We start from the raw sequence: 144,179 nt of genomic DNA, 5'->3' as shown, positions 1-144,179 counted from the left end.
TTAGAGGCAGCAGGGAACAGGCACTCTGCAAAACATTTGCTTGATTATAAACTGCAGTTGGGAAGCCTAAGTGGAGCTTTCATGCAGCAAAAAATTCCAGTATTGGCATGACAGCCTTGTTCTATGTAAGCATTTATTTTTGTGTGAAAAGTTGTCCCATCAAGAGCCAGCACCATATGACTTCTATCTCCATTGAATTGTTTATAAGAATCCCTATGCATGACTCCTCTGATACAATTTGGCCAATCTTTATCAGCATGCATGCACAAAATCACAGATGTATGTATACGACACACACACACGCGGGGAGACAAAGTAATATTGCACGGTAGTGCCAAGTTTGTCATGGCTTGATCCCCTTCCTAGTAAAGTGGTGTCTCAAAAGTGACATCTGTGGTCTCATGTGGGAGGCAGTCACAACCTCCATTGCCAGCTGGCCAAGGAGTAGCACTGATGTCAACTGTGAAACATCTGTTCTTCCACCTGGAAGAATGATGGTGGCAAGCTGTTTTCAAAGCAGTGGGGGAAAATGCAAATGTATAATTATTAAATATACCGTTGCTCTCTTCAGCACACTTTACATTTGGAAAAAAAGGCAAAATAGTACACCTAGAAGCTATTTTTAACTAATAAGCATATGCATGAAATTACAGTCCTGATTACAAAAGGGGAATTACCTTTTCATGATTGGCTCCAATCTCCATTAACTGCCTATTGATAGCATCTGCCAAAGTAGGCAATCACCTACAAAAGCTTATGCCTTTCTAAATGGGTTAGTCTTTAAGGTGCCATCCTGCCCTGTCTTTTGCAATCAAAAAAGTTCTGAGGTGGTTAAGATACAAAAAGAAGTCCCCAAGTTCAATTAATAACCAAACCGTAATTAATTAAGAAACTACTTGGCAGGAAAACATTAGCACATAAGGATTGATTTTATAACACATCATCATGGTCCTTTTTCAGAGAATCAGTTGCCATGAGTGGCAAGGTACCATTATGTCAGTTCACAGAATTAAGTGACTAAAGTGGCCTTTAGTTACTTTTGCATCTAATTTTAGATTTCAGTGCCAAATCCATCCCCAAAATATCTCTGGGGTTCTCCTTCTGTCTAATCGCAGTAGCTACCCATAGCTGGTTTTTGGGTCAGCAGTGCTCTCCAGAAGCTCTAGATGACTCCATAGAGCCCTATGTATATCAAGACCCTTCTACACAGTATGGTCTCTCTTCCTTCTGACATAATCTTTGTCTTCTGGCTCACGAGCAATACAACTTCTGGTTCTCTTTCAAAACCAGTTGAACACCAGTCTCCAGATCTGGATGACAGAGACCCCCTTTCTGCTGTTCCAGTCAATCTATGAATGGCAAAGGGGTTGGAGTAAAAGCAAAAAACAACACTAGACACTGAAGTTACTCAAAAGACTCTCAGCAATTTCAACAAGCTTTATTTTGGTCCTAAGTTGTCCAAAGGCATGGCATTGTTGACCAATCTGTATCAGCCACTTTGGGAAGGTCATCCTGGGGTTCCAGTTCTACTTCAGAGCATGTAATCTGACTGCATGTAATCTTTCCTTTCATAACCTTAGCCATGACCTGTTGGCCATCATGTCCAAGGGCCCAACATTGGTCACAAAAGTCTTTCATGCTTTACACCATTTGGTTACCTTTGTGTGACCATACAGTGGATGTCTGTGGTCTTCTTTTTGACTCATTACCTTTCTTCTGCTATCAGGTGGTGTAATGCCACCAAAGACTATCCTTTGATGTTGGCTTTAGACATCCTGTTATTTCACGACAGCTGTCATTTAGAACTGGGTCTGATTTTTTAGCATTAACTGGTTGTTCCCACACTGGACATACATACTGTGCAATGAAGTAATACAAAGCAATAGCAGTGGTTCATAATGTAGCTGGGTTCGCTCCCCAGTTTGAGGTGAGCAACTTACAAAGTATGTTGTTGTGGGCGCTGACTTTTCTTTTCATCTTCTCTGCATGGGCTTTGAAAGTATGGGCATTTTTACACGTGTAAGCACCTCAATGCTAGGTGCTTTGAAAAGTGCTTGGCACTGCATCGCTTGCACTTATATAAGCAGCAAAATGCACACCAGCAAGCAAAAAATGGCAGCGGGCCATTTTGAATTAAAACACATAGAAGGCATTTTTGTTTAAAAGTGCACTGCTGCCATTTTGTTCGTGCTGACATGCACTTCACCACTTATACAACTGCAAGCCTACACAGTGCTGTGAGCATCAGTGTGCATACAGAGCAGATTTGATTGAGTCTGCTCCGATGTGCCGGATCTCTGGCGTGTCCAAGCACAAAATGTATATGTATAAATGCCCTAAGTGTTCAGTCCAGTGTAATCCCGAAGCACACAAGGTTCAGGTTGTTAGTCAGTGGGATTCCATCCCAGGTGATGTTTAATTTCTACTTGGCTTCTCTGTGGTGTTGATGAAAATCTGTGACCTGCGTGTTGGTTGGGTTGGCACAAAGTTGGTTCTTATTGTAATAGTCTGAGAAGTTGCTCAGTGCTCACGTCAGTCTGTTCTGTACAGTGGCAAAGTCCTTCTCCTGTAATGTGATGCATAGATCATCAAGATATATGAAACTCCCTGTATAGCTCTGTATGGGTTGGTCATTGATATATATGTTAAGAGGATTGGTGTTAACATGCTGCCCTGTGGGAGGCTGTTTCATTGTTATTTTCACTGGGCTCCATTTCTTGCAAAATTCTATGTAAAAATACCTTTTCTCCAAAAGAGATCAGGTGAGCTTCACTAGGTGGTAGTTGTGCATCATATTGTAGACTTTGCAAGCAGATTTTGGTGGTTGACTGTGTCATAAGCCTCTGATAAGTCTACAAACACAGCACTTGCTATCAACCCTTTCTCAAATCCATCTGTTATAGGCTGAGTGATGTTTAGCATTTGGCCAGAGCAGGAGGCCTGGTCTTAATCTGGCTTGTTCTGGTATCAGATGCTGTTTGATCTGAGGTGAGAGGCAATTAAGAATAAGGCATGTGTAAAGATCATAAAGATGGCACTGAAGTGACACTGGCCTGAAGTTCTCTGGGCCAGAAGCATTCTTCCTTGGCTTTAATAAAGCTAGCACATGGGCTTGTCACCATAGTTTACGTGTTCTAAGGGCTGATGAACAATTGTTAAAAAGGCATAATACCCATAACTTATTACACAAGCAAAGTGCTTGATCTGTCCCATGCATATGTTGTTGCGTCCAGCTGCTTTGCCGTTCTTCAAGTGACTTATTCCAGCATCGAGTTCATCCATTGTGTATAGTATGTTAAAATGATTTTCCTCTGGATCAATTTGTAGTCTAATCCATATTTTAGGCTGTTTATTTGCAGCTTTACTATTGAGCAGAAGCTGGTGAGCCACGTGATTGTCTGTGATGTGGTATTGCTGTACTTTCTTCAGGTTGTTACTTAGCTTGTGAATGGTTAACTATGCTTTCCTACTAGTGTGGATCATGTCTATTCCTTCTACTAATTCTTTCTATTTCTGTCATCTTTCTTCTTGGAGCTTGTTAGTTAGGGCAGTCTGCCACAATGATGTCTTCTGAGAAAGGATTTCTTTGAAACATTTACTGGTAAAGTTTGTATTCGGCTGCTAGTATGCGAGTAAACCTTGGTATATACTCAGTTCTGCATCCTCAAGGTATATACCTCTGAGAGGTTTTGGATGCTGCATTCACAAAGAGGTCGTAGTCATTACTTGATGTGTGTCACATTTTGTCAATTCTCAGAAAAGCGTCCACAATATTCTGTCTTAAAACTGAAGCATCTATGCATTGATACCATATTTGGAGTTATGGCTGCTCTGACACTGATAGTGATTAGCAGGGTTCAAATTATATTCTGACTCTTGGCGGGGTGGCAAGTCTGCAGTGATGGCATCTGGAAAGAGCTGCTGCTGCCACCACTGCCACCTGAGGTACAGGGCAGGCTGGGGGGGCTCCCATCTCTTATGGGGGACCTCTCTTCTCTTATTGAGGGGGTTCAGTCCCTCTCTCCCCCCAAGCTCCTCTGTAATTAGAACCCTGGCAACTGGTTTGTGCTATGTGTAGGGGATGGATTACAACTTGTCTTTTTTTTGGATATAACTTCTATGTTGTTGTAAACAAAGGTGAGGTCTGGATTATAGCTTCGTCTCCATTGGAAGCTAGTCAAAGACCCAGGTAGCTCTGAGTTTTAGATCAGGCTTAGGTGGTATACCACAGCATACATCTTCACCAAGTTGCTAGTCTCATCATTTTCGCTGTAACCATACATGATGCTATGGTTATTAATATCACTGATGATCATGCATGCTGTGTTGTGCTCTAGGTTTCCTGGGCTCACAAAGGCAAAATGCTTCCCTGGGGGCTTATAAGTGGATGTTATTGAGATGTTGTCTATATCAATGGTGAAAATGTCAATGTCATTTTGTTCTGTTATCAGTACAATGTTGATGATGAGCTCTGGTTTTATGAACATAGTACTGCTGTATTTTTTATGCTGCCTTTTGATGGCTAATCTCTTCCCAGGGATCAATGGCCTATTGCTGTTTGGACCTCTGCGTGTCTCTGGAGGCACAGCACATGATAATTGTAATCCGTGCACATTCTGAAAAGAATATCCCATTTGACTCCTGTGAGTCCCTCACTGTTTACAAAGATGACTGTTAGTGCCAGCCCTGAAAAAGGCCCATGGTTGCAATACAGCAGGTCAACCTGTTGCTAGTTAGAGGTTTGTATTATATACATCTGAGATGGTAAACAACAAGGTATTTAGCAGAATTTGCATATTTGTTGGAATCTGACAGTGGTCATGATGTGAACACTTCTGCTATGGCTTCCTACAAAACCCTACAACCACCACAACAAATATAATATATTAGGAAACTACTGCAATGGTGCATTCAGAAGAGTGAATGATGTATAAGATACATATAGCTGCAAGTTTAAAATGGATGGGAATAATTAACTTATGAAAATATAATTAAACCCCAAATGTGTATCCACAGGTAACCTTCCTTTGAAGGATTTAAATCTTTTTAAAAACCTGTTTCAAAGGAATATTATTTTATCTCCTTAAATGGATACATTTGAAAGTTCCCCTACTAGACTAGCCAAATTGTGACACATCATATTCATTTGCATTTTTTTATTTGCAGATTTACCTTACATTAATATAAACTGTAAATACTCATGAAGAATGTTCTTTATCTTTCTAGTGACTTGATCCTGCAACTCTTGCCCATGCAAGTAGTCATACTGAAATCAAAAACGCTTGTAGAATTGATCTCACCTTTTGTTTAAATCTAAGACACCATAGACTGCATAATTTTGCAAATTTCTTTTTTGTAAAAATTTACTAAGGCACTGCCATGCAGGCTTGGGAAGAATGACAATTTACGAAAGAACCTGTTCTCAGAGCAAATAAAGTCAAAATGACATACATATAGACTCTAGCAGCCTCAGCATGCATTGCAATGTTGCAAAAAGGGAAGGAACAGATCCTTAAGCCTACAATAGTATTTGAAGCCAAAGGATGGATCTTAGAATGGGGCTGAAAAATTGGCCAGATAATTGAGCTGCCTACATGAGAGTTAAAAACATGTGAAAATATGGCCATAGGCAAGTGGCCTCTAAGTCACATTGGAAAAGTGTGGGGTAGGCAAATCCAGATACCCTAAATCTCAATTCAGCTCAAGATCCTATTTTTCTACTTCCCAGTTATCAATAATTACTAATGCTATACTATCCAAGACAGGCTAGGAAAAAAAGCCACAGCAGGGCTAGTTAGGGCAGGCCAGCAAATAATCTATAGGATTTAATATATATTTAGATCCAGTTTCTCTGGCTAGGGACATAAATTACCTGTAAACTGGTATAAGTGATTGGAAAATAGTTCAAATCTGTAACATAACAGAAGTTCAGGGTGCATAAACTGCTTTCAAAATGGCTGAAACTGGTTTAAGATAAGCCTGGATGGATGTAGTATCAGACTGGACTGATTTAGGTTAAATCAGTTTATTGAACTTCTGTCCCAGATCCCCTCCAGAACCAGGTTAATTCACAGTCCCCCAGCATCCCAGGATGCTTTGCACCTTCCCAGCAAACTCCCCGTGTAGGGTAGGTGGGCTAGGCTTGGCTCAAGCTGTCTGCTCCAGTTGAGCAGGGAGGCATGCTCTCGTGCCCCCCAGCTTCTGGCCTGGCTGCATTTCTGGAATCAAAAGTGAATATCTGTTTACTTGTTTAGCAGTTCAGTCTATGCATCTTAGATTAACCTGTGAAGATTGAATCTGTTCTGCCTTAGGCTTTTTGACTGTCTGTACTTAGCCTCTAATACCAGTTCAATTGATCCAGAGGGGATGTGGCTACTAATCTCAGGAGGGGGAAGCTATGCAGTAGTTCTGATCATTCTTCTTAAAACTGGAAGTGGGTGATTGGATTTAACCTCTACCCACATCCTTACAACTTGTTCTTACATTGTTTCTGAACTCAGAGAAATATATAAGCAATAGCATTTAGCTCTCAGTTTAACTCTCTGAGGCTGAAAGGACTACTACACCAGAAAAGTGAAGACCCTCCCAATCTAACCTGTTGGTAAACCTGTTCTGTTAAAGAGGTTGGGAGGTCAAAAACAAACAAACAAAACCCTCAGGCCCCTCCTATTTTGTCAAGACAAAAAAAATAAAGGTTGAAAATTTAGAGTATTATTTTTTGGAAGTTTTTCAAACACCAAATTCTACTAAAATCAGATATACTTAGAACCCTGTGGACAGTGAGTGTACAAGGGTGAGGGAAGAGAGGGAGGCAGGATGGGTGGAGTGGTTCAGTTGCACAACTCCACCACAACTCACTCCTCCCCTTTTGATTCCTGATCCACCCATACTCTAAAACCAACTGCCCAGGAGGGGTAATGGCAATCCTATTCAAGCTGTGGTGACGGGGTGGGTGGCGGGGGGTGGCAGCAGGGTCAGTGGACTTTATAAACCACCACTAAATATAGGGACATGTCATTTTCATCATGGAAAGATGTGGATCTTGAATTAAAAAAAAAATCAGAACATTTTGGATTATTTTTAATCAGAAAAAAACAGTATCCCTGCTCATTATAGCCTATTTTATTCCTGCTACTCTCTCTTCAACCCACAGATGTTAACAATGTCTCCTTTTTAATGGTCTTGATGTTCCATTAATAAAGCTATCTTTTCTATGCAATGTAATTTTGCCATTCCTGGTAATATGTCTCATCTATATCATAGCTGTGAAGACTGCTCTTAGTTCTAGCTAAAAACCTTGTCATGTGTGGTAAATTTAAGTCAGGTGTTCATTAATTCAGGTGTGGAGATGAGCAACATTGAAGTATTGGGTGCACTGTCAAAATGCTCAAGAAGGCCGTATTTTGTTTTATGAATCTGTATAAGAGATGTACACTTAACTATAATGATGACAACTTTAATAAAACAATATCTTTAGACTATTTTGCTTAGTTTGTTCTGGTTTTTAAACTTAATATTTAATCTAAAAAATGAGTGCACATTCCAATAATGTTGCATTTTGTTTTGCTTTGATTTTAAACTGAATAATAATGGGGCCCAAGCATATTAGTAAATCTTCTAATTTTCTTTAACTGGAATAAAATATTGTGTTTTGTTGATGCACTAAACCATCTGCAGATTGAGGGGAGCTTGGTTATAGCTACCATGAATTGGTCACCTTCTTAGTTTACTGAAAAGCAGGCAAAACTCTCAGTGAAACAGAAGTCCTTAACTTTGGGAAGGCTGACTTTTGAAAACTGAGAGAATTGATGAGTCAGGCAATTCGAGGCCATACCCCCCAGAAAAGGGAATAAACAAGGAATGGTCATCTCTCAAAAATCCTTGAAGCACAGGGCAAAGCCATACCATCTCGCAAGAAAGGCTGACAAGGAACTGTTGGACCTCATTAAGCTCAAAAGAGTAGGTTACACCAGCTGGAAAACAGGAAGCATTACCAAAGAGGATTACTCTGCACTTGCCTGCACCTGTAGAGAGTGGTTGAGAAAAGCCAAGGCACAAACTGAACTTAGGCTAGCTACAAGGACAATTAAAAGTCCTTCTTCAGATACATGGGAAATCAGAAAAAGCACAAGGATAGCTTTGGGCCCCAGAGAGATCCAACGGGGCAACTGACATCCAATGCCCAAGAAAGGGCCAATCTCCTAAATTACTTTTTTGCATTGGTTATTCACCCTCCCAGGAGGATCACACTGCTAGGAATGGCAGAAACCAATCTGGGAGCGGATGATGGACCCAAAATTGATGTGGATCAGGTGAGGGAACATCTTGAGAAACTGGACATTCACAAGTCCATGGGCCCAGAAGGAATGCACCCTGGAGTCTTAAAAGAGTTGGTAGAAATCATTGCATTCCCCTTGGCAGAGATATTTGAAAAATTGTGGTGCTCGGGCGAGGTCCCAGATGACTGGAAAAGCGTCAATGTGGTCCCTATCTACAAGAAAGGGAAGAGGGATGACCCAGGGAACTATAGACCATCAGTCTGATGTCTGACCAATCAGTGGAGTCCCTCAGGGCTCAGTACTTGGTCCAGTACTCTTTAACATCTTTATCAATGATCTGGATTCAGGAGTCAGCTCTGAACTGGCCAAGTTTGTGGGCAATACCAAATTATGGGGGAGGGTGGTCACACCGCAGGACAGTCTCGGGATACAGGCCAACTTGCACATACTCAAGGTGATCTGACCAAAACCTGATGGCCTTCAATGCAGAGAAGTGCAAGGTGCTGCACCTTGGTGGGAAGAACCCCCAGCATACTTACAGGCTTAGCACTGCTACACTCACTAGCACCACAACTGAAAGGGACTTGGAGGTCTTGATTGACCACAAGATGAATATAAGCCACCAATGTGATGCTGTGGCTGGCAAGGCTAACCAAACTCTGGCGTGCATCCACCGATGCATCTCAAGCAAAACCACAAAGTCATCTTCCTGCTTTACTCGGCCCTAGTGAGACTTGCAGCTGGAGCACTGTGTCTAGTATTGGACCCCTCACTTCACAAAGGATGTGGGGTAGCTTGAGAGAGCCCAGAGGAGAGCCACTCATATGATCCAAGGCCTGGAGGGAAGGCCATATGAGGAGAAGCTGAGGGACTTGGGACTTTTCAGTCTGGAGAAGAGAAGGGTCAGGGGGGACTTGGTGGCAGCCTACAGTTATTTAAGAGGGGTACATCAGGACCTGGGAGAACACTTGTCCACCAGAGCTCCCCAAGGGATAACAAGGTCTAATGACCATAAACTCCAGGAAGGCCAATTTACATTAGACATAAGAAACAAGGTCTTTATGGTGCGTGTGTTCAGGGTCTGGAACAAACTCCCCCCAGAGGTGGTGCAAGCACCTACTCTGGACTCGTTCAAAAAACAGGTGGATATATTTTTTGCTGGGGTCACTTGATCTCAGCTGGCGTCCCACGTATGGCGGGTGGGGTCTTGGATCAGATAATCTCATGAGGTTCCTTTCAGCCCCCAATGTCTATAAAATCTATGAAATCTACACCCCCCTTTTTAAAACCCTAGATCTGCCCATGGGTAGAGGCATAGAAATCAAGCTATTAACTTGTTTCAGAAATTACTTGATCAATATCTAATCAAAAGATGGTTCAAGATGGGAAGAAAGAAAAAAAATCTGTTTGTTCATTAGCAATGCCTTCACTGTCTGCATATTTAGAATGATCAGAGATTTCAGAGGCCACAGTAATGGAATATTTCTTAGGAAAAAAAGAATTAGAGGCTCCCTAAGAAAGGAAAGAAACAGTTAATGAGAGTGCAGTTCTGATAATGGTGGTAAAACCCTCTTTTGATATTTTCAGGCAAGAAAGAAAAGAGTGCTATAGAAAGTCTAAACTTTATTTCAAAACCTTGAGAAGGTGACTTCAAAGGAAACAGGGAAATAAATGGATATGATGCATATTAATAAGCGCAGAAAAATTGTCAATGACACCTTATTAACTATTACATAAATGTAACCTCCCACCTCTCAAAACCACAGACAGATAAACATCTAGAGTAGGAGCTGAAAATTGCCTCCTAACAGATACCACATGCCCTCAGGAATTCTAAGTGAAGCCAAAGATGTTCCAAGTATAGCATTTAAGATTCAGTTCATATAATGAAAAAAACTCAGGAAAGTTAATAAAACTGTATTATCCCAAAGGACAGAAAATAAGACTAAAGAAAATTAATTGTACACACTATTCACATGCTTCCACTAAACATGCTCTTATATCTCATTAGTCGCATTGTGCCAGTCTAAGGTTTGTGGAACAGTGCAAAGTCTTCCAGCCCTTCCACCTTTATTTAACCTTGTTACCCAGCATACAGACCTACTCCTTTAAAAATAATGCTACATCAGCTGGTTTCTCTGTCTGCTAATTGCTTTGTTGATGCTCTCCACTACAGAAATTCTCCCTGTAGATTACTGAGAGAATATAACTCCTGCGCAGCAGCATACAAGTTATGTGATATAAGCATGGTGCATTCTTTATGGGATCAATGTCATGAAGTTCTTGCACCACAGCAGTTAACGATAATTTGAATTTTCTGCCTCTCGAAGTTTCCTGGATTAATTTTTTTGGAGACCACAAAAATGCTGCTTGTAGGTAAGGATTCCCACCTGACCTACGTATAGTATATGATCCTGTAGAGGTAACAGACCTTCCCATCTACTTCTGATTCTTAGCTATCCCAGAAGGTTACCTAATCCCATGAGGACAGGCACTAGGGAATTGGCTAGTTTCAGAAAGGTTAAGGGTAATTTAAAACAGGTTAGCACTGGAAATGAGAGACTGAAGTGCAGATTGCTGGACTGTCTGCCATCCAATAAAGGAAACATTTCTATCCATGGCAAATTAAAAGAAATTGATCATTCACACCACCCAGGACTCAGGACTGAATATCGAAACTTCGGGCCCAAAACCAGTAACGTTTTCAGTATCTGCTTTCACCTGACTCATAGCTAGGAGAAAAATAAGAAATATTTGGTGGTGGTGATGCAGTATATAACTTCTGAGAAGTTTTGTGAGACAAAATTAGCTACCACAGACATGGATAAGCTAACAGAATTCAGATGAGTAATTCAAAGGTTAAAGTAAATGAGATTTGATACATGGCTACACAGTACATTGTATGACTACATAAATAAAGATATTAAAGGTCCATAAGTGGATTTAGATATTATGATATCTCATAGAATGGAATCTACAAGTAAGATAAAAGACAGTTCCCCAGAATGAAATTCACAAGAGTCAGCTTGAGCAGTTAGGTAGTCAGTAGGAAATGCTGAAGAGAAATGTTGTAAATTCTGCCTCAGCCTATCTCTGGGCAGTAGGAAGCTGTCTAAGTGAGATCTAATTTTGCAGCCAGAAACTCTGGATAGGTCTTGGATTGTCCCATGTAAAAAAAGACAGTTACTCTTTTTCTCCTAAACATGGAGTAGAGGTGATCTGGCCTTTATTTATTAATTCAGTAACAACACCCAAACCTTGGCTTCTTATTTTTGTTTTGTTCATAAAATGATCAGTCCTTTCATCTTTCTCAGGTTCAAACTGTTTTTTTTTTATGCAATTTGCATTTATTCTTGGTATTTTTATCCATAGCTTTCATAAAATACTCTGCTCTTCTGTGCTCCATTCACACAATATAGGAAGCCATTTTGCTAGCTTAGAATTTTTTATGTACTTTTATAATTGGAGCTTGAATCAAGTCATACCATAAATAAGTCATAATCTAACATTGGGTCGGGGGATAATGGCTCCCTTGATGCCAAAACATTGATTATGATTTTTTTCAAAGTAGGCCTCTCTGTTCATTTATTGCCACCATACGTTTATTACATAGAAGATAAAGCACACTGCTGCACTCTATGAGGCAATATTTTAATCAAAGCTTTCTCTTGTGAATATAAACCTGGGGAATGAGTTTTCAATGATTTGTACCTACCAGAAGAAATTTGAGTTAGAAATAAATATTTGTTTTATGTGCTATTTGGATTAACTTTGTGACACTAAAAAAAAGTAAGCAAAAAGAATTTGGTTTTGAGGCTCTGCTTCACTTGGTAGACTTACAGAAGATAGTTTATGAAGTGACTGTGAGATCATTCTTCTCTTATAGATAGAAAATGTTCCTACTTTTTGAAACTGGTGTTGTTCATCCATATTCAGAATCCCTACTTGCTGTTCCAGGGCATGGGATTGAAAATGGGATAAATTATGTGGAACTTGAAAGCTAATCAAAACCATTAATCTTTCACTTTCCCCCAAATAAAAATAGATGAATTTGTTGCCCCCACCATCATTTCTATCATCATCATCACCACTAAATTAAATGGACTCTAGGGTTACAGATTTCACAAGTAGGGCAAATAAGAAATTTTAGATGGATATCCTTATTTGGAAGTCAGTGTTCAAGATTTATAGCCATCTTTAAAAGTGCTTGATCAGATTAAAAATGTTTCCAAGAAATAATAATACAACAAAAGATCAACCACTGTGATCCATGTATCTTATTTTGACAGAAAACAGAACAGTTGGGGACGCTTACCTATAAAATGTAAGTATTTTTCACACAGTTATAATTTTATGTTCTTGAAATGTACTTAGTTACCAAAAGTTCAAGATAACCAAATTTTGAGACCAGAAATAATTTAGGTGTCCCACCCCAAATATTGAGCCCTTGCTTGCTCTTAAAGAATTTGTTTAAGTTCCCGTGGATCTAAGAGGCATAACAGAAGATCTTTGACTCCCTGGGAAGGTCTCCAACTGTATTTCAACAATACATAAGGCTACCTTCTGGATTTGAAGAACACAGTGGGTGAAAAGTGTACAGGGAAAAGAATCACCCAAGAAATTATCAGAGCCTTCAGAATAATTTATCAATATTTAAAAGTTTTTCTTTGACTCAGCTCTTAGATCCACCAGGGCCAGGTAATAAATAATTTTTGCTCAAACGGAAAGAATATTTTAAGTCCAAATTCATTAAGCCTTCAGCAGAAAATCTAAGGCAAAAAAGGTCACCATTTTCTATCTATTCATAATGCAATTTTTTGCTTGATTTACTGGTGATCTATATTGATTTCCACATCATCTTTGGTGTCTTAGATATTTGTGAAATTCTACTTACCTTTCCATTACACTTCTCAGTAAAGATTCAAAGTTATTAAAATAACATCTGGTTTCTGTCTGACAGAAGCTGGGGAGAAACTATGAAATATTTATTTTCCATGACCTTTTGTGAGAGCATTTATTTTCATAGTCTTAAAGTTACTATCACATATGCTCTCTTTTATAAATGTATCCAAATTTATTTGATGTTCAACAAAATTTTCTCTCTCTGTTGCTTTGATGAAAACTAATCCTTTGGTACAATTAATAGTACCACAATATGATATTCCTTGTCAGAAACAGACCTGTCAGTGAAACATCTTGATGCTGAAATTCAACTTTTGGATGGGCTAACCCAGTTCTGCTGAAGTCAATAGAACTTTGGCCATTGACTTCAATAGACTCAAGCTCTCATTTTGGAGGCAATCGTATACTAGTGAAAAATCACATTGTATTAATAGTTTCTGTATCCAAATTATAAACTTTTCACAGTCTTATTTTATAACATGGATGCTCAGCTAAATATTTTGGTGACTCCAGCAGCAAGGAAAATGGAGATAAGGACTGTCCAAACCAGAGAACCCCAATCTAAAACTTAGTTTAGATTACATTATGACCTACTTTGAATTGCATAATATTAAAATATTCCTCTAAAGAGACATTGGAGTTTTGTGTGCACAAGGAACATGTGGCCAGACTTTATATGTTAATTGCTTGGAACCTTTTTGCAATTAAGACACTATAAAAAAATTGCTTTATAAGAGAGGAACCTAATTCTTAATTAGACTCATAACAGGTCCAAAAGAGCAGCCTTATGAGAGAGAAATAGAAACTACCAGTGTAACAATATTAAACTATTGTAAGTGCTCCCTGTTACCTGCATTCTGGAACAATAAACACAACAGTCTTTAATTTAAGAAATAGTTTAGCTCAAGATATTGTTATTGCCATGTAATAGTTAGCTATGTAAAAGTTAAGTGATGTTATTATTAAACAGGGACCCTATTCAATTTTTTCCTTAGTAGAATTACATTTCAGCATTCAGTTTTACAATTTTGTGATTGAAGTAAGCACTGCTTTTTAAGGATCAGAGACAACCAGAAGGCAACCATCAACTATGAGCCAGGACCTAGCAATTTGTGTGAAGATGCAGCTGCTCTAAAATCTTCTTGATGATGAAGGTCCATAACAGAGCCTGCAAGAATCAGTTCAGTGTGTTTTGCCTTTCAGCATGACATATTGAAAAAGCTGACTTCTCAAACAGCCATCCTTAAAAGGGGAAAGCAAAGAAGAGAGAGAGGAGAAGGAAAAATGTTCACATCCAGTGCTCCAGATTGATTCCACTCTGATGTACCAGTAGGTTGGCCCTACTGGCAGTACTACTGTGGAAGGTTCTGTCCACTCTTCAGGCTCACCAAAAATAAGACAATTGTGAATATGTTGTAAGACATTTTAGAAATACTTCATACCGTAAACCAAAATGTCACACAGCCATCCCTCACTTTTACCAGCTCTTGGGAATTTATCATGAGTGTTAGGGCTGTGCGAAGCTTCAGTCCCTGATTCAATTCGGCGGAGATTCAGCCCAATTCGGTGACTGAATCTCCAAATCCAAATTGAATTAGAGGACTCTCTAATCTCTCCAAATTGAATCAAAACCCTCCAAATTGATTCAGAAAGATTTGGAAAGATTCGGACATAGACACAGCTTAAACATTTTTTTTACATACCTCAATGTACCAGGTGGCTCGTGAATGCTGAGATGCTGGGGCGGATGGAGCGTCCCATGGATGTGCAGGGGGCTCCCCAGCATGCTCAGCAGCAGACCTGGAAGTGGACCACAAGCACTGCTGGTCCACTTCTGGGTCCACCAGGAAGCATGCAGAGGGCCCCCCCCCTCCTTCCAGCTCAGCAATTGGTGCCTCCTGGGTCTGGGGGGTGCACCTGGGGTCCCCCCATGGCTGATCACTGAGCTGGGGGGGGGGGGGTGAGGGCCCCCTGCCACACATTTCCCAGCAGACCTGGAAGTGGACCAGATGTACTTCCTGTTCACTTCTAGGTTCACCACTGAGCACACAGGGCGCCAGCGTGCTCCTGTGCGACACTCCATCTGCTCCACCATCGCAGCATTCATGAGCCGCACCTGCTACCTCAAAGTACATAGAAAAAACATTTAAAGTTCTGTCTATGGCCGAATCCCTGATTCCCCAAATCTTCAGATTCAGATTTGGTCAAATCAAACCGGGGACTGTGATCCAAATCAACAAATCAAATCACTGTCTTTGATTCAGGCTGAATCTGAATCGATTAGGGCCTGTTTTGCACACCCCTGATGAGTGCCACAGTGAGTTCTATAATCAGCTTTGCTTGTCCACTCACTTGCCACACCTTTGATGGGAGAATAATATATAATAAATAAACAAATGAATGATATTTGCAGATGTAATCACTGATTTTTATCAGTTAACCCATTACTTCTCACGGGAGTTCTTAATTAGTGATAGCATCACTATTCCAGGCCAGCAAAGTTCACTTTTATAGTCTATGTCTAATGAGTAGCTTCCTGCTGGGCTCACCTCATGGGTTAATTCCTCTCTCTCATTTTTCTCATATTGTACCTCAAGTTGCTGGTGCTGCAGTGCTCCCTGCATTCCTCGGAGCGTCTCAGTTTCTTGATTTAGGTAAGTATCTTCTTGACACAGATGCTGTCTCTTGCTCTGGTCTTGGTATCGATCTCCTGTGCCTCTGTATAGACCGTCTCAACCCTCTAGGTTGAATTTTCACTCTCCTCATCCCCTTCCAGGGGTTGTTCGTTGGGAAGTGCCTTTTCAAGGTATTTTCTTTTACTCAGTTCCTGTCTGTAGTTTTAATTCCTTGCAGGTGTTCAAGTCTCGCTCTGTGGGATGCCAGCTGATGATGTTATTGTCTCTGGCTCCCTGTAAGTTTAACTTTTCCCCTCCTAGTAACAGGGTCAATAAACCTCCTGTTACAATGAGATTTTTGACCTAGGGTGCTTTCTTCAAGGGCCAGATCCTAAAATGATAAGTTTATATATAAATGTAAGCTTTTAAGAAATAAAATACTGATAGAAAAAAAGCCTTACAAATATGAATCCTAAAGGCTCAAACCCAAAGAGAGTAAGAGCTTAATATTCTTACTTTTTAAAAGGATCTCTTGATTCAGTTTCATGAATTTTCAGTCCTGATTTAGACTTCCCAAACCCATCTCTACCAGCATTGACCTCTTCCAGCTTTCATCTATCTTACTTGTGCAATGCTCTTGACAATTGCTTTCCCTAACATAAGGACGTGAGGCCTTGTTTCAAAAGGATTATGAAAATAAAAGACAGTCAGTAGGCTTTTGCTTTATAGATTAATTTGTGCTCCCCAGTTCTCAGGTCTTCTGTGGTAGAGGACTACATTCAAAGCTCCTGACATTTTAACAGATGTGCAGGATGATATACACTTGTGGATGAATATTTGATGCCTAAAAGCTTGTCCAACAGGTGGTTCAGTAAAAGATATCAGCAAAATTCTTTGCCTCTCAGACATTTTCTGTGCCATCTTGCCTACAATGCCACTCCATTTGTATTATAGGATGGTAAAAATGTGCAAAAGGTAATGGCCTGATAGGTAGGGATGTCTGCATATTGCATCAGATATGCCCTGCACTGCAGGTCCTTTAATGTTTTTCATTTTGCTGCTTGCCCTCCTCCTCACCCTGCCCAATTGGCAGAGGTTTAAAATATGCCAGTTTTCACTTCCCTGGTGCTCAATGGCAAACAGCCCAGCTGGTGGGTCCCTCCACCAATCAGGGGTGAGGGAGGGCAAGCAGTGAAATGAAAAACATTGAAGGACCTGCTGCCTGGGGCACTTCTGGCATGATTTATAGAAATCCCTATTGATAGGTGGTAGGTCTATATGTACCTGTTAATGTCCTAGAGTTCCTTTCCTTGTCTGCTTCCCTTTCATGAGGACCTATGCCTTTTCCCCATTGGTTATGCAGACATGCTGCAAGTATTTTTGAAGTCTCAGTTCTCTCTAATTCTCTCACATCCCCATCTGCCAGAAAGTACAGAGCCTAGGTAATTACCTTTTTACCCTCCCCTGAATAGGAAATGGTAAGTTAATTCATGTCAGAATTCATAAGAAATCATTATAAAGTGCACTGATTTTTCATACTAAATTACTAAGTTATAGTATATGCTTCAGGTCCTGGAGTGACATGCTTACATTAAACTCTAAACTTTCATTAAAAATAATTAAGCTGTATTCCTCATGAGAATGGAGAAAAATTGAGAAATCTAACCTATCTGTTACCAAAACAGCACTATCTATTTTCATAAGTAATAAGTCATGAGAGAGGGAGCTGGCCCCTTTATATACAAGAAGCATTAATTCTAGAAATCCACGGTTCAGACGCTGGCACCACTATCTTCACAGCAGTGTCCAGCAAGAGGAAATGAGTGCTGAGGTCCAGTTGTTCCATTCAAACAGATTCTGTTCAGCTGCTGGAGTGAGTACTACTTGGCCTACTATTATCTTGGAGTAAGGGGGGGCCCTAGTACCCTCCCCACTGCTCTTGTTCCACCTCCTACTGCAGTATAAAATAGGTTATAAGTCAGTGGGTCTTTTTCTCATGATGTCCATAGGTTCAGAACTAGATGATCCCAAAGCTGAAAAGGAAAAACTGTCCAAAATTTGAGCAAACAACAGATTTAAAAGCTTTCACCAGAGTTAGAAAATTTTAAGCATGAATTTGGAAGTTCATTGTATAATTATTAGACTTAGATACTGTATAGGTCCTGTGAATGCTTGCAGCTGCTTTCCACAGTGACGGTAAAACTTTTAGAATAATATACAGGTAAGCAGATGAATCTTGAACACATAGAATGCATCCAGATGAGCGTGCACGTGTCTGCTGTGGCATCTCAAAGCAGTCTGAGATGCTGCAGGAGGCACACTGTGATTGGAAAAATGTTTCCTGTGCTGCATATTTGCAGCACAGGCTCCAGATTTGATACCTGGAAATCCAGATATAAGAAAAACAACAACCAACCCTTGGAAAAAACAGGGTGCAGGGCATGGGCCAGGAACGTACCCATAGGCAACCAGAGACTCGTTCCTTCAGAGACACTTTGGCATCCGGCCAGAGGAACTCTATGGTGCTTCTGTTGCCCTAGCATGCAGCCTTAGTGTGCTGGGGCAAACAGGGCCAGGGCAAGGCTGCAGAGTGGATTGGACCTGGGTGCTGTCCCAAGTAAACAAGGACATGGCGATGGAGGGGTTTGTAGGTGTGGGGAGTATGGGGTTTGTGTGTGTGGGGTTTGTTGGGAGGCTTAAGGAGGGGCCACCACATACTTGCCCTCCCCACCTGCCCCCTGTGACACTGGCAGCAGCAGCCAGCCAGGCTGTCAGAGCCAGGGCCTGGCTCCAGGAACAACCCCACTGGACACAATGCTGCCTCATGCAGGGGGTGTGTACATGCTGAATGGACCCAGCCTGGCCCAGCCCAGCCCACTCTGCTCTGCTAGTGTGCAGCTTTGCGCAGGACTGGCACAGTTCCTGCCATGTCCCGCAGCTCCTGTTCACAGCTGTGTGCTAGCAGGGTGGGGCAGGCTGGGCCGGTCCAGGCCTGGTTTATTCAGTATGTACACACCCTTCCAATGAGGCAGCACTGCACCCCACAGTGCTGTTCCTGCAGCCAGGCCATAGCCTCGATAGTCCAACTGGCTGCTGCTGCCAGCAGCACAGGGGGCTAGTGGAGGGCGGGTGTGTGGCAGCCCCCTTCAACTCCCCAACAAACCCCACACCCACAAACCCCAACCCCCCAACTCCCCACACATGCCACGTCCCCCCACATCCCCCACACCCACCCACGCACAAACCCCATACTCCCTATATCCCCCCACCCACCCACCCACATCCCCCATGTCCCTCACAGCCACCTACAACCCCCCCCACACACAGACCCATGAACCTCCTCATCCTCCCCCCCCCTGCAAGCCCTACCTCCCCCACACACATCTTTCACCCTGCATGCCCAGCTGCCAAACAGGATGGGATCTGTTGGTGGGGGTTGTGGCTACAGGGGTAGCTGTCCCCACATCCTGTTTAATGAAGCGGTCAGGAGGAGCTCTGATTTTTCTTTGATAAAAAAACCAAAAGCAAACACTAAAGCATATAGATATTTGGAATTTATTTTATCATCATGATAGAGGCAGTGGTAGACTTCCAGATTGCTTTAAAATTGTAAATATATCAATAAAACATTGCCCAACTGATCTCTCTCTCTCTCTCTCTCTCTATATATATATATATATATAATTATTTATATATATTATTTATATATATATAGAGAGAGAGAGAGAGAGAGAGAGAGAGAGAGAGAGAGAGAGGTGTTTCATTTTAATTGTAGAAGAAAATACATATTTGGCTATTTTAAAGAGTGAATTTGGGATTTTTTATCACAGAATTTTAAGTTTTTAAACAGGGAACACCAGGACCTCTGCTAGTGAGGAAAGTGGCAGGACCCAGGCAGAGTAGCCTGCCCAGGGATGGCCCTGGGGACCCAGCTAGAGGGCAAATGAGATGGCTGTCCTCCTGGTCATTTGGGGCCAGGAACACATGCTTCATCATTTCAAAGTGGGCCACCACAATGAGCATAACTGCTAAGATGGAAGGGTAGGGCCACACATGGCAGCTGAGCCACAGGAAGGCCAACTATGCAGCCAGATCCCACTGGCAGGTGGCCTGGAGTGCAGGAACCTCTGCTATAGTGCCCATGCCACAGCCCAGGTGGCCATGTGGTCCCCATCCAGGTCTGGCAGGCATGCACATGTGGGGCTGCAGGTCCAAGGGGGTGGATGCTGCCACAGGTGGCAGCAGGTCACAGCTAGGCAGCAGCCCCCACTGCCAGACTGGTGCAGTGGGTAGAGGGTTCAGGGGCCACTAGGTCAGGGCTGCTGCAGCAGTTCAACTAGTACAGGGGGCTAGTGTCTCCATATGTCAACTGGTCTGACCTCGGACACTCCTGAAAGCAAGTAGCCCTGAGCTGCTTGCCAAGGCATCTTTTTATACTGCTGGGGCCAGCACAGGTGCTGACCCCAGCCTTCAGCTCCCCCTGGCTGAAGATCTGGGAGAAGCTGGGCAGGGTCAATTTTCCCCAAGTGGCACAGCTTGCCCCACACCAAAGTGCATATTCAGGCATGTGCACTGAGGCACAAATGTCCGGCACAAATTTGTGCTTCTGCTATTTGAGCTGCTGTAAGTGCACGTGCCTGCATGAGTGGACTCGCCTGTAGTGTTTAAAAGTCCAGTGGAATGTTCTACTGTCTGGGGTGTGAGGATATCAGTCATAGCTACTGTTACACAGATGCTATGAAAAATATTCTGTGATTGTCATCTGGAAAGCTGGAACAAAATAAGCTGTCTGGAAGGGCAGATAGCCAAATGCAGACTGTTTTATAGTTTGGCAGGAACGGGCGACCAAATTGTTTAAGTAATGTTCTAGGCACAGTCCAAGTGTTGTATGAATGAAATAGCCTGACTGTTTATTATACCAAAATGATCATCTTCAAGTACTGATGGGGGCAGGGGAGGAGGAGATGGCCACAAAACCAGTCAGATACAACCATTAAAGGCTGGCATGATGCCTTGAAATAGTTTGGTCATACATATGTACACTGACACATAAGTTGCAAATAAGCAGACTATTAAACAGAAGTTTCATTTAATTTCTATTACACTGTTTTGGAAAAAAATACACTGTTAAAGTATTAACATTTCAAGCAAATGGAAGCTGTGAAAAAGACTAATCAGTTTTCTCAAAATACAATGTTTATAGTTATCAAGAGAAGTAATAACCACCTTTACTTTATCAGCAAATGAGACACATATTTGTTTTAAATAAAGACATTTAAACATACTTATAGACTGGTCTTTATTTGCCACTCTAGACTACCATATTTGCTGGAACCAGTCATGCTCATATCCCAGACTCTGAACTCAAAATGTCCTCTGTAACTTAACACTTGTCTCACTGATTTTCTGCTCTAGGATTCCCATCTCTGTTCTTCAGCCTCCCAGCACTTTCTAATGCAGCCTTTAGACTGATCTCACTGCCTCCTGTTGTGTCATCAGCTCTTTACTGCTCCAAGCCTTTAGCCTTCATTGTTCTGGCTTTTTAGTCTTCACCATTGGTTCTGCTCCAGCAGCTTCTCACTTGGAGCCATCTATAGCACCCCGTGGCCCTCCAGCTGTTATAACACTAAGTGTGAATGGAACTGGAAATATTCATCCAGCCATAAAGGAGCCTACCCCAGGGCTACCCTGGTATTTTAAGAATAGGGTTCTCAGCTCTGTGACACTGCTTCTTATTTTTAGTATGCAGATATGCAGGTCACTGTGTTTCCATTCCAAGATAGAACTACCCCTAGCACCTCTCACTGATTACTTCATCATAGCCTCAGAGACTTAGAAAGAGAACTAGCCAAAAATTGTTGAAAAATTCAGGTATTTAAGTTTTTTCAGCAGTTGTACCTATATATTTCATAGATTCATAGAATTTCTTCCTTCTGGATTATAACAATCTGGTCTGTTCTTTGAACCAAGGTACTTGATTTCTGTACCCACCTTCCCTTATCGAAGACTTCCAGGAGCTCCTTATGCCTCCTCTAATCTACATAAGAAATCTTCAACCCTCATTATCTTTTCCCTAGATACTTTGGAGGTTCTGGCTATGCATTTCTCATCAATAAGTCTCTTTGGAAGGATCTATCAATAATTAACAACCCTGTGAGAACTGCTAGGAACTGCTAGATTTCTGTGCAAAAACATCTGGGATATTTGCAGCCAGGAGTGGTGGGAGGTGGAGTCGCCACCACGGGCATGTATGTGATGAGCTTCACAGACACCCTGGTCTCCTGCCCCTTCTGTGTGCAGAGGGAGACCCTGGCACATATGACCCTCAAGTGCACCAGGCTACAGCCCCTCTACCTCCAGAACCTCCTCCTGAGGTTCTGGTTGAATTTCACCCGCCACCTTTTTGTTTTTGGTCACCCCATCCACGGCCCCACCAAGTCCCGGGACCTCCTGGCCAACTTCCCCCTGGCCCTGGCCAAGTGGGCCCTATACTTCACCAGGAAGGAGGCTCTGGCCAGGAAGGTGCCCAGAGACTGTGGGGCTGCTTTCCTCTCACTTGTCCATGTGCGTTTCTGGGAAGAGCACCAGTGTGTAGTGTCCACTGGCTCTTTGGATGCCCTCGAGGACCAGTGGGTGCAGCCCAGGGGACTCTGCTCAGTGTCCTCCTCAGGCGCACTTATTTTTAAGTTTTGACCCTTTGACCCACGTGACACTCCTAGTCTGTTTTTTTCATTAGTTGTCCCAAGAATTTAGTTGTACCACTCACTCATTAGCCCCACACGGGGTTACTACTTAGCTAGGTGGGCCTTAGGTCCCATGGTATGAGTGTTACAAATAGACAGGAGTGGTAGGAGGAGCTAACTGTGATACTCCCTGAAGCCATGTATTGGTTAGTTTGACCTGGTGACTCACCAAAGAGAGCCACATATGATTAGGAAGAGATTATGTGCTAATTTAGCAGGCTACTAACTGGAGGACAGGATCTATTTAGGAGCCTTGACTGCAGACAGAAAGTGATTGGATCAGAAAAAATAGTACCTGGGTCATAGGAAGGCAGAAATTTGATCCATACTTCCATCATTCGGTTTCTGTGAATAGATATGATTTCAGATACAAACTTCTGTTAGGTGTCTGTAAAATATGAACCCTAAACTCTAACTTTTGGTTTTTTTGTGATCTGGCAACCTCACTCTATCAGTAGCTTTAATGCAACAAGAATATTTCTATGCACTGAATCAGTAGTTCTCTTTGAAACATCTAAAAATATCATTGCTGGAGGAAGCCAGCCATTTGAACTATGTATATTTAGTTTTCTCCAGCTGCTGGAAATGCTGAAAGGATTTGAATTTCTGAGAATTTTGGTTTAGGATGCAGATTTCCTGTAGCAACTGTTGCTATGCAAATTATTCTGAGATAGCTTCTATTATAATTGATGTTAGATGGAGATTGAGAATATCTGATGCTTAAAGATCTTTACTGCAAAACATCTCAAGTTTTTAACCTTTTAACTAGTGCTGAAAACTGTCAGCTGTACTAACATGTTTGTTTGCCTTCCCATAGTATGTTTCAGCAATAAGGTCTTATAGTACTTTATAACTAACTATTGAATAAGTGAGGATTAGAATATTCCAGGGCTTGAAGGACCTTAATTAAAACAGAGATGAAATGAGCCTTCTAGATTTCCTTTTTACCTCTGCACAGGGATCAAGCTTAATACTCCTGGTTAGTGCCTGTGACAGTACTTGAAATAAGGTTGTACATTTCATAAAACCCACCATGACACAGGCATTTTTACAACCAGTGTTCAGCTAGGAACCAGAGGGTGCATCTCCATGTGTGCTTTACTGTGGAGTTGACTATTTAGCTCCACAATAAAGCATCACAGTCCTAGATCTCCATTGGCCAACACTCAAAGGGCAGCCAAAGGAAACGGTACAAAGACACACTCAAGGTCGCCCTCAAGCATGGAGGCATTGACACCAATGGCTTGGAGGAGCAAGATGCTGACTGTTCGGTGTGGCACCACCTGGTCCACCAAGGCTCGTGCCACTTCAAGGCCCAACAACTTAAAACTGAGGCGGAACGGCGGTGGCAGAAGAAGAAGGAGATCAACCTGGGGCTGCGAATCCCACTCCTCCATACAACAACATGCCTCATTGCCAAAGAATGTGTGTATCCAGAATTGGGCTCCTCAGTCACCTGAGGACTCATCAAGCCTGAAGGACACATGCACCTTAATTAGGGCTCAGTCAAATAACTCCTCTGTGGGATAGTACAGTCATAGACAGTACAATCCTACGGCAGAGTAATTACTTGCGCTCAAATACATATGTAGACTGTGACAGGGGATAGCTGGGGCAAGAGTGGTATACTACAGTGTGGGGGCTGCCTGCCAGCTATGTACTGGGCCATGAACATGTACTGTAGTACCTTCCTACCCTAAGCAGCCCCTTCACCTCCTGATGTCACCACTCAGAACCCCGGGCTTACCCCTCTGCCCCCTGCTACCCTTGGGCTTCTCTGCCCCAGCTCAACATGCTGTGCTCCTGGGTGCATGTAAACACTGTGCCCGGGAGCCACTGACTCTGGCATGAACTGTTCTGCAGTTTAGTACATCACCCTAATTGTACATATAGATGCACCAACGAGGATCAAATGAATTGTACAACTCATTATAGTAGTTGCCAAAGCAGGGAATAGAACCATGAGTTCCCAGCTTCCCAACACTTGCTCTTGCCATCTAATAGAAGGCATATCAAAACATTAAATCTTCTTAACACAACATATGAAAGGGCTGAACTTGCATTATCCACCTTGCTGAAGCTGTGATACTCATAAATCAAGGATGTTTTAATCATGAATCCTAAAATGAAGGTAAAGGTATTAGAGTTTCATTCTGATTTGCATCTGAGTCCAGTTTAGGCTCTTTCAGAATCTGTGATTGTCATTAAATCAGAGCTAAATTTTACATTTGGTTACACACTAAACAGCACTGTAATCTTGTATTTTATCTCCATAATCTCATGAGATCAATGGAAATTTGCAAGAACTGTTGCTATCCTGAATTTGCTGTTTTCAATCATTATTGGAATGATTGAAAACCATCCATTTCAATAATTTCCATTATTGGAAATGGACAATAAAACCCTTATAATTTTTTACCAGAACCAAAGGGTTTCATCTGGATCCAAGGCTTGAGATCTGACTATCGCTTCCTCAAATAAAAAATACATGGATTCAAAGATGAACTGTAAAATTTATCCAGAAAGTACACAACATATTTTGTAGGGCAAGAAACTTCAATTTAACCTTCTGCCAGTGTGTACATCTTCAAAGTGTATGTTTTGTTTTTTACTAGTAAGGTAAAGATTTTTCCCTTTCCCTGAAAATACTGAATAATAACAAAGCAGCTGGGGAAACTGAAGTTCAGTGAGTATATTCTGCTTGTTGTCACAGGACTTGGCCAGGCCAGCACAAACCTTATTATTACTACCTGAACTCTTATTTCACTTAGGACCCTGCCAAATGTTCAAATTCAAGCTTCATAGAAACAAGCTATAAACTGTTGCACATTTTCAAGCACTAATTTTGTAGCTGGTTGACTCTTTTTATAACAGGATGGAGGTTTTTATGGCATGATACTTTCTTTGCACATGTGACCAGTCTAAGTTTATTGAATGATTAACCAGTTGATTGTATAATATACGTAATGTGTGGCAGGGGCCTGAGTTCTCAGTGGGAAGTTTTCGTTTGCATCCAATGGAATTATGCAGACACTGGTTATGGATGCAGAAATGAGGAAAACTTGAAGGAGAGACAAACCATAGGAATGGAGTTGATAATTCTTTCTGAAACTGGTTAGGAAGTGAAATGAATCATATCTCTCAACAGATGGATAGTATACCTAAAAGGAAGTTGGTTGCACTTGTATAACTCTACTCATCTTATTTATGTTTTACAGGTAATAATTGGCAGTAGAATGACTCTTGGCTTCATGCATCTTTCTGCAACAAGTAGCAGTTTTTAGAAAATGGGGGTCTAATTAGTTAGCTTCTGACAGCCTACCAATAGCCCAGTGGGCTAGATAGAGAATCTCTGTGGGCTGGATGTGGCATGTGAGCCATGTGTTTGACACTTCTGCACTAAAAGAAGCATTTAGTATTTGTTCTAGTAATAAATTTGGGGCTAATTAGTTCATTGTCTGGGAATTGTGTGTTTTATATACAATTAATTTTGAAAATGCGGGATGTGGTATTTTATTTTCATGTAAATGCCACAGTGCTCTAAATTGACCTTATTTCTGTTTACAGGTAAGTAATGTGTGCTGCCATTACAACAGGTTCCCAAGGTTACTTTTAGCTGGAAAGCTGTGACATTGGAACATAATAAATTAAGAAATGATTATAGCAAAGAATTGAGAATCTCTTTCTTGCTTTTTGTAGTGGGATTAAATAGAGACCTGTGGCACTCACATAGCAGAACAATGCATTATGTCACTGCTGAGACATGTTAGGTAGGGATATGCCTAGAACATCTCCTTGATCTTTCTACCTTAATCATACAACATGTCCAATAAAGAGGAAAATGGAAGAGAAAACCTCTTTCAGGAACAAAGAATCAATCAAATACATAGGATACCTCACACAAAAGCAGGGTGTCAAACTCACCTAAGGCCCTGGGCTAGATCCAGACTATGGGGGTCCTTGTGGGCTCCTTGTAGTCCAGGGTACAGGGGTAGCCCCACCAAAGTGGTGGTGGCAGGTCTGGAGGTGGCAAAGGGTCTGGTTTCAGTGGTCCAGGAGGTGACAGCAGCAGGCCTAGAAGTGTCCAGGTGTCCAGACATGGGTGTCTACTAGTAGCAGTGGTCATGTGCAGTGGGGTCCAGCAGCAGTAGAAGTCCAGGAGAACAAGGAGTGTTGGGAAGCAGCCATGGCAGTGGGCCAAGCTTGCTTCTAACAGCCATGGCCAGCAGGGCCAAGGGCTCTGCTTTCTGAGGCAGGCCATGCTCCCCAGCTTCTAGTAGCTTACCAGTAGTCCAGTGGGCTATATAGAGAATCTCTGTGGGCTGGATGTGGCATGTGAGCCGTGTGTTTGACACTTCTGCACAAAAGGAAATATTTATTATTTATTCTAGTAATAAATGTAACATTTTGGAACCTTCTAGTTTTTCAATAAAAAAAATGGTCTTTCAACAAGAAACTGCTCTTTCTTTGTCATGAAGGTGTCTGACAGACATGCAGGCCCCCACTTTAACTCATGGCATTTTACATAAAGCTCCATGAGTTAGAGCACCCCCCCAACCCAACAGATGGTCACCTGTTGAGTTGGGGGGCGGGGCTGAGCTCCACTTTGGAGCCGATCAAGCCCAAGGAGCCTACCTGCAGCTTCTCTCCCCTAGCCCCAGTGGCGACGCATAGGGGGCCACTCTTGGAAGTGGCTGCAACCATCAGCCATGGGAGAACTACCCCTGAGCAGTGAGATCTGCTGTGGCCCCCCCCCCCCCCCCCGGGCAGCAAGATCGGCCATAGGGGAACCCCCCCCGGTTGGTGGAACTGGTCGCAGGGGGGGCATGTGCCCCTCCTGTCTAAGGCAGCACCAGTTGCCCATGCCTAGCCCTGTCCCCCCCAGCTCCATGGCTGTCTGCAGGAAGGGAGGAAGAATGGGGGAGGGGGAGCGGGATGCCAGCTGGAGTTTGCCCAGCCTGAGTTAGAGTCAGGGGATAGAAGAGAGGGATATGATGTGTTGGGGCTCCAATCCACCCATGCCCCCTCCAGCTGAGGCTGGGCAAACCTTAGCTACATCTTGCACCCCCTTTCCCATCCACCTCCCTTCCTGAAGACAGCACTGTGGGCAGGGCTGGGCTACATCAGTCCAGCCCCAGTTGTGCGACAGATTAAGCCTAGGGAACACAAAGTGGAGCACCTTCATCTAATCTCTTATTTGATGAGGGTTTTGTCACATGATCAGCCACTCTAAAAATGCTCTGCTATTGTCCACATGTCACAGCATGGCTGTAGAGCACTTTCAGGGGGCCAACAGTAGGACAAATGTAACTTCTGTCTGTGTCTGAAATGTTTGCTTTTGATCTTTCTTTGAAGCCACTTATATAAGAAATGTTAAATCAAGATAGGGTGCCAGATTCTCAATGACTGTGAAGTGAATCAGTCTACTGAATTTAGCAGAAATTTCTATGCATTATTTTAAGCTTCCTTTATGACTATTGTATAGGTTGTGGTCATGACTATTATTTTTTTTTTAAAAGCAGCTTTTGCTTGACATAACACTTAGGATTCACCAAGATGTGCCCTTTGGCCCAAGCAGCTTTCATTATTACTTTTCAAAAATACGTTTGAACATGAACTTTGCTGTAACTTCTTCTAAGAAAACCATTAGATATGAATTAAATCACTGAAATGAATGGAATGACAAAAGACAAATACTGATAAAAGCCTGCTTTGAGCAATATCTTGTTTTTTTTTTAATTCTAGCTAAACTTGTAACATCTGTAGGCAGTAAAAAAAATACTTTTTCCCCCTCCTTTCTCATGAGCTGCCTTCTGTACCACTGACTCACTTTGTTCGAAGAGGAATCTACCAATAAAAATTAATTGACTCATTTTTTATGAATATTACCAATGAGTGGTAGACAAGAGTAGTTGTCTTCCCTTTATCTTTATCTTAGTTGTCTTTACCCTTGTATCTGAAGCACTTAATTATGCTGCATAGGAGGGTGCTCAGTGCTGGCCATGCTTTTCTCCTGAATAGACAGCGGAGGTTTCTTCTATAACATAAGAATACAACTGAAAACAAAGCTCCACTACTTGAGATGTAGGGATGATTCTCTTCTGGCTTGTATCCTTTGTTGTGTCACCTTCAGACTACAGTCTTATCTGAAGTCACAGAAGAAAGGAAATTATAAAGAAAAGCCAGAACAACTGCATTGCTAACATTATTTTTAAACAGTGAAGATTGTTTGACAGCTTCCTACACACCCACCTCTGCTTAACCCTAATGTCAATGATGGTAGCTTTCTTCTTCCTCATCAATCATTTCAGCTACCATGCCATTAGCAGCCCTATCAACAAGAATATTTCTGCAATTTATTTCTCCTAGGCTTACAATTTTCCAGTATCATGTTTCTTTTACTAACAAGAACAAGCATTCACAAGTAATTCTTCCTGGACTTTAGAGGCTAGCTTGTCACAAAGCCTCAGAAAGCGAGAGAAAAAAAATACAAGAGAAATTTCCTCACACTTTGGCAGGGCCTGTCATGGCTGCAGTCTCTGCCCTGAAGTGTATAGAGGGATTGTTCCCTTTTTGTGCCCTGGGAATAAACTGCTATGAAGGAAATGGGGAATGGCAAGGTGGCAGCTGCCTTTTTGAACAATGTTCCATGGGGAAAGCAAGCAACAGTGAGTGAACAGTTGAGAGCAAACTACACTGTCCTGCTGAGTGGTGCAGGCAACAAAGACCCCTTGTTCTTGAGGAGTGATTGACAGGGCTTCTGCTGGCTGGCAATATGAATACAGTTTGATAAGAAGGGATTAAACATATACTCTCTGCTTCTCAAAGCACTTGCTCCTGACACAGTCCTGCTGCTGTTTGTGTTAGAGAGATTCCAGACACAAACTCTAGATTTGAAACTGGCTTCAGATCATGCCCAAGTTGGCGTGACCATCTTTGTATCTGGAAACTCAGGTGAGGCCACAAGGAAAACAAGAGCCTTTTGTAATGCTGGGATTTAGAGGTAAGTGTGGATTCCATCCTGCACCCCAAATTTGTTGCATAAGACAGTTGGGAGAGCAAAAGGTTGTTAAATCTCATCTCTTGTTTGTATTCTGTTTATTCTCCTTATACTAGACCCAGTGCTGCTACCTGAATCTATCCCCTTCAGTTACTGGTTGGCCATCTTTTGGCATGGTTTCAATTAAATATCAGTGGATGTCAGGGGACATGAAGTATCATTTGGGCTAAATTAGAAAAAGTCTGAGAAGGATTTGGTCATTAACCTGAAAAAAAGTGGTTTTATTTTCTCTTTAATGCAGTGTATGCAGTGACTGGATAATTTTATCCTTATTATTATTATTTCTAGAGATGCATGATAAAATGAAGCATATTATTCTATGCTTTAGGCTGGAGGAAAGTCCACTTGCAAAGATGAGGAAAGAATTTCCTAGCACTAAATATTTAGCACTATAGCCTAGAATTATTTATGCACTTGTTCATTTTCCTTTTCTTTGAAACATTGGGAATTAACCATTGCCATAGGCTAGATAATAGAATAAATAAATCATTGCCATGATATGGAAATTCACTGTTTCTTTTTATGACATGTTTTAAGGTACTTCCAGACAATAGAACTTGAATGAAAAACATAAAAAGCATAGTTGATCTTTCTCCATGATGAAGCAGATTAAACCTGTTTATTCACAGTCCATTACTAAGGTATCCTTTTCATATTTTATGGTCAGTCAAAAGTAATGGTGTACAATGGAAACAGTACTGGTTGCTCTTTATTTGTTTTTATACTGGAGGCATCCTTTTGTAGAAAGGATGCTTGTTCATTGCAAACTCAAGGGAAGTCTAAAGTACGCTTGGATCTATTTCCTACTATTCAGCTATATTTCATTTCTTTTTGTTGTTATACCTTTTAGTAAGACAAGAATTATTTTTGTAGAGATCAATGAGAAAAACTCTAATTTTTAGTATCTTGCATTATTGGCATTAGTTCCAGCCACTGCTTATTATGAAATGATTTAATGTTCAAAGTAAATGAATCATAGAATCATAGAATCATAGAAAATTAGGGCTGGAAGGGAACTCAGGAGGTCATCTAGTCCAACCCCCTGCTCAAAGCAAGGCCACCCCCAACTATATCATCCCAGCCATGGCTTTGTCTAGCTGGGTCTTAAAAACCTCTAAGGATGGAGATTCCACACCCTCTTTGGTAACCTGTTCCAATGCTTTACTACCCTCCTCATGAGAAAGCCTTTCCTTGTATCTAACCTAAACTTCCTTGCTAAAACTTGAGACAATTGCTCCTTTTTTGTAATTTGCCACCACTAAGAACAGTTTAGCTCCAAGATGAAGGAGCCACTAGTGAAGGACCACTACGATATAAATGCCACTTCATGTTCCCAGAGAACTTTGTCCGCCTATGTCCTTAGACCAACACGGCTATAACCAACATTTCTAGTGGTGACTCTCAGTGTTACCTCATCTCAGTGTTACCACATGTCAGATATCACGGGGCCATAAAATGGAATTATTACCATAGGATTTTTAAAGGTGTTCTATTTTTTAAATTATTTTAGTACTATTTTCTACTGCTTCTAATTCTAAAAATCACTAACAACTGATTTGTCTCATTCAAGAAAGCTGAGATTACAGGATTTAAAACCCCACTAAGAGGATGCCATTTCTTTTCCCAACTAAAATCCCACCTTTCCTTTGAATCAGTCTCACTGCAAAAGTTCCTCACATATTCATGGTCATAAAGGCTATCTCTGGGACTTCTGCTCCAAGCACCCTCAAATCCATGGTTAAGTTTAGGGAAAATATGATGTCAGACCCAACAGTAGCCACTGTGGATTCACACCCTGAGGCTTCAACAAATTCTGAACAACCCCAGTGACACCACAATTCCACTAAGGTAAGCAACATAATAGATCAGGTAGTCAACAATAGCAACTAAACTTTTATTATTCCATCACAAGAAAAGATCTGGTGACTTAGTGCTTGGTAGGGCTGAGTGAAATTTCACTGTCTGTTTCGATTCGACACTGTTTTGACTCATTTTGAGCTCAAAACAGCAAAATTGAATCTAAACGAAGGGCTTCGAAACAGCCTCAAAACAAAACAAGGCTAGTCAAAATGTTTTGAAAATTTCAAAATGTTTCAAGTTTTGAAGCATCCAGGAGTCAGGTGGTGGGAGACAGGGGAGAACCAGGGCTGTGCTCCCAGCGGCTCAGCAGCCCCATGTGGCTCAGCCGGGAACGCAACCCTGGCCCTCCCAGCCTCCCGCGGTTGGGCTGCAGGAAGCCATTCATAGCGCAGGGGAAGGGAACTGAACCCAGGCTCAGTTCCCCTCCCCAGCACTGCGATCAGGTTGGGTAAGGGAACAAAGCCCAGTCACTCAGTTCCCCTCGCCAGTGCTAGACTGGGCTGGGGAAAGGAACTCAGCCCAGCTTCCTTTCCCCAGCCCGATCGTAGCACTGGAGAAGGGAACTGAGCAATCAGGCTCAGTTCCCTTCCCCAGCTCCCCGGTCCCAGGCAGCAGCACCCAGCTTCCCTCCATCATCTGGTAGACAGATTGGGGGGCTTACAGCCCCAGGAGGATTGGCACAGCCCTCGCAGCCCTCCGAGGGTTGCAGGCCCCCATTTTCCTGCCGGATGAGAGAGCCTGTTTCGAGCTTCCCCATTATAGTGAATGGGCAAAACATTGAAACAGTGTTGAAACAGTCTCACTGTTTCAACGAAGTGAAATGGAACAGCTGTTTCGAATCTAAATGAAATTTGAAATGAAATACTGTTCCATCAAAACCTTGAAACTCAAGTCGAAATGGAACGGTGCCATTTCACACAGCCCTATTGCTTGGTGTTACATCCTGAAAAATGCATCAGACATAATCAACACTGCTTAAGCAGAGAGAGCATGGACATTGTGGGGGAAACTTTTTTTCTGGATGGATCATGTACTGAAGAGTAGGGAATCTAATCCCACACCCCTTATCAATCACAAACTAACGAGTCAACAATATCAGATCTGTCCATGCTGAAAAAATGTTCCCTCCCATCTGAGGTTGAACTCAGGAGGTATAAGAGGGATGTGGTGATGTATGGGGCAGCTGCCAGCTGCATCAGCCTTTATTTTTGCCCTGCCCTTTCCCCTCCCCTCACACCTGGATGTTTTATTGGCCAAACTACAACAAGTCTGAAGCATAAAAAAGGAAAATCTTAGAACTTTTTTTTCTACCAATGAGCTCTGTTAGTCATTTCCTTGCTGATAAACCCCTGAAGATTAGAAAGAGGGCAATTCCAGGAAGAAGAGGGATTTGAATACTTCAATCACTGAGAGCCCTATTGCTAAGGCTCTCAGCCCATCACATGATGTAAACTGTAGCACTCTGGGGCAGCTGATGGAGAAAGAAAAGAAAACAAAGGAGAAAGGAAAAGGTTCATTGTAATCAGCAGAACTTTGCCACCATGGCCTCAGCTACCAAGTCACTGCACATGTGATTATATTGTGCTGTAATGTTACAAAAGGAATCGTTTATCATTGTTTCCATCCGTCCTGACAAGAAGTGTATTGCCATAACTGGGGATATAATGGTATTAATGGCAGAACTATTGAATGAGACATGTTCTTGTTCTCTTGAAGATCTCTGAAGCTAACAAACATAAGAAAGGCTGATTCTGCCTAGGAGATTTCAGGCTGCAAAATGTGTGTGTGAGAGTGTGCGTGTGTGAGAGAGAGAGAAAAAATCCACTAAACGATGTTGGTAATGTCTCTGATATCTCTAATGTAGAATTTTATGTTATTAGTCTGTTCTTTAATCTGCTTTCTTACTGTAGTAGATAACCTGAACTTGGTAAATTCCACTTTAATAAGCAGGTGTCTCTCTCTATTTATGACTGAGAAATATTCTAAAGTAGCAATTTAATCAGCCAGACAAAAAAAATTGAGTAAGGAAACTTTATTGAAACTCCAGTAGACAGTGTTTGGAAGTGCATAATAAATGGCATTCTGCTTTCAATAGGAAGTTAGTAGAGATTAGGTGGATTTCATATTCCAAGTTTCACGTATTCTTTTTATTCATGTATGTCTTAAAAATACCTACAGAGTGCAACTTGCATTATATTAGCATTCCTTTTTATGGGAGCATATTGTGGGAAATATCTATCTATCTATCTATCTATCTATCTATCTATCTATCTATCTATCTATCTATCTATCTTTTGTTTTGTTTTGTTTTCATTTTATTTTACTTTTAATAATAATATAGCTTCGTCTAATCTTCTATATTGTAATATACCCTGCTTTTCAGTTGTGGTGTACAGATTTAGTACTCTTATGCAAACTTAGTAGTGGGGATAAAACACATTTCTCAAAATTCATTACATATTAATACACATAAATAAATAAGATATATCAATTATTAGAAGCATCATACAGTCTTGGTTCTTAATGTCCCTGTTCTACATAACAAACTGTTATTGGTAGCTGACTCTTGTTCCCTAAGCTCAGCCTGGGCCCTCTGATTAACAATTGTTGTTTAAAGTCCTTGATAACTTCTGAAAAATTAAGATTGTAGAGTAGAGTTTTTGCTCATACTCCAAATTTGAAAGAGAAAATTGATAGTGGGGGAAGGGTTGTATTTGTCACACAGAATAGAGATGAAGGAGCTGCATTAAAAAATGTCCTCTGCAAAATAGACGTCATGGAGTTGTGTAAACCATCTTCTTTAGTTATTCTATTGCTATCTAAGAAAGGTACCTGTTTATAGTTTCCAGTGGAACACGCCTGCTAACAAATGACTATAGTTTTACTGTCCAAAACCCTTAACAGTTAACAGAACTATGATTTAGTGAAAAGCACAGCATAACCTTCAGCAGTAAACCTCTTTGAAAAAGAACTCATGTGCTCTGACTGCCAAGTAAATTTAAATATGCTACCAATGGGAGGAAGAAACATGCTTTCTCTGCACCAGTGTCTAACTGCAAGAGGATATTCTCTAACTCAGCTGCCTTTCTTGTACACCACAGATTCACATTGTCATATGCTGGAGGGCTCTCTGAGGGGCTCCCAGGAGTCCCTTATTAAAATACCACCACAAAATTAAAGGGAGGGTTGATTTTCCTGTCTCTGATGGAGTTCATCCCTCTCTGGATCCTGCTTAATCATCCCTGCCGGAAATAACTTTTCCCTGGGGCTTATAAAGAGACTTCTGAAGAGAAAATCTCTTGCTTTCAGAATGTATCAGACTGCACCAAATGGCAGGTATCTTTAAAGTACATGTTCCCAAAAGACAATACCCTCATTACAAGGTCTTCACTTTCCCCCTATTTCAAACTATGCTAGCTGAACATACGGCTATCAAAATATCACACTGAGTGTACTTTCATGAGAAAGCACAAACATTTTCAGCAACAGCACCTTATACAAGGTTTCCTGATAAATGGCCTTGTCTGCTCCTTTGGCTAAGGTTATAAGGAAGCAGATTTTTGTTTTGTTTTGTTAAAACAGGGTACAGCAGATTATCTAACTACCATTATCACTGAGCGTGCCTACGTGAGATGCTAACTGCACAGTAGCCTAATAATACTGCACAGTAGAGTGTCACAGCACAAACAGTGCTAAGACACCACTATGCAGTATTATTAGACTACTGTGCAGTAGCATCACTAAAAAGGTGAGCGCTGGCTCTACTGCACAGTAATGCCAGTTACAGCGCCTTGATTTAGTACTTGATTATACAAGGACTGAACTTCATGCGCAGTAACTGTGGCATGTTAATGAATGTATAGATGTGTCCAGTGTGTACCCAATCCGCTGACTGGTGATATAATTGAGCCTTCTCATTGATTTCAGTAAATTTTAGATGAGGCACTATGGTATAAATGAAAAGGGGTGGAGGTCACTAACTACAAAAAGGGATTTTTTTTTAAAGATACCCCTTAAAAATTCCCTACATCACTACATAAACATCAGACTCATCCTTGAATTAGATTCTGGGTACATTAAACAAAGTAGATTCTGAGAGCAGAGGTGCTTCCATTATGTCCAAAATGCATTAGGGAAAATGTCTGTGATATGGCAATTACACATGCCACTTAAGTGAGGGCTTCATTTTACTCCATTTGGAAGTTAACATTTTACAGGGAAGAAAATAATGAGAAGAAACTTATTGGATATGTCATTTATTTTTTACAAAGGTAATTAGCAATTTAAAAGTGTCAAGAATTTAGCCAAGTCATTCCAGGCTTCTTCACAAACTCTACTTTCTGGAAATATACACAATCACAGTTCACAGAGCATCACACACTTATTATAATTACAAGCACAGATTCTGCTGCACTTACTTGCACTGAAAAAAGCAGATTCTCCACAACTGGTCCCATTGAAATCAGTGGAACTACTGGCAGAGCACTCATTGTAATTAAATTTGGCAAAATCTGGCCTATAGCTAATCATAATATTGAATCATTATTACATCTGCATCATCATTTGATTTGAATTAATGAAAGATAAATGGGATTAACATATATTTCTTGCTATACTATAAGCATACATATACCTGAGGAATGTTATATGTATCCTAGAGTGAAGTTCTATAAATATAATTTTTTATATAGCATTAGGGTAAGGGAAATGCTGTGGTTTGATTTAAAGACAAGATTGAATTTGACCAACTAAAATTACATCCCAGTAGAAATAATCATTTTACATTTTGTTATACAGTATAGATTATACACTTTGGTAGATATTACCTGCAACCTAAAGTATTTTAAAAATGTACATGACCCTTATGAATTGTATATTTGTCATTCCCCATATTAAAAAAAAAATTATATATGTCATTTGTAATTCGTCTTACACACAACATCAAACTGGTAAAAACTAGAAACATCACCCAAACAAAAATCAAAACGAAGAAAAAGGTTGCTGACTGTAGAGTACCATATTGACAAAGGACTTAGATATTCTGACAGTATTGCTTCATCTAATTCCCAGGAATGAAAACTCCAGAAGAGAAGCCTTGAGTAAGGTGCCTGGATTCCCTGTGCAATGCAGAGGGGGGGTTAGGTGCTTCACAAATGGATTCTGGAAGAAAAAAACATTAAGTAGTGAGCTTCCAACACCAGCCAATAGGAAACATTAAATATAGGATGATGTCTGAGATCCATCCCTTTCCAGGGCATAGCCCTACTCGCAGCAATTAAGAGGCACCTCCCTCCTCTCAGGATTTACAACACCAAACTTTGCCTTTAAGGTCAGCATTCTTTCTCCAAAACTGAGAAAGAGTCTATAGGCTGTTCTAAGGGAAAAAACACTCTCAATCCCTCTTGGTGCAGCTGATTTGCTTGAATAAAAAAATAAAAATTTACTAGGTCATAAAGAGGGAGAGAGTATGACTTTCTAGCCTAATGGCTATTGTACACACAGCTAGGACTGTGGAGACCTTGGTTCTGTCTCTGCAGCAAAGACTCTATGTACATTACATTAAACAGTCATCAGATAGAACAAAAAAGCAGTTCTTGAAACAGGACTAAAGCAGAGGTTTCTCTCCTTTGCCCTAATCACTAAGCTACACATTCGAACTCTCTTTCTCTCTGGCCCTACGAATCTGGAGCATGCTCTATAAACATTCCTAACTATCTACAGATTCAAATTTAGGCTGCAGCTGAGTAAAGCGGTGGTGTTTGATAATCTAAATTTTGGGGTAAGGTGCCTAAATCCAACCTTATTCCTGTGCTGAGCACCTGAGTCCTTTTGTACACATAGGACTGAGTCTTAAAATAAAGCACATGACCAACTAACAAAATTATTCTACTAAAACAAATCCTCCCCATACTCTAATAAAACTGCATATACAGTTTTCTTCCTAAGTGGAGCATGAGAAAATAAAGCATATATTCTGGATGTTAGTCATGTCACTTAAATCACTACTTAGAGTTACTCAGAAATAATGGTGCTGGCTAAAGTATGATGCCATGAATAGAATAAAATAGATTAGAATGAGGTTCTGGCATGGCAGTCAGAGGAAGGTGGAAGATTCTGGGACAAATATATATGCTTAATGAAGATAACCTTTGGTATCTCTCCACTTTCATCCCCCTTCTCTCTCTTTCCCAGCCCCCGCCTGTCTCTCACCCATTGACTCCTCAATCTACATTTTCACTGACTACCTGTCTTGTATGCATACCAGCCCAGCCGCTGGCTTCTTTACTCTTCATTCCATCCAGGAAGAGCACACACCAACTGCTGAAACTTCCTTAGCCTGACGAAGGGTTTTTGAACCTGAAAGCTTGCTTAATAACTATTTTCCAACTATTTGGGTTGGTCTAATAAAAGATATCAGGTTCACCCAAGGAACCTTGTCTGCCTATGTCCTTAGACCAACACGGCTACAACCTACACCCCTTTTTAAAACGGACTTTTATTTTAATACAGTAGAAAAGCTCTATTTGAGAAAAACCCAAATCTATAGCCAGGTCAGGAAATGAAAAAGAGGAAGATAAACTAAAAGCAATGATATATAGATTTTATGGATGAACCAAGGCTGCACACTATTAGCTCTATGGAAAATATTAGAATAAACATTTATATTACTAAAATATATATAATTATTTTTAAAGAAAATGCTTCAATATTCTAATTTTAAATAAGATATGTTAATTTCCCTACAAGAAAAATTGACCAGAAAGAAACTCATTTGTGTGTGTATGTGTGCATGTGTACATGCACACTTGACAGAGAGAGGCAAAGACTGAGACAGGGCAAGAGAGAAACGTCATCTTAAGATATTAGTTTAAACAGTGAGATTTTAAGTACACAGTTGGGTAGTTAATATCCATGTGCACGTCATCTTACTAATACTGAACAAAAAGTATTTGAAGTAGTTTAGAGATAATGGAAAATTGTTTTAACAAAACTATGAACACCTTTAAAACCTAATTTCATGAAAACAAATCCTAGCCTAGGCAATTTCTTCTATGAACAGAATAAATTAGGAAACGTGTGGGCTTGACTGTCATAAAGCATATTTCTTCCCTTAATACTGTCATGCATTTGTGACATAAAAATGTTTAAATGAAATAACATTCAATCACAAGTTACAAAAGGACATGAGCATATATTCCAGACACATGAGCTGTATATGTAAAGTTGCCTTTTAAAATGTTAATTTAAAACGGATTGTTCTTGCTGGGTAATTTCTTTAACATGCAATTTCTTGGTTTCATGATAAATCATAAGGATAGCATCTAATTATATAAAAAAGGATACTTATGCTATGCTATGCTATGCTATGCTATTGAAATAGAGAAGCTAATCTGTCCATATTTAGAAGCTAACCAAGAAAATATTCTTAGGTATCAATTTATAAATTCACAACAGCCTTGGCAAATATACTGCAGAAATTATAGCCAGAGATAAGCCCAATACGTTTTGGAAAATAGAGGCATTTTGAAGTAATGGGGTATGAAACTGCATCCTGTATGAGTGTGCACGTAAAGACCTGTGGGCAGGACATTCTTTTTTACCGTATTTTCAGAATCACTATCTGATCCCCAAAATGGTTCCTTTGTTTGTTGCCATAATGTCTGGAGCTGTGATCTTGTCTGACCTCACATCATAAACAGGTTAAAAACAGATCAGTTTGATCTTTGGAGGTCAATGGATGTTTCTACTGCCTTCAAGAGGTTTTGGGTTAGGCCTTTTGAAAGAAAATCTTAAGTGAAAACCTACATGATACACAAAGTTACGCTATAGATTCAGCCAGTTAATTTATCCTGCTTCATGGGGTCAGTACAGAGCTCACAGCCCAGGAAGAAAGGCATGATATCATCTTTAAGTAATTGTAATCCTCAGCGGTTCCAGGGGTTGCAAAGATCCATAAAATATCGGGGGGGGGGGGGGAGGCAAGGATTGCCTAAAAGGTATGGACATCTTTTCTAAACTACCAAAAAATGGTTGAAAGTTCTGCCCAGAATCTCCTGAGTGTTTGAGAGAGTTTTTCAGCAAGCAGTCCTATGGATGTGTGCCTTAGTGCCTGGGGTCTGGATTCCTCCCCCTGTAGGATATGGAATTTTTAGGACCCTGCTATCTAATTCAGTACTTTTAGCTGGGGTAGAGGTTAGAGTAAAAGGGAACATCTAAAACTCTAATTTTTAAATTTTTTGTCTACACTTGAAAAGATTCCTGACCTTAATAGAAAATCCTCATATACAAGCAGGCTCTGCATACAGACAGAAGAGAATTCTAATTCACAGTTGTGTTAATGATCATTCTGCTATTGTTGCTCCAACCAATATTTAGGGGGGGTCTTTTGTGAAGCCCTTTTCTGTTTTGTCCTGTCTGCATAGTATTTCATAAGGAAATTGTCAGTAATCCAATGTATTTTATTAATGGTCTCAACTCTAGCTGAGAAAAGTTGTTTTCCTCTGCAAATTTCCTTTAGACCCCGCCCCCCCCCAAAAAAATTGCTCAGCCATCCCTTAAGAATTTGCATTTGACATTTGAAATATTCCTCAAAATACTAATGCAGGAGGATGTGAGGCTAGAGACAGATACCATAGGGCTCAAATTTTAGGAGCTATCCTGTTAACATTAGATGCAGCACTTACATGGTTTTTATTAGGAATAAGATTAAATACATGGTTCTGCTGAAGTTATTCCTTCCTCATGAACACTCATCTACATTATTTTTATGGTGACAGCCTATACTTGTTCCCCCTCTTCAGACTCGTGTTCTTAAGAAACTTTCTAATTTATACATAATTTTAGATCTTGACATAGAAACCACACAGTTATTGACAATCATTATTTTTAATCATATTTTAAGTTATCTCCTTTAACTGCAAAGAATTGCAGCCACTGCCATAAAATATCAATGATAAAGAACAGAAGTCAAGCTTTTTTTTTCCTCTTGCCTTATGTGAATGAAGATTGGCAGAAAACTAGCATATAAATAAGGTTCTGTACATTGACATCAATCCTATCAACAGACATGGTAACCTAGTGGAACACTATTGTCTGGTTTTAATGACTTAAAATTCTTTCAGAGTGTTGATATGGAGAGTGGAACAGGGTTCTTCTGAAAAGCTCGCTTCAGATATCCTTGAACTAGGAATACCTATACATATGGCTATATACATATATGTATATTATTCTGCTTTATGGCCCATCCATCCAGGGCACCTACACACATGCAGGGAGGCTGCTCTGACATGCTGTAATTGCAGCGTGTTGGACCAGACTCGATTAATTTAAACTAGTTACTGCACTCCAGCAGACTCCAGCATCACATGTATCAATATCTCAGTGCTGAAAAATGGCAGTAGGGGTGCTTTAACTAAAGCTCGTTCAACAAGCTTTAGTTAGATGCCCACCACCTTTTTTCAGCTTGGGGATGCTGATACATGTGATGCTCCAGGCTCATATATACTGCAGGAGACCGTTGCTATGGCAAAGTAGCTGTTGATCATGTGTAGACCCCCCCAGATGCTACATCGTTGTAGCACACTGCTATGGCAACATAACATCATGTGTAGTCATGCCTGATGTGTACTACAGTCAGGAACAATTAAGACTATAGCTGGTGTATGCTTAGTAACAAGTTTCTTTAGCCTTTAGCCTTAAGGGCTAGGGACAGACATTACACATAAAACTGTTTAAATTATCAGAAACTGGTTTAAACCTGTAACAGAACATAAATTCAGTGCACATAAACCAGTTTCAAAATGTCTGAAACCGGTTTGAGATAAACCGAGTTGAATGCAGTATCAGACTTAATTGATTTGGCTCAAACCGGTTTATGCAATGTCTGCTCTAGCGCCCCATGGCTTCTGGCCTGAGCAACTGTAGTCATGTGCCTGCATTTCCTCTGTCCAGACAGAATGTCTGTTCAGTTGTAAACTGATTCAATCTTGGCAGGTTAGATTAACCTGCCAAGATTGAATCAATTCAGGCTCTGGCTGTTTTAATGTCTGTCCCTAGCCAAGGAGGCTAAAAGCAAGGTGCCAGATGTTAAATCTTCAACTGAGGATGATGATGGGCAATCACTTGTGAATGAGTAAGATTGTCTTCCAAGGATCTCAATAGTTAGTCTGCAGATCCCAATTCTAGATCCTTAATAGTTAGGCTCCATAGCCCAAATCTAGATCCACATGTCTTGTCACAGTGAGGACAGGTGTTTCCAGGAGGGATGGGCACTGTGTTGCTGCATTGGATGTTCTGATGTTCTTTTTGCCTGTTCCTCTTTTCTTCTTCTGCTTGTTGATGAGGTGTATCAAAGTGTTGAGGTCCCTCCCAAAGAGCCTTCCTCCATTTTGGTCACTCCTGCAACTGCCTAGACCCTACACAAGAAGTTATCACTGGTGCTGATTCCTCAGCCAGTTATCATCCTGTCTTTCCCAAAATGGACCCTTTTTGGGGAAGATCACTGAATGGGTAAGTCACCTGACAGTACCAGGCACATCTGAATGTTGTCAGTTTCCTGGACCCTTGTCAGTCTGGCTTTTGTCCTGAATAGAGCACAGAGCCTGTGCTTGTGGCCTTAGTTGATGATCTTCACTTGGAGATTGACAGGAGAAATTGTACCCTGCTGATTTTGCTAGATCTTTCAGCAGCTTTTGATACAATGGACCATGAGCTGCTGATAAAACATATAAATGACCTGGTGGGCATCCACATGACAGGTCTAAATTGGTTCTACTCTTTCCTAAAGAGAGATCCCAGAGTGTAGCAATGGGCAAGTGTTTGTCATCCCCTAAGGACCTTTCTTGTGCAGCTCTAGGGCCCTATCTTGCCACTCCTCCTAATCAATGTGTACATGAGGCCACTAAATGAGGTTATGTGGAAATCTGGAGTGAGATACCATCAGTATGCTGGTGAAACACATCTCTACCTCTCCTTCTCTTTTGACACTGGCTCTTCAGGTTCAGTCCTTTCCCAGTACCAGACTGCTGAGGACTGGTTGTGGGTAACCCTCCCCCTGCCTTTCTGATGGGGTTGAGTCATCAGGAGCACAAAACACCAGTGATCCAGAGTCTGAAGTGGTTCCCAATAGCTTTTCAGGCATAAGTCAATGTGTTGGTTTTGACCTATAAGGCTGTAAATGTTCTGGGCCCTATGTACCTAAGGAACTATTTCTCCCTTACCCTTGATCACGATCTCTAAGGTTAGCCAAGAGCAACCTCATGCAAGTAGCATCAGAAAGTCAAGTCTTCTTCATGAAAATGCATGAGTGATCATTCTTAGCAGTTACTCCTCAGCTCTGGAACTTCCTCACTCAAGGCCAGCCAAAGCCCAAGCCAGGATATTTTTTGGAAGCACTAGGAAGCCCTCCTATTTGGGCAGGAATTTAGCAAACAAAATTAGGCTGAAATATTGGTTAGGGTGTCTGTTTAATGTTGATACTCTACTTCCCTTCTATGTTGTTTTATCCTCTTATAGGTCTCCCATTTTACAAGTTATTTTGTTCTCTTATTGCAAGCTGCCCTAAGCCTTTCTTGGGAAGTATGGGAAGCATATAAAAGAAGCATATAAAATGAATAAATACTTAAAATAAATAAGTACAAAAGCATGAAACACCAAGATTTCATCTTAGAAGCTTCATATATAAAATAATTGAATTAACTGCTGCATCTTGAGTATTTTCAAGGTTAAGTACCATAGTGGAAATGCAAGGGCAAAGGAAAGGACTGCAATGTGGTAGATGTCCAAATGTGAATACTATATTCAGTGGTTCCTGTAATTCATTTCTTTATTATTTCTATTGTTAATCTGTTTAAGGGGGTATAGTGAACTAATGTTTATGTAATTACATGTATTAATAACTTTAAAAAATAAATTAGACCAGCAGCTTAAACCAGAGAATTAGGTATTAACTGCATGTGTTATTATAAGTTCCAAAACAGTAATTAAATTCCATAAAGATGTTTATTTCTCTTTTGAAGTGCATTATCTATGAATACCTCTGGTGCATTTTACACCTTATGAAAATGATGGATGCACAGTACTGGGATAGACTGATTAACAAAACAAATTTGTTAGCTCTGCATTACAACTCCCCAGGCTTTGCAATACACAATTCCTTATTGAACTCCGTATAGTAAAAATTCTCCTCTTATTGCATAGTCCGGAATGAACGATCTCTTTCATTCCCAGCTATGCTTAGATGCGTTACTACTAAGTTCCCTCTGACTGTTGTATTGTGTTGTTTAATACCCAGATCTATATTTTTGTATTTGCATTTCATTTCTTTTTTGTTGTTGTTCTTTGTACATTTGAATAACATTTAAAAACTATTTTGGCACTTTCCTCTCACAGTAGGGAAGTTGGGCTCACTGTATTTTAAAAGTATAAAAAGACATTCATTCATGTGTAAACAATGAGGCTATTTCACAGGGTATATGACAAGGTGGCTAACCAGAATATTTGCCTCTTCCATTTTAATCTATACCAAACATGCTTATGCATGTCCTGTGGTATCACTTGGTGATGGGTCAAGAAAAGAAAATGCCTTTCTATCATGCGTGCTCCTCCAGTGACCGGCTTTGCAGTTAAATTCACTTTCTTAGTTTCATCTTCCTTTAGCCCATTAAGGAGGGTGAAAAGACTGCATTAGGCAGTACTAGGCGAACCAGTAACCACACAGAAAATGGTGAAGACATGCTGATAGTGTTGATGAGGGTGTTGAGAAACTCCAAAGGAATTGTTTCAATATTAATTGAGCTAAAATGAACTAAATCTACAATTCTATGATTCTATGAAATCTAACCTCTTGCCACTAAAAACCTAAGCTAGGTCAAGATCAACAGGTTTGTCCTTTTAAGCATTCCTAGCAGATATTTACCTGTGCTATTTTGAAAGGTCAAATTTCCTGACTCATATGTGTACAATGAGAAAAGGATCCAGCACATTTTCCATGGCAAGCCCAATAAATCCACCTATTTTAACATTTATGTGGTATTTTAACACAGTAGCAGGAGATCTATCTTACTTTTCACACCCAATTTAGGTCTGAAGTCATATGTCAAATTTTCCTTAATGGTATAACCTTCTGTGATTACTCATAACTTCCAAAATGCTATTTAAACTAAAACAAGCAACAACAAAAAACTTTCATCACGTTATTTTCATCTCAGCAGTGAAGCAAAAACATGTTGTTCCTAGTACTAAATCCTCACTGTGTTGTTTTCAGTATAATTAAATAAGTCTCTTTTTCAGTAGTTCTTAATAAGTGTTTACTTCCTTTTTAAAGATAGCTCTTTGATGAGTGTATGTGCATGTGCGCGCATATATGCATGCATATAATTTCAATTCAATTGAACACAATTTTGGAGAACAGGATATTTTCTCAGAAGATTTCACATTACTCCAAAGGTTCTTAAGAGGTTTCTTGCTGGGATTTCAACTGCAATAGTTGGTATATTATAGATGGAAAGGGCCCAGTTCTTATAAGAACGTCTCTGTTACGGTTGGCTGCCTCTTACCCACTGAGAGACTTATCTGATTCCTTTCTCTTGTAAACATTGTAATGAGTTCCCTTCTGTACTTCTTCTCTTTATCAGTCATTCTCTGTCACTGTAGTGTTCCTTTAAATATCTATCTTTAGAAAATGCTAAAGATTTTACTCTTGTGGCTGAAATTAAAATTGCTCTTTTAAGATGTGTGTATCTCTGATGTATAAATCCTTCTCATTAAAGAGTCTTCTCTATACTCAGACATTCAATCACCTTGTTTTTGAAAACTATTTGTTCACACGATGATTTTACAAAACTTATTTTGGTAAATGGCCCTGTAAAACACAGTTTATTTTATTGTACAAAACTTTTTAAATAGATAATAGGTATCCCAGGTATATTTGTTAAGTATTTGGGGATATTTCACCTTCCAAACAGGAATCAGAATTTTCTTCAGGGAGCAATTTCTAAGTGTACTGACTTTTTGGCAAATGGTACACGGAACTAGTACAATGGAAAGCACTTTATCAGCATTGTTAATATCTAACAACTTCTGGAACATTCTTCTAACAATGTACTGGTTACAGATTATTGTGAAATACAGAGAAGTCAAAATTATATTTAGTAAACGAATTTATTAGAGCAGACAGAAAAATGAAGCATGGCATATTTGGGAAAGCTTATAAATTATATTTTGCCTATATTTTTACATCCTAAGTTTCAAAAGAGTCTTAGGAACAAGCATAAAGACATTTTAGAGTCTGTCGGTTTGGAAAGTTCTTTTGATTAGCAATTATTTTCAAGGATTTACAGTTATTTTCAGTTGCAAAAATAATGCAATTTGAAAATTATTTTTCAAAATCTGGACCTTAGTAAGGCAGAATTTTAGATTCTTAATCATTTCCATGATAAACCACAAACAGGTCTGCTTTCTATATCAGTCCAAAACTATTTATTACTAAAAAATTCCATTTTACTAAGACTAAATGAATGCAGCAACGGTGAGCTTTTATTGGAATGCAACATGAGTATAAAACATCTGAAAAACATGTCTTGTGTTGTAATGGCTGGCCTTTCTGAGTCGTACATCTACTGAGGCCAAGAAGCTTTTAATGGCATTATTATAAAGTAGTGGAACAAGCATGTTTCCATTATCAGGTTATTTTCAGGAATAAAATTCCTATCCTGAAATGACTTATGTATAGTCATACTTATTTGCCAAGCAGAACAGATCTATTTAATTAAATAAACTATTTCAAGCAGAATTAATATGTAGGTGGCTAATAGGCTATATATCTATATATATCTATATAGATATATAGAATTAAAAAAAGAAAAAGAAAATAACTTTCTATTTTTATATTAATAGCTCTTTTCCTCTCTGACTTTTTATATCTTTATATTTACCTTATGGGCAATATTTAGTCCTTTCAAACAATGTCCAAGAGAAATAACTAGGAATTCTAATTTTTGACAGCAATAGAAAATGTAAAAGTAAAGGCCTTGATTCTGAAAATATTTAAGGATATGCATAATTGTAAACATGAAAGTAGTCCCAGGCCATGACTACATAAGATGCTGACTGCACAGTAGCTATTGTGCAGTCATTTAGTACTTGTATAAACAAGTGCAGTAGTACTTGTGTAGTAGCATCATATCATGGTTCCTGCCACGCAATGCTACTGTGCAGTAGTCCTGAGCTACTGTGCAGTCAGAGTCTCATGTGGACACAGTAAACGAGCAGTAGATGCAGAGTCTCATGTAGACGCAGTGAGATTACTGACATGCTTAACTATAAGCACGCACATAATATTGGTCTGATAAGTGTCTAAGGAACTTGTTCTTCTGGGTACCCAACATATTTTTAGAATCAAGGAGTGATTTCAATGGGAATAAAGTGTCTAAATACCTTTAAGGATCTGGGCTGCAGACAGATGATTTTTGTCATTGTAAATCATTGAAATAGAATTTGCCCAATCAGTTTGGAAAATATTTCTGATTATTTTATGTTTTTTTTCCTTGCAAAATGTAAATAAAAGTGTCAGCTTAGAGCAGAGGCAAGGATTTCTTAGGTTGATATTTTTCTTTTGGCTCAACTATGTAGTTGAGATAAAGCTAGACAAAGCTTGTGAATGCAAGACATTTTTCCTCAATGTACAGCAGGAAAGAGAAAGGGATGCTAACACAGTGGAAAGCTTGTAGGCTCTCAGATCTGACAATAAGGCATATTTGACCACACTGAGAAAGGTCCACTCCCAGGAGTCTATGTACCCGAGAGGTGATTTATTCACGGAGAAGAGCTTGGAGTTTTGCTGTAGACTACCTGGATACTGGTAGTGTTCTGAATCAGTGAAACCTCTGGTTGGCCTAGGCACACTTCATTGCCTAGGTCTTCAGAAACAGACCTTGTGGGGAAGCAGAAGTGGCTTTCAGACTTTGTAGGTCTGGTGCTGTCTGAGTAATAGTTCACAAGATTACACCTTTCCACTGGTACTACAGAGTACAATTCAGCTAAAGTGTTTTCAGCTTTCATTTTTTAGGGCTTCTGCCTAAGGTGACCCCAAAAGTCCAAATATGTTTAGTTAATGTCTCGTTGTATAATCTCGGAAATTCCTCTAAACTCAATTTTGGGCCAGCTTTTGCCTAGCCCCATTGCTGGATCAGTGGGTGAGAAAGCTCAGGGAGGTTTTTACCTACCCTGGAGGACTTGTGTACATTGGCCAGAGACCACTGTGGCTGCCCTACTTAGGAAGGATGGAGAACATTTCTTCTAGGGCCCACAAGTCCTTAAAGAAGGTTGAGAAGAGGCTAGTAGAGGTCAAGTCCTTTAAATTTGCTTTCTGGGAATACTCTTGTTCTGATTCTTGGGGGGGTTGTTTTGTTTCATTTTTAAAGATTGAAGTAACACTCAAAATGTAGTTAGTGAGGCAGAATTTTTCAGCCTTGATGGTGGAAATATGAACAAGAACGTAGTTGCAAGCTACTTCCTTCTACTCTTCATTTTTATCCTCCATTTTCATCCATGCAAGAAGCTCTCTCATTACTGTCTGTCACAGTTCAAGTATTATGATGCAGTCATTAATGTTTCAAATCTTGTTATTTTGTGTACTAATGTGTTATGTTTTCATGTGAGGTTATGGGTTGCAGTTTGTATCAATCTTGTCTGGCTACCTTTCCTGCACCATTTGTCTACTTTGACAACCAAAGTAAAACAAAGTTGCATGACGTATTTCAGGCATCAGAGAAAGTCACAGTTTATAATGGTACTATGAAGCCTCCATCACACAGTCATATTGTTTCAGAATCGCTCATGACACAAAAGCAATTCATAATACCATAATTCTCTACAGTGTGATTAAACTTCTACTTGCTATCCTTTCTACGGAAGGAACAAATGCATCACAAAACACTTCCTCCAGATTTAACTATGTCAAAATTGAATCCATGCACACAAAGATGCTTTAGGTATGTACATTAAAGAATACACTGCATTCAGTCTGTACTTGATGATCTGCCTATGTACATTATAGGCAAAATGAGGTCATTTTTCCAAATGAGGTCATGCTTCCAAATTAAATCTCTTTAGAAAATGGTGATATCACCAAAAACCACATCTCTATATCAAAATATTGTTGTATTTATTTTACTCCCAGCACTCTATAAAGCAGGTAGATTCACAGATATAATAATGTATATAGTACAAATAATGAAAGAACAGAATACATAAGTTGCTGAAGGACTTATATTTGGCCTCGCAGAGAGATATTATTATCAGGATTCTTCAATCTTGACTTACACTGAGTAATACTTAAGACTATTCGCAGGGAAGAAGATGTACCCAGTGTGATCTAGTGATGCAGGACAGGACACCAGATCCTTGATTTATTAAAAAAAAAAAAAAATTGTAAGTGCCAAAACATTTGAACAAATCAAGTCACTTCTTAAACTTTACATGTAATTATACATAGGCTATTAAGAAGTTTGTGTAAAATGCTATGGACTTTCTTAATTTCCTTTTTTATATGTGTGTATGAAGAGGTACAAGGAGGTAGAATGTGGAACACAATGGGAAATAGAGCTATTCTTTTAATGCTGACCTCCTTCAGAGTCTATGATTATGGGCTTCTCCATATGGGATCATTTAGTTTTAAATCCTGGGACCACAGAGGGGAATGGCAAACCTTCCATGTATTTCACTTATGCCAGGATTTAAACCTCACTAGCTGCATCTACATGAGATGCTGGCTGTGCAGTTGTTACTGCATGATCATTTGGTACTTGCATAACCAAATGCTAAATGACTGCGCAGTGATTGGCAGTACTGAGAAGTAGGGTCCCCTCGTGGCTTCTGGGTGACACTGACTGTGCAGTCGCTCATTATTACTGCACAGTATCTCATTACTACTATACACTACTGTTGTGTCAGGGTTCATGCCGTGCAACACTACTGCACAGTACAAACGAGTGACTGCGCAGTATGCGTCTCATGTAGACAAAGCCAGTCTTGTATTTCCTGTAATATGTGTTTTCCTCTTGACAGAATAGTAGAATTCTACTCTTCCTGCCAATCAATGATTTGTAATGAATCTCAGATTACAAGTAGACAGGTCATTTCTCTACCTATTAAAGTCCTGAATAATAAGACAGACTGTATTCTTTGTAGCTTGTGCATCATTACAAGTAATAAAATAATTCTTTCAGCCACATTGGATTCCTGTTCTGTCCCCAATTAAAACTGTGCCAGCCCCTGGCCATGAGCAAATTTAGATTGGAAATTAGAAGATTTCTAGTTGTTAGACATGTCATTGGTAAAACCCTCCCATACCACTCACTACAAGGAACAGACAAAACACTCAGCTTGGAATGTTTGTTTGAGTCAGGTAGTAGGGCCAAAGAATCTGAATCACTTTAAGATTGAACCTAATAGCTTTAAGGAATGGATAGTATGATAGAATAGACAGCTCTTGGTTCAAAAGCTGGGATGTCTACTATGTTCAACCAGGTGTTTGCAATCCCCATGTATAGAGGTCCAGTTGTCCCATGCTTACCCATGCATAGCTGCCTATTGTAAATGTCCCCCCTATAAATGAATGCTAGTGGAACCTGTTGTATGTTCTTTTTCACCCCATTTGAGTCAAGATGGAATTCTTCCCCTAAGTCAAACAGTGGATCTGTTTGTCTTCCTCTTCAGCATGGAACATGGTTGTTTGATGGTCCTAATTGTAATTAAACAGTTACTTCCTTGTCATTCCAGTGGCAGGGCATTAAGAATGACTATGTCTCCCATGTTTTTACCTACAGCACGTCTCACAGGGTTCTTGGTTTTGCGTCTTGTGGTTGTATGTAAGGGCTTGAAGTGGTGACTTCGAGGAATCTGGGGGCAAATGAGTTGGCTGTGCATTATTGTCCTGGGGTCTTTTCTAGCTCTACATTCCTGGTTTCCCTTGTTCCAAGGTTCCTTACTCACAGAAAGGCTGAGTGCATAACTGAAAAATTGGTTCTGCAATTGAACTGATAAGGCATTTTCTTCATAATGCATGAGATAAAATAATCTGTTTTCCTGTCCTATAGATTTCAGAGACATTAGGGGTCGGAAGGGACCTTGTGAGATCATTGAGTCCAGCCCCCCTGCTATAAGCAGGAAGTCAGCTGGGATCACGTGATCCCAGCAAGAAAAACATCCAGATGTTTTTTGAAAGAGTCCAGAGTAGGTGCTTGCTCTGGGGGGAGTTTGTTCCAGACCCTGGACACATGCACTGTAAAGAACTTGTTCTTATATCTAGTCTAAATTGGCCTTCCTGGAGTTTATGGCCGTTAGACCTTGTTATCCCTTGGGGAGCTCTGATGAATAGCTAGGTCCTGATGTACCATTCTTATATAATTGTAGGCTGCTACCAAATCCCCCCTGAGCCTTCTCTTTTCCAGACTGAGGAGTCCCAGATACCTCAGCCTCTCCTCATTTGGCCTGCCCTCCAGGTCTTGGATCATATGAGTGGCTCTCCTTTGAACTCTCTCAAGCTTTTCCACATCCCTCCTGAAGTGGGGGGGCCCAAAACTGGACAAAGTACTTCAGCTGCGACCTCACCAAGGCCGAATAAAGTGGGAGGATGATATCCCTGGTTTGCCTGAGATGCATCAGTAGATGCACACCAGAGTTTGGTTTGCTTTACCAGCTAGAGCATTGCACTGGTGACTCATATTCATCTTGTGGTGAATCAGGACCCCCCAAGTCTCTTTAAGTCATGGTGCTATCGAGTGTAGCACTGCCGAGCTTCTAAGTATGTTGAGGGTTCTTCCTACCAAGGTGCAGTACCTTACACTTCTCTACATTAAAGGTCATCTGGTTTTGGTCAGTCCACCTTAAGAGTGTGTCCAAGTCAGCCTGTATACCCAGCCTGTCCTGTAGTCTGACCGCCTTCCCCTCCACCATAATTTGGTGTCACCCATGAACTTTGCCAGTTTGCATATGACTCCCGACTCCAGTTTGTTAGTGCAGATGTTAAAGAGTACCAGCCCAAGTATTGAGCCCTGAGAGACTCCACTGGTCACCCTGTGCCACGTTGATTTGCTCCCATCAACTAGTACTCTTTGGGTCCGACCCCATAGCCAGTTACCTAGCCATTGGACTGTAAGATGATCAAGGCTACAGTTGTCCAGCTTAGCCATGAGGACATCGTGAGGAACTAGGTCAAAGGCTTTTTTGAAATCCATATATATGACATCCATTTCATCTCCCTTGTCCACGGCTCATGTCACCTAATCATAGAAGAAGATGAGGTTGGTCAGGCAAGACCTGCCAGTCACAAAGCAATGTTGGCTGGCATTCAGGTGCTTGCCTTCTATTAGTCTGACGCTGATGGATCCCTTGACAATTTTCTCCAGGATAGCTATACTAATAAGTGAATAAGGTAAATTCTGCCCTTATTGTAGGGTAGATCCAGAGCATGTTCATCCATGTCAGTGGTGTTGCTCTGGAATTACAACTCTACATTTGGTTTAAGTGGAAGAAATTAAAATGAACTACTAATTAAGCAGCATTTCTGCATAGTCACTTTCCACAGAAAAAAATAAAATCAGAAATTAATATTAATGGCTGAAAGAACATAAAGTAGGCAATTGTAACAATATTAATAAACTTAGGTAAATATTAACATATACATGGAGGAAGGAAGTTAACATTATAACATTTTAAGTGTAGATTCATATTAAATTAACTGACTCTTCCTTTTCTACCTGAGCTGCCATAAATATGAAGTTTATTCCTATGGTAGTAACTTCCTAAAGGAGTTCCTAACAGATTCAATCTTCGATTATTGAAGGTTGTCAATAATGACTTCAGTATAACTATATCTGTTTATACTAGGTTTGTACAATTTACAAAATTACTTAGATATGTGTTTCTGCCAGATGTTATTTTTTCATCCTACATTAGCCTGGGGTAAAGTGGTTAGGAAGTTTCAGTACAAAGCTATGGAAAGAAAGAGACAATGCCCTGTGTGTGGTAATTAAATCAGTACAGAATTACAACACATTCTTAGACAATGGTTTAACGTGGAGCATGCAGTTGTAGGGGTGGGGGAGATTTAAAGGCATCAATCTTTGCAAGCCTACAGTGTGTGTTGGGGGTTCAGTCCATTCCCTTACTCTTACTTATGGCTGGTGGCCTTGGCTGGCAATGCCTGGATACCAACAATGGCCTACAATGTATTTGATGTAGACTGTGGTTGTGCAAAACAGCGCCATTTTGCTTTGACTTCTGTTTTGCCATTGTGAAGGGACAGTGTTTCATTTTGTCATTTTATTTCTTTTCAAAGTACTGTTCCATTTCATTTAGTCGAAACTGTTTCACTGTTTTGATGCTTTTTGACTTTTCACCTATAGGCTATAATGCTGGCCCCAGCTGGCAGTGGCAGCATGTTGTCATCCTGTGCACAGATCTGGGGGCCCACACCCCCCCAGGAGGGCTGCAGGACTATGCTGGACTCTTTCCAGGGGGTGTGGGCCCCCAGATCTGCACATGGGATGACAGCATGCTGCTGCTGCTGCCTGGGGTTAGTGCCAGCATTGGGTTCTTCCAGGCACTTGGCTCAGTCTGTACCGGGCAGACTCGGGTGTTGGCATTGGCTCCAGTCAGCAGCAGCAGCAGTGTGCCATCATCCCATGCACAGAGCTGGGGGCCCATTCCCCCTGAGAAGAGTCTGGCACAGCCCCACAGACCTCCCGGAAGATGCGGCTCCCAGATCTGCATGTGGGATGACAGCATGCTGGTGCTGTTGGCTGAGGCCAGTGGCAGCACCAAGGCTGTGCCTAGTGCCAGTGCCAGCCAATAGTGGCAGCCTGATGTCATCCCATGCACAGCTCCAGGGGTCCACCCCTCAACAGGAGGTCTGTGGGGCTGTGCCAGACTCCTCCTAGGGGGTGAGGGCCCCTGGAAATGCACACAGGATGACAGCAAGCTGCTGCTGCTGGCTGGGACCAGTGCTGGGTGCAACCTGTGCCACGTGCCAGGAAGACTGGTGCTGCCACTGTCCCCAGCCAGCAGCAGCAGCATGCTGTCATCCTGCGCACAGATCTGGGGGGCTGTGCAGATCCAGGGGCCCATGCTGCAGCAAGTCCATCTTCAAAACTCTAAACATTTACAAGGCACTGTGAAGCTGTACGTTGCACATTAAACTGAGCATGTAAAGAATAATTATTAAGTTGTATATCTTAATATGTTACTAAATATGGAGATCCAGGAAGCTACGCAAAATCTTTAAAATATAACTCCTATTCCCTCCACCCTGCCCACAAAAAAACAAATGCCAAAAGATCTAAATTAATGGTGCCAATGTAATATGAGGCACCCTGCAGTGAAGTCCTTCAGAGTTGTTCCTGTTTCATCTGGGGTCATTTTTGAGGTGGAATATCCTGATTTAAAGCTCTTCATCAGCTGCCTGTGGCTGTTCCCTCACTTTGGAGCACTTAAGAGGCACTTAATGCTTCACGTGTTCCATTTGTCCATACCCTAAATGAAACTGAAAGAAATGTTCCTAGAAGTTACTCATATAATTCATGGAAAAAACAACAAAAATACACTGAAAACAAGGTTTTTAATGTAATTAGGAGTTAAAGCAGCCTGTGAGCACCCACACTTTTGCCACAATTGACTACATGAAGATTTCAGCAGAATCTGTGCCCCTTTCAAATGAAAATATGTAATCTATAGATAGCCAAGTTATTTCTGAAGTGAGTTCTCAGTTGTTTATATAATATAGCATATTATATATTACAGTATATTTAAAATGCTAGACAAATAACTGTGAAGGTAATGTACAGTATGACAAATTATTTTAGCCTTACATTGGCTTTACAATCAATTGACATCTAGTCAACAAGTTCATTTACTCTTCATTGTATCAGCATTCAAAATGGAGTTTTTCTCTAGGTAGATACCTTTACTCAAATACAAAACAGAATATTACATTTCTCTCAAGAGCCTGAAAATGCTTTAAACCCTTTTATGTAGTTACTGAATGACTCCTCTATAATAATTCCAATTGTACAGTCTTTTATCGTGCAAACATCACATTAAAGTAAGGGCAGGCAATTATTTTGGCTGGAGAGCCACTTATTGAGCTTTGGTGAACTGTGGAGGGCCTCAAGGGTAGCCCTGCACCTTGACTGGTGCTCTGCACCCTGGTCACTATCTTGGGACCAAAATTCCCACCCCCTAACCTATGACCTTTGTCATCGTATGTCCCTCCCCTTGTCCTGCAGAAATACCCCTTTTGCGGGTGGAGTTTGCCATCTTAGAACCAGAAAAGAACCAAATGGTATACTGAAAGTCAAACATCTACTATAACATATTTTAATTTTATTACAAAAAATATTTTTGTCATGATTTGTGTTTGCGTAATGTATATAGAAATGATTGCCTAATAACTAAAAAATAAAGACTTACTCTTGCATGTTGGGTGTGGGTGGTGTGGGGTGTGATTGGGGTGGGGGTGTGCTGTGGGGTTTGTGAGGGGGTGTGGCTGTGTGTGTGGGAGCAATAGGGTATATTGGGAAGGTATATATGGGGGGGTTGTGGAGGCAAGGTGTGGGTATATGGTTTTTGTGGAGTATGAGGGAGGGTAGGAGTGTGTGGGGGGCCCCCACACACTCACCCCCATGGCGCACAGCTGCCACCAGTGGCAGCAGCAACAGCAGCAGGCATGGCACTCCAGCCAGAGCTGCACATGGGGGCAAGAAGTGCAGCCAGGATGGCCTGCCTCTATCCAACATGACTCCCCATGGTGCACGTGCAGCTCCCTCACTCATGCACCACCGGGGGAAGCCCCACGCAATGGAGGCAGCTGCCTTTGTCACTCACTGCCATGCAGGTCCTGGGACTCCACCAGAAGTGGAGTGAAGCCCTGGCCCCTACTTCCTCGTGGAGTCCTGGGAGCTGGGATGCGTGATGGAGTGGTGAAGGCAGCCAGCTCCATCGTGCTGGGCTTCCCTTGGTGGCGTGGGAGTGCAGTATCTGCATGTGTGCCACAGGGAACCCCACATGATAGAGTCTGGCCAGCCTAGCTGCACTCCTTCCCCCCCATGTGCAGTGCTGACCAGAGCCACATGCTTCTGGAGGCAGCATTTGCGCTGGCATGAGTGCCCTGAGCACCCCCACGTGCTGCTGCTGCTGCTAGTACAGGCTGTACACCATGGGGGGGGGACTGTGTTGGGGGTCCCCACGCACCCCATCCTTCCTCACAGCCACACACTGCCCTCCTGGGCTCCATGCTCCTGCCACCCACCTTGGTGCAGGCTCCATGGTGCTGCCAGCCCAGCCCCATGCTCTGTGCTCCATCCCAGCTGCAGCTTCCTGCACCCAACCCCAACCCCCGCCACTTCTCTACATGGTGCTCAAAGCGATCAGGACACTGGGGAAGCTGACCAGGTCCCCTGCAGGCTGCAGCAGTGGCAACAGGATCCCAACCTGGAAGTTTTGCTGGCTGGGTTGGGCTCTTCTGTGTACAAGGGTGGCAGCAAGGCTCAATAGGGTGTGCTGGGGGTGGTGTATATGTGCTCCCACGCTTGTGACCAGAAGGGCTGGGTGGGGTACAATTAGTCGGTGGGCATCTGCCAGCCAGATGAAATTGCCTGGCAGGCTGGATGTGGCCTGTGGGCCATATTTTGTCTACCCCTGCCCTAAAGTTTAAGGGAGTTTTGTCTGAGTAAACAGTACTGATTGCAATATAACCATTTTACAGATGAATATACCAAGGCACTGAAAACATATGTAATTTGCCCAGCTCAGGTAGCAAACCATTAGGAGAGCCAGGACTAGAGTTCTGTTAACCAGTCTAATCCAGTTTAGCAGGGAATCATTTGCTTAACCTTAAGAACACCATTAAAACATATTTGCCTAAGTGGGACTTAATCATATGCTTATGTGCTTTACTGAAGCAGGATGTATTTAAGCACATTTTCAGGTTTTGTTGAACACAAGTCCAGGAATTCTGGCTCTCAACCATTTAGTCTAACCAAAGCCAAAGGATATTTTTAGGAAAAGTAAAAAAGAGTTTGTACTATAAAACTAAATTTGAAAGAATGAAAGAATACTTTGAAAAATGGAAGCTATTGAGTATGGTGGGTAATTAAGAATATATAGCAATATGCAAATACACTAACATAATTTTTTATCATATTTGTTTTACTTTTCCTAATCCCACTCACCACTATATTTAATTTACTTATTTAATTTAGTCCAAAATAGCTAACAATGAGTGGTCACTAATGCATTATACTTAGTTCTGCAAGCTTAATCCTAAAAATGGAACCCCAAATCCCAAGTGTTAAGGGTCTTGAAACTATTAAGGACCTTGCCTGCTCCTATGATAGGTTTAATCCTATCTGATTATAAGAATATAGGAACATAGGACTGAGTGGGACTAATGCATCACTGTGTATAGTCCACTGAGCTGTCAGGCAATTGTAAAGTGAAGGAAAATGATAAGTATGGTTAGTAATTTCATGTTAATACAGTACCATTCGACTTAGAACACCAAGTCTGAGTCCCAAACTGATCTCTCGCTCCATGAGCAGAGCAGAAAGCTGAGAGCTGTGGAAATTACTCTTTCATTTTCTGAATGTTATGAATCACACCCATTTGTTTTAACATTAAGGGCATGGACAAAGAAACACAAACCGCAGTTTAGTTTAGACTGGTATCCAGAACCAACATGTCATGTTATGTTCTGTATGCAGTATTGTATAACAATGTAATTTGCAGGTGCAAATTACCTGAAATCAAGGACCAGAGAGATGTGCAGGTATCTTGGGGTAAATCACACAATATGTGTCTATTACCATGTGTGGCAGCTAAACCTCAAATTAGAAAGAAACACCTGTTTGTCTTTAAAAAATAACTATGAGAGAATGGATGTGGGCAGATTAAACACAGACTGGGGTAAGTTATTTCATGAGAATTTTGCTCTTAATTCTTTCAAAGGTTATTTCCCCCTGAATTGAAGAAGTTATACTGATTACACTACATGTTTTATCTGTTCGTATATTAATTGAACTCTGAAAGGAACACTCTGTCTTGAAATTATGGTGATGAACATTGGGTGTAGGAAGGGGAGCTTGTATAATGGGGTCATACAGGCTATGGGAAAGCATAAACTTCAGGTGTCAAGGTTTAACCTCATCTATAGAGTAGATTAGTCACATGGAATACCATCATCGGTTACCATCACCACAACAGCTCATAAAAAGTTGGGCTCACAACGTTTTCTTATCTGTTAAAGCTCTACACACTCTAGTTAAAGTTCTGGTTCTTATGTTGTTTTTAGTTCTACAATTTCATTCATTGCCTTTCTTCCATTATGATATCAATCCTGAAGTGCTGTTAGCACCTATGACAGCAATTTAATTTTTCTGTTTTATACATTTCATTTGGTGGTGTTTGACAGAGGTGGCCAACTTCCATGCCAAGGTACAATAAACTGATGTCACTGTATGATAAAAAGCCTGGATGCATTCGTAAGTGAATGGGTACTGGTTTTGGCATACTGTATTTAGAGCCTTTAAAATTCAGTAATCAATCATCGTTCTTCAAGGTTCTGGGCTTCAGCTGTTTCTCTAAACATGTTCAAATAATTGTCATCTTCAGTATTTCAACATACACCTAGAAGGAGCATTCAGGTTAATGGTAAATAGTATCTCTATTCTGACTGACCCTTTGAAAGTAGGGAAAGTTATTTTCCAAAGATTTTCAAAAAAATGTATGTACAAAGTTGTCTTTTTCTCTTCTTTTTATTTATCTCCTTTTTCCTTCAGAAAAATAATCTTGTACAGTGAGCTCAAGGAGGCATCATTTAAATATACTCCTGGCTGATATTACCATGGGCTAACTGCAAAAATGTTAGGTGTCAAGAGATACTCAATGCTGTTTTTACTGCAGCTGTAAATTAATATAAAACCCTGATCTAATTAGTTGAAATTCCCTATATCTACCCAAGGGATAGAAGACATACTTTAGCATATTTATGGAGAACATGAAATTAAAAATCCAATCCAAATAATATATCTACAAAATATTTCTGTTTAATCACATGAGCAAGATTTGTAAATAACAGAGTTCAACGCTTTGGAACAGATGGGCATTCCTGTTTTAGTTCTTTATCTGATCTACTGTAGGCTACTAAATCTCTGGTTTTCATTTGTTTTATCCAAATCCTTTGCCTATTAAGGGCATGCTACATTATAGGACTCTGCTGGAGACTTTTATGCCTTTTAACATGTATACAGCTATATCCATTCTACACACACTTATACATACATATTGAACTGTCTGATTAGAAAAGTAGCACAGAAAAGACAAGCACACATACTGTTGGAAAAATGTTCTCTGGGTTTTGCTCAGGCATGCATGCATGCATACGCACGTGTGTGCGCACTCTAACACACATTAAATACATATGGCAATCTTCATAAGTCAGGGCCCTTGATCAGTTTTTATGCATCTAAATCAGGTGTCAGATTAAAAAATGTTTAACTTTTAGAAATTTATTGGACAAAAACAATGAAAGAGAGTGAATTCTGAGCACTTCCGAAAATCTGTTGGTCAATTTTAATCTACTGTTTTACTTATGGACTTCAGTAAAATGAGATGTAATTTATTTAATTCTACAACCAATGTTTTTCACTAGTATTCAAATTTGCGTAGTCAAAACACTACACAAAGAGTATATAATCTTGTGCCAAGATATTTTTGTTCATCTGTTTAGATGAAAAAATATGTTTAAAGAGGTATAACTAATGTAATAGTTTATAATATTTAACCATTTTTTGAACTTTCCCAAATCAAAAGCTGGCTTGAAAATAGCATAAGTCTTCTTGACATCTTAATTTTCCAAACGTGCTTGTGAAGCTATGCAGTGATGTTCATGTCAGCTAATACTTAACAAGCTGGCAACATTAATGCCAAATCCATCTCTCTTTACCCACTTGAGCTATGATGAATGAAATCAGATGGTGCTAAGTAGTATTAATTGTACTTTTAGGCCAGGATTTTCAGACACCTAGGAAAGTTAGGTGCCCAAATCCCTCTGAAGTTGGATACCTGTTACAGACCTCTTTAAAAGGCCTATCCTCATTCTAATTCAAAGCCGACTAAATCAGGGGAAAAACTCCAATTACCTTCATTTGTCTTTGGACAAGGCCCTTTGAACCATTATAAGGGTAGCTAGAGACCTGTGTCTCCCACCCTCTCTAACAACACATTGGTAAGAAAAATTTAATATGGAACTAGAAAACCTGCTGAGAAATGAATGGGAAAAAGCATCAGAAATATCAATATATTTTAAAAGAAAACTATTTCTAACCATACCTGCAGCCTATTTGTTTGAACACACCCAAATACTTTTAGCACTTAATATTTACAGACAAGACATCTGTGATACAAGGTTTGAAAATAAATGGCCAAAACTGGGTTACATGTAAGTAGCTGATTGGCAGGAATCTCTGCCACACAGGAAAAATAGTTTTGTCCTACTTTCCAAAGAGAGAAAATTAAGAGAGAGAACATGCTGCTTCTTATTTTAGGTCAATATCTTCACCCAGGGAGAATCCAAAAAGCTACACTGCCCTTTAGCATACAGAAGTTATGCCATCTGACTCTGGGTGCTTCACTAAAATCAAAATAGCCAACTATTGCTTTATGCCAATGAAAATAGACTAACAGAGATTTTGCAGTTGCTTAGTATAAAGTTTTATTTCATTGTCACTAGTATAATCCAAATCACTTTGGATGACCTTTCAGCATACTATATATATAAACTTTGGGTTTATTATATGAATATCTAATTTATTTTAAAATGATCTGGCCATTTATTAGAAGCAAGAAGAGAAATGAAAAAAAATAGCAATGTGGGACATATACTTATTTCAGCATTTTGCAATGCTTAAACAGAAAAAAATCATGGTCTATGGTAATGATATATATATATATGCACATACACACACATATAGGGATCTTAATATATTTATGAATATATACATTCATATATATTCATTTTCCCCAATTAGGTTCCCTTTTGGCTCTCATAATGAGTGAAACTCTTTATGCTTAAGGCACATACAGGATATTAATTAATTGCATATCACTACTCACTTGTGTTGGTTTCAGAAAGAGTTTAAGTTCTACTTAGGCAAAAAACTCCCTTGCACTTCAGCACAAGAGTAAGAACTATAAGGTTATATCTAGAATATGTTAGCTGGTTATACCCAATCAATAGCATGTAAAGTATGAAATATAATACATTTGGAAACTAGATCCTAGCATGATCCAGATGCAAGTTGTTCTATGCAAACCACTGGCATAATACTGAAAATCAGTACACTTCACTATGCATCCATTCCACGATTTTTCTAGATCACTGTTCACTGAAGCCAAATAGAATAATTTAGATTAATTTTAAAGTTATATGGTTAGTTTATGCTGATCAGAAATAATGGGGATCTCCTACATTAGACTTTTTCAACCAAAATTCCTAATTCCCTTAGACTTAAGGAAGATATTGTTGTACTTAAACTATAATATCAGTCACTCTTCCAACATCTTTGCAGTACTCTGACATCTTGGAAGCTAACGCCAGTCTTAGCTATGAATGCCATTGTTCTTTTAATTTAGCTGAGTTTCAGATCCTTCCCATTCTGTTTACAAAGACAAAAAATAATGTAATCCATAATGGGAGAATGCATTTGATGTCGAGATTTTCATAAAAAGTGTACATAAGGCTTGTGACAGACAGCCTTATAGAAAGTTAGGGACACAATCCTGGTCCCACTGAAACCCAGTAAGTATTTTGACTTTAAGAGCAATATTATGTTTCATAGAGAAGAGCAAAAATAGGTGTGATAATCCCTTAAAAGAGATACTGAAAACAAAATGTCACTTACATACTGTGTGTGAAGAGACATAATAATAATAATGGGCTTATCCACTCCCAGGAATCTTGCAGCGAATCAAGTTGTAGGTATAAGAATTTAACTTAAAACTAACCAAATGTTTTATCTTTACATGAAACATGGGTTAAAAACAGAAAGACCTGATGCAGTCATGTAAATTCAGAGTGCTGGCCACACATATGAAAGGCTGCAGGTTTCTTGAAGCTGTGGAGATATGCCACGAACTAAGAGCTAACTTCTAAAGTGGAGATGTCTGTGGATCACTCTCTCTGGAAGCCTACTGCACCAGCCGGATGGTCTTCCCCAACCTGATTTTGTTCATTATTTTAGGCTTAAAATGATCCTAAGCTGATTTAAGGCTATTAGGGTTAGTTACAGGACAGATGGGTCACCACGGGTCATAGTAGACTTCCTTGTAGAACAGCCTTTACCCTTGTGCAAGAAGTACTGCAGAACTTCTGAAAGCCAACAGTATGTTGACCTTTCCCTTTCCCCTAGAGCATTAAGGCTCTGGTGGAGTCCAGAAACACTGACACCTCATTTATAAGAAGATCCAACTTGTTTGAGATGATCTCGTTTCCCAAGCGGGTAGCAGGTACACGCTCGCACCACACTCAGGACCTCTCTACAGGTTCCCGATGCTGAAGGGAGGGAGGTTTTCCTGCAGGACCAGGGACAGCTCCCGGCGCCCGGGCACTGACATGACGGCTCAAGCTTGGAGAAGAGGCAGATGTGTCCACCTCCGCCTTCAGCGGCACCACCCGCTTCCCGCACCTTGTTTCTAAGGGAACCCATTCATAAAATCGGAAGATGAGTCCCACCAGTCAGTTCTGGGAGCTGGGAGGCACATCCATAGGGCACAATAGTTAGTGAGGTATGATCCTGCCTTTCTGGTCGCCTGATTTTATTCTCATTTTTCAGGGCTCTGATAGATGCATCCGTAACCAGAGAAAGCGGGGGCTTGGCAGGGAGGAGACGCTTATTTTAACTGATAGAAAATAATCACATCTCAGCACCATTTAGCAAAAGCAGGGAAATCGCACATTAGGAAATTGAACGGGGTGCAGAGCCAAATGTATACAGACGTATGCAGAGATAGGTGTGGAAGCTACAGTGTTCAGACGAAGGTTTTTTTTTGGGGGGGGGGGGGAACAGCCACTAAAATGATATGTTCCCTCCATGTCGTCAACAGCAAACAGACGCTTCTAGACAAACAGGTCACCTACCCACGAAAAAAAGCCACAGGGTTATGAACGGATTGCCTACAGCCTTCATCCAAAATGCATATTCCTTGAGTTTAATTGCCATCACTATGCATCGCGGTGTAGCTCTCTACATATCTATATCCATGGCTACCATCTGTGTCTGTCGACATGCACACAATATATATATATATATGCACACACACACACACACACACACACACACACACACACACACCCCGCGCTGCATCGCCTGTGTCTCCTAGCTTGCTTTCATTCATATTTATGCAGCGATTAAATATTTGATCAAAGGTCGATTGCTAACGCAGATGGGTTGTATTTTGAATGCACGAGCCTTAAAATAGCCTGTTTTGTAAACTGCAGGTGTCAAAAGATTCCGAGTGTAAGCTCCCACCCCCCCAAACGTACACCCTCCCCCCAAAATCATAATAATGCTGCAGATTGTAGAAGGATTTGAGTCTGCAGCCAGAGAGAAAGGGATTAGGGCGAGAGCACTGGAAGTTAAATTGTGCTGCATATAAAAAATGGGCGGATTGGTCTCTAGATGAGAGCTTGGTACCACCTTCCTTTCTAAAATAAAATCTCTCTGGCATGAAGTCACAGCCTATTTCACATCCGGTTTACCCTGGGACGTATTACTACTGTCTTGGTAAAGAGAAAGCTTTTGTTGTATAGCTGCGGTCTGAATATTGGGAAAAGAAATTTGGGTGTTAAATCTCCAAGACCGAAGCACCGGCAGAGTCCATGATGGCAGGGACCGAATGACTGAGAGGCAGAGCCGAGAAAGGCAGCGCAGCCTCAGCCACTCCAAGGGCTCCTTACCTTCAAGCAGCCTTGATTTCTTGGGCGATTTTCTCTGGCAGACTTTTTCAGCGATTCTGCGAACCTGTGCCCAGAGGGGTTCTCGGTAAGAGCTGCTTATTTACTGCTAACAGACCGTTGATCGCCCAGGTTTTTCTGGAATAACACAGAGGTATAGGGACGACCGTTCCCCCCCCCCCCCAACCCCCTTAGCAGGTACATCCAAATCCTTTATTTGTGTGTGTGTGTGTGTGTGTGTGTGTGTGTGTGTGTGTGTGTGTGTCCCCAGGTTAACGATGCGCAAGGATCGATTGGCAATTTTATAGTCATTGATTTTAAAGGGTCCCTTAGAAAAATATCTATTTTAGGGAACGGGGTGGACTTCTTAGTGACGGGGGGAAAATACAAAGTTAAAAGGCAGCAAGGAAAGCAAGTCAAGCTACTGCTCGGAATAAGGCAAAGCTCTCAGCACGGGAAAAAAACAGGGGGATCGGAATGCATCTTTTGCAATGGTCGCTACTGAAATGATCACAGATGTGTGGGTCTCTCCCATTTTGAATAGGAAAACTCTAGACTATTTAAAATAATGTCTCCGGAGTGGGGAGGGCTGGGGGCTGGGTTGGGAGGGCTGGTATTGTCGAACTGCTTTTTTCAGGTTGCAAGAAACTTTACTTTTCTAGCAATTATAGCTTCCTTATGGTTTTCTTTAAGGGGGAATCAATCAGCTCAAGGCAGACAGTAAATAAGGATCTGCTTCTTTGTTACACTGAAGCCCCTTTTTGCAAAACCAAAAGTTAATAGTAATAAGAGATGGTGGCTTTGAGGCTACAGATGTTTTCTCTCAATCTTTAAAGGGGGAATGATAACAGTGCAACTTAAGATGCAATCTCTTACCCTGACGATCTCTAATCATTGCTTTTCTGATTCAACTCGTTCAGCTCGTCTGCTTCACATCCAGCTAGATTAGCTCAAATGTACTGAATGTTTATCTCCAGATCATTTTACTATAAACACATTAATTATACTTCATTGCTTACATGCCGCTTTGTAATGATGCTTTATTGATTTAAATTGTCCCTGAGAGTGTGCAGTGAATTGGGGTAGAATTATTTAAAGGTACCACAACATGGAAATGTACAGTACTTTATTTTCATAGATGTCTTAAACTATTCCAATTCATTACTCATTTTAAGTGTTGGATTTCAGATTCTTTTTTTCCTTTCCTTTAATTTAATGAAGGGTAGCAACTGAATGGATTCCAGCACACACACGCAGTATGTTATGTGTGTGTGTGTGTGTGTGTACATAGATATATTATATCTACATATCTATATATCTATACATACACAGAGAGAGAGAGAGAGAGAGAGAGAGAGACTTGCAGCACCAGCTAGGCAGTCTACTGAATATTGATAATTGATTCCATAAATACTAGCTAAGTTTGTTTTTAGCATCAGTGGAATGATAAATGGGGAAGGTAATCTTACCTTTCACTTAATGAAATGCATGTTTGCATTAAGTTAAGAGGAAGGGGTACAGAAGGCATGGGGGGGGGGAGGGGAGCAGAGGGAGAGACTGTTTATGTGAAACATTTCCTAGTAGCAGCTAGGGGGACTAGCTAGAGATTTAAAATATGGGGTGTAGGCAGTAAGCACATGGTTTGATTATAAAGTGTGTCCTTTAGCCTGACAAAAGTATTAGCATGCATATTTAGTAATAGCTTCCAGAATGAGATTCAAAACATTACACTGCTTCTGAAACACTGATGTTTCAATAAGCATAACAAATGAAGTAGTAACATCTTTTGAAGAAAGTTGCTACCATAATACCAAAGGAAAATACTTATAGAAAAGGAAACACTGTTACAGTCAGTGGCATCATCTACTGAGCCATTCCAAATGGCATATTTGCATTTCAGTCAGTAAAAAGCTATTATTAAGCAATTATATTTGATTTTGGAGATGCCATGGAAAAAATCTATATTTTCAACTCAGAAAGACACTGAACAATAATCTTTTCAACTTAGTTTGGAACTTAGAACTTTTATTAAGTAATACACCTCTTTTTTTAAAGAAGTTCAAGAGTAATAGGAATAAACTTAAACATCAATTGCAACATAGTAAAGCACAAATATTTCTATGTCCAGAAATAGAATATTAGAAGGAAAATTATTAGGGTTTTTAAAATGTAATGATTTACCCAATTCTGAATGATGTGCTTTAGCACTGTAAGGTCATTAGCTGATATCCAATTATTCAACTAAAGTTACTTGTCTCCTGTTGTATTTTCCATAACAACTGTCTTAGCAAAAGGGATGTTTATCATTATTTTCCTTTCCAGCTTTCAGAGCCCATCATGAAGAGAATTGTGGCACTTTGTGACTATCTTTGGGCCTGGGGCCTCCTTTTGAATGCACTGACTGGAAGAAGGTGGGGGAAATATTTTTAAAAATAATAATAAAAAATGGAACTTTTAAGTCTGTTTCAAAAGCATAAGAAACACATTTCACATAGATTGCACTACTACTAAGAGCATGCGGGATATTACTTTCTACTCAAATATCAGCTAAGTCTCAAAAAGGGATGAGTGAAATAATGGTACAAATTCCATGCATAACACCTTTATTCAAATATTACTAAAGAAATCGTCATCAGAAGTTATTTGAAGCCTATTGAAGTTCAACTATCATTTGAATACCTATAAAATATTATCATTTATATTCCCAAACAAAGAAGATGAGACTCTATTTTGTATTTCACCTGTGATTTTAATTCATAAAAGGAAGAAAAGTGTTATTAAGACATTTTATTTAAGTATTATGCACTACTCCTGATTTCAGTGTAATTAGAAGTAAAACTTTCATCTGCTTCTAGACTGAGAAAAGATTAGGCCCTAACCTGTTTTTTGTTATTATTATTATTATTTTTAAAAGGCTTCTGCCTGGTCCTGCAATAGCTTACTCATAAAAGTACCCCTTACTTATGAAACCAGCCTCTTTTTGGTAAAGAGAGTTAAAGGCCGTAGGATCAATTCCCTAAAAAGATCATTGGGTTTGAAAGTCCATGTTGTTTGTATACTAGACTATATAGAGAGCACTAAAGTTGAGATAATTCATGACTATGTAATTATAACATCTAAAGTATTCTGAAAAGAAAATGTACGATCCAAATTACATTAGGGGCATGGGGAAATAAAAAATATAATGATTTACATTTAAAAATACTAGAATCCTAGCAATAATCCTATGTGACGATTAATATAAATAATGTTGCGGTATCTTTTTCGCTGTCCTAAAAGGTCTATTTTTCATGGGTGTTTCTTCTAAAAAATAGAAATTTGAAGGTTGTACACATCTTAATGTGTGTTGCAGAAATAAGCTGGGAAAATAGAGGCCCCACTCCTGTTCAACAAACTTATTTAAAATTCTGTCCAAAATGGAAAATGTAAACTCTTCATTAGATAATTAGTTTTATGCTATGCATCTAAAGTATTATGCAGAATATGTTTCACTGCACAGGTATTGTGTGTGTTCTGAAATGAGAATTAAAATGCATTTGACTGCTCTTGAAAAATGATATCAAGTGTCACTAATATAATGACCTGTAGATGGAGTTAGTGTACAGTGTTTTATTATACAGTGGTTTAGTATGAAACTACAATCCTGTACAGTAACTTTGACATTTTTTCTTCAAAATGTATGAATTTTACATAAAACATATGAGTTCACGGAGCCATTTTATCCAGATCAGCTTTATTTTTCTTTAATTTTAGACTTTGATTAGTTCCTCATGGCAACTATGATTTTCTAATTAAATAAAATTACTGAGATGCAGAAGAGCTACAGGCTTCTCTTCACAGAAAGAAAAGATCAACATTAGGGCTATTTTACTAAAACTGGTTTCTCGGATTCAGATAAATTGCAGTGGAAAAGGTCATTGTTACTTTGGATTTATAACATATTGTATACGTGCCCTTGTACACACTGTCTATGTTATATGGGAATGTCACTTGATTAAGACTATTTTTCACATTTGGAAAAAATAAGGGAAGAAGAGGTAAAGGTGCTGAAAATTCCATGTTCCAAAATACAATTAATGACATCATTATATTTTCTTGCATCTTCTCAGACTACTTTGGCAGAAGTCTACTACTCTTTCCCCTCCTTTGCCTATTGTAAACTCATTTATTTCTCACCAGACTTAGCAAAGTGTTCTTGTACCCCACTTCCATGTTAATCTTGATGACCTTCTGCTATCCTTGAGAAGTGCATGCACAGCAGTTTGTTTACTGACAAAAAGTCTCTATATAGAATTTAATTTAGAGAAGAGTCCAGGTTACAGCTGAATGTAATGCACCTGAAAATATATTTTCAAATGTACTATGCATTAAGAAAAAATATGGCGATACACCCAACATAATTGGCTAATTAGGCTAAAAGTAACATATAAAATGAAGGAAAAAATATTTCCATCTTTTACTTAAAATATTACTGCCAGATTCAAAAGCAAATTCTCAAACTGGAGATGTTTGTTTATGATAGTTGAAAGAAAACACGCTACATTAGTAGAGATATTCATAATTTTTTTATTGAAAAGTGTATTTGTTATGTTATTCTACTCATTATGTATAGAACTTTTTATATTTTCATTATACATTCCTACCACTGTATTAAAAACTGTGCCCTAAATAATGCTTTTTAGTGAAAAAAGTTGGTGAAAACTGTGAAGTAAACTGATAGTTGTTTAAACGCATGGTATAATTATTTAAAATCATATTGGAAAACAACATACCAATGTTTTGGTTTTTTTTCTGTTCCACATAATAGGTCACGTAGATGGATTCCCCAGCAGTATCCCCCTGCTATTTTTAAATTGATAAGACTTTAGGGAGATAATACTGTTAATAGAAAATAATCACTTGACACATTAATTTCTTGGCTGGTTAGAACAAATGGTGTTGGCAGATCATTGTTCTTCTTCAGTAATGTCCATACAGGAAACATGTTGGCCATGAGGGTAACTTTTCAACAAGATCTCATTCTACAGAAAGTTTATCTGCACCATATTGGTTACCTGATTCAGTAGCAAACAGCAATAGTATTTGGTGTCAACATTTTGTATTGAAAAACAATTTGGGTTCAATACGGGTAATGGCAGACATTTTTATTGGGAGTTTAATGGAGAGAGTAAGTATATCAGGATTTATCATCACCGAGACAGCTATAGTAAATGATTAAAAGAAACATGCTATAATCTGTATTTGGCAAGGATTTCAGGTGGTTAGGAAAGAGGTTTATTCTGATCACATTTATGCCTTTCTTACATTACCATAACTTCATTAATTAAAATGATTTTCCTTCTATTTATTTCCTCAATCATCACACCTACAATATTACTCCTGTTTTACACAAGTGTAAGTGGGATCATTATAAGCAAGCCCAAAAAGTTTGATTCTGCTATCCTAATTTATGGAAACTTTCCACTGTCTTCAGTGGGACTTTTGGGTGCATTAGGCCTGTTGTATTAGGAGTAGTGGGTAGAAAGGTGGAAGATTTCTATATCAACATGTCTTGATTACGTTTTTAAACATCAGCTATATGAATCTCCTATTGGAAAAACAGAAATAAAAGAAAGCCAAAATAAACCTACATAAGAGATATATGTGTTAATACCAATCATTCAGTTAAATTAGTGGGAAATGCTATGCTTTGGCTCTGATAGGTGACATAACTCCATAAATATGTCATTAGGATCATACAGGGGTTCAGAAAAATTTGTCTCTGTACCTTTTATATTTTCTCATTATTCTAGCATATACTTTCTGAGTTTTAAATCCACTTAGTCTTAATTTAGGTTGCCCTTCTTTGGATCACAGGCAGTTATATGTTTTAAATTAAAGTACATTATCATTTCCTGAAAAATACAAATTTTATTGTAAACATACATTGAAATGTTAGGACAATCAATGAATAGTGAGGTAAGCAATAAAGGACTGAGGTTCTGCTTACTTTTCATTTATTAAAAATGTATATTTTAAAAAGAAAATGCTTGAGAATAAGAAGCACATAATGCACTACAATTGGGTTTTATACAAGAGACTTTGTTTCCCTAAATCAGGATAGGCAAGATTAAGCAGATTTTTTCATCATTATTTCGTAGGGTTACTCATGGATTAATGTTTTATGTTAACTGATTTCAGCTATGGACAAACTTCATTACAAGATGAAATTAAAGACAACACTACCATATTTACCAGAATACTGGACCGTCTGCTAGATGGCTATGATAACCGCCTGAGACCAGGATTGGGAGGTGTGTTATATTGTAACTTTAAATTTTACTCTAATAGAAAGCCTTAGGCCTAAAAACATTACTTTACATCCAATCCTGATTTCTTTTGTTTATAGATTTATATAATCCTTTTGATATGCTAGACATGCTAGTAAAACATCCGTCCATACCTTTCTCTCTCTCACACACACACACACACACACACACATACAAACACACACACACACACACACATATATATATATATATATATATATATATATATATATATACACATGCCATACATTACTGGCAAAATCTGTAATTTGCAGTTCAGTGGATAATTTTCTTAATTTACTGAGGGTTCTCCATGAAGGATAAAAATCATGGTCCCAGATTTGACTGTTTTCAGTGAGCTGTAGATCTTAGAAGGTCTTAGCTACTAAAGAATACACAAAACATTCCTGTGGATTTTGCTCATAAGAGGATTCATGCCAAAGACCAGAATCTTCCATTTTTTAGACAGGTAAATGTTCCAGTAAGGTTAACAGGATTTGGGTTAGTTAAGGATATCAGGGTTTAGCTTAACAATCTCTCCATTTCACAAAGGCCTATAAATCTCTCTATTCAATGACACAAGTCTAAAGCAAGATTGTTAAACTGTTATCCTTTCTCAAAGTTAAAACCATGCCTGCATCTTTAGCAGGACGTAATGTCTCCTTATTTAGAATGAGAATAGGAAACAATATTTTGTCTTGCTCTGCTATATTGCACTGATTCAGCACTTGGTCATCTATAATGATGAAGCTGATAGACCTACAGCTAGAAACCTCTGCTTTGCAATGATTTTGAACAACTGCAATTTATTCTCCTTTGAGAAACCACAGTTTGTTTTCCATCCTACTTTCTAAGAAACAAACAACCCCTCTCCCCACAGCTATATAATTGAAATTGTTTTCCCTCATATATTAGCTTTCAATACATTTTAATCAGAAGCCCTTCCTTTTGAGATCAATAAATTATAAAATAATTGATATATCATTTCCTAGGCATAAAAAATAAGTTATAAAATATATGTGCATTTTAATAGGGTGTGTTAATTCTTCTGTTTTGAAATAATCTTTAAATACTGGGCAAAAAATTATACGTGGTTTAATTTTACTGATTTCCTTGATGTTAATATAAACCTCGATTTATAAATCATTTTCTTATTTTAGGAATCATAGAAAACAATGGGGTTTTCTATATTATGGATTCTGAATGTAATTTTGAAGATAATATGCAATAAAAACAAGCAATCCCTTTGTCCACTAGATGTTCTGATATTGTGTCTGCATTCATGTAAATTCCTGTTCCTTTACCTTAATTAATAAAATTTTAGATTTAAGGCAACTAGTATACTAGGTGACTATAATGTAAAAGGCAATAAATAAATTAACAATCAAGTTGTACAAGCCAACATATATCAATCAGAAATGTTCAAGTACTGGTGCCTATTTCTCATTTGACATTTTGCACAAATGATGATTTATTAAAAAATATGAGACCCTAATGTGATGATTTGTTATCAACAGGTAGTAAAGGCATTGGTAGTAAATAGTAACCCTGAAATTAAAATGAATCAGAGTCCATTTTAGGCATTAATTTTGAATTTTTTTATATAAACACTTTTTCTAGTGAGGAAAGTGGATTGGGAAATGTTCTCTGAGATTACAAATATTGAAGGAGATATATGAACCACGATATTAAATACAGTTGGATATTCAGTGATAATTTTGTTTCTCTCTAGTATAGCTCTTTGTGATGTTGTATGGAGTGGAAAAGGGGTGTGGTCTTCATGTCAGTTCTATAAATCATCTTCCTTCCAATGTAGTCAATGAAGACTCGCCATTCATTTCCTTCAGAACAAGAATTTGGGCTCTCTAACCAAGTGTCAACAAAGATATTCATTTATTAACATTTTTATGATGTGAAGAATCAGTTCTAAAACTACAAATTCAGTTTGCATCATCTACCATACAGTTTTGAGATGATAGTATTGATGACGTTTCTTCATGACTATATCGAGCTGATTTTAAATCAGTGCCACAGCAGACCTCACCATCATCCAGCATGTCACTCTTTTCATGGACTCCCCTTATAAACACTATATGATACACGTATCTCATATTTTGCTTTTTCCCAGGGAAAGGGCTGTGTTAAATAGATGGATATTTCAGTACTTGGCTTTAAGTCTAGGTCTTAACGCCCTCACTGAAGTCTTTCCAAATATATGAAAACTAGAAATAATGCTTGCTCTTGCTCTCTCCTTTCCAGTGTTTAGCAGAAATGGCTCAATTAATTTATAGGTCTTTTGTTTGTTTATATTCAATTCTTCTTTGAATGTTTACAGAAATTAGTATGGAAAGGGCAACCCAAGAAAATGAGTTTTCTATTGAGTTTTTAAATGGATTAAATTTACAATAATTTTTATCACTTATAGAGTTAATCTAGAGCCGCCCACTCTGTAATTTTTGTATCTTGCCCTCACAAGCATCCTGCTTTCGGTCAAGAGTAGATTGTAAGTGTTACAATGGAGGAGGGAATTCCTCAGATGCCCAGTTTCAATCTCCTGGAGGGCCTTAAGCACAGATACCTGAAACTATTCATTAAGGAACCATGGCAAAAAGGTGAGAAATAAAATGATACCAGTATAAGGGTTACTGTATTTTGCACAACATACAGATTTTACAGGATCTATGGTATCATTCCTAGGTGTTTATTAAGTCCCATCATATCTTAGATACTTTTTTATTAGATCTTCTTTAGAGGAGCTGTCTTAATGGAATAGCTAAATAGATGGTTTAACATAAAATACAAAAATTATAATTTGTTGTTTAGATAAGCTCAGAAGGACCATCTGTAAAGTTGAGTCTACAGCTTGAACATCTCAATTTTTAAAAAAGATTAATCTGTTAGCATAAATTCAAAACATTGGAGGAGATGGCCCATGACAGATGAGAGTAACTTAATATGCACATCTTAAAAGGGGAAAAAAAAACTCCAGCAAAACAAGAAAAGATAGTTTTCTGGATAGACTGTACCTGATTTTAAAAATCAGTTCTCCCCTTTATACTGCATCTTTGCACCTGCTGTAAATAATTTGTGGTACAAATAAAGTTATTTAGATGGTTGCCTCCTTTATATGTGGGCACAACAACATAGGCAATTGTCTAGAGTGAATAATGTCTGTAGAGTCCATTCATTAATGTGGACATAAAATTATATTGACAGTTATTTGTGTCTGGAAAACTGAACATGAAATAATCTTTAAATGTTTAAAATCAGCCTAGTGGTTGTATGGAGGGATGGGGAGGAGGGCAACAATTTACTGGAAGTGAGGAGGAGAAGACCTATAAACCGGAAAGAGGAATGCACTGAAGCTGAAGAGGTGAACAATCAAGTTAGACACTAGGGAAAAAAACAAACAAGCAGTTAGGTAATAGAATTATTTGCCAAGGGAAGTAGCTGAGGTCCCATTAGTAAGAGTGTTCAAAAATAGAATAAATGAAATAACTGGTAAACTAAGTGGACAATAAGCTGAATATGAGCCAACAGTATGCCCTTGCTGCAAAGAAGGTTAACAGTATACTGGGCTTCATTAGTAGGAGTGTTTCCAGCTGATTGAGGGAAGAGATAATTTTCCTTTATTCAACACTGGTGAGGCTGCATCTGGAGTATTGTGTCCAGTTTTGGGCTCCAACTACAGAAAGGATGTGGACAAATTGGAGAGAGTCCAGCAGAGGGGAATGACAATGTTTAGAGTCCTGGAGAACATGACTTACAAGGAGAGGCTGAGGAAACCGGGATTATTTAGCCTGGAAAAGAGAAGACTGAGGGAGGATTTAATAGCAACCTTAAACCACCTGAAGGGTGGCTCCAAAGAGGATGGAGCTACACTGTTCTCAGTGGTGGCAGATGACAAAACAAGGAGCAATGGTTTCAAGTTTGCAGCAAGGGAAATTTAGATTAGATATTAGGAAAAACTTTCTCTCACACACTACCTCACTTTGGAACAGGATACCCAGAGACGTTTGGGAATCTCCATCCTTAGAAGTTGTTATGGGTAGACATAGCCTTGGCTGGGATGATCTATTTGGAGATGGTTTTGCTTTGAGCCGGCGGTTAGATTAGTCCCTTCCAACCTTAATTTTCTATGATTCTGTGAATTCAGATCCTTTAGCTACATGCTTCAGAACAGAACACAGGGGCGGAGACAGCAAAAGAAAGGAGGTAGAACATGGAAAAGAGGTGTTTTCAGTGTCCAACCTCTCTGTCTGACAAATAAACTTAGTGGCTCTGTAAGAAGCTGAAGGAGAGTAGGAGACATTTCTTGTGTGGCTAGAGGGATTAGCTTCAATAGATACCATGTTACAGGGAAATCTTATATTTTCCTGGAGAAATTAATGCATTGTTAACCTCTGATAACAAGTCTTTTGGACATGGAAGATGAGGATGTGGGAAAAGGGTAGTTTTGGGCTAGAGAGTTGGCTATGCTAATATTGGAAAGGGCTACTTTGCAGAGGGATTTGCACACTACACAGGTTTTTACTCCATCTCCTGAGCTCAAAGGAGATGAAATCAGGCTTACCTACAGATTTTCAGGTTGTCCCTTTTCCCCTTTGGAAGGATTTTCCACAAAATAAGATAATAGGTGGAAGAGAACAGATATCCAGTGTGATCATCCCTGAATGTGTTATGAACTTAGTAGCTGTGACTGAATGAAAGATATATTAGAGCATCCCAGCTGGATTTGAATTATTCCACAATTAGTCTATTCTTCATTATATAGTATAATCATTTTGGTGTTAAAGACACTGGTAAAATCTATTTCTTGCCCACTGCTTTTTGGATTCTGGCAAGAACCACTGAGATTTAGCTCAGATCTGTTGAAGTTACAAAACATTAGCTGAAAATCATTACTGTAGAAATGATATGTGGTCATGGGCTCTTCAAAGTTCTGTATGACCATCCCAGGAAAAATAATTATATTTACAATGCACTTGGCTTGGCACCTACAGTGAGGGAGAATACCATGATAATAAATGTATCTGTAACATTCCTGAAGGGTTTCATATTATTATATTATATATATTATATATTTATATTATTAATTATATATTAAATATATATAGTGGTGACATGAACCCAAAATAATTGCTTTTAGACTCAGATGTAAAGTCACTCAGGGTTGCGGGCTGATTGGAAACAGGGATTTAGTTTAGAGAAACCTCTGATATCAGGGTGAAACATGAGGTCCTTACTCTGGCCTTGATTCTAACACACTAATATATTGATAAAACCTTCAAATGACTTGAATAAGGGCTGAAGAATCAGGCCCTTTGTTTTCACTTACAGGTTATGTCCTGTTAGTTATGCCTTTCTATAAAAATAATATAGGCTATTATTGGCCCCATCATCTGTCTCCTATATACTCCTATGTCCCTTAAAAGAATCTTAATATGCCATGGGAAAATTTCCCCTTGCAGAAGGGTAAAGCTGATGGTAGCAGCAGTTGTGGGAAAGCTTTTGTAAGCTAAAGCTGACTCAGGGCCAGCAGTCTGGCTAGTGCAATCATTATGTAAACCCATATTTAACCAACCACCATCCCCATGGGCTGTAGATTTGGTATTGAATGTTTTGAAAGAGGTAGCAGAACATCTGCCTGACCATATTCCCTTGACTCACTCTTCATCTAAAGTGCTCATATAACCTAGTATTTGCAAAGACCCATGTGTCTTTTTTATTTGTAATGGTTTGTAATATGTATAGGTGTCTGTGCAACTTTCATTTCAAAATGCTCACAAACTCTTTTGGATTGTTTAAAAATGGGACAAACTCATAGTTCACTTATGTTTTACCACAAGTATGCACAACAAAGATCGATTTGAATGTGCGCATCTTTGTAAGTGGGTCCCATTATTTTGTTAGATCATCCATTCTAAAAATGGATATGGATAAATAAACTGAAAATCCAAACTACTTCATTTTGAAAAGAAATAAGTGTTAAATTTTGAGGATGATCCTAAATGATAGGCTTATAGGTGAACACTATGTCTATATTTTAATATAATGGCTTTCAACCCGAAGTCTGAAGCTCAGATCCATTTCTTATTTTAATCCTTCATTGTACTCTGCCAGATATTAAAAGGAAGTGACTGTACTCTAAAAAAATACCCCTCCCTCTAGAACTTTAGGTTATTTTAGAACATCCCTTTATTTCCCACCTCCTCTTATCATTGCTGTAACAATGGTATGAATCTGTCTTTTTCCAAAAAATTCCCCTATAGCTAGCAGCATCTTAATTTTTGAGTTTTAGTAGTGGGTGTGTCTACATGTGCATTAACGTGCTTTAGTTAATGCACATTAAATCTAATACCTCCATTGTGAGGCAATAAGAAAATGCTCATCAGCCTGTCTTAATGTGCATTAACTACAGAGTACGGTTTTTAAGGGATGCTTAATGTGCATTAGCTTATTTTAATGTGCATTAACTAAATAGCACATTTTTTTTTTAGTAATATGCACATTAAAATAAGTTAATGCACATCAAAGCACACATGTAACGTGCCCAGTTACAACCTTCATGTCTCAGGCCTATATTGAGGATTTATTTGGATGCAGTAGAATGCATGCTAATTAAACTTCTGCTTCCTAAAGATAGTCTGCAAACATTCATACTTAGGTGAATTGTACTTAGGTACAGCTATATTCCTGTTCAAATCATTGATGCAACAAAGTTCAGTGAGATATTTGCTATTAAAATGCAATTGCAACTGGGGCAGGTGTTTTAGCGATGGCAGCTAAATGGAGCTAGTATATACCCTTAAAATAAATGAGTTAAATACATATCATGCCAAACACAGGCCTGGAGATCTGGAGGTAAAACTGAATATAAGCTTATATACAAATACACATTTCTGCTGTTTATATAATTTATATAGGTTTCCCTCACCAACCGCTGGGGTTAGGTTCCTGAAAGTTCCTGTGGTTGGCAAAACCGTGGTTGGTAAGACAAAAGGCTTATGGGAAAAAAGCAGGTGGTGGGCTGATGCGTGGCCATGGAAAACCGTGGTTAGTCAAAACTGTATTCCATGGTACCCAAAATGGTATATAGAATATTAAGCATGAATACTCAAAACTGTGGTTGGCAAAACTGTGGTTGGTGAGGGAAACTTGTATTTATCATTTACTTCTCAATGTATAATCCTAATATGATGCAAGAATGAAGTACCCTAGAAGCTAAAACAAAGTATTTTATTTCCATACCTGTTTCTATTTGAACACAATATTTATTTTAGCTTCATTCCACATAACTTGAGAAGCAAACTTTTGAGTGGCAGTACACTGGTTGGTGCTGGACACATCCTCCACTGGTTTATACTAACTGAGCTCTGGTCTACAACGTCTGCAGAATCTGTGCCAGCAGTTTGAACCCTGTTTGAGTATTGTTGTGATATCTGAGACTAACACTGGAATTGCACATGACTTTCATTTGGTGTAAAAAATTTGCTGATCAATAATCACCCATGTCCTGATTTTTGATGTGTTATGTACCCTTTTCACTTTCTCCTGTGTGCAAATTTAAAATAAGGGGAGAAGGCAAAGTCATTTGAAGCTTCCTGTTTGCATTGAGATCTTCATAGCCATCCTAGAAGTTCCCATGGTCCTCCTCCTTAATCCCTGGATTAAGTTATGTTTAAGAAACAGGTTTTTTATTGCAATGCCTTTTCAGTCACTGGTTATTACAACAATTACTTAACTTGAATTTTGCAGTAGTTTCAAATTTTTCTCCTAATCCAAGCTATCCCGTTCACTTTTTAAGTACAATTCAGGATCTTGCGGTTCAAGCACAAACCCCAATAAATCATAAATGCAAATTTATCCCCTGTATTATATGACAATCAAAATGTAAAATGAAAATAAAATAGAATCTGAATTGATATCCCCAGTGTATGAGTCAGTTGTTGTAAACTTATTTCCTATTCAAAAGTGACTCATAACTTTTGGAACTTTTAACAAAACGCGGCTGAATCACCTAATTGGATAAATTGTAAACAAGGATTTTAAAATGTCCCAATAATTGTGAAGGGCCTATTCTCTTAGTGTGCTCATGTAAATTATTTTATTGCTGGAGGCTGTGTGCCCATGTAGGACAGAAGAGACCCTTCGGTGACATTTGTGCTGCTGCTCAAATGACACAGTTTATCTGTGAGATGAGGATTGTTGGATTTAGAAATTCTGCATAAACCCAGTCAGTCCAAACACATTACTGTCAATATTATATTATAGTTGTACATACTGTCATTACATATGGTCTTGTCACACCATTTAAATTACCTTTAGTGTTACATATAAAAGACACTGCTCACTCTTCTATTTGTGTGGAAGTCAGTCACGTCACTGATGGAACCTTTACTTTCCATTTCTCTTCTGCTGTGTATATCACTAACCCCTAAATGTCTATATTATGGCCACAAGTCTATCAGAATACTGATAATAGATTTATATTTTATGAATAACACTCCATACTATGCTGCTAATTCAGCCAGCATAATCTATGGGCCATTTTTCTAAGTAGTGAAAATTAGTTGGCTCAATTAATTTAATCAAGCTATGCCATCTCGCTCCAGCTGAGGCTCTGGCCTAATGTCTGTTGGGGCTGAATGCCTTGCTTCTGCATAGCAGCTAGACTTTGCTGTCTTGAGACCACCTCCTGGTGAAGCTGATGAGTTATCTTTGAAGAGCAATGGATTGGTCTCTACGGAATAGAGAACCATGAGTGGTTTGTGTTTCAGCTTTCGATCTTACAAACAACTTGCATTAACTATTAACTTGCATGTTAATATTCATTTCCAGAGGCATAGTGAACTCATTCAGCAGCCAGGGTGGGAGGAGGGAGTTGGCATGCTGACCATTGCAGAGCAGGGGGGCAGGGGTGAGATGAGAGGAAAGGAAGTCTGATCAGGATCTCTGCACAGTGAATACAGTGGCAACTGCTACTGCTGCCGTAGCTGACTGCCTTCCCTGTGCAGACAGCCCTGGCAGCAGCAGCAGAATGAGAAAGTCAAGCGCAGCAGGCACATGGCACTGGCTCCCTGGGAACCATACATGGGAGCCTGTTTGCTCCCCTCCCCAGATAGGCTACTGGCACAGGGCTGTGAGAAAAAAACTCCCTGGGTGGGGCAGGGGGCAGAAAGTGGTGCTGGGGGGGAGAGGTGGGAAGAACACCATTCCACTCACCCTCAAATGCACTGCCAGGTGTGGGCTGCTTCTATGGGTGGGCAGGGACGATGCAGGGCTACCTCTGTCATGGTAAAGACACCCAGGGGGTGGAAATCTTGCATCCTCTCCTAGTCAGCACTCAGGACTGGTGCTCTGCTTCACCTGCCCTAGTTACACTGCTGCTCATTTATACTTTGCTTAAGGGCCTTGTTACACATTACACTGTGAACCACACAAATGCTTGTCATTTTACTGCTAGCTTGCAGTCACACCTTCAACTTGAGCAGCACAGCTCTGGGGAGTGGCTGAGTTACGCAGAATGGGAGCTGGGTCAGGCAGATCAAACAATAATTGTGCCCTGGAGTGGCACAACTTTGAACTGCATAACGAGTGCTTTAAGCCACTTAGAGGTGTAAACGTGCAGACAATCTAGAGGTTAAGTGCTGTAGGAGCCACTCAAAATTAAAGTGTAACAAGAAAACGCTATTTTGCCATAACTTTCAGTGGTATTTCTGTGCATCCTGTGAATTCTACAATTCTACAATTCTGCTTTTGTTATGAGCTGCTTTGGATGAGATCACAAGCTACAGCTCATGATTTTTTTTTAAAGTTAGAAGTTGGAAGTGAGAACATTTTCCTACGTTGAATACCCATTGTAATGATCATAAGCTTCTTTCAAAGGTAGGAGGTTAAATTCTCACTACGAACTTCATTTCACTGGATACCTAATGAGGGAAGGTTGCCATATAAATACTTTTGTCAATAGAATCACTGTACTATTTACATGTTACTCAGTCCTAAATATAACATATTTAGAATTTAAAAGCACTATGAGAAAATTCAGCTACAGCTGTAATATTATACTTCATATGAATAAGAATTGTCCATTGATATTTTAGGTGTGTAATTTTTTAAAGATTTGCCTTTGTTGCCCAGTAAATTCTACACTGACTTGCTAAAACAATACAATAATGTTGTTCATTACAATAGTGATGAATGAGTATATCACAAATTATTTTATATTTTGATAAATACTCTCTAGAAAAAACAGTACATATTTTAAAATATAATTTTATGCAGTTAGAATATGCAATCATGTATGAAATCAACACAATAATGTATGCAAACATGCACATTTACTGCTTTTTCTTCATAACTTTGCACAGACGTGTTTTGTCAATGCTGCTGTATCTGTTACCCAGGCATGAGTCTCCTTGTTTGTTGCTATGCTTTTAGAGTTTAAATAAATTGTGAGTATTATTAGATGTTGTCCTTCATAGTGCAATAACACAAAATCATTTTGAGCTTGAAGATTTTATTAAATTTAATAGTCTCTCCATTTTAGTATTTTAAAACTTTGAAGGAATACATATACACAATATATATTAAGGTAGATGGATGAGGAAACTATATTTCAAAGCCCTGCACTAGGTCTTTTAGCCTATTTTCTATAGGATTACTTTTAATATTTTAAACCTCTAAATGGATTAATAAAACCCATAGTTTTATTTATACCGTCTTTGAAATATATATTTTTCCGCCCTATTTGGAATTTTCCCCAACATGCACTAACTTGAGGACTACCGTAATCAATATTTAAACTTAGACTACTGACAAGTTTAAAAGTCTATTGGCTATAGCCTTACCTGAGTAATGCTAGAAGGATCCTTGAAATGGGTACTAAAGTTATCAGAGTGTGTTACATGAGTAAGTGTTGGGGAGGAGAGACAATGCAATGAAGCAGGAGATGCACATTGGGACTAGGAAGCCATGTAGACAAGGACAGATGCCTATGCCAGTATATAATTTAAGTTATGAGTTAAGTGGAGTCTAATATTAATTATTCATTATTAATGGTGTTGGTGTTTGCATGCCTCGGTGGCATATTGCGCATTAATTCCAGCTGCTGCAGGAAATTCAGCGACGTAATACTCCTTAAAAGACTTGGGGTGCAGCAAACTAAAACTCCTTTGAGGAGTAACATGTATTATAACATGTATTATAATACATGTACAACATGTATTATAACATTAAAACTCCTTTGAGGAGTTTTAGTTTGCTGCCCCTACAGCCACGGAGCAAAGCACCAGGCTCCATGCAGCTCCATGGCTCTGCAGGAAGCCCTGCAGGCAGCCTGGCAGCAGCCCAGGAAAGGAGCTCCGCCCACAAAAAGTGGTAAGCCTGATCTCCCCTGGAGCCTACTTGCCTGAGCTGTGCGGGGTGCTTCCCTCCATGGCTGCGGTGCCCCCCCGGGACCACCCGAGTTGGGTTCCTGTGGGTGGGTGCTGCCTGGAGGGGGAGGGGGCCACCGCTGCCGCAGAGGGAAGCACCAGCACCCCCTGCAGCCTAGGGACTGCTCTGCCTGTCAGCAGCTCATCCTTCCCTCCCTGCCGGAGAGGCAGGTAAGTCAGCAGGGTGTGTGCATGACGCGGGGGTTGATCAGCCCTAAATTGAAGTGGTGTTTTTTAAAACCCACCACTTCAATTTAGGGCCCCTGTTTCATCTATACATGCCCTCTGACAGTAGGTATGGTGATTTGATTCAAACAGCATGGCTAATAATTTAAAAAACAACCTAAAACATGAAATATTTCTGAAAAATATGAGGCAAATGCAGGCAACACTATGATGCAAGGTTTCAATTCATATTTATTTGGAATGGTTTCATGTCTCACTCCTGTCTATTAAACTCATGAGTAATGCAGCAATGTCAAATGTCTGCTGATGAAAATCTTTCTATCCGGACACATCATGGTGTATTTTCTCTTTCTCTATTCTGTCAATACACATTATATACATTTACATGAAAGAAAGGTTTAATTACTAAAGACATATATTGCAATTGCTGGGGAATATTAGGAGTTATGAGCACAAAGTTAAATATTCAACAATGTTTTTCCTATTAAAAACAAATACAATTATTAGTTAAAAATTCATTGAAAGGTTTAAACAACAGTGGAACTCTGACCTGTCTACAAATGGATCTGAACACATTTAGTAAAAATCCATATCTATAAAAACTGTAGTTTGACACTGCATTTAAAATGGGTTCTAAAAATATTAGCTGTGAAATTACATCTATAAGCAATAAATTATCAACACCACATTGTGGACCAATTTTAGAATAGCTAATCAAAGCCAGTAAAATTGCTATTTGGGTGAGAATTTGTGTTGGCTAGATCTAATGAAGACTGTTGATAGACACTCACTGTCCTAATTTCCTGCTTCATCAGAGCGTGTAACTGAAGTGAAGACTGACATCTTCGTCACCAGTTTTGGGCCTGTTTCAGATCATGATATGGTAAGTGACAGTTTATATTTTTACAGCAATAGTTCTTTTAATTTTTACTTTATTTCTAATTTGGAGTTGCAAAGAGGAGGGAGAATATCTGAAACAACTTGATCTGCAATTATCTGATACTTTTTAGACCTTTTGGTTCCGGAATCCTGTCATTTTTTACATTTAACCATTACTGCCAGCTGTGACTGTATTTAAGTGCCCTTAAATTAACAGCCTCAGTGACTTTAATACATGTTATAACAGACATTATATTTAAATGATAATATATTATGGAATTTGTTAGCTGCTTAATTTTTTTGAATGGATCTGTACTCCTCACAGAATGAAAGCATAGCTCTATTTGGCATATTGCAGATCCAATTGTTGGAACACATCATTGTCTTAAAGTGTGATAAACATTTATGGCTACAGTGTAAATTCCATAAAGTATAACCTGTGTAGTTACATTAAATGCTGCTGATCAGTTAGAACTGAATTTCTTAGGTATTAGATGGTCAGAGGGGCAAGAAATTAAGAGAGATACGGTTTTTCACTCTTTTATCGCTTAGATGTAACTGGCAAATTACTAGATAATTAAAAAAGATTCAGGCATCTGTGGTTACAAAGTTGTAAATATGAAACCTAACAGTGATAGGAGATGTAGGCAAGTTGCATTAGTTTTTGCATATAAATGAAACCATTGTTTGATTCATTTGTAAGTGGGCATTATTTGCAGGGACATTCAAATTGGGAAAATGCTATTAAATCATGCTGGATTCTGTGTAAAACTGAGCACTGAAGAAATTGACTACCAGTAGTATTTTATTTTATTTTATTTTATTTTACTTTCCTTATTTAAATCAATCACTTAGCTAATCAAAAGCAAAGGAAAGAGAAAAAAAGAAAGCATATGAAAGCAAGAAAACTGGTACAAGAAAGCAACTAATATCCCTTTGCAAAACAAAATGAGAGGGCGTATAAGTGGGCCCAGTTTCCAAATTTATAGCTGGCACTTACACAGCAGGTAACCAAGGTTCTCAATGGACACAGCAGAATTATGGGATAGAATAACAGAGAATATTTCTGTAAAAATTAGTTATTTTCATGGGCTACTTTCCCCAAATACTCTGCAGGAAGAAACAATTTAATGATTGCTTGGTGAATATATCCACAACTGATGCCACAGCAATAAGTAATAGTATTTTACAGTGATATTAAACCAGAATGATGCATTAGTGTGCTGAGCAGCATAGCCTAAGTGACTACCTGTTGTGGTGGGCAAATTTATTGTTAGCAGTAATCCAGAGGTATGGCTAGATCAGTGTTTTCAGTACTTACACACTAGAATAAAGCAAAAACTATATATCAGTGCAGAGGATTATACCTCCTCTCTGAAAATGCTAATTGTACTAGCTGGAATACTGTAGATCCAAGAGAAATATCACATTATGTTACATATATCAATAAATTTTATCTTTGCTCTGTTGGCTGTAAACAAATTGTGAAAATTCTCTCTTTACTTGTTTTTTGAAATTATACATAAATTGCTTTGATGGAGAGACTACTAATGTATGACATTTATGGCCCTTGATTATTTAAGAAAGTCACTTTAACTTGCTTCATTTGATAGGTGAATTCATGTGACCAGCCACCATAATCCAGTTTTAAATTCAAACCCTGAAGAGGTTGTTTCCTTGGTGTTTGTTTTTGCCCCAAACTTCTGCCTACAGTTAGCTGGGAATTTTTAATGAACGGTCTTTTCTTTGTAAAATGCAAATTTATTGAAACAAAACTTTTCATTGAAACATTGATTGCTGACAGAGCTTTCACTGGGAAGGTTTCATTGCAAGGAGTCAAAGATCAAAGCTCTGTTTGCTTCAAAGCAGACATACAAACATACATTTACTGCAGTCTTACTGATTTCAACCAAGCTATTTCATATTCTAGGATGAATCTCTCTCTTTCTCTCTTTCACCCTCCCCCCCCCCCCGTGTTGTGCAAAATTTAATTTCATAATTGTATTCTGATGTGAAACAAAAATTAGTTTTGAACTTTTGACATTTTTCATAACAGAAAACACTTTATTTTGGGGTAACCCTCATTTCTGATATTTGTAATATACTTGTTGCATGTGGCAGGGATTTCCTGTTCTATATTTGTACATCATCTTACAAAATGCAACCTTTGGGTACTCCCACAAGGTAATTAAAGTGACCACCACCACTTTCATAGGCTGAAGAAATAGATAACTAGGTTTGGGGAAATACAGCAAATTCCTTTTACACAGAGCAATGATTCTATAAGCCTTTGGATTTTATATGACTTATTATCCAGAATCAGAAGGAAAATTTATTTTATTCCCATTGCAATCACATTTGGCATGTCTACATGAGATGTTTACTGGAGAGCTGACTAATTAGCTTCACAGTAAAGCATTACAGTTTACATGTGCAGCACTATTAGGTCACGGTAGACTAATATATGCTGCCTCAGGGTAGTCTGGGTAAACACAAGTACTGTCCTGCAGCAGTGTTATTTTCTGCACCACAGTGCCCAAGTAGATGACAATGGGGCCAGCTGGGCTGCTCTGACCAGGCTCCATGTGCTGCAGAGCAGCTGGCAGGCACCGAAGCCCTCATGCTAAAGCACTCTCATGCCTCAGCCAGTACCTCTGCAGAGTCCCCTGCCAGCCCAGGCTGCTTTGACCAGGCTCCATGTGCTGCACACAAATAAACTCCACAGCAATATGCTCCAGAATTTTTTGCTCCCAGACACATGTTCAAACAACACACCCAGGAGAAAAAAAAAATCCAGAACAATAAGTTCCAGAGTTTATTCATGCACATTAATTGCACATGTAGACATGCCCACATGTTGTATTTGTGAGGTCTTCTAGGTGGGAAGGGGGTGATTGGATCCTTTTCATGATTGTTTCCTAAGTAGAGTTACAGAAGGGAGTTCTGGAGACCTTGTCACCCTACTCTATTAAGCAGTATTCAATTCCATAGAAAACACACTGATTCTGGTGAGAATATCTGTTGATTGTATCTTAAAATTACCTTTCTGCCAGAATGCCTTGGAGTAGAAACGTTGTTTGGATGATAAGAGATAGCAAAGACTAATGAGGTGTGAGCACAGCCAAAATGACCCATCCTTAAATTTCAAGAGATGTTCTGGGAAGAAGTTTTATGAGGTAGAGAGGAGCACAGTGCTTGGACAGATTCATAAGCACTTCTTCCATTCCCTAGTTACTTGAATACCTGCTTTTCACCAAACTCACAGTCCCTACAAAGAAGTGTCTCATGACTTGGTGATCTCCTTGGTCTCTTCTTTAAGACTTTAACACCTTCCTACTCTCCTCCCTCTCTGAAATAGCAAATGTGGGTGGAGATTTACTTCTATACACTGCATAGCTGTCATGTTCTGTGTATATCTTCCACATTTGAAGAATTACTTCTGTGTAGGAAGAAGTTTATTGTGGGACTAAAAGAACATGAGAAATCCCTACGGGTGCCTGTATATGGGTTCAGAGGCTGCTCCAATTAATCATGTCTGCTGGAGCATAGTAATTAGTGTGCTCCAGCAGCCTCCTGTGCCTTGTTGCATCAGTGTCTCCATGCTTCAAAATGGCAGCAGGATCATTGAATGAGCTTCAGTTCAAGTGCCCCCATCACCATTTTAAAGTGTGGGGATGCTGATAAACAATATGCTGTGGTGCTGTAATTAGAGTGGCTCTTGGAGACATTCGCTTGTCACTTGCTGCTTTTTAACCCCTCTCTTTTCTCTTTTGTTGTGCCACATACATAAAACACAAGTGAAATCTAACCATATGAAATCAATGGAAAAATCTCACTAGGGAAGATTTCACACACAGTTCCTTCATTTGGCCCTATTCCACTAAAGCAACAAGCCTTGGGCTGAGCTAAAAGATTGTGAATAGTCCCACTGAAGCAAAACAGGGCATCCTGTATTTAATATGGGTGATTAAAATCATAAAGATACTGATGTAGCTTAAATTGAACACATGGCTTGCTGGAGTAGAACAAAGTAATAATCTTATGTACAATAATACACATATTAATTATTTATTTATGAATTCCATGCCATAAAAACAAGAAAAGCAGAAAGATATATTGTAACTTTTCTTGTCCAAGCAAACTTTAAATGCAGACTTAATGTTAAACAGCTCACGATGCTTTGTGGTTCATGCAGTATTGCTCTTTGTTAAAACAAATGAAAGGTTTAAGGTAGTCTGTTACAATGAGGTCTGGAACCAAATTTCTTCCAATATTCATTCTAGAATGCCTCTCTGTTGACAGCACTCTACGATGAATGTAGATTCCTTACTTGTAAATATATATGCAATGGGCATATATTTTCAGGGATGGCAGGGATTTAGCCAACAAGTCTTAGAGAAATGTTGTATCAGAGCCTGAACAAAATTTGTCCAGTGTCATTTTAAACTGTAGAGACTTTAAATAGCTTCCCACCATCATAGCAGTCAGAGATGGAAAAGACCTTTGGTCACAGTTCAACTCCAGGTCAGTACATAATTGTTTCTTACAGATTATTTATTCTATTTTATTCCATTTAATTTTAAATATTTTTAACCGCTCCTTTGTGAAACTGTTCTCTTTTTTATTTATTTTATTGTCAGAAGTTATTTTCTAATTTCCTCCATTTAATCCTAGGTTAGTCTTTCATTGCAGGGTGAAAAATGTTTATTGACACAAATGAATTTTCCTCACATTTACATTGCCACAAATTCAGAGTAATATTGAATTGGTATAATAAGAGACCCAATCACATTATTTCTTTCTATTGTCTAGCTTTCCATAGTTGTAGGTCTAAACCTTGACTTGACTCATATTTTACACAACTCAGTGATTTGACCTAATGAATTCTTTTACTACATTAAAAACTATCACTTGCTTTCTTTGCTACTATATCATATTGCAAACTAATATCCAACATCAGTGTCCACTATTAAGGTTTCTTTTGATATTAATATTTTCTATGCTTTTCCTAATCTTTGTTGACCTGACATCAGTAACAAGTTTAATAATAGATTTAATGCACACATAGATGTATTGCCAACATTATATTATAGTGTTCTCAAAATGTTGCTCTTATAAAAAATGATAAACATATATCTGTCAAACATTTGTATTGCAACATAACACATTTTGAGAATTTCCCCATTGTCTGACTTGATCTAGGAATATACAATAGATGTATTTTTTCGTCAAAGCTGGAGAGATGAGAGACTAAAATTTAAAGGACCCATGACCGTCCTCCGGCTGAATAATTTAATGGCCAGCAAGATTTGGACACCTGATACCTTTTTCCACAACGGAAAGAAGTCTGTGGCTCACAATATGACAATGCCTAACAAACTATTACGTATTACAGAAGATGGGACACTGCTGTATACAATGAGGTGAGAGTATGAAGGCAAAGTTTTTTTTTTCCCATTTAATTTGAAAGTATTGCTTATTAAAATGTGCTTTTAAAACTGAAAACAGATATGTTCCTTTCTGAAAACAACTGTATTTGAATTTTATTTCTGTCATCATTTTCATAATAGAGTATAGAAAAACTGATACTTCAGGAGCTGGCAGTGATTTTTTTTCTTTTTCTGTACTATACCCACTTTCACACTCTGCCAGTGCTTTAATGCTCTGATTTTAAAACTCACTTAAAGGAATTAGGCATCCAACATCTGCTGGCTTTCCATGGTGATGAAATTGGAATTGCTTTCAAGATCCCAACCTAAGAACACAATGAAACTGGAAAGTTTAATGCTCACACTTTAATAAGTTAGGGACAACATAAAAAGGCATTTCTTTTAATTTTTTTAAGTTTTGTTGAAAATAGATTCTGAGTGCACAGAGTCTACCGTTTGCTTTTCAAGTTCATAGGAAACCCAGGACTTTAAGGTCTAAAAATAGATATTAATCTTTTTAGAAGGAAAACAAAGCTATCTGAAGAATTTTAAAATGCTGAATAATAGATTAATGTTCACTGAGGAAATACTCTCTTTATTATTAATGTGTTACTCCATTTCATGACTAGTTCAGATATTGGTGACATTGGGCTAATCACTAACCAGCAAACCACCTAACCTTCCATATTTGTTGTACTGTAATATATGATCAACAGTTTTGGGACCAACAGACTTTATAAATAGCTTATCTCTAAACAGCTGCCCATTATCAAATATTGTCTCTCTAGAAATCAATGTATAAAAATAATTCTGTAGATTAAGAATCAAGATAGAGTGATACTTTTTTGAGCATCAAGAGTTTTCTTAATGCTTCTGTTAATTTTTCCCCCCTCAAAAATGGGGTCAAGTGGCAAGAAATATTTTGAAAGAAAATTAATTTCCAGGATGCTTGAACATATTTGATGGGATCAATGTATCCCAAAACATCTTTCAAGTCTTTGTAAGCTGGTTTGTAACTCCAGGGCTCACAACTATGCAGGTGTAGGTCAATTTCTCTGGTCTCCCCAGATGCTTGTTTGTTAGGGATTTAAAGCATATGTGTATTATTATGACAGCACATTGTTTAAATGTGTCTTTTTGACCATTATTAATTTTATTTTCAGTGTGCATAAACTGCTTTCAAAATGTCTGAAACCAGTTTAAGATAAACCTGGATGGATGTAGTATCAGACTGAACTGATTTAGGTTAAATCAGTTTATTGAACTTCTGTCCCAGATTCCCTATAGATTCAAGTTAACTCACAGTCCCTCAGCATCCCCAGATGCTTTGCATTTCACGCACAACCTCCCCCCCCCCCCTTCCTCACAGAGTGGGTGGGCTAGCCTTGGCCTAAGGTGTCTGCTCCAGCCAAGCAGGGAGCCATGCCTTAGCACCCCCCGCAGCTTCTGGCCTGGGCCCCTGAAGGCATGTGGCTGCATTTCTGGAAGCAAAACTGAATGTTTGTCCACTTGCTTCCACTTTTACAAGTGACTTGTCTGCAAAAATCTCTTTGCATGGTATATAAGTATTAGGCTAAATACAGACAGTCAAAAAGTACGAGGCTGAAGATTGATTCAATCTTCACAGGTTAGTCTAAACTGTAGATTGAACAGATAAGCAATAGCCATTTTGAAAGCAGTTTATGTGCACTGAAGATCTGTTGTGTTACAGATTTGAAGTGGTTTCTAATCACTCATACCAATTTATGTGTAATTTCTGTCCCTAGCCTTATTATCCTTTTCTTGCTAATGTGTGACGTTTGACTTTTTTAGGGACAATACACATCTTGTTGCATCAGTCTTCACCTATATTATATCTGGTTTACTGACCAGTACCTTTGTACCCCAGCTGATTAAATAAATTTGTTTTGTCATTCAGAAACTTAATTGAAAGTCTTGATCAGACTAATTCAACAGCAAGTATTTTAGTTTTAATTAAATTTCAGTCCCTAAACTACTTTAGAATTGTACATAGCATAGGAGAAATCTTAGCCACAAGGACATTTATTAGGCAAGGAGTTCTCCTAATGTGTACATATTGTTGAAAGATTTAAAAAAAATTATCATATGACATTATGAAGAATTTGCCACAGTAAGGAATACACTACCTGGGTTTAAGTAGACAAGGTTCTTTGGGTAGATGTGATATCTTTTATTAGACCAACTAAATTGTTTGAAACATTGTTCTTTGCAGACTTTTGGGCACAAACACCCTTCTTCAGGCATAAAGAGAGTCTGTTGATGTTTGTGTCCTCTCCTGGGTAGAATACAAGCCAATATGCAATATGCAGGTGTGAAAACGCAAATGAATAGCAGTGAGGATCTGAACAAATGGGAAACAATAGGGGAGAGACAAGTTGAGGGTGGGAGGAAGGAGGAATGTAGAACTGGTGATAGAATGTAGCTGGTGAAATGCAGACAGATTACCTAGGGTTATGAGATGGCAGGCAGGTTATAATAGGCCATAAATCTAATATCTTTACTTAGTCCATGATTTTTTGTATCCGATAGATTTATGAAATGCACCCACAGATAACTGGGTATTTTTGTCTTTGATAGATTTTCTGTGAGCATTCATTCTGGTATGCAGTAGTTGTTTGGTTTTTCCTACATATTTTCCATCAGGGCATTTAGTGCACTGGATGAGATATATTATGTTTCTGGAGGTGCAGGTGTAAGATCCAGGCGTGGTAATGGTTCTATTGTGGGGTGTAGTTATTGTGGAAGTGGTGGAGATATGTTGACAGGTTTTACATTTTTTGTCTTGGCATGGTCTGGATCCACTTGGTGTCCTTTGGGCCATTGGAAGTTTGCTTCTGGTGATGACATTGATGAGGTTTAGTGCTTGTTTAAAGGCTAGAATGGGTGGTTCTGGAAAGATCTCTTTGAGAATTGGGTCTTCTTCTAGTTTGGATTGCAGTTATTTGAGGATTTTCCATATAAGTTCCAGGCAAGGATAGTGTGTAATAATCAAGGGTGTGCAATTCATGGGGATTTTCTTTTTCTACTTCAGCAATTCTTCATGTGGTATCTGGGTGGCTCTTTCAAAACTATGATCTATCTCTCTGGAAGAGTGTCCTTGTTGGGTGAAAGCCCTTTTGATATTTGTGAGGTGATAACTGTGGGTGTTCTCCTCAGTGAAAATTCAGTGGTATCGGAGGACTTGGCTGTATACTACAGCTTTCTTGGTGTGTTTAGGGTGAGTGCTGGTTCTGTGTAAATATGTATGTTGTTCCATTGGTTTCTTGTATATTGTGGTTTGTATTTTACCATTCTGGGTATTGATCATAGTGTCTAAAAAGGAAATGTTGGTGCTAGAGTAGACAAGAGATACTCTGATGGTGTGTGTGTGTGGGGCGGGGGGGGCGGTCAATGGTGATGGTTATTGAATTTGTGATGGAAACTGATTAGAGACTGCAGGTTTTTTGGTCCAAATGATGAAGATGTCATCTATGTATCTTATGTATAGCATGAGTTTGATGGTGCACTTCTCAAGGAATTCTTCTTGGTGGGCCATACAAAGATTGGCGTATTGTGGGGCCATTCTGGCACCCATAGTTGTGCCCATGGTCTGGAAGAAGTGTTGGTTATTGAAACTGTAGTTGTTGTGTGTGAGGATGAAGTGTATAAGTTCACTAATATTTTTAAATCTGTATTCTGAGTTGTAATCTTGCTCTTGTAGATATGTAAGACAGGCTTGGATGCCATCCTGGTGTGGGATGTTCATATATAAGCTCATAACATCCATGGTGGCTAGGAGGGTATTGCTGGGAAGGTGGTCTGTGTTTTGAAGTTTTTGTAGAAAGTCTGTTGTGTCTTACACAAAACTCAGTCTTTGGGTGACAAGAGGTTTTAGGATGGATTAAATGAAACGTGATATTTCCTCAGTTAGGATTCCATGGTTGTATATTATAGGTCTGCCTGGGTTCCCTTGTATGTGGATTTTAGGGAGCATGTAAAAAGTCCCTGGATTGGATAGCGTGGGAATCAAGTTGTGTAGATTTTCTTGTAGTTCAGATGGAAATGATGTGATGGCGATTTTGAGTTTTCAGGTGAAAAAGGGAGTTGAATTTTCCTCTAGGTTTTCACAGTAGGTAGTGTCAGAGAGCCGTCTGTTGCCTCCTTTTATGTAGTCTTCTCAGTTAAGGATAGCTATAGCTCTTCCTTTATATTTTTTTTTTTACTATTTGGTGGTTGGATCTTAGAGATTCTATGGCCCTTCTCTCTGAGAAGGAGAGGTTGTTATAGTGGTTTTTGTTGTTGATTATTTCATTGTACATTCTTTTTTTTGAAGCAGTCAATATAGAGGTCAAGGTTTGAATTTTGTCCATTGTGAGGTGTCCAATCTGATAATTTTTTGGATTTTTTGGTGTTAATCTTTTCCTCTGTGTTGTCACAGGATGAAGTGTTGTTGAAAGTGGATTCATTTTGGTTGTGGAAATATTCCTTGAGACGGAGGCATCGGAAAAATTCTTCTAGTTCTCCACATTGTAGTATCTTATTAGGGTATTTTTCCAGACAGAAAATAAGGCCTTTAGAGAGGACAGATTTTTCAGCTTTGGTAAGTGTGTACGTGGAGATATTGATAATATTTGAGGGTTGACTGGTTCTTTCAGCTTCATTGATTGTGAGGTTGGAATGTTGTATGGTATTGGAGTTGTTTCTCTGATGGTTCTTTAGTAGCTGGGAAAGTTGTTTGGATTTATAACTTTCTGTAAAGAGGATGTATTTAGATCCTTACACTCAGATTAGACTGTAATACATGAGTTTTATATTCAGTTGGGTTGACATTAGCACTCGTATATCTTTAGTGAAACAGTACTGAACATTCTGAAAATATGCCTTTCAAAGGGATGAAATGAATCTAAAGAATTAGAGGTAAAATCAGTAAAATCTCTGTTATCCGGCATCCCACATTCCTGGGGGATGCCAGTTAACAAAATATGCTGGTTAATTGAGCAGCCCGGGCCACCGCTTCTCCTGCCGCATCTGGGGCATCCCTCCGCCCCTCCCGCAGCATCGCCACCCCTCCTACTGGCCCTGTGGGCCCTGTGGGACAGGGAGGCAGGCCCCACACAGCCTGTTATGCCCCTGGTCTGTGGGGGCTCAGACTTTGGAGAAACCAGAAGTGCCACAGTGGGCACTTCTGGTTTCACTTTATTTTATAAGCCAGCGTGCCAGTTAATTGAGTATGCTGGATTGTAAGATGCTGGTTAACAGAACTTATATGTTCTTTGCATCTTAAGAATCAGATTTTCAGACATTCAGCTTTACTGTGGATTCGTAAATACAATATTTTTCAAAAGTTTTGTTTCTTTGGAAATCAGTTTTAAACCTAGATTACAAATTCTTTCTTCCTGGATTCCCATCTTCCATGTAGCATTTGCACTAACTCATTGATGACGTTCATTATTAAACAGAAATATGTCTTTAGGAGGAATTCCCCCACATCTAATCCAATGCTCATTGGCATCAATAGAACATACCTCATTAACTATATTGGATTTATAGTAGATTCATATTTTATATCATCATTGATATGAAAAGGTGGCCTGTTTTCCAACAGTTAATGCCAATAACTAGAAACCATAACACATAGTTATTAAAGAAGAAATTACATAGAAATGTTAGTGTTTTGTCCATTTTTGTCCTAGTACTCGCATCTTTGATAAGGCAACAAGAATTCTGTGGGAAATATATAGAAATAGGCCCCAAACTATTACAAAAATTATGGATGGTATCAGGCTAAACAAGCAATATCTAGAACTGAGCAAACATTTATACCAAGACTGATGATAGTAGATTCCATTTGGCAAATGATATTGTATTGCAAACAACCTCCTTCAAGCTTGAGAATGTGACATTTATCTGGATGTCTCTTATCAATCATACAGAAAAATGCATGGTTTATTTATTATGGACGCCTTTACATATTTTACATGATTTTGTATGCTAGCTCTGTAAGACTATAATAAAACAATTTTTTTTTGCACTCATCTGTGTAGGCTGACAGTGAGAGCAGAATGTCCAATGCATTTAGAAGACTTTCCTATGGATGCACATGCCTGCCCCTTGAAATTTGGAAGCTGTAAGTTTATTTTTAACTAAGATTTTTCCCTGTTAAGTTCACACTACAGTAGTATATCACATCAGATCAAATAATCTAAATGGTTTAAATCTTGTACTTTTATCACCTTTGCAATTTAAATGGATTAACATCATGCCTACACCCTACAGAAAGGGGGAAATGGCTACATTCCAAAGATATAGAGAATTGTGTTACAGTATGGTATTACTGAACCCCTCATTAAGCTTTAATGTAATTGATTTTAATTCAAAAACTAGTGAGACAAGTAGCATAGACCCTTGTTAGAGGAACTGATTCAGATGAAAATGACTCCCTTTCCAAACTTTGCACATTTTGCAACTAAAAACAAATCCATTGTTTTCTAAAGTTCTCAACTATCCATGTGACTTTTATAAAAGTCTGCTGACAAAGTAGAATTACCAAAATATAATTTGAAATTATGATTTGATGTCATTTTTTTAGGCAACCTTATAAAACAACGCAAAGTACCACTGCTGAAATATTTTCAGTTTAGTTTAGCCAACTCAGAGGGTAAAATCCTAATCCATTGACATCAATAAGAGTTTTGCCACTGATTTTAATAGGGTTTTATTTCAAACAACACAATCAAGTAGTGAATCTAGCATTCACCTAAAGATAAATATATGTATCTTAACAATTTAGTTAGAAATAATGAAAAAGAATGCCTTGTGAAAAGGCATTTGGAAGAAGAAAAGAACCAAAGCCCATCTACTTTGGCTGGTTCAATATGAAAAGAGAAGGAAAATAAATGAAAATTTAATATGGTACAAATTGTTTCCTCAATGGTTGTTTCTTTTCCTAGTAGAAATGGGTCATTTCACTGATAATAGATACTTAGTGACTTGATCTATTTTAGCAGTCAACAAAAACACCCATTTTTTTCCTTACTGGATATCAGACAAGAGGATAATCTACTTAGCTCTGTATAGCCATATATTTACTATGAGAAAGGACTGATCTTTTGTCTTTAAAGAGGTGCCAATCTTTTGCAAAAGATTTTGTATAGTTCTGGGATTCAGGGTATAAAACACTCTTGAAAATGAAAAGTGCAGCTGACCGGAATATTATCTGCTTGAATGCCAAGCTTTCTTTCAGTTATGTTGCAGCATTATAATTACTGTGATGGTCCAGGGAATTGACAAGAAACAAACATTGTGAACTGAAGTAATCTCTTTCAATTTTAGGTAAATCAAACCTAGGTAAATCAGGGTTAGGGTGTTCTTGCTTCACAAACTTCTTGGTTTTCCACATTTACCTGGACAACTGCCACGAACAGCTGGGAAAGGAAATCTTAATGTATATTAAAAATAATGTTTGAAAGCAAAGCAGATAATGTGAATATATAGAAATATATCAAATATCACATGTATGCACATGCACGCATTCATACACACACACGTTTAATTCATAAAATAAAAAAAAAATCCCAAACTATAGTGGTACTCGCATGCATTAGTTGGCCTTCAAGAACGGTTTTTTGTTTCCTATTTTGAATGCCAGTGCATATAAGACTTCTTTTAAAATACACTAAATAGGGACTAGGGGGTTGACCTTGCACTGAAATCAATCGAAGTTTTACTCTTGACTTGAATAAGTAGGGCTAATGATTTATTTAAACTAGTCAGAGCCAAATGTTATGTTGACTGGTATGTTTAAAAGCTCCCTCACCAGAGATGTATTACCATAAACACACATTACACACACATGCTAAGTGTGTAAGAAACCTGCAATAGCAGTCTTGGCAATTTTTTTGTACAGCTGTCAGTCACAATGTGTATATTAACTGGAGCCTTGGGAGTCCACAAAAAATATTTCTTTTGTGGAAACTTAAGTTCACTTAGCCAGGTAGAAAACTCATAGTTCTAGGTAAAGCCTTCTGTATTAATCACTGAGTCTATCAAACCATTTCTGTTTATCTGGCTTATACCTAAGTCTTATTTTAAACATCCAGGTCAAAAACCATTAACGGTGCATCATCTTATTTTTCATTACCACTGTATATTACTTACAGTATTCTTTTCACTGGGGGCCAACCTTTTTGGCAAGCATACTACAAATTAACTTTACACACTTCCTCAGTGCCACTCTTACCCCCTTCCTCCTCCATAGCTGCTGTGCTATTTGTTCTCTCCTGCTGCCACCCGCCCCCAGCCCAGATCTTTTGTGTACCACATGCAGAGACTGGTCTTATCATACATGTTAGTCACCCTTTAGGTTACCTAGGAATATCAAAAATCTTTTGCCATGATATCACCTCCATTTCATTTTTATTTGGAAAAATGAGTTAAACACATTAATTTAGATGAAAGATGTCAATGGTTTTCTGTGTTGAGATTTTCATATGACAGAGGGAGATTAGGCCTGATACTTAGTTGTTTATCTCCCGATAAGGATTGTATTTCAATGCTTATGGGTCCCTGACACACTGCATAATTTGAGTAAATTGCACAAATTTGTCTGAATGAACCTAAGGGAGTATTAACCTAAATAGAGATTTATCATTGTCACAAAAAAACACTCTATAGGCTAAAATCACATGGTTATCACTAATGGCACAACAAGACCAAGGCTATCCAGGACTGCCTGTATTGAATTGCACTGGAATGGAGTTTTTCCTATTCTGACACTATTATTTATCATTTGCTGGAGCTGATTCTAGAAGGGCCTCATTCCAGACACATGCCACACATATTCCATGGACTATGACCACATTGTCAAGGCCAGTAAATGCTTGACCCAGCTCCAAGTCTGAAACAACTTGCCAGCATATCAGCTTAAGCTGGAGGATGTTCCAGTTTATTGAAGCTCTGTGTAACAAATGCTAAAGAAGCTTTTGGAACAACAAAAAGCCATATGTTGGCAAGAACAATAACAGAAAGGCAGATGTTCTCCTTACCTCTATCCAGTAGAATCTGATTATCATTTCAGTTCGCATCTTCCACCCATATAGTTCAAGGTCACTTCAGAAAGCACACAGTGATAACATGAGCAGAAGGTAAATATTACAACTCATACAGCACCTGAACTTGTAGCTGGGAGGGAAAATCCACAACACAAATGTCAAACCAAAGCTGACAGTCTGTAGTTACATAACTAGACAAACTGATTGCAAAAAAACTGAGCACTGACAAATCCAATGACTTCCAATGGAATTTATAGTTTTCAGCCGTTTTGAAATCCTGTTCTCAATCCAACTCCATCTCCCCAGCTTCTATGTACATCTCACAAACTGATATACTAAACTCCTAGCCTACAAATCAGGACAGCTAAATAAGATGCTCATGCTCTTCTGTCTGCTTCATGCTACAGTGAATTGACAAACTTTTTTTTTGGCTTATAGAAGTTGTGGATAAGTGTGAGCAAAGAAAAGCACTTTGAACTCCGTCCAGAAATACCTCTGTAGAAAAATGGACTCATCAGGTTATACATTCATTGAAGCACAGACTGCTGCAGAGATAGTCTTTGTGCCACTTAAGCTTTATGAAACAAGCTGAGTGGTACAGTGGTTGGTAGATGATGATGAAGAAAAGGCCAGTGAGGCTGAGCTGGGGAAGGTATACTTGGTTCCAGTAGGACAAATTGGATTGTATTTAGGATCAGAAGATCGGAGCTGTTGTTTCTTACCATTGGCTAGAAGCCAGAAAAATATCTATGGCCCACTGAATACTTTGAAGTTAGGTAATCCAGATTCCATGTGCTATACTTCCATTGTGCTATTGTATAAAGATGGATTACTCAGCCTTTGCACTGGTAAGAATAAGATGTGGAATAGATTGATCTCATCCTTCAGACATGAAAGGGTTTGCACTATCTTTGCAGTAACATGAAGAGCTGGGACATGAAATGTTTTTCTTTTATACCAGATGCCTATACCAGGGCAGAAGTGGTGTATGAATGGACACGGGAACCAGCAAAATCTGTGGTTGTGGCTGATGACGGTTCTCGATTGAACCAATATGACCTCCTGGGGCAAACTGTGGACTCTGGAATTGTACAGTCCAGTACAGGTATATAATAAATCATTGTCCTGTGGGGAAATAAGGGTTTACATTGATAAATTACTTTTAACTGTTAAAGTTGTTACAGACTAGGAGATACAGTGTGTTTCTTGAAAGTGTTTCTTAATAGGCAGACCCTGTAATCTCAAATAGCAGTGGGTCCTTATACAGTAGCTATATTCATGATTGAACTGAATATCAAAATGAACATATATATAGAGTTTAGAATGCATTTAAAATTAATTCCCATATTTACTTGAGTATAAAATAAGGCTTCCCCCTCCCCACCCCAGCCAGAATGGGGAAAAAAAGGAACTCATATTTGCATATGAAAAATCCTGTTATCTATCACTAAGTTGCTGCCAAAAGTAGTATGTACTGAGTAATGGAAACCAACTATGAAACTGATTAAATGCAGCCAATACTGAGCATTACTCTAAACACATGGTCCATGTTGAATAAACATACTGATAGGAACCTACCACAAGGACACATTAATACAGTTTATCTGAATAAGATATATGGTAGTGCTGTTTGTGTTCAGTCCCCCTCAATACTGACTCTTTTTCAAGTCATGGTGAGCCACTACAATTAATACATTTAGACTATCTCTTCACTCCCACAGCTGAGCTCTTCTTTCTTTCCTTTTTTTCCAATGATTCCTGTTTCTTAGCCAACCTTTAATGTCTGGCAAACTTCACCAAATTGGTCCGCAAACAGTTCAACCAAAATCCCTCTGTCACCCCCCATTTCAGCCTGTCACATATGATTAGTGTGGCCCTGCCCTCCATGAGATGGAGCTGGACCAGATTTCTCTGTGCCTCATCTGCATATACATTTTTGCAGGATCCTAGGACTCCCAGTGATAAGAACACCCATGAGCGGGGAACTAATTATCACATGGATCCTTTGTGTGGGGGAGGTCACCATGGCTTGAAACACTATTGACTCTGGTGGGGCCCAGCAAAATAAACTGAGCCTTTTGGCTTTGGACTAATATTATACATAGTAGGTGTATCTACACATGACATTAATGTGATGCATTAAGCTTTGGAGTAGTTTGAGCCAGAGTCAGCTGCTCCCAGGTGCAGTAGTGAGCTGGGGCAAGGTCTGGGCTGGCAGCAGGCTCAGGGGGTCAACCCCAGGCTCTGGGTTGTGGTGTTAGGCAGTGGAGGGGCTGGCTGGGGCATGAGAGTGATAAATTGCAGGGCCCAGGCATCTACACATGCATTTTGTTTCCCTTAGTTACTCTGCCATAAGATAGTACTGTCCCTGACACTACTATATTATGGAGTTAATTAATTTACTACACCCTAATACCAGTGAACGTGCGGACAGGGATTCTTTACTGCATAGCTAATCAGTCAACTTTGCAGTAGAGTGCATGTGTAAATGCACCCAGTTAGTACTATATACAAGTAGGTACAAAAGTGCTACTTAAAAGTATATTTATGGAGTACCTGTGGTAAAACTTGTAGCAGTTTCAAAAAGGGTAAAATGCATCAATTCTGGATGAACTTAGTCTATGGGTACCCATAGTACTTTACTGATATGCAAATTAGCACAGGTATATTTATTTCAAAATCAGTGTTTTCAAATTCTCCCTTTACTTCCATGTGCTTAGGAAGAGCAGGTTCTGACAGGGTGTCTGTGCACTGGGGTGGTGGGGGAAGCTGCAGGGGCAAGAACTGGGGTGGAGCAGAAGCCAAGAGGTACACTCATTCCCCACATTTATTTTCCCTGCTGTAGCACTGGACAGGGAATAAATTCAAGGCAAACCTTTGATAACCACATTCTATACCTGGAAATTATAACACATTTATAAATTTTCCATATATTGAATTCAGTTATGGGGGGCTCAACTTATATTTAGGGTTGTCTTATATTGGAATAAATAAGGTAAGTTTCAATTATAAGAGTAGATTTAAAGACTAATGCCAGAATATGAATTTTAGGCATTTATATGTTGAAGTATATGTTTCTGAAGTCTCATAATTGCCTTCTCAAATAGATACTTATGGTCCAAAAATATTGCAAGCATAACTGTTCATTTGAACATCCATATGTTGGATTTACATATCTTAAGTCCTTTTGTAATGGGCCTCCATACTCCATGTTAGAAGAATAGACTTGGAGTTAAGGAGCAGGCTTGTGAGTCAGGACGTCTAGGTTCAATTCCAGGCTCTACCACAATTGTAATTCTTTGTCTGTGGGGAAGTTACTTATGTCTATGTGCCTCAATACCAAATTCATTATTGTGTTCTAAAGCTCTAATGGAACTTATTATGGATAAGTGCAAAATAGTTTTATTTCTGGTGGTGCTTACAGATATGTAAATCTGCTCTGCTGGTTTGACTTCGAAATTATTTGCAGTTCAGTACAGACAAAAAAAAAATCACAATGGGCAGGATTTCTGAGCTGGACTGATAATTTGTTTTTTCTATTTCAAATAGCCAACTAAATAAATTACATCTATTTTTAAAAGAGCATGATGTATTCAGAGAAGTAAGAGCTGAGAGTTGGCCATCAACAAGCACTCATGCTGTTGACAGGAATGAATGTTCAATAGATTAGAAAGAAGCACTCCATGAGGGGAAGTAGCCTCATTACACTGTATGTGACTGAACCAGTGATTCAAAAACACTACTGCATTTATATCTGGAGGATTAAAACACCTTTATCTCTGTCATTTATGGAATGGAGAAACATTTCAAAGGGAGTGGGTTCATTGATAGTGAACCCTAAAATGCAGACTTGCAGTAGCTATTAAAGAATGAATTTATGGACAGACCTATAAGGTCAAATGTATTTCTGTACAGGAAAAAAGATCTTGTAGAGTTTCCCTCTATAGAAATCTAGAAAGAGAATTTAAACTTTGTTATTCCTCAAAATAATATTGCTTTGTTAATGTTATCAAGGATGAGACAGCTTGCGGTGCAGAAATAAGGAGTTAAAGTGTGCAGTGATACATGAACAAAATTAACACAAGTGTAAATATATTTATGTTATTTTTTTATTGAGTGCCTAAGATGTGCATGGTAGTTCATGGGAAAATATGTAAGGCATAAAAAGCCAGTTTTTCTGAAGGCAGTGGAAACTTTACCACTGACTTCTGAGGCAGGAATTTTACCCAATATGCTTATGTTAAAGGTCAATAAAAGAGAAAAATGTGGCCCAGATTTTGGGGTTTCTACTCTAACTTGTACTGCCTTCACCTCTAAAGCTGACTTAAGTAGGGAATGTAGAAGAGAAAACCCCTGTGCAACTGCCTTATGGAGTTTCATCTGGATTTCTTTACCTAGCAGGAATTCAGGAATGCCTGTTGCCCATAAAGGAAAGAAGCCTATCTGCTTCAGTCTTTTGGATCTTGGGAATAAAGATGAGATAATTTCTGTAGAAATCCTGTGTATTCAGGTCTTCTCTAAGATGTCCTAGTACCCCTCAGTTTTTCAAACAGCAAAATGAGTTATGGGGTTTAAAATTCCACCACGTCTCACCCTGGGAACTCTCACAAGAAAGTATTCCATAGTTCCATAGCCTTCCATTTCCTGCACATCCCCCAGTGTGAATGATGCATTCCTGGTCCCAACATCTGTCTCTTGCCCACATTTTTGTCCAGTGATTTTATTGAAGGGTCCTGCAAGGGAAGCATGGTGCTATAGAAATGACTAACTTATCCGCATTCTGCAGAAAAGGTTTGGATATTAGTGTAGATATAATAGGGTATACATACTCACATTTTACTTTAATCAGGAAAGGTCTCAGTGCAGTGAGTGGAAAATTATCCAGACCTTAGGCTTTGAACCCATAGGTACTGAAAGTGCTTACTTGGGTGCATCCACATGAGACCTTTACTGCGAATTTGGCTAATTAGCTCTGTGGTAAAATATCACCATGTACATGTGTAGTGCTATTAGAATGGAGTAGACTAATTAACTCCACTGTAGAGTAGTACTGCCAGACAAGTACTATCCTATGGCAGTTATTTACTCCACTACAATACACATGTAGATACTGATGAGGGTGGCTGAGGCATGAGGATGCTTCTGTGTGGGGACTGCCTGACAGCTAGTCCTTCACTGGAGCACACTCAAGCCCCAGCCAGCCCCTCCATAGCACATTGAGCTGGTTTGGAGCAGCTCCTGGCTGGAAGGCTGACCCCAGAGCTCCCTGCCAGCCAGGGCTGCTCTGACTTGGCTCAGCATGCTGAGGTCCCAAGCACACCTGAAAATGTGGTGCGTGCGAACAATAAACTCCAGCGCAAACTGCATCAGAGTTTATTCAGCCACATTAACTGCATGTATAGACATGTCCACTGTGACTTGAATCATTTCTTAAAAGAACATGACATGCTGGAATTCCAGTGTGAGCATGGCAATTACTGCTCTCCAGCAGCCTCCTGAATCTCATGTATCAGCATCTCCATGATTAAAAATGGCAGCGGGGGTGCTTGAATTAAAGCTCATTGAACTTAAGCATGGGGACACTGATATTCAAGACATGGTGGCACTTTAATTAGAGCAGCTCCCCTCCACCCCTGGAGCATGTGTAAAAGTGCCCTGTGATTTGAACTACTATGCCTGAATGAGCAGTTCTTACAATACAGCAATACTGACGAATATGACAAATGTAGATTTCTCTTTTGGAAGGAAGAAATTTTATTTGTTTCCCTTCCTTATTTAGGTTATTTGGGCCCAAATCTTTACCTTTTCTGACCCATGGAATATCAGATGGTATATAACTTGTCAGAAACCTGGAAAGATAGTTAATCCATGTATTTAATACAGATATAGATTATGACTATTAAATGCTTGGACTAGAAATACCATGTAACTGATTAAGAAACAGAGATAATACATCTTTAAACAACTATGCTGAAGCCAGATCTAGGGTATATGAAAAACAACTCATCATTCTGATGCATAAGCATAAGAAAACTGATTTTTATTTTAGTTGCCCTTGTTTCTTTCTTTCTTTTTGCAACATCCCACATGTTTTTTTCTACTTCCTCCTACACAAACTCTTAAATAACTCTACATATATCTATACAGTGAATACCTGCTAGAATAAAGACACATGATTGTATAGATGCAGAAACATTGCAAAAGAATAAATGCAACAGTTATCAAATTCTAAAAACAAGTCATTTGAGTCATCTCCCTGGCTGTAATCTTATTCATAAAATAGAATCTACTTAGATTAATATGGGATAAAAAATACAGTTGTAAAAGAAATAAATATGTTGGTTACAAAGTCATGTCTCATAAAAGATCAGCCAGGGGAACATTTTTTGCTTGGTATCTGTCCTGTAGAAAGCAATACTGCAAAAACCACTCAAAAGGGGTTAATAATCAGTTTTCCCATATCCCATTCAACTGAGGGAATGCCAATATCTCCTGAAAAATTAGCTTGTTGCTGCAGAAAATAGGAGAGTTGCTGCAGAATCTCTTCTTGAAAACCCCCAAAAATGTGTCTTACAAATTTCCCTGACCTTCGATAGATCCTTGTTTGAAGGTGTAAAAGCACATTTAATGAGAAGTATTCAAATGCTTTCCTATTAGAGTCATGTGAAATGAATGTTTTGACACAAAGGAAAAGGAACTGAAAATGATCTCTAGCTTCTGTATCAGAAATGAGGAAAGCTGGCTTTCATGAAAGTTTGTGAGAAACATTTGAAGCAATAAAGATCTTGGAGAGTTTTTTTGTGATAGCAAATCTAAACAAGAGGAGTATGCTATGTAGTGTGGAACGTGGAGTAGCAGGAGTATGTATGAACGCATTCACTCAAATGCTTGAACTCCAATCAATTAAGAATTTGACTTAGTCTGACACAGTGGAGATTCTCAGTACATCAGCTATTTTTTAACTGGTTTAAGTCTTTTGAATGGTGGTAGATGCAGGATTTTGAAAAGGGCGGGGTGCAGAATGTCACAGAGTGACATAAAAAGCAACACACATTTTTCTCCAGTTAAAAAGAAACTTCAAGCTTTACAAATATGCTAGGAGCCTAGTGCTACATTAAGAAGTTTAAGATCAAAGCAAACAACAAATATAACTTTATTGAAATATGCACTAATTTTCTATATTTTTTTTAGAAAAAGTTTAATTGACAACTGTCCATTGAAATTAATTCCTTTATAATTTGATAAGATTATTCCAATAAAGATTATTTTCTAGATTCTGTTTAAAAAGCCCAAACTAGACAAAAAGTAGTAAAAAGATATTGTTTCATTAGTCCTGTAGTCATTATAGCTACATGTACATCTCTTATTGCATCCAGTACTGGGCACTGCACTTCAGCAAGGATGTGGTAAATCAAGCCATCTGAGGAAAAGCTGAGGGACCTGGGACTCTTCAGCCTGAAAAAGAGAAGGAAGAGAGTGGACTTAATAATGGCTTACAGCTATGTCAGGGGCATACATCAGTAAACAACTGCTGGGAAAAACCAGGAGTAATGGCCACAAACTCATGGAAGACCATTTCAGGCTCAATGTTAGGAAAAACTTCTTCACAGTCAGGGTGTCTAGAGTGTGGAATAGGCTCCCACCAGAGGTGGTGCAATCGCATGCCCTGGAAATCTTCAAGAGGAGACTAACGGTCACCTTGCTGGGGTCACCTGACTCCCAGTTGTCTTTCCTGCCTGGTGCAGTGGGGCCGGACCTGATGATCCCCCGAGGTCTTGCAGTCTATGAATCTATGCATAGAAATGCAGCTTCCCTTCTCAGGTAGCTGTTGTTAAAGTTTGGGGAAACAAAGGGAGGTGCAACTTCCCCACTACACCTCCCTTGGATCTGTCCCTGACTGCCTGTCTACAGAGTAATTTCAACCAGTGGAACTGTAATTCCAATGGTTGAAATGTAAAGCTTGTGTGTACCCTATGAAATCATATGATTTCCTTGAAATTGCTACATTTATTAGAAATTGTATCACTACAAGCAAAAATATAAAGTGTGTATATATTTGACCAAGCCATTTCATAGATTTCATAGACATTAGGGCTGGAAGAGACCTCGGAAGATCATCAAGTCCAGCCCCCTGCCCAAGGGACAGGAAGTCAGCTGGGGTCATAGCATCCCAGCAAGATGAGCATCCAAATTTCTCTTGAAGGCGTTCAATGTAGGTGTCAGAACCACTTCCAGTGGCAGGCTATTCCAGACCTTGGGGGCTTGGACAGTGAAGAAATTTTTCCTTATGTCCAGCCTGAAACGGTCTTGCCAATTCCCCAGCCAGCAGATCGTGATGGACCCAAGGCCACAGTTGGCCAGTTTTGCCAAGAAATGATCATGGGATACTAGATCAAAGGCTTTTTTGATCTTTTTCCCTTAACTGGTAGGCATAACTGTATCCAGATTTAAAAAAAAAGATAGTGGTAACTTCCAAACTGTTCATGGAACGTGGTTTGCTGAGGTCACCACTTTAAAAAACAACATGTCTCATACATATTATGACTATTCTGTAATGGCCAGGGAGGAATCAGCCCTAATCGTCATCATTTGTCTTGCATGGAGCTGTCACTACAAGATTGGCTTGGCAAATGTTACCTATAAATAATTATTATTACTGCTACCAGTACCATGTTTAATCAGAAGAAGAGTCACTTGAACGTTTTTCATTTTTGAGTTTTATGTAGAACTACTGTCATTCCTCAACAACTGTTAAAGTTCCTTTAAAATGCCCCTTTTCTGCAAGGTTTCCTAAAAAAGAGAAAGAAATGCTTAAAGGACACCCATGAGTTTCCATTTATATGGAAATTATTTTTCCACCTTGAAAATATTTTTTGCAGCAAAAAATCAGTAGTAATTGTACTCACTAAATGTTATATTCTTATTTCTTTATGCTCTGTGCATCTGCTGAGAGGACAGGTTTCCAGATAACATTTTTTCCTAGTGGGTTACCTTGCACAAATATTAAATCTAAAATATTGTGATTTAAAGGCCAGGAAAAGGCTGATTTCCACCTATAACAGAAAATGAAAAATTCTAATTAAAAATCTGTTCCTTTCTTGTCCCTTGGGATTGCAAAGCATTCTTGTTTTATATAACATTTTGATACCTTGTATTTATTGAAAAAATGAACCCAGAGAATAGGGTAGTAGCTCTGATGTAGCTTTTATTGACCATCCATCAAGTTTCACTGAAGAACTGTGTGGATTTATACTAGAAGAATATTTAGCTATTAATTACTAGAAATAGACCTGAGAAATGAAGTGTATCTTTGGATCTGAATTAGATTTTTTCTCCTATTTGGACATGTTTGAAACTAGGATTTTGATATAGTCCATATTGACAACAACAGCCAGCTGAAATGTTCTCAATCAGGCACGAATGGTCTTAGAGTTCAGAGGTGTTTAGATACTGAAGTCTCTTCAGATATATCTGAATAACACGTATGAGTTCTTTAGCCATTTAGGAAAAGACATAATTTAATGTCATCATGAAATAGGATGATTAAATTAGTTTAGCTCTCATGTAATAAGTATAATGAAAAGTAGTTGACATATAAAATAGACATTATTTATCAACATAATTGCAAAAATTCTAAGCAATATTTTGTGAAGCATGCTAAAATAGTTTTTAAAAGTATGAACTGTGCATGAGCCAGTGTGGTATGAACCAATATGCTGTATCTTTGATGTCAGGAGGATTTAAGCAAATGCTTAGATTGGAACATATGTTTAAAGGCTTTTGTGAATCAGAGACTTAATCTGGTCAAACAGATTTTTTTTTTTTTTTGGATAAAAATAAGATTGTTTAAGTGTTATTTGAAGTTTCACCCTCTGGCAAGCAGGTGATTGAATTATAAACCATTCACAATCATGGAATTATAAAGGAATTGCTTTTAATTTCAATTGACAGTTGTCAATAGACGTAGTGACTGCTGCCATACATTTCAATGAAAGAATGCCACATCTCTCCACCCATAACTGGTCACCCCATCACCATCCCCTGCCACCACTGTCTTTTTTTACTTAATATATTTTATATTGGAATGTATCCTGAATATTTCCACATCTTATTATAAGCTTCCCTCAGGGTTATCTGTTGAGCATGAAGGTTCGAATAAATGTTCTTCTAGCCTGTGAATTAGAGAAAAGGGCATTTGACATGCTTGGTGCATAAGCAGTCACTGTCTAGACATAGTTTTTCAATCCAATTTAGGATTTTTCTTTACCAGTACAATTCTCTGTTGCCAGTTGTCTATATTTTAAAACGAAAATCATAGTAATTTAATTTCATGCGTCTTCTCTAATTTAGCCAGAGATTTTCATTCAGTTTCAAATCCACCTGCTACTTTTCTAAACTAATGCCTATTGTATCGCAAGTCAATCCACATTAAATATAATGTCACATTAATAGTTTTTCCAATCTTTTGCGAATATTGTTTTTCAAAATGTTTGTAAACAGCAGAGTGAAAATGAGGTTTTTTTCTGTATTCTGATTGCAGATGTATATTGAATGATATAAATGCCTAAAGCTCTTTGAATAGTAAACATCCTCACAGGAATGTTTCCTTCCTGGAGGAAACATCTTTCTCTCTCTGCAACATCAAAAAAGCGAATGTTAGGGGTAGACTTCTATACTTTTCAACAAATATTTATTTTACTGGAGAGCACCATTATAGTAAGGTACTAAATTAATAGTTCTGAAATGCTTAGCCTTCAGAACTGGCATAATACAAATATTAGCAATGAAAATGTAACCATCTCAGTCTGAAGGACCAACTTTTAAATATCTGCCCCTATATAAACTTTGAAAGTAATCTATGGAGGTGTCGATTATGATGGTTTTCCAGTTTATGCAGCAACTTGGCTGAGATCACACCTTCACAAAGGACATCAGTCAATATTATCTTTTTTCAATACCCAGTTCAGTTGGATTTGAGATGAAAGGCCACCAATTCATGTTATTCTTCTCCTATGCGATTTTACATTTTTTGAACTTTTAAATAGCCTTTATACAAAATTTTCTGCAGGATATTCCTAATTTTAAAAAAATAATGTCAGACAGGAATGATAATAGAAAACATTACTGATGCAAAATTTGAAAACGGATTTTGATCTGCATGTTTGGGAAAAAGTCTCATAGTCTCTTATTTTCACTGTTTTTCAGGAGAATATGTTGTTATGACTACCCACTTCCATTTAAAGAGAAAGATTGGTTATTTTGTCATTCAGACTTATCTACCATGCATCATGACAGTGATTTTGTCCCAGGTCTCCTTCTGGCTTAACAGAGAATCTGTTCCAGCAAGAACTGTATTTGGTAAGTAAAATATACAAACTTTGTCCAGATCCAGATGAGTAAAATATGGAGACACACTCATGGCAAGTCTCATGTATCACTGGAGAACAGGAATGGAAGTATACAAAGATATGAGAAATATGTTTCATTTTGAAGTTGTCTCAACAGATTATTTTTAAAGTCTAATCTATTTAATTGATGGCTGAAACAATAAAAGAAGGAACAGAATAACAGAATCCTAAACTGGTTTTAAACCTAAAGAATCTCAGACCATTTCTATTTGTGTAAAAATGTAAAGGAACATACAAGAGGGGTTGGCTTATATAATAGTCAAGTAAAGTTGCAATGTTAAATTGTCAGAGTAGGAGAGAATTTGTATTGACATTGAATAAAATGGCTGAAGCAGAAGTTTCAGATTCATTAAAGAAGTTCTTTAATTATATTAGAAGCAGAAGGAGGGAATCATTTGTGCCTTTGGATGATCAGGCTATAAAAAAGGCACCAAAGGATGACAGGGCCACTGGTGAGAAATTAAATGCATACTTTGCTTCTGTCCTCACATTGGAAGATATTATGGAAATTCTGTCACCAGATTCACTCCTCTCTAGGGACAAGTCAGTGGAACTGACCCAAATTGAGGTTTCAGTAGATGAGGTCATAGAGAAAACTGATAAACTAAGCAGCAGCAAATCACCAAGACATGAGGGCCTTCACCCTAGGGCCCTGAAGGAGTTCAGATTGGAAATTGCTGAACTCCTAACTGTAGTATGCAACATAAGACTAAAATCAGCCTCAGTACCAGAGGATTGGGAGGTTGCTAGTGTAACTCCCATATTTTAAAAAAGTTTTAGAGGGTATGTAGTGAACTACAGGAAAGTGAGCATATCTTCCTCTCCTGGAAAACATGTAGAAACAATAATAAAAAAAAGAATTTTTCAGCACATGGATGAACACAACTTGATGAAGAGGAATCAATATGTCTTTGTTAGAGGTAAATCATGCCTCATCAATCTACTAGAGTTGTTTTAAGGTATCAATAAGGAGGTGGATCAGGGTAATCCAGCTGACATAGTATATTTGAACTTCCAAAAAGCCTTTGACAAAGTCTTCCATCAGAAGCTCTTAACTAAATTACACAGTCATGGGATTACAGGGAACATTCACTCATGGATCAGAAATTAGTTCAAAGATAGAAAGCAAAGAGTGAGTATAAATGGGAAGTTTTCAGGGTGGAAAGTAGTAAACAGTAGGGTCCCCAGGGACCTGTGTTGGGACAAGTGCTGTTTCAAATATTCATAAAATATCTGGAAAAGGGGGTGAGCAGCAAGGTGGCTAAATCTGCCCATGAAACAAAATTATTCAAAGTGGTAAAGTCTAAGGCAGACTGTGAGGAACTACAGAAAGATCTGGCACTATGGAGTGAACTGGAAAATAAGTGGCAGATACAATTCAATGTAGGTAAGTATACAGTGATGTACCTGGGCAAAAATAGCCTGAACTATATGGACACTATGATGGGTTCTACATCAGCTGTTACCACACAGGCTAGAGATCTGGGTGTCATTGTAGCCAGTTCTCTAAAAACATCTGCTCAGTGCTTAGCTGTCATCAAAAAGGCAAACAAAATGTTAGGAACTAGTAAGAGTGGAATAGTAAACAAAATGGAAAGAATCATCATGCCCCTTTATAAATCAATGGTGTGCCCACACCATGAATACTGTGCCCAGTTCTGGTGCCCTTACTTCAAAAAAGATATAGAAGACTGGAGAAGGTACAGAGAAGGGCAACAAAGATGATAAGTGGTATGGATGGGGCTTCCATATGAGGAGAGACTAAAGAGACTAGGCCTACTCAGTTCAGAAAGGAGACACTTGAGAGGAGCCATGATAAGGGTTTAGAAAATACTAAATTGGGAAGAGAAAGGAAATAGGGATTTATTATTTACTCTCTTGCACAACACAAGAACTAGGTGTCACAAAATGAAATTAGAAGTAAGTTGAACAAAAGGGAGTTCTTTTTTCAAACAGCGTGTAATGAAAATGTGGAACTCATTGCCACCAGATGTTGTGGAAGTTGACAGTGAAGATTCAAAGAAGGACTGGATACATTCTTGGAAAAAGGAGCATCAATAGCTATTGAACATGGGAATTAGGGACACCTACACATATGCAGTGAGGCTTCTCCAACCTGTAATTACAGGCTGTCAGAGCAGACACGATTAATCGAGTCTCCTGGGGTGTGGTAATTACTGTGCTCCAGCAGACTTGTGCTCCAGACTGCGCTCCAGAAAAAAAGCCTTTGTCATACCCAGTTCACTGTCCTTTTAAGCATCCACTGTCTGCCACTGTGTGACACAGGATGCTGGGCAAGATGTACCTATGGTCTGACCCAATAAACGGCAATTTTTATGTTCTTATGTTGTATATAGTTAAGTCATTTAACTAGAATCACAGAAAAAATGAGACTGGAAGAAGTCTTAAGAGGGCATGAAGGACACCACCTTGTTTAAGTCAGGATCATCCCCACCTAAACTATCCCAAAGAAATTTAACCTAGTTGGCATTTTCCAATGACGAAACATTCTACAACCTCTTTAAGTAATTCTTTTCAGTGCTAACCTCCCTGGTGGTTTCAAATTTCTTCCTAATCTGTAATCTAAATAAACAAAGGCATGCAGAGCATGTCAAAGAAGCACACAGGTCAGTCCCTCAGACACCACTATAATTCAATGCCAGGATCTTCTATTTACAAGATGGACCTTTTAACTGATCTAGTTTGGTCTGATTTTGAGCTAGCAGTTTTGCTTTTGCAAACTGAATGCTATCCTATCTGACCTATTATCTCCTTTCCCCTTTAAGATTCCCACTCTTAAGGTTGATCTTGATTTGTAGAGTCTTTGAAAACATCACATCTTTAAGGTCCAATGCTCCTATTGAAATCAGTGACCAAAGTTTTAGTGCCTACATTACAATCTTAGAGGTGAATCTAAGAAACTCTAAACTGATACAATTTATACCTGCTTTTAGCCTCTGGTGGCACTGACAGAAGACACGAAGAAAAAAGCCCCAAAACAGCAATTTACCAAAAGAAGCAGACATTAGTTCAACCAAAAAAAAGCACCAAAAAAGCCTCCAAAGCACCATAAAGCCCCACTGAAGTGCCTGACTTATACAGATGTTGGACAAACCAGATCCAACTAATGTGATGTCTCTTCTGGGCATGTGATGCACTTGGTGTGGGGACACACTGACACACACACACACACACACATGCACACACACTAACTAGAACATGCCTTGGAACTTTTAACTCAATTCATGTACAAAATTAAGAAAACCCCCTCAGAATAAAGTCTTGATTAGGAAAAACGTGAAGTGAGATTTCTGCCAATATAATCCAGTCCCTTTCATGTTGCTCCAGCTGCAACTGACCAATTGAAAAATCCTTTTGCAAGTGTGGGAACATGTAAATGCAGCATGTTTATATTGAGTGTAAATTGACTTTTTGATTTTTTGACTTTTCTAAAGACATTGAAAAAAAGATAAGTCTCAAAATTTTTCAAGTGAACACTGACGTCCATGCAGCCATATAGAAGCAGCATAGCTTATATATTTATAGCCTACCTACCCTTACAAAACAACACAAATTGCAGCAGAAGAGGATTTACTACATAATGGCAGCAAAGCTCATTAGTGGTAAGTGGAAGAATAGCCTAGATTTTCCCTTAGGGAATAGAAACCGCATCCCCAATAGGCACCAATATTCAAGATATTGTCACTAGTGTGTGTGTGTGTATGTGTGTGTGTGTCCCCACACTTATGTCTGTATTGTTTGTTAGCAACCTTTTTCAAACCACTAAATATTCTTCCTAGCATTCAGTACAGTGGAATAAACTGCAGCAGAGATTTAATACGTGACATTGTAGTTGTCAAGGTTACTTGTGAACATGTGATTCAATATAAATGTCTAGTTTGCACTTTCAAAAATCTGTAAGCGATGTGATATAAATACAATCCTCCTACCTTCATTGGAAGCTCCATGGCTCATTAAGGAAAAATGTTCATCAGCAGCTATGAGGCTCTGCTACTAGAAATGCATATTACATTACCATGCTTCTTATCTAACCTCTTTCCTGTTGCCAGGAACCCGTGGTGGTCTGAAACCTGAACAAAACAACAGCTCATATTTATAAATGTAAATGTATTACAACATGCAGCATAGCATATTTTAGGATGAACCTCTGTTTTGCTTACGCCTGTCAGTCCATTAGCAATGAACATATTAGTTAGCATTAAGAATGATTACTGTACTTCTTCAGCTTTATGAAAAATATCTTATGGCACTGTAGTAACCTTAGAGTGGAAAATATCCAGTGGCAAACTACCTAAACTCTGCATGTGGCTTTATCTTTATTTTGTTGCATAAAAGAAAGTAATCTGCAGGAAGAAAAAATAACTTGCAACTCTCAATACAACTTAAAATTGCTAGATAGGAACAGAGGTTGTTATCAGTATTATTAGTAATATTAACATTCCTGTTATTATAGCTGTGTTTAAGGGTCAACCAAGCATGATTTCCCTATTGTACCTGGCGCTATAAAACATACAATGGTATTTCCCCTGCCCTGCCTGAAGTTTTTACAATCAACACTGAAAAAGACAAGGGGTGGTTGAGCTATACACATAAGGAGATGTGTGTAGCAGCAAATGCAATGACAGGAAATATTCCAGAACAATTTTTACTATTATTATTAGCATCGTTCTGGGTGAAGGATGTTTATTTACATAGGAGAAAGCTAAAAGAGACCACAAGGAATAGATGGGTCTAAGAAGGACAGGGTAGAGTAGAAGGTCAAAGAGAAGCTAAATAGGATAGCTGAGGTAAAGAGGCTATGGGTAAATGGTTAGGGAAAATGTCCCATCAGCATGACAGAGAAAGATCAGTCAAGGTTATAGTTCTCTGAATGCCTTACAGTCCCTGTTTGGGCCGCTTCCACAACTGTACTTAGGAGTTGCAGTCTTTGGCTGACTCTTCCTAGTTGTTCCTCAAAGTGTAATGAGGGGAGCCACCAGCTATACCCCAGTGCCCAAGACTATTTACCGTCCTTGTCTGTACAGTGCTTGTCCATTTTGCTGGTTCAGCAGTCCCTGCTTTGCTTGTTTCTGCAGCTGCATCTCCTGGATTTAGTCACCCCCCTCATCCCCTCACAATTCTTCTATTAGAAGAGGAAAGTATGTCAATTCATAAACCCCAGGAGGCTACCAGACCACAATAAAGAGTTACAGTTTCAATTCTGTTGGTGAAATGATTAATACATCTGACATAAAATTAAGAAAACTGAGATTTAACTTAACAACTGAATTTGTTTACAATCTACAAAAAAGTCAGCTTTCATGCTGTGAGAGACTGATTAGCAGTGAGTCATAGAGGAATTTAGCCGGAACTGTTTTGTTTCATGTCTTAATCTGAAACATTGTTTCACTATAGAAATCAGAAGCAGGGCACTTGAGTAGGCAAATGACCTCTAGTCTATTAAGTGTAGTTTTCAAATGTGTGAAACACAAACGTCTCAGATATGTTATTAGGTATCTAATAATACTATAGATGGTTTAGATTAAAAAAAAAAAAGTAAATCTCAGTAGCCTGGCTGGACATCTCCATCTCTCTACCAACCCAAACATATTGTTTTCTTTCTGCTGTTATTTTTCTGAATTTTTAGTGGTTCAGTGATGAATAACCAACAGCTGTTTTATTATGGCTAATGCCAGTAAGCACTTCTTGGTTTTCCACTCACTAGACTTGTGGGAGTAGCAGTATTTTCTCAAGAATAAATTTCACTTGAATTTGACAGTTACATGCCAAAATCTGATTCTAATGGCTTCATGAAAAACGATGATCTTCAAGGTTCCTACTGCCACAACAGAACCAGTGGCTTGTTACTCCTATACATTTATAATAGCAGAAGCACAAACCATTAGGGTTTTCTATGGTATTGGGCATGTTGAAAAATTAAAGAAAAAAATACTCCCACTTACCTAAACAAAGTCTCTAAAATGTTTATCTTACAGGAGTGACAACTGTCCTGACAATGACAACCTTGAGTATCAGTGCAAGGAATTCCCTTCCAAAGGTAGCCTACGCCACTGCTATGGATTGGTTTATAGCAGTGTGCTATGCATTTGTGTTTTCAGCCCTCATTGAATTTGCAACGGTGAACTACTTCACAAAGAGAGGTTATGCATGGGATGGCAAAAGTGTTGTTCCTGAAAAGGTAAGGTTAATAGATGCTACTACTAATAGATAGCGTGTCTTTTTGTGAAAACATGTGATATTTATGTAGAATTAAGTCTGCTAATTTTTCAGTGTTATATAAAAGGAGAGGAAGTTCCTAAATTGCACTCACTATATGAGATCTTCAGTCAACAATGGCATGAGGCTACTTGCTCTTTATAAATAGTATGGAAACTAGTTAAATTTTCATTTTTAAAACAGTCAGCCTGAACAGCACTAAATAGCTAAGGGATTAAGTCCCTTTCTCATGTCTTATGTGGAAAGTATGGGTAACTGTGTTTGAAATGGGAGTGGGGGGAGGGGGACAGTAAGAAGAAATAACTTATGAGCAGCCCATGTGAGCCTCTGCATTGTGTATGCTAATACATGGATTTTATTTCCAAATACATATGCATTACACAGTCTTTGCTAGTTTCTGAAAAGAATGATTTAATGATAGTAATGATTTAAGATTTAGATAAAAATCTTATCTAAAAACTCTCCAGTAGATAAAAATTTCTTTTAGCATTTAGTCATTGACATTTGATAAGTTGTATCTGAATTGAGAGAAAATAAACACAAATTTGTAATATGAAGGCAATGGCTTTCATATTGTGCAAGCAAGGAGAAGTGTGAGTGTTTACACAGTGCCTCAAGGAGGTAAAGAATTAAAAAAAGAGAGTGATTGGCTTTAAAATATGGTAATTTTATAGACTGTGTTTATAGAATAGAAAGTGTTGTGGTTTGCTTTATGGAGACAGAGGCTAAATGGGCTGAGTTCTAGCCTAAAGCTCTTGTCAGGGGTCAGATACCTTTTTTGCAGTATGTAGTTTCATAGTAGGATATCTAGATGCCCTTTTCACCTGAAGAGAAGATAGTGGTCTAGGCCTGGCAGCAGGCCCTGGAGTAAAGCACCACTGGTTTCCAATAACATGTTTCGTTATATTGGGCAAGGGTTAGTCCCTAGGTTAACTACTATAATTTGTTATATTTTTTGCTTATGTGGCAACTTGTGTCTGAGAAGAGGACCAAAAAGGGCTCTGAGGGAGCTGGGAGGAGAAAGCTGACTTACGGTTGATGGGGGGGAACTATGGTGGCACATCAACGACTGTTTATAGTGGAGCTGTTTACTATGCTTTTGGGGATGTTGGCACTGTGAGCCCACCCTTGGGAGAGGCAACTCCTGCCCTCCTTTTCAGAAGCTAAGCAAAAAAGGACCTCTTTGGGGTAGGGTTGCTACAGAAAGCCATGGGAGCCAGGGACAAGGAAGAACCAGGATCTAGAATCCAGAAGCTTGCCCCTCTAGAAGCCATGCCAGAACTGGCTGAAGGGGGAGAAGGATACCAGGAAATCCTAAAGCAGAACTAATCCTGAATAGGGCTAATCTATGAGACATGTCACCTCTCATCCCTCTTTCTAGCCATCTCTTTTCTTGTATGTATATAGATCCCATCATGGCATATTCCAGTTATTTAAAAAAAGAAAGAAAAAGAAATAACAGCCTCTCTCTCTCTCTCTCTCTCACACACACTTTCATTTTTCCGGGTGTAGTAGAAATAGGTAGATTAATTTATATAGGGTTTGTGTGAGAGAGGCTTCCAGAGTATCCTGGTAAGCAAAAACAAGGAATTAACATTGATTTTAGGTTTATAATTTGCAAAGCTCTTTGCTAAAGGAATATCTTAAATTAAATTAAATAATGGCTGAACTTTCCATTCCAAATGATTTGTTCTATTCTACTTATTCATATAACCTTGCTATAGCTTATTTTAAGAGTAGTTTCAAATCCATTTAAAGTAGAATACAACATGTATTTATATTTTTAAATCTGCCTAATCCTTTTTGTCCAATATTTTTGTACACATTTTACTTACGATCAAACATTTATTTGATGTGGGTGCTCATTTATAATTATACAATCCCCTCAAACCACAACATTCAAGAATCATTTGAAACATTACTATTTTATGTATAGGCATAAGCTTGGTAAGGTAAGGATCCTTGTGTATTCTGTGATAGAATGCATAACAATTATTTCCCATAGACTGAATTAATTGCTGGGGAATAACTAAGAATTTCCATTAAGGAAAAGGTGAGCAGAATTTTACAACTGAATAAAATGCAGGGCTCTGATTAGCTGTCATATTACTTTTTCATAAACTTCAATTTGACATAAATTATTAAGATCCTGGTTGCATTTAGGCCTTTGCCAAGCTCAGATCCTGCATAGTATTTTAATAAGACTCCAAAATAGCTCTCTCTCCTATGAGGTTTCCTTGACATGGGTATTCATTCAGTTGGGCTTATAGTTCCTTACTAGAATAAGAAGAAAACAGGCCTGGATCTACCCTGAGCAAGCAAGTTACACAGATTTACAAGTGAAAAGGGGGTCCTAAATACATTTTGAAAAGTAAAAGTTCCAGGTGATTATGGACAGATAAATGCAAAGATTCCTCTATCTCTGCTTATGTTTAGATTAGTTTTTACATAAGGATCTGAGATGATTATTTCATCTTCTAGGCAGAAATAGTTTACTTCTGCTGACGGGGATGTGAAGCCTTTCCTCAGCTTCAGGCATATAAATTGTTGCAAACTCCTAGTTTATCCTTACAGCCAAGGGATGTGCCACAAAGAGTCTAGTTTAGGTTCCTCCCTCCCCCTTTTTAGGCTTCAGTTCTATAATTTTCTGAATAAGGGAAACATATCACTTCAAACCTTCCTGTTTATTTAGTCTGGGGTTGTCCTGGTTCTCCAGGCTTTTGTGTTCCCTGCAGCTGTCTCCCATTCACCCAGTGGTTTCCTGACAAATCCTCCCTCTGGCTGCAGCTAAACTGCTTGCTAGTCTGTATAATACCTCAATCCCAAAACGATCTGTCATAGTTGATATTGAGACTAAATCATGGTTCTTCTGGCACACCTTTTTTTCTCCCTCACTTATTCTCATGCTTTATCCTTTTGCAGCGTAGGCCTGCCCACTAGAAAATGCTTATGCCAACTGGGATTGCCATATGCCAAATAAATTAAAGACAGTTAAAATGACTTTAAGAGGCATAAAGTATTAAAAACTAATGATTCTGCTGAGCTATGAACATTTAAAAAATAACTGAATTGTAACATGGTCAGTAAATTTCAGCAAGATATAGGGATACTTAAAACAAAGATAAAAAATTCACGAGTATGTAGCTCGCGTATTCTGAATGAAACTTCAACTACTGCAACTCAGATATTCAAGGGGTATCGTCTCAACTGAAACCTTGGGTGTGTCCAGAAAAGCACACGCATGTGGTTCGTGGCACCTCAAAGCTGTGTGAGGTGCTACAAATCTCACGTGGTTCATGTGTACCTGTTGACTGTGCTGCTAATAAGCAGCATGGCACCAAAAACTGACACAAGGCGATCCCAGTATTAAAAAAAAAAACATTAAAAAAGCCAAACAAGTGGCACAGACCATGTGACAGCAGGGTGTGCCACCAGAAGCAGAGCCTGGCCATCCAGAGCTATGCTCTGGCTACTGACCACCTCTGTGTAGTCATATCAGTGCTGCCTGCTCCAGGAGGCTCCCAGAACCCCTGGGCCACAAAGCAACAGCACAAATGTGTGCCATTGCTATTTGTGCCAGGGCAAACATTTACCTTTGCATGTGGGGACCCACCCTTCAAGTCTATAATCCACCAAAGCACTTAAACACATGCATAAGTCCAAAGTACTTTTCTGAGTAGGGATGTATGTAGGCCATATGCTGTATTTGTTTTAAATAAGTTCTCTCTTCAGCTACATACAGACATTATACATAAACTGGTATGAGTGATTGGAAACCTGTCTAACCTTGTAACAGACCAGATGTTCAGTGCACATAGACTGGTTTAAAAATGGCAGAACCATTGAGCTGAGATTGACCTGAATGGATAAAGTATCAGATTTAATCTCTTCAGCCTAGATCAGTCTAACTTCTGTGCCAGATCACCTCCTGACTCAGGTTGTAGGCCCCCACCATCCCAGGATGCTTTGTAGCTCCCCTGACAAGCCCCGCTTGCAGGGCAGGTGGGCTCAACCTGCAATCCTCTGCTCAAGCTGAGCGCTGAGCTGGGCCCACCCACAGGCTGTCACAAAACCGAGGTAACAAACTTGTGCTGCACAGCCCTGCTCCCCCCCCCCCCCCCCCGTGAGCCACTGCCTCTCAGCAGCAGAGTAAGGGGTAGATGAGGGGGAAACAGAGCCCCCCACCCTCACCTTATTCCACCCCCAGCTGAGGCCTGCACAGCTGAGGGGAGGGGACATTCACTGCCCAGCTGCCAGTGAGTTGGGCAGCCAAGCAGTGGGGAAAGCCCTGTCTATGTGGGCCTGCCCCAGCTGTGCAGACCCCAGCTTGGGGGGCAGGGGGGGTCTGGGACTGGGGTCAAGGACTCTGTTCCCCCACTTGCCTGCCAGTGAGAGGCAGTGACTTGTGGCTGTGAGAAGTAGTGGCAGTGATTCAGCCAGGAAGTTGGAGAGCCAGGCTGCAGGGGGGAGGGGGAGATTCTTGGCTGTCTCCCCGTGCTGCCCCTGGCTGACAGCAAGGGTTAGGCAGCATGTGTCTGGCAGCCAATCAGGGATGACCCCTCTTTGGCTGGGCTCAGCTGCCCTCAGCAATATGCGGTATACGGGGATGGATGTGAGACCACCCCCCTGCCTTTTGGCTTTGGTCAGTGCAGGCATCTGCCTGCCTTCCCCCACTGACGAGTGAACATATGTTCTGTTCATTTCCAATGTAATCTACTCATTTTAGAGAAAGTGGCATAGATTGGATTGATTCTGCCTTGAGCTTTTTGAATGCCTGTACTCAGCAGTCTTTGTGTCACAAATGATATTTCTGAGTATGACTTGTGAGAAAATATCATAAAATGTTTGTCTTGATGCTAAAGTTAGTAGTGTTTGTGGCATCCTTTGCTCTGGGCAAAAGGTACAGCTTTTTAGAATACCAACATTATGCTGGTTTGGTCTGCTGTTCTTGATACTGTATTAAATATGAGACGGTACACTGATGAGCCTTGCTATCAATATAAGAGCTTTTCCTAAATGGAAAAAGCAATTAAATGAGTGGCTATATCTTGTTCTTGAACTGAATGATTTACCTAAGTCACATATATACACTCTAATTTCTGTTTTGCTTCAATTTGTTACACAATTAATATGCATAGGAATACCCTTATGTGATAATGTGTTATTGTGTTATTACCAAGAATAACATCTATGCTTTTCTTTCTCTAGCCAAAGAAAGTGAAGGATCCTCTCATTAAGAAAAACAACACATATACAGCAGCAGCAACAAGTTATACCCCTAACATTGCAAGGGACCCTGGACTGGCTACCATTGCTAAAAGCGCAACAATAGAGCCCAAAGAAATTAAACCAGAAACAAAACCTGCAGAACCGAAGAAAACTTTTAACAGTGTCAGCAAAATTGATCGACTATCAAGAATAGCTTTCCCATTGCTCTTTGGTATCTTTAATTTAGTCTACTGGGCCACTTATTTAAACAGGGAGCCCCAGCTAGCCCCGACTCCTCATCAATAACCCCATTAATTCATGTAGTTTTATTCTTTTGCACTGGGAATTGCTTTCAATTTTTGACACAGTAATTCCCATTTGCTTCATTGCCTCTGTCTTAAAGAAAATGAAGGATACTTATTTAAAAAAAGGTAAAAATATATATATATATTTTAAAAATAAGAAAGAAACCCTCTATGCTAAGGCTGTATCCTTGGAACCTTGATTCTGAAAAAGAGAAAGTTAAAATTCTAGTAATGAAAACAATTCTAAACTATTTGTAGATAGCATATTACTGAATGTCCCAACAAAGATATTGTATATGTATGTGAAAGATATTTTTATGCAAAATGATTGTGGGGGGAAAATATTCTTTATGATGTTCATGTTGCACATGATGTAGTGTACTTACCAATTATTGAGCACTATTTACTTTATATTCTTTTCAAGGACACAAAGCTTTCAGTTTTGTTGAATTCAAGAAGATACTTATTTGTCCTACTCTTTGTTTCTCAATTCCCAATCCCATAATTATTAATTATTTTTCAAAGAAAAGAAAGTCTGCATATTCTAGATACAATTGATCACTGTGTAGTACATATGATCTAATGGTAACAAATGCTTTGATGTGCTGTCTTACTGCAGTTTTGTTTTAAGCATTATGTTGTCACTAGACTAGATAAGAATCAGTTCACAATCAAGTGCAGAACCTAAATTCCTTTGGCACCCTGTGTAATCAAACCAATTCCTGGATGCTTTAAGCAGGTAGCTTTTATTTGTCGGTATGTTTTAGAAAGAAAAAAAAAACAGTTTTGCAAGCTCTAGATATGTTGAATGTATTCTTTTATAAAATAATACATTAAAAAAGCTTTAGACAGAAATTTATGGATAGAAGAAAGACAGAATATAGTATTTAAATAACATATGTAAATATGCAGCATGAGATTGTACATTTTTTTTACTTTTTTAAAGTTGTGTTCTTCAAATATTATGTAGGGTTCACCTCTTAGCTCTTGATATGTTGTTAAATGCTAAACAAACATATTTAGAGCCTGCATAAAAAATGTCAGTAGTACTTGAAAGGCTAAACAGAGTAGAAAGTGCTTGGAATTGAATCCATTTTTAAAGTGGTGAAGTGTACAGTAGCTTGCAATTTGACAATGTCATCCAATGTATACTAGATAAATGACTGGTTTGCTCAGGTCATTTATAAATACTAAAGTATGGGATTATATTTGGTAGGTAAAACTGGTAAAATATTTGTTAAGACAGAAAATCATCTGTATATTACTGCTATATTTGCTGATACATAACTGTTACAATAAGTGATGTAATATATGTAGCATTAAATACAAACAATCATACACAAAAGAATGTACAGTAAAATAGATTTTATTGAGTAAACTTATTACATTTCATTTTTACTGTAGCAATATATTTGTAGGAACAATATGTAAGGGCTTTAAATACAAGATGTCCAATTTGCAGGTATGGTATTCCCTTTAAACAAATTATTGTCAGTTTCATTACTACTGAGAACTTAGAAATATATATTTCAGATAAGGATTTTTCAAAGAGCTCAAGAGATTGATGGGGTTTTGCAAGTATTAATTCAGAATCCATAAAACACAATATTGAATGAATTTAAAACAATGCCACATGAATGTTCAGTGGAATATTTAATGAGACAGCCAAGTTTAATACTTGTGTTTCAGGCAATGTTTTATAAACTCTTTCTCAATAAATCAAAAGTTTGCCACTCACTACTAAAAATAGTTAATGATTTATTTAGAAAACAATTAATAATGCTTCATTGTCTAACATTTAGTCCTGTCTAAACTTGATGAGTAATTTGATTGGAACTTATTAAAGGGGATGTTTCATCTTCTGGTATCATGTGTAGATATATGTATAGAAAAAAAATAAAATATGGCTCTTTAACTTCTGTGTACTTGTTTATCTTGTTATTTTTGGCGTTAATCTAGTGTGTTCATTTAGGGTATTTTACCTTACTAGCAATTCATTGCTATTTTTGGTCTGCATTTTGCACATTAGATGTGAATATTACTTAAATAGTCCGCTTTTTGCTATGCAATGATTGCATTATATCACCTCTTAGTTTGTTAGTCTATGTGAATAGTATTATACTGTATAAACTTGATTGCACAGTTTATCAAAGACAAGGTATTCTCTATGTAGCTTTTTTACAGTGCTTTGCTAAACCATGTAATAATAGTAAGTCTTCCTTGAAAATAATGATACACTCTTATAGAGGACAGTTTCTGTTTACTCCTGGGATAATTTTAAAAAGATGACATTGAATGTTTATTGCACCTCAGTGCAGTGATGTGGCAATAAAACCTAAATCTAATAGAGGTTGTTTATGGCAGAAGCATGTATTGCTTTACAGAGTTTAGCAAAAGCTCTTTATTTTATGTCAGACTGTAATTCTATTATAATAATAAAGGTTACAAATGTTCAATAAGAAAAGTGAATGTATTATTTTGATTCCCTTTAATTACTGCTTTTTAGTATACCTTGTTTAATAAATTGCTACTTAGTTTCTGAGTGTTCAGCAAATATAGTTTTTATGGATATAAGTTTCAAGGGACAGAGATAATAAAATGGCTGCTAAAATCTTTTCTTACAAAAGGAAAAGATTAAATATGTCCAATAAGAAAAGCAATATGTTGCATCAGATGAACAAATGGCTAAGGTTCACTGATACCATGGTGATGACTATCATGTGGAGACTGAGCAGAATAGGCTATGCTGTCTCTCTTTTAAACCTTTCTCTGTAGCAAGGAATATAGATAGGCTAACAGAGTACTGAAGAAAAAAATATCAATGCTAGTCGTATTAATAAGCTTAATACCAACTTGTTTAATTTAAAAAATTGGGCAAATCCCACAGGGTTTTGGACATATCTTCATATACAGGGTTTGTGTAAACTGATATTTTTCATTTATAGTGGTAGACTGTATATAGGGCATTCTAGTGAATCATTGCTTAGGCCAAGTCCGTAAAGCTGTACACACGTGTTCATTCTTCTGTATATGGGGGGGAAAAAACCCCTACCAGAGAGAGGAAAATAAATTCACTTTAGTTACAAAACTCAGGTTTTGTTGAATTTCTATTAGGGAGGAGAATGAGTTCAGGATTTATTCATAAAGAAGAAAACACCCATGATCCACTGATATCACATGGATCTTGAGGGAGCTACAGGAGGAAAAGGATGCTGACATATTGTTCTGACTTGCATGGTTATTTTCTGCCTCTGGAAACATAGGTCTTAGGGTCTAGTTTAAGTTTAGTAGTCTCATAAGCAGATTCCTCAAAATGAAGTAAAAAAGTAGAACAGAAATTATATTAATTTATTCTACTTTCCTTCGGGTATTTAGAGTGAGGTTAATCTAGTTAATTTCCTCATTCCTGGCCTACAACTACCAACTCTGAAGCTGAGACCTCCAAAGAGGGTTTCCTGAAGGGTTAAAGTAAAAGCAGTACAAGCTACTCCTATGGGCACAAGTTCTCTCCCAGGTGAAGATTTGCAAGGGGGCCTGGGACCCTTTCTTTTTATTTTTAACTAGCTTATTTTAAGCAGAAATTGCTAGATAAGGATAGACTGAAAATGAAAAAGAAAATCAGACTGAACTGCTCATCATAGACACTTGAAGAACAAAATCATCAGTTAGTGAATTCAGAGGGTCATAACATAATCATAATGGCCAGGTACAGACATGACACTTTTACCAGTGTAAGTGATCAGAAATTGGTCTATACTCAGAACAGAAGTTTGGCACACACAGACTGGTTTACAAATGGTGTAACCTGGTCTAAGATTTGCCCCCTCCCACCAAAGGGCAAATGTGTGTTCTGTTCATTACCCATCTCAACTATGCCACTTAGAAAACCACATAACTAAGATCAATTCTGATTCAAGCACTCTGAATGTCTGTACCTAGCCAATATGTCCTTCTGCCATTGCATTGCTCAATTTTCTTTGTAACACTGCATAAACAAGACATGTTTTCTAAGGTTTATGCCTGAAATACAATTTCAAAGATCTTCCAGATATATACCATAGCAAAGTTTGGTTCAGTCCAAAGATTGTTTGTCCTAACATGAAAGGGACAAAAAGGCATTCCTCCTAGGTGTTCCTTTTCTATCTCTCCTGGCAGAAGACAGGATAAGGAGAGATCCTGAATATCACTGTTATGCAGTAATATATTAGGCCTGTGTGTTAGGTAATATAGGAAGCCATCCATTGATAAATGTTTTGCTCCCTCTGAGCTTGTCAAAAGTCATATGTGGTATCCTCAAAAGTTTCTGTGGAGCCACAGAATAGGTGTTAATTGAATACAGGATGACATAGGATGAGTGTCACTCTCAGGATTGACATGTTTGGGAATGTATCCAAGTCCTTGAGCTTTGAGAGAACTAGACTTTCTCTCTCCCCCTCCTCTCACAACCAATATGGTAAATAATAAGAGGTTATGAAACACGCTAGCTAGAAAATGGGGCACATATGCTTCAGGGAGCAGAAGTAAAAATAATAGAGACGTTTCTTAGCTTGTGTATATCCAAATGGCTGTCCAAATAAATTAGTATGACTGGAGAAACTTAACTTTTTCTGTGTAGTTGGTAAAAATATCAAAAGCAGGACATTAAAAGATAAAAACTTAAGATTTATTTAGCCTTTCTATGGAAGATCTGTGGCAACCCCCCCCCCCCCAATTATACATAAACATGATATAACTTAAATAAAAACGTGTTTGCAGTCCTTGTGCATGATTTTTGCAAGTGAAGTGTATTATACAGCTTGTCAAGCTGTTGCTGTCACGTTACATCGGATGACAAATGATGTCAAATACAACGACAGAGGTAAAAGCCTCCAAATGACAAGATTCTACAGGCTCATTTTTGTCTGGCTACAGGCCCATCTAAGCAGACAGAATAACTTCACTGATGTTGATAAACTCATTTGATTAAACTGCTTTAGGGGTTTTGAAGATGTTCTGAGTGGATTTTGCACTCACAGCGCAGCTGTCTATTCCATACATTCTACTAAAGGACTGGAGCCATTTTACCTTTAAAAAAAAACTTTCTGAAGATAGGCAAAGGGCACTGCTGTTGTAATGTGATGTCAAGAGATAAAAAAGACACATTCAGTGAACTTTGGCTTTCTTCAGTCAGACAAGATTTTGAATTCCTTCTACTAGCACAGAAATGAAGGATTTCCTGCCAGGTTCTTTCATATATAAGGAATGATTTATAATTAAACAGTGATTATGCAGGTCTATCTGCTAAGGATCAAGACATTTGACTTGGTCTTGAGGCATTTTTGCTAATGTTTGCCTAGAATACATCGACCTTGTCTGCATGACAAAGACTTAGATTTGATTTAATTAGCCATTCAGATTCAGCCATTTCAGATTTCCCCCACTTTATGTGGGTTATGTATGTGCGAATTCACTCTTATGTGATGACCCCTTTTATGCCAAAAATTCATTATATGTGAGGTAAATTCACTCTTATGAGATTGGTGTGGTGGAAGCCTGCAGTCAGCTGCTTTGTGCAGTGCACTGTGGGAGTGACACACACCAAAATATAGTCTGCTGTGTGGATCTGTGCTCCTCACTCATTGTCTGTGACACATGTTTCTGTAGTTGCCATCCTTATTATGGCTTCTAAGCACCCAGCTAGCTTATCTCCTACCTCTCTTCCTGGTCCATCAATGAAGCACAAAAGGTGTATGCCCAGATGCAATGATCAGAGAGGCAGTGCACCATGTTCCAGTTCTGGAAGCCTCGCTCAGCTACCCTCAGCCCTACCCCACTGGTGTTGGAGGATAATGAGAGCCCCAAGCCTGTTGATTCTCCTACGGATGTTACCCCGTCTGTACCTCCTACCAGTGATGTGGAGTCTGACACCGAAGACCCTCTCTTTACACCAACTAAACATTCACCATCACCCCATACTTGTGTGTACTGTATGCTGTTGGTAAGTACCAAAATTGTCTTGTAAAAGTGGTAGAAATGGGTCTGGGGGTCAACACAGTTGAGATCTTGGAATGTATCCCTATTTGCTACATTGTAAAGTGGGTTCCTGTTAGGGCTGTGTGAAATTTCACCGGCTGTTTCATTTTGATGCTGTTTCAACTTATCTCGAGCTTGAAACAGCAAAATGAAACAGAGGGCTTCAAAACAGCCTCAAAACAAAATGAGGCCAGCCAAAACGTTTTGAAAGTTTAGAAACATTTGAAGTTTCAAAGCAGTAGCCAGGCGGTGGGAGGCAGGGAGAGCCAGGGCTATGCTCCAAGTGGCTCCGCACAGCCCCATGTAGCTCAGCTTGGTGGGGTGTGCAGGCCTGGCTCTCCGCACCTCCTGATGCTGGGCTGCACTCCCTGGGGCTGGTGGAACTGATTGGAGCACAGCGCCAGCGCTGCCTTCCTCCCGTCGCTGGGCCGCATTCTGATCAGCTCCACCAGCCCCATGGTGGGAGGGAGGCAGGCAGAGCCGGGACTGCACTCTACCTCCTGCTACCGGGCTGAGTTCCACAGAGCTGCGAGCCACTAGGTGCTGAATCCAATGGAGGGAGGTGGAGAGCAGCCCCAGGGCTGCACCTCTTCTCTCTCCACTGGACTGCAAGCTGCTGGGAAACCAGCCTGGTGGATGTGGATGGAGAGCAGCCCTCGGACTGTGCCCCACCCACCTCCACCAGGCTCCACCAGGCTCCTGGGAACCCAGCTCAGTGGAAGAAGGCAGAGTGCAGCCCCTAGGCTGAACTCCACCCATCTCCACTGGACTCCAAGGCACTGGAAACCCAGCCCAGTGGAAGTGGTTGGAGCTCAGCCCCTGGGCTGCACTCCACCAGTCTCCACCAGACAGCAAGTCACTGGAAACCTAGGCCAGTGGAGGAGGGTTGATTTCCCAGAGGCTTGTAGCCCAGTGGAGGCAGGTGGAGCACAGCCCAGGGGCATCAGTGTAACAAATTTACCACAGAGGTGTGGTAAATTCCTCCCAGAAACTGAATACATAAGAAACTATATGTTCAAATAAAAGTGTGAAATAAAGCTCAGAAATCTTTATTTTCAATAATGCTATATTAATTTTTACAAAAAGTCATATAGAAACAGCCAAGATATGACACTCACTGTTAAAAAAAAAATCTCTCTACAAGAAGAAGACTAAAGACCCTATGCACCATGAAAAAAATGTTTAGTGTTAATTACCATTATAAGAAGATAGAAATAAAAATAAATGTTTATCAACAGAATTAATCAACCAAATTAATAGCCCATACTACTGCTTGTGTAAATCAGTTTAAATCTGTTGACTTCAATGGAACTATGTAAAGTTATACCAGCTGAGGATCTGGCCAAGTGTAGTTAAAACTTGATATTAGATTGCTTCTTATGAAGAAACCTGAAAACTGTGAAAACTGAGATTACTCTTGTGGTGTGTTTCTCTACTTCTGTGAGAAAATGGGGAGAATGGGTAGAGATGCACCTGATAGACTAACTAAACTGCAGAGTAAGGTGGGGATTGAGGTCTGAATTCTATATATCCTTCAAATACAGGCACAAGGAGTTTTAGTCCCATGGATGTAGAAAGGCTGACCCCTGCTGCTCCTTTCATCCTTACGGGTTACGTGAAAATAATGTGCAGACTGACATATGGTTGAATGAATTTTGCGTCTGCATTTTTCTTTAAGATGACACTTAAAAATTAAACTTAAAAGGGTACTAAGCCAAATGCAACTGACAAAAATCTTCTACACTAAACTATGTAAATGAAATGGCTGGATTCTGCACAGTTCTACTCAATTCACTTCCTCTTCTTTTTATTGTGCCCTTCCTTCAGATTCCTCACTTTATATAATGAGTGTGATTCCACAGATTTTCAAAGAGGTGCACCAGTTTAGACTAACTGAAGACTAGACCTTCATTCCTTCTAGTAATTTACTACAATATTTATTGCTGTACCTTGTCTAACAACTGGAAATTCCAAATGACAAAGAAAATATTGCAACATACTACTTAAGGAGTTCAATGGCATGCAGTACACAATAATTTTCTATACATAAAAGGACTAAACCTCTCAAGCTGAGTTGCCTTATAGAAAAGGACTTTTCACTGTATGAACTTTGGATTGAGAAAAGTAGGTTAGGCTCTGAATGGTCTTTTTTTACTGCCTGTTCCTATAATTTTAGAGGTTGAACGTTTTGCTGTCTCTTCAGCATGAAATTCCTATACGGTCTAAGAATCAAGTAAACATTAAAAACAATGTCTGATAAAAAAGACAGTCAGAAGATCAGATTTAAAAAAAAAGTGTCCCAGATAGCACAGGTCATTTGATACAAGCTCATGTATATAGGTTATCTTAGATCTAGTCTGAATGGATAAAAAATTAGAGCAAAATGGGGATGATGCTACGTGCTATAAAAAAACCCCTCACCCTTTTCTCCAGTGACATCACGTTCAAGTGACCTATCACAATTATGGTTTTTGAGCTTCTGGAATTTAAAAATGTACAAGAGCACATGAAGTCTGATAGGGGACATTCAGATGTTCACCATACCTGGTCTACAACCATGAAGTTTACTTTAAGGAACTTGGTGTAAGTTGGAGTGGAGTGCGGAATAGGGGGAGGGCTACCAGGTCCAGAGGAAGAGCTGGTGGGATTGGGGAGATGGCAGGTTTGTAAGGAGCATGGTTGGGGGGTAAAAATAGCCTGGCCAGGATTGAGAGGGTAGGAAAAGCACACCTCTGAGTTCAGGTGAACTTAAATTGGGCCATTTTTGGCCCAATTTAATCGCTTGACCTCCTCCAGGTTAAGTCAACATAAACATAATGTTTGCATGTACTCATAGTGGATTGGTCTTCCCCTCTCCTGGGCTAAAGATGGTTGTGATTTGAGAGCAAGGCTAACAGAACAAAATGATGAGGAAGAGAAGCTTTAGGGGGACAGGTGTTGCCATTAGTGTTTTTGAGCCTACTAAGTTTCTTTGACCAGTGTTGCCCTTTATTTTGGACATGCCCAAATCTACTATACTATTACTTATGAAGGGAACTCAGGTTGAGCTTGCTGTAGCATCTCAACAATGCAATATGTAATCAGATAGAACTTGAATGACAATCAAGCTTCAGAGGGGAACTTTTAAGCCAACTTTCCCCAGTTGACCAAAACTCTAACTCAAAGTTTTCACATGGAAAGGTGAGTATGATAACTGCATAGAGAAGCATATTCAACTTCACAGTGTGTTATACTATCATTTCAAAGAAAAAAATACTGTACATAACCATATCAGTAGAAATCAGTATTTCTGTATATAAATCACACATAATATCATGTCATTATAATGAAGTTAAGAAGATAGGTTTTGAGCACATATTTAATTTGCTGTTTTCTCAGCTATCAGTGGAGCTAAGTTGATTCATACCAGTTAAGAAATTGGTTCCTTATCTTTCCACAGTGTAATTGTTACCAAAATTAGAAAGTCGAGAAATTCAAATTTCAGGTTGCTTTTCCAAAACAAGTTTCACAATCAAAATCTTACTTGATTGAGTAGAATTACGACAATGTAGTATTCTCAGGTGGATTTAGAAAGTACTGTATAGTTGGATTTTAACAATTCATCTTAAGGAAATCTGTCTGTCCTGTTAGCCATCTGGCCTGATGGTTATGAAACATTTTTTCTTATCTAAATCTCTGATTATTGCAAATGGACCAGAGTATATGTGTGCTTTGAATTTGAAAGTGGTCTTCCCTATGTGAATAGCCAGAATATATAACCCAAGTGTTTTGCATAAGTATATGAGAAGTGAATTTGCAGTACTATATATAGTAACTATAGCTTTACAGTAATTTAGCCCTAGATTGGGACTGTAGGGCTCTGGGTTGCAACTTTAAATATGGATACAGGAGTTCACTGCTATTCAATTTTGCACTTCTACAGATATGCAGCACTACCACAGAGGAGTAAGAGCACATTCCATTGGTGGAAGAGGTGAGGCCAGGAATCCCCTATGTGGGGAGGATTGAGACCATTATCACACAGAGGAAGCAATGGGTGATAGTGGTTGGAGACTCCCTTCTGTAGGGAATGAAGGGATCCATCTGCCAGTATAAGCTGTTTTCCCAGGAGGTCTTCTGTTTGTCTAGAGCCTGGATCCAAAATGTTACAGAAAGATTACTGAGACTTGTCTGACCCTCTGATTACCTCCCTAGGTTGCTCATCCTTGTGGGCACCAATGATACTGCCAGGGGTGACCCTGAGCAGATCAAGAGAGACTATAGGGCTCTGGGTGCAAGGGTAAAGGGGATGGGGACTCAGGTGGTGTTTCCCTCAATCCTTCTGGTCAAGAGGGAGGGCCAAGGCAGGAGTGGGCACATCCTGCAGATCAATGCATGCCTGTGCAGGTGGTGTCACTAGCATGGATTTGGCTTCTTCAACTATTGGAACTAGGGGTATAGCCTATGTTCCAAGAAGGAGGATTGATGGGAACAGAGGGCATCCACCTGATAAAGAGAGGGAAGAGCATCTTTGCAGACAGTCTTGCTAAGCTAGTAAGGAGGGCTTTAAAATAGGTTTGCTGGGGGATGGAGACAAAAGCCCTGAGGTAAGTGGAGAAGCAGGAGACCTGGAGGAAGCACAAGGAGAAGGGGGCAACAAGGGAGACCTCTTCATTCTTTCTGAGAAAGTAGGGAAATCAGCTAGTTACCTCAGGTGTGCTTTTCTTGATCTGCTGCTCACAAACAGGGAAGAATTACTGGGGGATGTAGAAATGGACGGCAACTTGGGCAGTAGTGAGGATGAGATGATTAAGTTCAGGATCCTCACAAAAAGAAGAAAGGAGAGCAGCAAAGTGTTGACCCTGAACTTTGGAAAAGCAAACTAACTTCCACAGGGAACTGGTGGGCAGGATCCCCTGGGAGACCAGTCTGAGGAGGAACAGAGTCCAGGAGAGCTGGCTATATTTTAAAGAAACCTTATTGAGGGTGCAGCAGCAACCCATCCTGATGTGCAGGAAGAATAGCAAATATGGCAGGCAACCAGCTTGGTTTAGCAAAGAACTCTTCAGTGAGCTTAAACAAAAAAAAGGAAACTTATAAGAAGTGAAAGCTTGGACAAACAACTTGGGAGGAGTATAAGAATATTGCTTGGGATGCAGGGATAAAATCAGGAAGCCCAAATGCAATTGGAGCTGCAACTAGCAAGGAATGTGATGGGTAACAAGAAGGGTTTTTACAAGTATGTTAGCAACAAGATCAAGGTCAGAGAAAGCGCGTGTCCCTTACTGAGTAGGAGAGACAACCTAATGACAGATGATGAGGAAAAGACTGACATACACAATGCCTATTTTACTTCAGTTTTCACAGGCAAGGTAAGTTCCCGGACTATAGCTCCGGGCAGCACAGTTTCAGAAGAAGGTGACCAGCCCTCAGTGACGAAAGAACAGTTTAGGGACTATTTAGAAAAGCTGGACGTGTACAAGTTTATGGGGATGGATGCAATACATCTGAAGGTGCTTAGGGAATCTAATGATGCGACAGCAGGGCTTCTGGCCACTATCTTTGAAAGCTTGTGACAATCAGGGGAGGTCCTGGATGATTGGGAAATGGCAAATATAGTGCCCATCTTTAAGAAAGGGAAGAAGGAGGATTTGAAGAACTAGAGACAAGTCATCCTCACCTCAGTCCCCAGCAAAACCATGGACCAGGTTCTCAAAGAATCCATTTATAAGCACTTGGAGGAGAACAAAGTGATCAGGAACAGTCAGCATGGATTCACCAGGGGCAAGTCATGCCTGACCAACCTGATTGCCTTCTATGATGAGATGACTGGCTCTGTGGATGTGGGGAAAGCCGTGGATGTGATCTACCTTGACTTTAACAAGGCTTTTGATATGGTCTCCTGCAGCATTGCTGCAAGCAAGCTGAGGAAGTATGGTTTGGATGAATGGACTATAACATGGATAGAGAGCTGGCTGGATCATTGGGATGAATGGGAGGTGGGGGGGTGCATAATAAATGGCTCGAGGTCTAGTTGGCAGCTGATAACAAGTGCAGTGCCCTAGGGGTCACTCCTGGGGCTGGTTTTGTTCAATATCTTCATAAATGGTCTGGAAGATGGGATAGAGTGCACCCTCAGCAAGTTTGCAGATGACACCAAGCTGGGGGAGTAAAAGTTAGGCTGGAGGGTAGGGCTAGGATTCAGAGTGACCTAGACAAACTGAAGGATTAGGCCAACAGAAATCTCATGAGGTTCAACAAGGACAAGTGCAAAGTCTTGCACTTAGAAAAGAACAGTCCCATTCACCCTTACAGGCTTGGGACCAACTGGCTAAGCAACAGCTCTACCGAAAAGGACCTGAGCATTACAGTAGAAAATAGAATGGATAAAAGTCAGCAGTGTGCCCTTGTTGCCAAGAAGGCTAACATCATACGAGGCTGCATTAGTAACAGTGTTGCCAGCAGATTGAGGGAAGCAATTATTCCATTCTATTCTGCACTGGTAAGGCTACATCTGGAATACTGTGTTGAGTTTTGGACCCCCCAAAATAGAAAGGATGTGGACACATTGGAGAGAATCTAGTGGAGGATAACAAAAATGCTTAGGGGCATGGGGAACATGACTTCTGAGGAGAGGCTGGGCTTATTTAGTCTGCAGAAGGGAAGTCTGAGCAGGAATTTGATAGCAGCTTTTAACTACCTGAAAGGTGGTTCCCAAGAGGATGGAGCTGGACTGCTTTCAGTGGTATCAGATGACACAACTAGAAGCAATGATCTCAAATTGCAGCAAGGAAGGTTTAGATTGGATATTAGGAAAAATGTTCTTACTAGGAGGGTGGTGAAGCACTGGATGGCAGAATCTCTATCCTTGCTGGTTTTTAAGGCCTGGCTTGACAAAGCCTTGGCTGGAATGATCTAGTTGGGGATGGCCCTGCTTTGAGCAGGGGGTTGAACTAGATAACCTCTGGGGGCCCCTCCCAACCCTAAGTTTCTATGATTCTTTGCACACTGCATATATAGTTCATATTTGCTATGAAGCAATATCTTTACTCAGTCTATACATTTAACTAATAGAAAAACATTCAGCATTCACTTATCAGACATTGAAATCGTCACATATAACACAAGTTAAAAAGTACAATAACAAATATTTTAGAATGGGAAATGAAGAAGTATATCACTATATTTAGCAGAAGCAATTTAGGTTGGCATAAGAACATAAACAATAAAAACTGTCACTTATTGGGTCAGACCATAGGTCCATCTTACCCAATACCTTGTGTCACAGTGGCAGTCTGAATGCTGAAAGGGAGAGTGAAATGAATATGACCAGGGTTTTTGTTTTTTTCCCCCGCATTACTCCTCTTTCATTTGTATCCTCCAGCATTTAAGGTCTAGGAAGTTCTAATCCAGAGGCCATATCCCTAGTTCCCATGCTCAGTAACTATTGACACCCCTTTCCTACAATAACTTATCCAGCCCCCTTTTGAATCTAGCTAAACTGTCAGCTTCCACAATATCTGGTGGCAATGAGTTCCAGATTTTCATTACAAGCTGTGTGAAAGGGAACTTTCTTTTGTTATTACTTACTAGTTTCATTTTGTGACCCCTAATTCTTGTAGTCTTAGTGATGGAAGATGACAGAACAAGGAGCAATGGTCTCAAGTTGCAGCAAGGGAAGTTTATGTTACATAATAGGATAACAGGAAGAATTTCTCACTAGGAGGGTAATAAAACACTGGAATAGGTTACCTGAAAAGGTGGTGGAAGATCCATCCTTAGAGGTTTTCAAAACCTGGCTAGACAAAACTTTGTAGTTGATATTGTTTCTACTTTGACCAGGGGGTTGGATTAGATAACTTACTGAGGTCCCTTCCAACCTTAACTTTCTATGATTGTATTGTGAGAGACAGTAAATAATAAATGTCTATTTATTTTCTCTTAACTGTCTAGTATTTTGTAAACCTTAACTTTCATTCTTTCTGCAACCTATTCTTTTCTCTTTTGCCATTGAGTAAGGACAAGCTGGGAAGAACTAGTAATTTTCAGACCAAGTCCTAGGACTTTGGTTCACTAAATAGTGAAGTATGGATTTTGGCTGCAGGTTACTATGTCTGATATAGAGGGAAATGGGTAGATCATGTGGTGTGGGTGGTTAAGAGCAACCTCAAAGTCAATGCTAACTATCATTGTTGAGATATGCAAACTTTGCAAAAAGTAAGGATCTTTATTTCAGGCTGTTTCTATAAGAGCAATATATTTTCTAAAGATACATGAATGCTACTATATAGGTTTAAAATTACAATAGTTTCTTAATTATATATTAGGATTTGGGATACAGATTGTACACTTTCATGTTGAGCAATAAACAAAACAAATTAGTGACACAATTTAGTCATCATCCTAGTGCAGCAGCAACAGAGCTTGAATTTCTAGTAAGACTATGACATGCAGTATTGTCACTGTTTGAAGAAAACAATCTTTACCTTGTGTTATATTGCTTGTAAAGGGGGAAAAAATGAACAACAACAAAAAAACCCAAAAAACAGAAACAAAGCAAAAACTTTGCTTTTTTACAAAATAAAAGGCATAAAAAATAGACTATTAGTATAACAAGATCAATAGGTAAGTGAAACTTAACTCTAAATCTCATGAAAGTATAGTATGTGAAATACTGATTAAATATAGATGCTTCCAAAAGTAAATGAAAGGAAGTCTATAAATAGAACAAGTTCAAAGAATCTAGAGATAAGGGCTAATAATACTTTTTTTGTGTAGCCCATGTTATTTATAACTAAATATAGGGTGCAACATCTACACGTGGCCATACAGTGACTATGTTACTGTGCCATGCTTTAGTACTTCCTTTTGGAACTGCTAGTACTGCACCATACATGTGGCACATAGCGATTTCTAGCAGCTACTTTGCTGTAGCAGCATGTTATAATGGGGGAGTATGCCGATATGGTAAAGTAGCTGCTGGTCACGTGTACTCACCTGTGGATGCTTTGTTGCTGTAGTGTGTCACTGTGGTGACATGGCATGATATGTACATGTGTCCACTATGTACTAAATATAGTGCATTTAACATCAAGAGTCATAAGATAACAGACTGTTTTACTATGGCCTCTTAATGGTAATTACAGAAATAATGAGTCTCAGGAGACATTAACCACCAATAAGGGTAAACATTAGCTCTAAAAGATGTCACACAAGCCATTATGCCTGTGTATCTCAAACAAGCTATGACAGTTATTAGCTGTTATATTGTTTTAGTGTCAGTTTTTAATAGCCAGGAATGTATGCTTGATAGATAAAAAAGAATTTATGGTATCTGAATTCTAGGGTCAGCAGAAATAGGAAATTATCATTCATTTGCTTTCAAAACATAATTATGTAGTTGGACAGTATATATTGCAAAAGCGAAAAGGCCTGACATTGGGTTAGTCAGAACACCATCACAGCAGAACTTCAACGTTTTTTCTTTTTTAATCAGTTTATTACTACTGTCACTATTAGGTGAAGTTTTGTAGTATCAAGAAGCCTCAGTTGGGATGGTAATCTCTTTCTGAGAGCCATTCTGAAAATGCATAGTATGGCACTTCCCTGTTCTAGAGAGCTACCATTTTAGATACACAAAAAGGAGAATGGAGGCACTATTGCTCTCCTTATAGCTTGGCAACTAAGACACAGACGGTGCTTCTACACATGTGCTTTCCTGCTGAGTTGACTGATTAGCTCCACAGTAAAGCATCACAGGGTGTATCTACATGAGGTGCTTAGTGCGCAGTAGGGTGCTAATAAGCACCACAAAAAAGCCATGCTCAGGAACTACTGCCTGGTAACCATAGTTAATGCATTTAGTTAGTACTTCATTAAGCAAGTACTAAACTAAATGTGCAGTAACTACTGCACATTAATGACTGTGTAGATGTGCCCACTGTCTATACATGCACTGGTATTCAGGTGCAGCAAATTAATTAACTCCATTGTAGGATAGTACTGTTGAGGACAGTATTCTCCTATGGAGGACTAATTATGTGTGCTGAAATGCATATGTAGATAGTGACAGGGGCTGGCTGGGGCACAAGGGTGGTAAAGTGTGGGGGCAGCCTACAACACAGCTCCACAGTTTAGCACTATTGTGCACAAGCCAGTCCTTTCACTGCCCAATACCACCACCAGGACCCTGGGGCTGAGCCCGCAAGCTTGCTGTCAGCCTGGTGCTGCTCAGCCCTGGCTCAAACTACTGCTGTCCTGGGCACACATGCAGATGCTATGCCTGGGAGCAGCTGACTCCAGCTGAAACAGTTCCAGAGTTTACTGAGTTGGCTTAATTACATGTGTAGATGCACCCACTATGTAGTGACTTTTCCAAGACCATACAAGAAATGTTGAGCAAAAGTGGGAACAGGACTTAGATTTCATAGGTACCAATTAAATGCACACAACCATCTTTTTTCTCTATCCAGATTTATTTAAGGAAATTTGAAACAATAATAGATCTCTTGTTGCTTAAATTTAGTCAGAAAACGGATATAAAGAGAAAAAAGGCACTTAGAATGAAATCTCCTTTTTGCAATGTGGCTAATACTATGCATTTGTAAGTGTGCATTAGTTGATACAAGGGTTTAGGTTGTAGCTGTGTTGGTCTAAGGACACAGGCAGACAAGGTTCCTTGGGTGAATTTGATATCTTTTATGTTGGGTTGGTCTAATAAAAGATATCAAATTCACCCAAGGAACCTTGTCTGCCTTAGTTGATACAATGATCTTACCACTTACTATACTTCAGGAAATCTATCCCAGAAGAATAGATGAGATTGAATCTATATGTTTCAATCTTAGGTAAATTGGATCAGAAACTGAACTCATTTATATCATTATACATGTAAGAACTGTACTATGTTTGGCTGGGACAGGAAATGGAACCATTGCAATGTTGGATAAAGACTTATTCATAGAAGACTTTCAGCCCAGTTTCCAACATTACTAAGAATATGATCTACTATTTAGATCACTGGAACCTGATGCAGATGTGAGTTGTAGTCTTGGCTTCACTGTTATCCTGCTAATCACCATGTGAAAGCCATTTCTTCTGTTCTAGTCTCATTTTTCCCCCCCCTCTATGAAATGGAGATAAAGGTACTAGCCAGCTTATAGAATACTTAGAAACTACTGAGAAAAGTGGAATATAAGAGCCAGATATTGATCTTAATTACATATGTCATAGGAACATTTAGTGTCCAATCAAGGCAGGCAAAGTTCTTTGGGTAGATGTGATATCTTTTATTTGACCAACTGAGTAGTTGGAACAAAGTTCTTTTTTCAGGCACAAGTACCCTTCGGTACTTTGGGACCTTTGGACCTTTGGATACTTGTGCATGAAAGCTTGCAAAGAACTGATGATTTGCTGATGATACCAAAATTTGGGGTGAGGTGGACACGCTAGTAGGGAGGGAAAGACTGCAGAAAGACCTGGATAGGTTGCAAAGCTGGGCTAACAAAAACAGGATGCGTTTCAATACAGACAAGTGCAGGGTGCTGCACTTGGGCAGTAGTAACCAGCAGCACACTTATAAGATGGGAAACTCCCTTCTTGAGAGCACAGAGGCAGAAAGGGATCTTGGAGTCATCATTGACTCCAAGATGAACATGGGCCGACAATGCGAGGTCACGGTCAGCAGGGCTAACCAGACCCTATCGTGCATCCACAGGTGCATCTTGAGTAGGGCCAAGGAGGTGATCCTCCCCCTCTACGCGACACTGGTCAGGCCACAGCTGGAGTATTGTGTCCAGTTCTGGGCACCCCACTTCAAGAGGGATGTGGACAACATTGAGAGGGTCCAGAGGAGGGCCACCCGCATGATCCGGGGACAGCATGGCAGACCCTACAATGAGAGACTATGGGACCTGAACCTGTTCAGCCTTCACAAGAGAAGGCTGAGGGGGGACCTTGTGACCATCTATAAACTCACTAGGGGGGACCAGAAGGGTTTGGAGGAGACCTTGTTTCCCCTAGCGCCCCCCGGGATAACAAGGAATAACGGCCACAAATTGTTGGAGAGTAGGTTTAGATTAGACTTCCATAGGAACTACTTCACAGTCAGGGTGGCTAGGATCTGGAACCAACTTCCAAGGGAAGTGGTGCTGGCTCCTACCCTGGGGGTCTTTAAGAAACGGCTCGATGCCTACCTGGCTGGGGTCACTTGAGCCCAGTTTCCCTCCTGCCCAGGCAGGGGGTCGGACTTGAAGATCTACAAGGTCCCTTCTGACCCTACTTCTATGATTCTATGATTCTATGAACTTTGTTCCAATTACTCAGTTGGTCTAGTAAAAGATATCACACCTACCCAAAGAATCGTGCTTGCCTATGTCCTTAGACGAACATGGCTACAACTAAAAACTCTGTGTCCAATCAAGAATTTTGGCTCCAGTAAGGTAGGCACAGTGAAAATCTGAAGAAAAAAAAAACACAGCCCCTGTTCCAGACAACAGACAAGATGCATAGCTAAATAGACAGATAAGTGAGCTCTGATGATGGAAAAGTAATAACAGAGATGGGAGTATTTACATTTATTAGCAATAATCATATGTGCAATAGTGGCCAACATTTAGCTAGTGTTAGATGGCAATAATCTGTAGGCATAATGTCTCAAGCACATTTAAAGGGTAATTTAAAAGAAGGTAAGACTCTAAATCATGAGAAGTTCCAAGCATATAAGGAGGCATAAGAGAAGATGTTACAATGTCTGTAATCAGAGTCTAAGGGTGAAGTTACACATTACACTTAGGGCTTTGTTACACATTAATTTTAGGTGACTTCTGGGGCTCCTAATACCTGGATTATCCCGACATTAACAGCAGAAACCAGTTTTAAGCACAGTTTAGGTGGTTTAAAGTTAGGCCACTCCAGGGCAGGTTTATCTCTGATCTGTGTTACCCAGTTTAAGTTCCATTAATGTGTGGCTGTTCCCTACAGGTGAGTTACCCAAGTTGCCATCCTCTAGCATCCCAGGATGCAGTGTTCCTTCCCCCACCCTCCTGTTCTATGTGGACAAACTTTCCACTCCCTGAACTCTACTGCCCAGGAGGCAGTTCTGGCACCAAACCGACTCCCCCTTCCACTCTCCCCTGTAGTGTGACCTTCCTAACCCCAAGGGTGCAACCCTATGCAAACAGCCTTCAGAGCACAAGCCAGGTAGATAGAACACAGGGCATGGATGGGTTCAGGAGAGGGTCTAGGGAGTGTTGGGAAACAAAGTAGGAGGCTGGATGAGGTCTCCATGAGGTGGCAATTCCTTGTTAGGGCAGGGGCAACAGGCCCCCCAACAGTGCCTTCCTCCACCACTCACACCTCCCAACCACCCCACGAAGTATGACCAGCACCCGCCACACCCAAATCCCAAATCCCAATTTATTAAAATGTCTTTAGTTTACTTCTTTTTATTTTTTTTACTTCTTTTTATTTTATCCTTCAGTGGCTGACCTCCTGCATGTCACCATCCTTCCCCCACCCTCATTTCCTTCCCACCTCCCATTTCATTATTCAACATTTCCACATTAACTCTCTGCCTCCCAGCTTTACGTTCCCCTGCCCCCCACAAGCCCATCTTTCACACCCTGGCTCTCCAGTCCTGTAGTGGCAATTCACAGCTGTAACTCCTAGTCAGGCCCCTGTTTGCCAGTCCTCTAGTGGCAAGTCAGAGCTGTGCATGTGGGGAGGCAGAGAAGGCTTTTAGTCTTAAGGTGTGACTGCTCCAATCTTGAGCTAGTACTAACACCAATCAACATTTCAGCAGCTCAACACGCCCATATTGAGGGCACTTCAAATGTGTGTGTCTGCATGTTAAAGCTCATTAATGCATGTAATTCCTCCCTAAGAAACTCAAAGTCACTCCACATTTCACAGATTTAGTATGGTCTAAGGGTAACAGGTAACTTCACCCTAAAATAAGAATGTTAGCGGCTTTGAATAAAGACTACTTATTACAAGTTTAGAATACATAGTTAAAGTGCCAATAAACATCCTAACTTCTATTAACTGTACTGCCTATGGACTGATAGATCTTAAGCTGTGGTTTAGTACAGATGAACTATTTCAATATGCTTTAATCCTAAAGCTGCCAGTTTTAATGCCCCAAGGCTCCTACCTATATTACCATACCTCTGACACGCATACTACTGGCCAGTGCAATGCAATAGGTCAAGGGACACACTTGTAAAGACATGCTAAGATGTGGAAAATCAATTTTGTAACCCAAAAGGCAAAACTACTGGTGCAGAAGATTAATAAATACAACCAATTGCCCTTGGCACTGGAGTCTTCAAAAGGAGGATATGATGAGGGAAGAGCACAGTAAATATGAAATGAGATACTATGGCATCTCAGAGAGAAAAAGAGAACAAGATTTTCTTTGCCTTGCCTGTAATTACTTTCGGCTCAGGCGGGAAATGGTAAAGCGTGGGTACGTATAAAATACTTTTTATTAAAACAAAATTCTTTTTATGAGTAATATATTACAGGAATTGTTTAAAAATAGTTTATCCCTAGATAGACTTAAATTAGCTCTGGGATGCTGCCAAGGGCAGTATGTCCTTTGGGTAATATGATTCTCATTACATTCTGCATATATAAGTAAATCTGCATAGGGCAGACAAGAGGGAGCTTTGAAATCTGACTCTAAGAAAGTCATTTTAGTCATATTTTCACAATGCTATGTAGATTTGGGATATCTGGTTCACTTTTCTCCACAGTTTCCAAGTTGTTGTTCTCCTCCTCCTCCTTCTAAACTTGCATGTAATTAGAGTTGTTTTAGTGCAGAGGAATGGCAGCTTTATGCAAGTTGACAGGAAAGCTGAGCTGTGTCACACTACCTTCTAAATGAGGGAAAAATACTGAAAAGTTTCTTTGCAGTTAAATATAAACAACTTGGAAAGGTAGAACTTAAGCAGCAACAAAGCCTCAAAAAGAAAGATCTCTCCCTAAACTTCCGGGGCCAATACATCAAATATTCCATTAACCAAAGTCAATTCTTTCTGCTGCTGTCAATAGTCTTTAGATCCAGTACACCAGACAATTCCAGCTCTATAAGCTAGTATAAAAGAAACTCTTCACCTCTTCCTGCCTGCTCTTTATATATTGAAATCTCAGTGCCCTCCTCCATCTGCATGGGTGAGGAGGTGATTAATTGTGTTAGTCTGAAGTCAGGCAGAAGGTGCCACAATACCCCACCTTCTCCAACTACATAAAGAAAACATGTTGGCTAATTCTTGACATTCACATAGTAATTATTGAACACACTGCACACTGGATGGCATGAATTTTTCTTCAAATCATGTTTCTAATCCAATCAACAGTTTCTGCTCATTCTTATGCAGTGGGCATGTCTACACAAGAAACATTAATGTGCATTAGCTTAATTTAATGTGCATTACAGGCATGCGTCAACATGTGCGTGCCTTAAAAATGGTGAAATTAGGCTAATCACACCTAAATTGGATATTTGTAAATGCAGATATCCAATTTAGGCGTGATTGGTTAAAACACATTATTAACGCATGTGTAGCTGCGACCTGGCACTAACTTTAGTGCTGGGTCTGCCTAGCCACTTGAGGCACATGGGAGGGCTGCAGGGACTTGGCACTAAAGTGTAGACACCTGCCAAAAATCACTTAATGTGCATTATGCCTGTGCAAAGCATTAAGTATTTGCTTCAGATTTGGATTCAGCTGATTCGAAGGGACAGTGATTTGATTCAGTGATTTGAATCACTGTCCCAATTCAGTTCAGCCAGTTCAGATCTAGATATTCAGTGCCAATTTGGAGATTCAGCCATAAACTATACAGGCACCAGTCCTCCAAAACACTGGACACAGCTGCCTCCAGATGGTAAGTCTGTTGTGGTGGGCAGAGGGGGGAAGGAAGGGGCATGGGGGGCAGATCAACATCCCCACAGTGAGGGAGGAATTGGGGCTGGGACAAGCTGCCCAGCTGGGGTGGGGGAATGTGGGACTCGGGGAGCAGGGCTCCCACCACTGCATGCTGCCGTGCGCTGCTGGTCTGGGAGCTGCTCTTCCAGTGGCTCCTTCAGAGGCTCTTGCTGCCAGTCTGGGCAGGCGTGGGTATGTGCACCAAACTGTGATGACTGTAGGTGTTGTAGGGCTTGCTGCCATTACCTTGAGCTCGTTTACATACAGGCAGTAACAGGGTGGACCTTGACCTCGTATCACCTGGTCTGCCAGGAAGTTGGTCTTATGTTTTCTCCCCTACCATGACTTTGATGATATTGTATTGCTAGGAGGCAATGCCCAAGGTGATCCTATCAGGTCTCAATACCTGTTTTCTTCTGTGGGGCTCCAACCTCCCCTTTACCATACCCTAGCCTTTCCAGATGGCATTCAAAGTTCTCCGCAGCTGGATCTTGATGCTGCCTATTTGTGTACTGTTCCACCCTCAGTGACCAGGGTGACCATCAGCTTTAGTTAGGTGCACACCCTTCCAGGGGCTGGCCTTAGCCTGCACTCAAATATTCCAAAGAAAAAAAAAAAACCTGACTGCTCTGTCTCTTTGTCGGACTCAGTCCATATCCCCTTCACCTGGGGTCAGTCTCTTACATCCAAATAACAAACAACCCCCTACCCCCCTCTCCCAGTTAATCCAGTCACTGCTCAGCGCAGGCCTGCCCTGGTTGACTTGTGAGCATTCACAGTCTCGGTGGGATCTCTCCCACATGCAGCAAGTCTCTAACCTGAGAACAGCAATTTTTTTCTGGTTTTTCTCCTGGATCTTCAGCCATCACTCTGCTTCAGGGATTATCAGAAGCCTTTTGTGAGCAAACCTCTGCCTGCCTCCTTCTCTGAGTCACACCCACAGCGTTCCTCCATCAGGGTTAGCAACACTTGCCTGCTGGAACGCTCCGCCGCTCCTCTCTGCACCTTACAGGGAATCAACCCCTTCTGCCCCTCTCCAGGGCCAGAAATACCTCTGAGAAGCTTCCCTCCTCCAATCCAGAGTGAGATGCTCCTCTGGAAGTGTCGTGATTGCTTCTCCTCCCCTCTGGTCTCCAGCTGCAGCCTTGTCAGCCATTCACTGGATGTGGAGTTGGCGAAGGTCCTGATGGGTTCTTTTGGAGAGTTTTCTTCATATGGCTCCACCTCCCTTCATACCCCATCCTTATCACATCCTGTATTTCATGCATCAGGGCCCAAAACTTTTATTACTCTGATGCCACTGACAGCTACACAGCTACACAGGGAAGGACTCAAGGACTGACCAGGAGTGTTATCAAATCCCTTTTACTTGGGACACTCAAGGTCATCTGCCCTTTGGGCTGTGAATCTGCCAAAATGAGATCAGTCTACCATGAGCCCACCAATAACTTTAAATCAGCTCTGTCTGGGATCCTTGCAATAATCAGTCCAGGTCAGTCCTTAGGAACACAATTATAGTGGCTAGCAAAGAAAAAAAGGAAACAAATGAACTTAAAGCATCTCCTATCCAGGGTTGATTGGACCATTTCAGTCCTTTATAGGGCCTAATTCCATAACTAAACAGACAATCAAAATAAAAGAAGCCACTGCCCCTTTAAGGAGGACTCTACTCTTCAAATGAAAAAAAAACTTACTTGCTGTCTTCTTTTTCCTGGGTGGGCTCCTTAGTGTAAGAACCTCTGAGGATCCTTCAACCTTCCAGGAGGGGAGTCCTTCCTCCCTTTGCTTTACCCCATAGCAGGGTAAGGGGACCATGATCCCCAAACAACAAAGAAAAAAAGGACATAAAAAAAAAACACTGGGACCATTCTCCTGAACTCACGGACTGCTTCTCAGTGGTTCTGCCACATTAGTCTTCAGCTGACTGTCTTCAAAGGATTCCTGTCTCAGTGGGTCCTAAAGTTTATCAGTGGTCCTCTAACCACCCTGCGTAGATTATCTGCTGTCCTCTCCTGCTTCTGGCTACAGGCATCTGCTGGCAGGGGAGACTCCTGGTATCACCTTCATCCAAGGAATGCAGTCCTTCTTTGTCTGCTCCTCTCTGGGGCTGGAAATACTCTCCCAGATCTTCCTTCCATCTATCTGCATGGAGCACATGCTGCAGAGGCATGGCAGTGTGTTCCCCACTCCACTGGGCCTCTCACTGTACCTGAGGTGAGTAGTCTTCACGTGGGTCTCTTGGAGTTTCCTTTTGTCCTGCTCTTTTCCCTTCACACAAACCAAAACAATAGAATATTCTTTGAAGAGCCTTACATCTAAGTGACTCCAAAGATCAGTTCTA

At 39.4% G+C, this 144,179-nt stretch overlaps 1 protein-coding gene across 1 annotated transcript; it reads left to right on the top strand.

Annotated features, from left to right (window-relative positions):
* The first annotated feature begins 63,140 nt into the window (after nt 1-63,140).
* Nucleotides 63,141-122,325, top strand: GABRA1 (gamma-aminobutyric acid type A receptor subunit alpha1). The gene is made up of 10 exons (XM_006274646.3): nt 63,141-63,555; nt 65,790-65,878; nt 69,648-69,760; nt 82,215-82,282; nt 87,481-87,701; nt 93,752-93,834; nt 97,719-97,862; nt 107,963-108,115; nt 114,162-114,364; nt 119,611-122,325. The coding sequence occupies exons 2-10, from the start codon at nt 65,805-65,807 to the stop codon at nt 119,914-119,916; spliced, it is 1,365 nt and encodes a 454-aa protein (XP_006274708.1). The 5' UTR covers nt 63,141-63,555; nt 65,790-65,804; the 3' UTR covers nt 119,917-122,325.
* Nucleotides 122,326-144,179: the final 21,854 nt, after the last annotated feature.

This window comes from Alligator mississippiensis, chromosome 9 (genome assembly GCF_030867095.1).
Source record: "Alligator mississippiensis isolate rAllMis1 chromosome 9, rAllMis1, whole genome shotgun sequence".
Lineage (NCBI taxonomy): Eukaryota > Metazoa > Chordata > Crocodylia > Alligatoridae > Alligator > Alligator mississippiensis.
This window is presented reverse-complemented; position numbering and strand designations above follow the sequence as displayed.

Bases quoted from the DNA above. Each gene is read 5' to 3' on its own strand.
- GABRA1 (XM_006274646.3), top strand. From the start codon at position 65,805: ATGAAGAGAATTGTGGCACTTTGTGACTATCTTTGGGCCTGGGGCCTC. The intron at 87,702-93,751 runs GTGAGAGTATGA...TCATCTGTGTAG, and splicing joins ACACTGCTGTATACAATGAG to GCTGACAGTGAGAGCAGAAT. The intron at 114,365-119,610 runs GTAAGGTTAATA...TTCTTTCTCTAG, and splicing joins AAAGTGTTGTTCCTGAAAAG to CCAAAGAAAGTGAAGGATCC.